The sequence below is a fragment of the Dipodomys spectabilis genome, unplaced genomic scaffold (genome assembly GCF_019054845.1).
Source record: "Dipodomys spectabilis isolate Male_0828 unplaced genomic scaffold, ASM1905484v1 ptg000163l, whole genome shotgun sequence".
NCBI lineage: Eukaryota > Metazoa > Chordata > Mammalia > Rodentia > Heteromyidae > Dipodomys > Dipodomys spectabilis.
In genome coordinates, this window is record NW_024870840.1 from 1,383,582 (window position 1) to 1,527,760 (window position 144,179).

Below are 144,179 nucleotides of genomic sequence, written 5' to 3' on the forward strand. Positions count from 1 at the left end.
TTTTAAAAATACATGGATATCAAGGTTTACTGAGCCCTAGGGACCCTGAATACAAATCCTGATAAGCTGAGTAGTTTACAGACAGACTGAGAACTCTAATTGGGAAAAACTGGTTGACAATTCTAGAAAAGTTAGTAGTGAAATCTCAAAAAAAAAAATGCAGGCAAAAGGAGGAAAAAGCAGTAGCCACAGTAACTGCCATATTTAACAGCTGAATACTATCTGAGAAAACTATGACCAGTTTTTTTTTTCTTTCCTTTTCCACACTTGTATATTCTTGTGCAAACTGTCTAGAAAAATCCTCTGGCATCATGAACAAAATGCCATTACTAGGCATAAAGAAAATATACTCTTCAAGCTTCATTTAATTTCTATCTACAAGGAATGATGAATACTAAGGTTGGTCTCTAATTATCAACTTAAGATAGTAGGGTAAAGCTTAAAGCAGTGGCCACCCAGGATCCTAGCTATTAGTTGTGTTAAATGCAGTGAGCTGGAGAGCAGACTAACAGAGCAGGTTTTAGGCTGAGCTACCAATGGTGATGGAAGCTTTTAGAAAATAGAGTTTATTGGTATGACACATCACTGCATCAAGGCTTTGGGGATTTAATTACTGTGTGTACTGTGTATGGAGAACTCATTTATTTGTATAAGTATGAAAAGCTTGAAATCTTTTTAGTTAAAGATTAACAGATTTTTTGAACTCTTTTGATGCTAATTTAGGATTTTTTTCATTCTGAACCATTTTAATTCATATTTTATATGATATAATAACTATATGATAGTCTTACTGTTGTTAAGATAAATTAATTTGGTCTAAATCTGTCTCTGTATGTAGCAAGTTGTAATCTTCTTTTATCTGTAAATAAACTTCAACCAAAGTTAAGAGCATAATCTTGCAATAAGTAACCGAATCTTGGACAATCACAGAAGCTAGACTGCATCCAGTCATGAATGGCAAACAGCTTTGATGTACCCAAGTAAGGCAAATGTTTAGTTATACTTGTTTCTGTAGGTCATTTTGTTCCTTTGTTTACAAGCACTGGCTGTTCATAGTGAATATACTCTCTCAACACCTATTAATTCAGGGTACTGTTCAGCCCATAATCATTCGTTTGTTCAATAAACTCTGCTAACTATATCTAAGTTTTTCTTTGAATAATATGAATTGTATTTTTAAAAAAATATCTCCAACATGTTGGTTACTAAAATAATCCTTTAAAATTTGGATCATTGATATAAATATCAGATCTTCACTCTTTCTATCTGTATCATATCTAGAATATAACTCCTTAAATATAAAAATTTAATCACAAATTACTTTAGATCCTGATCAACTGAGCTGAAACACTATTACAGCATGATTGAATGTCCATGGTAACTATTCACAGGTAAGCTGAAAAATTGTACGAAATTACCCTGAAGGGCATAAGAAATAATGCATACATTAGGACAAAACTCATTTTTAAATGCTTCTTGGTTTAACTGTCACTTGTACTATGTTTCATCTCAATTCTCTTTCCATTTTCTATTTTACTCATAAATGAGTTTTTTCTCTTCAGTATTTTAATTCAGTACAATTAAACGAACTTTTGTTTTGGTAATCCATAGACTTGAACATCATTACCCCACTGAGCTATATCTTGTGCTAAATTGTATAAATATTTACTTCAAACAGTAATGGACTGAACAGATAGATACTATAAATGATCCAGTATAGCTGATTACAAAAAACTCAAAATCACTTACTTTATAGCCTAATGGGGTTTTGTATTTCTTTTGGCATATTGTAATAATACATCCTTCTTATATTTTTCATCACATAGTAAAAGATAGTAAAGTCAAGAAAATGCAATATGAATAATAGCAATGGAAGCATACTCTATAGAGTAAGACCAAGTGAATTGTTATTTTTCATACTACATCTCTTCAAAATCTCAAGTGTTTTTATTATCTTAGTTTTCCAAATGAGAACATTCAAGTTTAGAATTGTTGATTAAAATTATAACAAAGGCTGTGTCTGAACTGGTTCTATTTAGATTCTTGAAGTAAACTTGTCTTAGCTATTTCATGGAATGAATTTCATTTAATTAATATAAGGGAAATGAGATTTTATAAATTATTCTTAATATGTAGGCACTCTTAATGACAATTTTCAGGAAGAAAGTACATATCATATGAGAAATACCCTTAATACCTACTTCACAGTAGGAGTTCTTAAAATGACCTAGTTTCTTCTATCATTTTCACTTTAGAATAACTCAGACAATAAGCCTTCTATCTTTAAGCACCTGCAGTCTCTGGAGTAGAGTTTCTGTTTACAGGGCACCTTCAATTTAAAACCTCACAGCCTTTTATGTGTTTTATTTTTTTATTTTTTTTTGTTCAAGCCAATGAGCTCTCAGTCACCTTGAGAATGCTTGCTATTCATTTCCCTTCCTTTCAGCTTTAAAATCTTTAATCATTCATTTTGCTAGAACTAATAAAGAACATTCTATTACCTTTGCTTCAGAATCATTTAGATTGTTATTTTATAAAGACAGTAGGGACTGCAATCCAGACCTCCTGAGTCAGAATCTCCAGGGTGAAGTCCAGGAATCTTTATTTGTTACAAGTACTCTCTTTGTGATTCTGTTGTGGAGACAAGTTTGGGAATTACTCAGAAAGAGCATAACTCTGGTTGGCTTAAAAGTTAATGCTCAAACTAAGGCTTTTCCTCCCTGTCTGTCCTACTTTTTAGCTATAAATCCCAGAGAGCATTAAAATCCCTTTCCCAAGTCAAATAGCTATTTCTCCCATTATCTGATATTTGTGTACTTTCTAGCCCTTTGGAAAATAATCTCTAGTTTGATATAGGCAGACACTGAACACCGTTTTCCATCTTGGGCACTTTATTTTAAAGATAAATTAAACTGATTTGTTAAAAAAGTAGAAAAAATATGAACTATCACTGTGTCATAGATTTACCCTTAATAGAACATGTTCATGTAAAGGTCACATCTGTAAAAGCTGTTAACATCTCAAATTGTTTCCATTTATTTTTAGGTAGTACTGGGGTTTGAACTCATAACCTTGTACTAGCTGGGAAGGCATATTACTACTTAAAACACATCTCTAGATCTATTTGTTCTTACTGTTTTGTGTCAAGGCCATCTTGGAAAGCAATTTTCCTGAGTACCTGAGATAACAGATGAACTCTTTCAAACTTTCTTTCTAAACTGACTTTAAACTGACTACTAGGATTATAGACTAAGCTATGGCACTCAGTTCTATTTCACTTTGTAATGCTATAAAACTATCTTAACTTTATTTTATGGAGTATACCAAGTGCTATTTAAAATGAGAAAAACATATTTAATTAAGAATTGAAATTAAAAAAATCAATTTGACCATATATACATACAAGTGACAGTATGTTTTGGTAACTTAGAAAAACAGAAAGCAGAGACAAGACTCATTTCCAATATAACAGCAATATTTTACTCATGTATAAAATGAAACTTTTGGGCTGGGAAGGTGGCTCAGTGGTAGAGCGCTTGCCTTGCATGCCTGAGGCCCTGGGTTCGATTCCTCAGCACCACATAAGCAAAAACAAAAAAGCTGGAAGTGGCACTGTGGCTCAAGTGGTAGAGTGCTAGCCTTGAGCTGAAGAGCTGAGGGGCAGTGCCCAGGCCCAGAGTTCAGGTCCCACGACCGGACCCAAAAAAAAAAAAAAAAAAAAGAAATGAAACTGAAACTTTTATTTAATTCTTAAGGTTTGGTATATATAGAAAATTTGTATTCCAGGAACTATGCTCTCCCTCTCTTCCTATGTCTATTTTCAGTAACATTTATTGGTAAATATTAGCTAGTAATCTCTGTTAAACACTAGAAAGATAAAAATAAATCATCTTCTATCCAACTTTGTTTCCAGGGCAATTTTTTCTATCCTGGATACACAATCTTGGTCATATGCTATTTAGCTAACATTCATGGTTGTTTTATCTTTTAAGGCTAACAATATTATAGCCCCACTAAGGCTGTACTGAGGAAAGAATGCTAAGAGGTGAATAAACATGTTGGGAGAGGCAGACGTTTTAGCTTAACTTCCTTTTTTGTAAGTCTTTATGCTATTTTATTTTAACCCTGAGTTGGCTCTACCAAAGATAAAGAAATGAGATGTGAGTAAGAAAATACTTACTATCTTAAGTATATTAATGTTAATAATATAAACGTTTTCTTGTATTAGCATAATACAAAAGTATGATGTTTGAAATATAATTTTAAATAAGATATTAATATAATGTATTACTAAAATATCTTTAATACAAATGATGGTATTTTAAATAGTGGAATTTTTTTCAGTAAATGTTTCAAATAATTTGTAATTGTTTAAACAAATTAGTTATTTTTTTATTTTAGACATTGTAAAAAGTTAATTATAGGTGGTTCAAAACTTGCAAACTAAAAATATAAATTCACTATAAAATGAGGGATAAATTTATTTTAAAATTAGCTGCAGTGTGAAAGTCCTCTTAAGAATGACAAAAAAAGCCAGGGCCAGTGACTCAAGCCTTTAATCTTAGCTACTCAGGATACTGAGATCTGAGGATCATGTTTCAAAGCCAACCAGGGCAGAAAAGTCCCTGTGAGACTCTTTTTTTTTGTTTTTTGGGTTTTTTTTTTTTTTTGGATAGGGGGAGTTGGTGGTTAGGCCTGTACTCTGGGCCTGGACATTGTCCCTCAGCTCTTCAGCTCAAGGCAAGCATTCTACCACTGAGCCACCTTCCCAGCCCCCCATGAGACTCTTATCTCCAATTAACCACTCAAAAACTGGAAGTGGTACTGTGGTTCAAGTGGTAGAGTGCTAGCCTTGAGCACAAAGAGGCTCAGAGACAGTGACCAGGCCCTGAGTTCAGGGCCCACAAAAAAAAAAGAAAAAAATTTTAGTATGCCACACCTAATATACTAGTTACTCAGGAGAATCAAGATCCAAAGTTAGCCCAAGCAGATAAAGATAAATTTCCAAATAACCAGCAAAGAGCTGGAAGTAAAAGTGTAGCCTAAGAAGTAGAAAGCCCGATGCAACTGAAAACTCACGGTCCTGAGTTCACGCCTCAGTAACTATATATACATACACACATACACACACACACACACACACACACATATATATATATATATATATATACATACACACATATATACACATATATATGCACATCCATATATTCATCTGTGAAATATCAATGTCCATTCTTCTTAAAAATACATTTGTGACCATTTGAGACAATGTTTCTCTAAAAGGATGCATAGAAATTCATTGACAAGATAATATTATTTACAGTAGCACAGTAAATGTTTGGAAGCCACTTCAATACCACGAAGAGAAGACTAGTTAAGTGAATAAGATAACTAATGAGTATGATTTCTCCTGGGGTGCCATCAAACAGAAAGAAGACTCTCCATATGAAACACGTATGGTCTATTCCACAGAAGCCGTCTCACAATAAGAGAATATTATCTAATGATTAAAGTACATGGTACTGTATGTAGTAACAGTGAGCAACTTATTGACAAACATGTGTATATCATATACACATAAGTTACCATCTATATGCATACAATTTATAAATGCAATCAATATTTGCTTATGTCTGAAGGAAGTTATTTAGATGCTGAGGCAACAGGCGTAAGAGTGGAGATTTACTTTCTATTGATCATTTTTCGAATAATTTTTGTTTTATAGTAGATGTCTACTTTTACCTAAGCAAATACCAATACTCAAGTGTATTATTTTATGTATTTAATGGAGATTTAGTAGCCTCCTGAATACACATGAAAAAAAATAACATTTGTTTTGTGTATAGTAGTTATTAAGATATTACTGAGAGCATTACAGGCATGGCTCAGTTTTAATACTAGCCAATGTGCCAAACATAAGGTACTGAGTTTGAGTCTCAGTCTAGGACCTAAAAGATAAAAGCTAATCACTGAATATTTTTGTAATTACTAGGCCTAACTTATTAACTACAGAGATTAAATAATACAGTCTCCATTTCAATGATTGTTGGAAACAAAAGTTGAATCTAAATGAACACAAAGGACGACTAGGCATTTTCTCTGTTGAGATATATTGACTAAGAAAATAGTGTCAAATTGTTCCTATTTGCTGGGTGCTGGTGGCTCACGCCTGTAATCCTAGCTACTGAGGTGGCTGAGATATGAGGATCATGGTTCAAAGCCAGCCCATGCAGAAAAGTCTGTGAGATTCTTATCTCCAATTAACCACTGGAAAACCGGAAGTGGTGCTGTGGCTCAAGCAGTAGAACGCTCCCCTTGACCTGAAGAGCCCACGTCTAGAGTTCAAGCTCCACAACCGACAAAAGAAAATAAAATAAAAATTGTTTCTATACGTCTGAGCATTACAATTTTTTAATGAAATTACTTCAAGGTCATTATGGAATAGTGAATTCTCTTTTTGTTTAAGTGAGTTAATAATTTCAAATGGTCAGAAGTAAAGCTTTGAAGAAAAGCAGTGACAAATGAATTCTAATTGAAGGTTCAGTTTCTTAAACATTTTCACATTAGATTGACTTCATTCCACAAAACCAGTGATCATACATAGGATCATCATGGAAGCTAGGCAAATTTTTAACAAAATCTAAGACAAGTATGCATGAAATCTTCTATAAACTTTGGTTATATTTTATTTGTTATATTCGATACTATCATAAAATAGTAACTGATCATAAAATGTCATTAATTTGCTGGTAATATAATTGAAACTAATTTGTAATTTATTTTTAATATAGCCAAGTGAAGTAACCAGAAAGACAATATTATTTGGGATGGAACAATTATTTCTTTTATTAGTATGGATCAGTTACAATTAGAATAAATTATATACACTTTATATTTGTCACATAAGAGTTATTAAACCATAAAGGCATTATCAAAAAGGTCTAATATTTTAAAAAAATCTCTAAGGATGAAAAATTATTCCTTTGTCATTAGAAAAACATCATTTAATAGAACAATAACTCTACTTTGAAAAATTATAAAATGTAGCCACAGAAATATATTTTGTGATGTACAGTATATATTTAAATACATATAAAAATAAAATTTAATGGATTAGAGTAGCTTCTACACACAAATTATGGGATGGTTATCTTTATGACTAAGAAAACAGTAAAAATTATTTAGAATATTTCAAAGTTCCTTTGTATGCCTACCACCTCAATCCCAACTCTATGGTGTATTTTTCTTGTAATTATACATGCTAAGAGCAATTCTATAATTCTATATAGAATTATAATTCTGTAATTCTATAATTTGATAATAAATTGACTTAAAGATATAATATTTAAAATGTTTAAAATTAGCAATTGAGTGAATTAACAAAATTAAAATTTGAATCTTACTCAGATATAAACATTATTCAATGTATACATGTATTGGAACATTGCATGGAGCCCGATAATCACACATAATTTTTGTCAATAAAAATAATTGTCTTTTGAAAAAAAACATAGTTATATGAAGATTTAGTGCCTTGTCTCCCAAATCTATAATAGGAAACTTGCTAATGCTTTAAGTCTATTAACAGGCATAGTTATATTCAAAATGCAAAATCATCATTTATTCTGTTTCAAAATGCACAAATAATGTTTCAATCCTCTAATATTTAGCAATTCAATTTGAAAAAAACTTGAGCAAGGGGGCAAAGAATTTGACAGTAATGAGTAAAGCTGAAAAGACATATGACAAACCAATATAGGAGTCCATTGGAGAAGGGGAGTTAGATGAAGGCATAAATAAATACATCCTATGATAGAATGCAAATAATGAAGTAAATAATAGGTCCACAGAAAACACTAGTAGTTTCAGAAATAATAGATGACAACTGGTCGAACAGAACAAATTCTGTACTGTTTTTCATAATTCTTCCATAGAAGATAAATTCCTATTTTTCTTACCAGTCAGATTCAAAGATGGTCTACAAGTGTCCTAGTACAAGAAATGATAACATAGATGGTCCCCCCAAAATATAGCACAATACAAATGGAAAACGTCTTCCTAAAGACAATTTAAAAAATTATAAGAGAAAAAAATAAGAAAATGAATGAGTAAATTAAGAATATTTAAGAAATAGTAACAAGAAACTTGCATTCACAATAGGGTTATTTTTAAAAGGTGTATGAGTTCACACTTTAAAAATGAAAAGGAAGAAAACTGATATAGCAAACTATAGAAATGATTCCTGAAAGTCTAGTGGAAGAACAGCAAAGGGGGTAACAATGTTTGGCAAGAAATGTACTCATTACCTTACTCATGTAACGCTAACCCCTTTGTACAGCATCTTTTCAATAAAATTAAATTAAAAAAGAAAACTGAGATAAAACCTGCATAACAATATGCATAAAAGGAAGGAGCAAGAAAAATCAGGAACCTGCGCCAATATTCATATATTATGACTATATAATATTGCATTTCTACTTACCCATCCTGACATACAGGGCAAGTGTCCACCACAGGGAAAAAAAATACAATCTGTAGCAATATTAAGACTACAATGAAAATGATAAAGATAATTGCTTAAGTACAATCCCATACTGAGAAGGAACCAATATGTTAGGGAAGGAGGAGAAAGGCAGACTTCCAACAGAAGGAACAAGAAAAGAAAAACATGATAGAGAGATAAATAGAATTTGGAAAAAAATAATGTACTCTACCACATGATGACTGTTAAGATAGAACCAAAATAATCCAATTCAAGTTCTTGAAATTTTACTAGCATGCTTGAGACAGTGTTAGAACATTTTAAAGTTACTAAGCTTCTTGAAGTACCTCAGATGAAGTACTAAGACAATTGGATTACAATATAACAAAAGTTTTTTATCCATGAGGCTTTTCATTTTGTAAGTTCAGAGGCAATAATGGTGTTGGTATGCAGAACAATACTGGAGAGATAGGCAAAAGAAGCCATAAATTTCATCAATTCAACTGATGAAGATAGGGTGAAAATGAACAAAAGTATGACGCATTGATTTTTTTCTATATTTTGCAATGCACACCAAGAATGAACCTGCAAAAGAATTAGTTTTATCCAAAGATCTCTATTGCCTATATAGCAAAATCCTATATATAGCTTTCAATCATTTTAATCTTCTTTAGAAATAATGGTGCCTGGATGGAGCACTTGTCTTGCCCATCTATACCAACTTTGATCCATTTTTGAGATTTACACAAGTCCCAACAGCCACTTGTCACTTAGGCTTAAGCAGGTTGATGTGGTCAGGAAGTGATGGATGTGATAGGTTTTACACTCTAAGCATTAAATTAACAAGATTTGCATTAACACAGTTACAACATCATCACTGTCTTATACTTGATAGAAATTCTAGTGGTACAATGTTGACTTTTTTAAAAAGGTAGTACATTTTTATTTTCATTCTTCTTGTGTGCAGCTTCAATATTTAAAAAAGAATGTTGGAATTGTTTTTAAGTTTACATATCTCCTTTCTAGCAGAAGCTATGGAAGATTATCAAATAATCCCTATTGAATTATTTCTGTTATGTAATGATAAGCAAGTTCTACTACATTCCTATAAAACAATTCACTGCTAAGACCTGGAAAAATCAAAGCCACATTGGAAATCTTACAACAGAAATCAACAGATTTTACTAGCTTTTATTTAACTACTACAAGCTTTATCATGAGTTACCTATTATATAAAAATGAGCAACATGAATGGAGGTGGGAAAGGCTACTGGAATTAGGTGGACAATAATACCACATCCCCCACTGTTGTTTCTGAGTCTTGACTGTGGTTAGAGCTGATGCCAGTGTCTGAATCTGTGTCGTTTATATACGTGTTAAATACCCTTTGTGTCAAGGGCAGGACCTCTCCACTGCTAATGGGGACTTCAGATTCCTTCCCTCTGTTTTCCTTTAACTGGCATCCATCTTGGTTGCTAATGTGAAATGAATTGAGCTCCTGGGCTAGTAGTTCATATTCCTTGGCTTTCATCAGAAGCAATGAGTCACTGTATTTAATCTCCTTCTGGATGCCACTCAAGTGAGAGTGGATTTTCAAACCAGCTTTCATACTTTTCTCCAAATCACACTTAACACTTTCTAGATGAGAACTTTCCACTTCACCGACGGCTGCCCCTTCGGAATCATCCATGACTTCGAGGCAGACACTCTTGACCTCTTTCTCTATTTCTGCAGAGAGCTTATCAATGAGCATTCTGTAGTATTTCAGCCGTTCTTCCAACTGTGCGATGTCATCGCTTTCGTTCAGGTCCTCCAGAATTTGGTTTTCCTCTGACTGCAGATCGAGCTTCAGCTCAACTTCACTGAGACTGGGCATTAAATATGCATCCTGCACATAATTTTCCCCATTATTTTCTACCCGGTCGAGGTGGAATTTTGCTTCACACTTTTCAATTTCCAGGTCCAGCTCTTTCATCCGCTGCACTTGCTGATGAATGGTGTGGTCCTGAGAAATGATCAGATGAACTAATGTCTCCATATGATCGCGCTCGTGAGACGCCGTGTCCTGCTTAATCTTAGCCAGCTTCCGGAAAGTTTTTCTCACGATTCTTTTCTGTTTGTCTGGTGGTAATGTCTTCATGTAAGTGGCTGGGCTGAGCTCCCACGGTTTTTCGGTGTTTTGGACTAATTTTGTTTCAGCGGTCCTCCACAAAGGAACTGGAAGGAAAGCATCGGCTTTAACCAGAACAAATTGCATATTCGGCTGCTCATCGCCCCAAGCTTTCCACAGCTTCAAGATTCTCGTCAGCGGAGGGAGGGCGCGTTCAGAGCCTCTCCACTTCTCTACGATGCAGTAATCACTGGGCTTCCCCAGGAGAAATCGTTTTTCCCCCAAGGTAGTCTCATGTTCCTCCAGCAAAGCCTGGATGACATCAGCGGAGGTGGTGCGTTTAGTTAACCCACAAACAATCTTCTCTTCTTGGCAAACCCAAACCACGATTTCCTTCTCTTCTGATTCCATGTCTTTAGTTGGAGATCTGCAAGAAAAACAAAGTCCACTGAATTGCTGTCAACACTTTTGTGTCAAGTAGGAAAGATGGGTTAGCATTAAACTGCTTTCTAGATTTCACTCTTTTTGAGTAAGAGACACACTTTGGGATTGTGACCACCTACGGATCAGAAGATCTAATTCCTGGGGAACACACACACACACACACACACACACACATACACACACACATACACTTGTGGATAACATCTTAATTTCCTTTTTATACCCAATCTAAAAAGCAGAAAAATAGTTCTTAAAGAAGAAATATCATCAAAAACAACTGAAAGCACTTTATATTTTTCTTTGGAAGTTAACTATGATGCATATACAGAACTGTTAAGATTCTGACTATAAACAGAGAGGAGATGAAGAAGAGTTCAATGATTTTTTGGAGGGGGGCCATAACACTGGAGAAAGGACCATGGAAGCATAAGAATGGTGAGGTGTAATGGAGTCATAGAGTAAACATTTGTTGAGGATTGAAAATAGCTAATTTTTTTTAGTCAGTCAATTTCTGCCAACTAGGTGCCAGATATGTCTGAATATACTACCTTAAGGCAATATCAGAATACACAGAAAAGAGTACAGACACAGATATGTAATCAATATAGCATCAAATGGTAATAAGTGCACTGAAGAAGATAAGATGGGTGTAGGGGTAGAAAGTGTCTTGGAATGAGAGAAGGTGTCTTATATTTAGTGTTTAGGAGAGACTTCCCTATGGAGATAATCTATGAACAGGAACAAAAATGCAGTGATCTGAGATGTACACTGAAAATTCTAAAACAGAACAAAAATATAGATCATGAAGTATATTCAAAAGAATGTCCATGTACTTTGAAGTTAAAATAGTAATGTTGAGAGTTGTTGATATAAAGGAGAAAGTCATGCAGTAGGTAATGAGGTCAAGGAGAAAGGTAAAGCCTGGCAGAATATAACAAAGAGTGTGTATTTTGTTGGGATTTTAATGGGAAACTATTGGAAAATTTTAGGTGAGTATGACTGGATTTATGCTTTTTGTGTATCTGGCTGTGTTTGTGGACTATGCTGTAGAGAAGAAAAAAGTAGAGGCAAGATGACTGAATGAGAAACCTTCTACCGCACACTAAGAGATAGATTCTGTAGTATTCTGAACTAGAGTTTTACCAGCAGAGATATTTGGAAGTAGTCTATGTTTATACAAAGTTTGTTTGTTCATTTGTTTATGAAGTACTAGCCTTAAGCACAGTAAACAAACACTGTATGCTCTAGCACTGAGATAGAGCCTAAGCCCTCACAAATACAATTTGGCAGTACATTCTCTTGTAGTACAGAGGGTCTGAGTGTTCAAGTCTGTTTTCCATGAATATAACAAAAGACCAAGGCAGGTTATCTTCTAAAGGAACATGATTTGTTTTGCTTCATGGTTCTAAAAGTTCAAAGTTAAGAGGCTATGTCAGCTGATAGTGCTTCTTGCTTTTGCATGACAGTACGATCAGGATTACCTTGCCTGAAGTCCACATATAATCTTAAGAAGCCTCAGAAATCTAGTCACAAGAAAATCACTCTAATCAGCCTATACAATTCTGATCTCCTCTCAAAGTCTCACTTTCTAAAGACTATAGCCAGGCATAGTTAAAGTTGCACTCCCTTAATACTATTAATGTATAACTTAGAGGGACTTAAATACATGACATATTTAAAGCAGAGCATTAGGGGTTGTGGGTAAGCTTAGGAACAGATATCTACAGAATATAAAAAAAATAGTTTTCTTAAGGAAAAAGAGAAAGCCTCATGATGTCTAATTTATATTTTAAAGAACGTTAAGATTGTGTTCACATGAATATAAATTAAACTAACTTTGTCTTTCATAATGCAAAGAAACAAATGATCTAAAATGAATTATATTACAATATAATTTATGATGACATATGACTTTTGAAGTAGAAACTGGTTGTTGTGTAAGTTAAGTCAAACTCATTTATCATGTACTTATATTTTACCTTCAAAGCATGTTGACTCCATGAATCACACACTAAAGAATTCTCCCCCGGTTTCTAGAATCTCTTACCAATTAGAATTTATAATGTTTATGTGTTCGTAGCAAAAGTGGCTTATACTATGCTACCAACTTTATTTTAGGTGAGTTAATTATGCTGCTTATTGACCCTACTAAGATGAAAAGATAATTAGGAAAGGTACAAGAATAAGTCAGTCACAAGAAGTTAAGGTTAGGTCTATTTCCTAAAAAAGAATATACAGTACAACTTACATATTCAAATCTAGCGAGTAAAATTTTACAAAGAGTTACTCAAAATCTACAGAGGTGTGATGTTTCTTTTATAAAGTATTTTGCACAGCATGATTCAAGGTTGAATAGTGTTATTTAGATAGATGTTCATGATATCTTAACAATATTATAATTTTTAATTTGATAATTCTATATAGCAAAAGCTAGGTTCAAATTTAGGATAATAAAACTATTTTTGGCATCCTGAGTGATGGGGACCTAATACACAAAAAGTAAAGACAAGTGGACACTCAATGTAACTGATACCAATTATTGTCTTAAGTTATGCATAGATTGCACACACTACCTCAGAGACACTCTCACACATAAACAAACCTTTCTGGCTGGGTGCCAGAAAGGCACTGATTAATCACCAAGAAAAATCAAATGTGGAGCTCCAGCCTTGAGCAAAAACAAACCTTGACAGACAATGTTCAGTCCCTGTGTTCAAGATACCGACCAACAAACACACATATACATTCATACACATACACAAACACCCCTCCACACCAACAGTAACATTTCTTTGACATGAATACTACAGTCAAAATTATTTAAAACATTTTATACTATATATTGAAGAGTTTAACTTGGATAATTTGAGAAGTAGTCATTTATATTCTTTGCATTTTCCAAATGTGTAATTACAATTCATTTCACCATGATGTTTTAATAAATTATGTTAGATACAATAGCAAATAGGTATTATCAATGTCAACTTTAGGTAACATTACTAATAGCTATCATGGTTAACTTAGGATGTCCTGTCCAATTGAAAATATATAATGTCAAAGATAGCAACTATTAAATATAAATAGTCTACACACTGTTCCACACTCTGACATATATTACATCATTAATTGTTGTGATTATGTAAGGTCAATGGTAAGCTTAATGTCATTTTATAGATAAAGAAACTGAGGCAAACTGAATGTCCTCACTTTAATTAGTAGTGGATTAAGGATTCATATTCAAGCTAGAGAGCAAGCTCCAAAGTTTGAAGTTTTAGCCAGTACACTTCAAGAGAAGTTTGTACATTTAATGATTTAGGTATGTGGGTCAAATTGGAAATCAAAAGCACTACTTGTTAAAAGAACTTTTATTATATAAATTAGCCTTTGATAGCAATATACACAACTTGCCCAATCAGATCATTCAACTGATCAAGGAACAAATTTTCAAGGGGTATCCATATAGAAAAGTATGAAGGAATATGTTACCTTCTGTACCTTTCTTTTAAAAAACCAGTTTTCTGCCAGGTGCTGGTGGTTGAGGTCTGTAATCCTAGTTATACAGGAGGCTGAGATCTGAGGATCATGGTATAAAACCAGTCTGTGCAGGAAATTTTGTGATTCTTGTCCCCAATTAATCACCGAAAAGCAGAAAATGGAGCTGTGATTCAAGTGATAGAGTGCTAATTTTGAGCAAAAATGACCAGGGACAGTGGCCAAGCCCTGAGTTCAAGCCAAGTACTTTCTCTCCTCTCTCTCTCTCTCTCTCTCTCTCTCTCTCTCTGTCCCCTCTCTCTCACCCACATCCAAAATAAAACAAATTTTCTTCTTGAGCTGATACAACCTGAGCATCTCCTATAGCCAAAAACAAAAACAGAAACAAAAACAAAACAAAAAACAAAAAAGCCTTTCATATACTCAAGATCTTAAAGTAGTCCCTATGTTCCCCTTTCTGGTTGGGAAGCATCACTACTGTGCCTGTAGCTAAGGATGACACATGACCTATATACTGGAAGAGCTGGAAGAGCTGTGAATGACACTGGAAGAAGGCAAGGACTAGGAAACTGTTGCAAGTATTAGAACAGCAATAACAGTGTACTAAGTGATTCTACAATATTTCAGAGTAAGATGTTCCCTGCTTTGAAAGAATTGGGTTTTAGCCTTCTCTAGAGATGTTCTGGATCTCAGCTTCTGTAGGTACATGCCACTATTGGTCATCTAAATTCAAAATAAATAGTTTTGTTTATATATTTGTACCAGTATCAGAGCTTGAAGACTCAGGATCTGACCCTCTTGCTTGGCTAGCTTACTCAAAGCTGATGATCTATCACTTGTGTCCTGTCGCACATCCATCAAGAAAAATTTTGATTCCATGTTGCATATAAGTAGCACCCTAGAATCTCATTGACTCAAAAACTTCCTTTTAAAATGTATTTTCAAAATATGCCGATACTCATGTTTTATTGGGCCAATGATTACTAAATATTTGGAGGAATATTTTACATTAATCATTCAAACCAAGTAATTTTCAAAATTTCGGGATCTTGGCAGCACATTTAAAAGTAATGATCATTCAATACTGATGCGAGGTGATAAATTTCCCACAGCCAGCATATGCTTTATCATGTCTAAAATCTATTTTATAGAAGGTGTAGGAGTTTGATAACTCTGAGTTTCTATACTTGACAAACATTGTTATGCACCTGCTCTATATTTGGAACTGCCATGGGAACGGTGAGTCTACAAACACATGCATAATTTGTAAGGCATCATCTCCAGCGTATTGTAGAAAACCATACAATTTGGTGGAAGTGCAACACTGTTTAATGTCAGTTGTGGTACTTAGTTTCTTATTATACCAATGATCTTCAGCTGCAAAACAAATATAGACTATTGATTCATAATTTTATAAATAGAAAAAAGTTCCAAATAAAAAAATAAAGACAAGACAAAATATTCACCAAAATTAAACTAATGTAGTACTCTTAGTCAATTGTTTACAGAAATAATTAGTTCCTGTGATCATAGCCCCATACAAACCTATGAATTAGATCTGAATAAATACCCCTAAAACTGGAAATAAGAAAAATGCTCTTTTGCCCACCTTTGCATTTTTACTTTCTAGTAGAATTAATGACATCGACAAACATAAATACCTAAATGTTGAAAATATAAACTTAGACTCAATAACCTGATTTGTGATTGAGTATTTTAAACAGATCTTACCTAATAGATTCAAATCTAGGAGTTGAGACATATATCTTGCAATTTTAATGCAATAGGGGATTACTGTATATACATGTGTATGTGTATGCAGAAAACATGCTTAAAAGTATAATTTGTTTTGCTTTGTTTTTCCTGTGTGTTTTTTGAAAAGTTCGTTAGACTTTTTAGACTAGTGATTGAATATCTGAGGAAACAAATGAGGAATGATTTATCTTTTAGTTTCATATGTTTTGATCTGTGAGTGGTTGGTTCATGATTTCTGGGCCCATGTGAAGTAGTGTCAGAGTAGATGTGATAAAGCAGAGCTGTTTATCTCTTGGTAGTCAGGACATAGAGAATCAGAGGAAGTGACAGGGGGTGAGGAGCTACCTTAAAAGATATTCCTCCCAATAATTCCTTTCTCCATCCAGCTCCCTCCTGGTGACCCATTAAACTATGAACTCATGAACTGATTTATCCATGAGGAAAGTTAACACCCTCATGAGCCAATCGTCTCTCAATGTTTGGATCCATCAGCTACAAACCAAACCTTCAACATAAGAGCCTTTTAAGAGACATTGCCCACAGAAAACAAAACAGGGAATAAACAGATACACATTATACTAGTCATAAAACCATCTACACAACATACCATAATCAAATAAAAACTAACACCACCACCTAGCTTTATCCCATTTTAACCCTGAAAGAACTCACTTTTATTTCCTTTTCTTTTTTTTTTTTGTTGGTCGTGGGGCTTGAACTCTAGGCCTGGGTGCTGTCCCTCAGCTCTTCAGCTCAAGGCAAGCGCTCTACCACTTGAGCTACAGCGCCACTTCCGGTTTTCTGTTGGTTTATTGGAGATAGGAGTCTCACGGTCTCTCCTGCCCGGGCTGGCTTTGAACCACAATCCTCAGATCTCAGCCTCCTGAGTAGCTAGGATTACAGGCGTGAGCCACCAGCGCCCGGCTTATTTCCTTTTCTTAACCCAGTGTTTTACTTCCATTCATAAACTCCCTGACAGTATGTCTAATGCTATTTTTTTCTTTTCAGCCCAGCATACTTTGCACCTGTTCTCTCAATTGTATTTAACAGATAAATTGCTTTTTCTGCCATGTTTGAAATATTTAATCGGTTAATGCTTCCAAGCTCCCACACTTACTTCCCCTTTGGCATGTTCCTTGGCTTGCACCATTCCTAAATTTTAGAACTCACATAAACAATAGCTGCAAATATTACAATTAATTTATAGATGAAGAGAACTGAGACAAGGTGAGTGTAAATAACTTCCTCAAATCACTAAATTAAGAAGAATTAGTATTCCTTCCAACTCTGGCTTTAGATGATAGCATACATGGTAATGATTACAATAGTCTTTCTGACTTTATACTTATAAACCCTGCCTAGTTTATAAACTGGTTCTATTTCTATATTTCTCTTTAAATTATTTTCTTGGATTCCAATCCATTTTTCTTATGAAATTAACTTTTCATGCTATCATCAACCAAATATTTGGTTTTCAGTAAGATATTTATGTTTATACATTCACCTTCCTCGATCTCTCATTCCTCCATGAAATCGTACATTATAAAGTAAAATATCAAGACTTACACATATCCTGAAGTGAGCAGGAACAGCAATTGAAGGTCAAAAACGGTTATTTACTGACTGATGATTAATTGACTATGGTGGTTCCCAGAGTAGTACTCTCTAGTTACTCTTGGAGAATATGGCTAATTGGTGAACAAACCATTGTAATTTTCTTGAGCATGTTAGTTTTGTAAATGGGGATTGTTTAAATTATAGAATTTAAAATGTATTTCTGCTAAGCATGATGGTACAAATATATAATCAGCTATCAGGAAGCAAAGTTTAAGAGTGTAGTCAGAGTCTAGTCCCGGCAAAACCATGAAATACTACTTGAAACATAAAGCAGTAAGTGCTGGACTTAAGTGATGGAATTCTTGCCTAGCAAATACAAGGCCCTGAGTTTCACCTCTACCAAAAATAAACGTAAAGGAACAAAATAAAATAAATTACTTCTGCATCACATGATAGAATAAGAACATTTGCTCAATAACACACATTTATAAGAAAAAGCATCACAGTCATATTTAATACATGCCACTTTAAGCTTAAGATTTTAGATGTTAGAGGTATGGCTTAAGTGGTACAGCCTCTGCCTAGCAAATTAAAGCCTCTGAGTTCAAACCCCATTACCACCAAAAAAAAAAAAGATTTTAGATGTTAATTCATGTCATTTTAAGTTTAAAATTTTAGATTAATTCAATAACAATTCTTTCCTGCAATCTGTATGTAGAAAAGAGACTCCAACAACCAGAATCTAATCAGGTAATCACTTCAAACTACAGTACTTAGCATTTTTAATATATTATAACCATGAAGTGTTTTGATTAAATTATATAACCAGACAGAGCTGAACCCGTTATCTGCATGACCACAGAAAGAAAAGTAATTTACCACATATCCACTTAAGCAGGCACTTTTAAACAATAGCAAAATATAAATGTTTAATTTGGTTTTCATCATGTTGAAAGGGGTAGCTTACATTTCGGTCTGATTAGCACACTACAATCAATAAATCTTAAATAATATACAGATTTCTTTTTATTCTCATAAGGAATTAATTTTAAAGAATATAGATATTTACTTTTATTTCAATATTTATTGGAAATAGAGTGAAACCCCGGTTGTCTTTAGTTTTTTGGAACTTGTTTGTCTACTTCCAAAACCACTAGTAACAGATGAGAAATACTCTTAATCATCTCTAAAATATGAATCTCACCACTACATAACTAGTTCACACAATAATCTTTTACAATATTTTAGAAAGGAAATTGAAAGAAAAGTAATTTTGAAACACTATTCAACAGGTTTTATTAGACACGATAAACTGCATCTATAATTATGTAGTGTGTATTTATAATTTTTCTTATGCAGGTGCCATTTTTATGCTTTAAATCATGTTTCAATATATTAAATATTTAAGATTATCATATTAATATTCTGATTTGTTGTTTAGCTCACTTTTATTTAAAATATTTAATTATGGTGAAGATATTTGGAAATAATATACACACAAAAGTTTTTAAAGTAATAATTCTATGGTTCATTATGGTTTTTTAAAGTTGATTTTTAGTCCAGGATATGGAAATACGTTTTGGAGGCTTTTGTTTTATTTTCTTTTTCTCCTGTTTGTTCATTTATCTGTCTTTGGGATAGATAAGGGGGCACAGAAATGGAGGGACTAAGGGTAAACAAATGAAGTAATGGTACTCACTGAACACTATACTGAAAATGAACTATATAGATTGTGTTTTTATAGTCTCTAAATCAATTATAAGCATGTATCATTCCCTCAAATGAAAGCTATTTGTTAGGATTGTGTACATATGTATTTGTATTGAAATCAGAGTGATTCGGGTACTCAGTAGGCACTGGGTTGAAAGTGAACTACACAACTTGTGGTGGAGACTGGAGAGAAAATCTGGGAGAGACGAAAGAGGTGACATTGTGCACAAAGAAATGTCCTTATTCCCTGACTAATGAAACTGTAATCTGTCTGTACATCAGCTTTATAACAATAATTAAAAACATTTTAAAAGTTGCTTTCCTTTCTGCAATATTAATGACATTTATTTTGAAATATTTGTAAAAGTATATAGCAGGAAATTGTAAATTTAATTAGTACTATCCTTGATTGACATTTTCGGATTCTCATTAAGTAATTTTGTCCAGTCATTTAGATTCTTTCCTGCAATGTCTAAAAATGTTGTTAATATCAAATATGAAAAAGCAGAGAACTTTCACAATTGTAAAACCTCCTGTGTAAAAACACATTACTAACAAAAATAATAAAGTACACCTCTATATTTTTCTAATGCAGACAGGGAGTAGTTTTTTTTGTATATTTTTATTCATTGTCTTCTGGTTCACAATATTATTTTGCAAATATTTTCTTATCCCACAATATTATTTCATCTGTTTCAACCTGTTTGAATTTCCATATCAATATAAAATAACTTTTTACCTCATAAAGTGCATTTTTAAGTTCATGCATATTTTGTATCACAAATGAGCCAGGAATGTTCTTAATGTTCTCTTAATTCTCTGATTTTATATGGATACCATATATCTCAGTGAAAAGACATACATATACATGATTATCCTTGAGAAAATTTTTATTCATATTTAAAATGTAAGAATATCTTTATATTATTATTTTAGGATACATTCATTGTATCTTCAACTAAATAACTACTACTCACAAAACAACAAAAATAAGTTGTAACTTATATCAGGAGTTTGAGGCTTGAACTCTTGCTCTCACTCCACTTTTCTGCTCAAGATTGTTGCTCTACCACATAAGCTAAACCTTCACTTCGCACTTTTCTATAGCAGTAAGTTCACTTCGCACTTTTCTATAGCAGTAAGTATCTTCAATTTGTCTGCTTGAGCTGGCTTCAAACTTCATTTCTCAGATTTCAGATACGATTGTAGGTATGGGCCACTAGCACCTCAAAAATCATGAAGGTTTAAGATGAAGTGCTCTATTGAAGACTCAATAAAACATATTTTCACAGAATTGGGGTTAAGTGTGAAGCAAGGGAAAAGTTGGAGATGATGAAAGAAATTTGGCATTATAAAGTTTTGCAAAGAAAGAAGGTTGAAGTTGGCATATCGTTGGCATATCGAGCAATAGCATTTCTTCCTAATATGCAGTAGACTCAAAACTTAGTTAAAATATGACACTCAAAAGTTATTAAAACATGCCAGGCACTGTGGCTCACGCCTGTAATCCTAGCTACTAAGGAGGCTAGGATCTGACTATAGGGGTTCAAACCTAGTCCACACAGGAAAGTCCATGAGACTCATCTCCAATTAGCCACTAGAAAACCAGAAGTAGCCTTGTAGCTCAAAATGTAGACCACTAGCATTCAGCAAAAGAGCTCAGGGACAGTGTCCAGGTCCCAAATTCAAATCTGACCACCAACAAAAACAAAACAAATAAAACAAAACAAAAGAAACAAAATTATTAAAATAACTTTCACATGTAGTAACAAGAACCATTTTCAAGCAATCTTATACCAAAGGAAATCACATTTCAAAGCCTAAGAATCATTATAATATAATTGAAAATGCTTACCTTATAAAAATATACATCTGAAGCTCTATAGTGGAGATGAACACTAGAATGTAATCTACAAACATTTGTAAAAAAGACTTTGAAGTCTGAAGGATATTTTTGTTTTTTCCCATACAACCTATGCAAGAATGTATATCTTTGGCCACCATTGAAAGTATGATGCAAACTCAATCGAGCTATCATGGAGAGTAATGATTCTAAATGTAGTTTCTTTATTACTTGGGCCTCTAAAGAACAAAACTTCAGTCATATTAGAATTTTTCAGGTCTAAGCAACTGATGGCATCCATACCTGGAGACTGTAAAGGGCACCTCCATCAAGAAGAAAGAACTGTGAAACTTAATACAGATTTGAGGACTGGGTGTCTATTCAAGAATAAAGTTCCTATTTTGCTTTTATTAACATCAATTTTTTTAAGATGACTATTCTTTTTGGTTTTCTATTGGGGTAATGTTTCTTCCCCTGAAGATATTTGGCACTATGGGTCCAATTTAGTTTTCACAATCAGATTACAAATTACTACTGGCATCTGTTAGGTAGAGGCCAATAACATAAATATCAATACAGAAATTAGCCCCTCATAGTAGGATTCTTTTTAATCTCAATAGTGGCACAATTAAGAATCTTGTTGCAGATTTAAAACAAGATGGTCTTTCATCAGTGGTTCACTTTAGCATGTTTTTCTTACAAACAAAAATAACAAAGAATAAGTCTCAAATATTATAGCATATATGTTGATGAAAGTTGATGTTCTAATCAATGAAATAAGACATAACTTTATTTTGCTTTATTTTATGCCATAACCAAAGGGTTATGCTGGATATTATTAATCTTGCCCAACTGGATTTCCTGTCAGTTCTGGAGGTGATAGTTGCAATGCTATAATTCTATGCTGTAAAAATACAAGCATCTAGAATAGAGCCTATTTTAGTTCCAGAAAAACTTACGTTCACAACTTTTAAATCTTCTTCCATCTTAAGAAGAATATCTATCCATTAAATCTGGGATGTGAGTTGTGGAATGGCGAGAAGATTGTGGATAAAGAGATATGCTGGAAATGAACCAGGCAACTTCAATGAAGAATTATGGCAGACACAGAAAGTCAGCAGAGTAGATTATCATTGCATGTCTCTCTTCTTCCTCACAGTCTCTTTCCCTTAAGACATGGGCCAAGCAAAAGTTCCTAGGTAGTCAGAACTTAGAGAAGATATAGAATAAGAGAAAATTGGCAGCATTTATTGAATGAATAGGAGATCCCCAGAGACAACAGTGGGAAACGATGAGGGGGAAAGGTCTATGCAGTTAATTGCTTGTTCCTCTTGAGAGACAGGCATGGAAGATTGGATGTCAGACAGCCTTTAGAAGTACTTTTGTAGCAAATCTATAACAAATAGAAGATTATTTTCCTTTCATCACCCAGAAAAAATCTGGAATCTTATTCTCTCTAAAATCCATATTATTCACGAGTTGAGAACAAAATGGTATGCTTCCAATAAGAAAATTCAAAATGACCAATTCATTCTCATACCTAAGAATATTTACCTCCTTATGGCCTTTTCTCATGTGTATAAAAACAATATTATCAATAAACAGAATAACAATTTTCACAAACATTGTAATGGTTATTTACATTGAAATTTTCCTTGTTTTAAGTGATTTCTATAATATGTTATATTCCCTATGATTTCTAGCCTTTTAAAACTGGAATTATAAGTTATACCACTAAGTGACATTTCCAATTTACCTAATAGTTTTGATAACGTTATTTGTAAGTACAAGCCCATATATCTAGAAACATAAGATAACACTTAAGCAAAATTAAAATGAGTAAAGCAGCTAATCATTGAGGAAACTCTGGCTCACAAACTAACTTACAGAAAACACCCCTGAAAGTAACAATTTTTGGATCAAAATACTCCAGTCCTCTGATAAGCAGAAGAGATAAGCATAATATTCTTGTCCATAAATAACACAGATATTTTCAAAGGCCATTGAGAAGACTTGAGTCATTGTTTTGGTAGAGAAAACATGGGAAATTAGTGATACCAAACAGTCTCCTCCAAATAAAAACAATATATTTCTGAATTTTTTTGAAAATTGGATTCCTTAAGATAATATTTTTTATAATAAGACAAATGGCAAAACAGCAATAAAGACAAATGATAAAATACAATTCTCTGAAACCTACATTTTATAATCATCTAGATATGTATTTACTAGTTTTATGCCCTAGTAATGCAACTTTATTTTCTTATGAAGTGATACTATAAACCAGCCATGCAGGAAAAGACCAGCCATCCCTGGGCATTCCACACCTGCAAGGTAGTTGTATACCTAATTCCCATAAACAAAGAAAGGGCAAGGAATGTGTGAAGAATGTGTATGAGAGACTACTGGGGGTTGAGTAAACTAGGCTCATAGTTCAGATTCCGGAAATTGGTTATAATCAAAATGTAAATATTTAACATGTAGTTTTCATCAGGTCAACTGCTGAGAAAATCACTAATGGACTTGGAAATTCTAGATTTACTTCCCAGGTTTATCTGTTCCTATGCTTGGTAAAATACCTGGTGTTTCCTCATTGATTTCTGTTTTGCAGAGAAATACTTTGCAACAAAGTCTATTTATTTAAAAAAAGAAACTTCCCTGGCCACAATATTTTATTTAATAAAAGTTGTAGTTATTTCTACAGCATTTCTATAAGCATTTGTTTCCCTTTTGTTGGTGTGTATGCATAGACTATTTGTTTTATTACATGTACTATCCAGTTTAAAAATGTCAGCCGCTAGTCATGTTACCTAGAATGCATTGACTATTATACATATCTAAAGCTGGAGTTAAATTGAGAATTTTGCAAGGGACAGATTCCAAAATTTTTTCTCCTTGGGTATATAAACATTCAGAAATGTCATGGTTGACACATTTAGCTGCTGGACATTGTTTTTCTCCTTTGTTGCTGCTTCTGATTTCTGTACCTTTTGTCTTGTGTGTAAGGTTATCTGTTTGGGGGAGGGTACAGGGAGCACAGAAATGGTGTGACAAATACAGCATTGATATTCACTAGACACCATGTTGCAAATGCACTATATAACTTGTGAGGGAGGGAGATTGGAAGGGAAAAAATACTGGGAGAAAATGAAGGAAGAGGTGACACTGTTCAAAAATAAATGTATTCATTACCTGAATTATGTAACTGTTTTCCCTCTGTACATAACCTTAAGAAGAATACACTTAAAAAAAAGGTGAGAGAAAATCAAGAAGGTACACATTTATAAATACACATATGTGTATCTGTGAATATGTGTTGGCATATCTGATTAGTGCCAGAAATGTGGAAGATTGAAAAATATCCAGCAGAGCAGCTGCTAACATAAGGAGACTTCTTTTATTTTTGCTTTTCATTTTCTCAGATACTCCAAACAATAAGCATGGCTTCCAGCTAAAAGCTTTATTGAAAATAACGAGCTTGCTGGGCCTTGGTGGCTCACGCCTGTAATCCTAGCTACTCAGGAGGCTGAGATCTGAGGTTTAAAGCCAGCCCAGGCATAAAAGTCCCCAAAGCCAGCCCAGGCATAAAAGTCCCCAAAGCCAGCCCAGGCATAAAAGTCCCCGTGAGACTCTCATCTCTAATTAACTGCTAGAAAACTGGAAGTGGAGCTGTGGCTCAAAGTCATGGAGTGTAAGTCTTCAAAGAACTTGGGGACAGAGCCCAGGCCAGGAGTTCAAGCCCTGTGACTGACAAAAAAAAGGAGGAGGAGAAGCAGGAGGAGCAGGAGAAGGAGGAAGAGCAGGAGGAGCAAGAGCAGGAGGAGGAGGAGAGGAAGAGGGAGAGGGAGAGGGAGAAGAGGAAGAGGAGGAGGAAGAAGAGGAGGAGGAGGAGGAAAGAAAGAAAGAAAGAAAGAAAGAAAGAAAGAAAGAAAGAAAGAAAGAAAGAAAGAAAGAAAGAAAGAAAGAAAGAAAGAAAGAAAGAAAGAAAGAAAGAAAGAAAGAAAGAAAGAAAGAAAGAAAGAAAGAAAGAAAGAAAGAAAGAAAGAAAGAACGAAAGAAAAGAGAATCAGGGGCTGGGAATGTGGCTAGTGTTGAGTGCTTGCCTAGCATTCATGAAGGCCTGGGTTTGATTCCTTAGTACCACATAAACAGAAAGAGCAAGAAGTGGTACTGTGGCTTCAAGTATTAGAGTGCTAGCCTTGAGCAAAGAAGCTCATGGAGAGTGCCCAGGCTCTGAGTCCAAGCCCTAGAATGGGAAAAAAAAAAATCAGCTTTTCATATGAAGTACCAATCAATTACTTAAAGCACAATTTCAAACCGATAGATTGTGGAAACAAAAGAGTATTTCCAAGTCTGTCTTGTTCTTCTGGTAAGAAAAAGTAAAGGCACGGAAAAACATGGCTGATCAGAGAAACCCACATGTTTTATGAATAAAAAATATTCCAGGTCAGCTGGGTGCTGGTGGCTCACGACTGTAATCCTAACTACTCAGCAGGCTGAGATCTGAGGATCGCTGTTCAAAGCCAGCCCAGGCAGAAAAGTCTGTGAGACTCTGATCTCCAATAAACCATTAGAAAACTAGAAGTGGCGCTGTGGCTCAAGCGGTAGCGTGCTCTCCTTGAGCTGAAGAGCATAGGGACAGCGCCCAAGTCCAGAGTTCAAGCCCCATGACCGACAAAAAACAAAAAAATTCCAGGTCCACTTTTCTCCCCAAGGTTAAATTATTTACTGTGCTTTGATTTTTCATCTCCATCTCTACTACAATCTCAATTAATACAACTTATACTATATTTCCAAACTTCTTTTCTTCCATTTCCATCATTACCATAACACAGCATGAGAATTTCATGTTACCACACAATCCTGCTCAATAGTAATATCTTTACAAGCTCCAATGCCATCTGTAGTCGCTCTTCTAACCCACTGTAGTGATTGCCACCCATTCTCACTCTTCTTCTTATTATTATCAGCAAGTTCAACTACCAAATCCAGTAGCTTTTTTCAGAATTCCTGTGATCTGGCTACTTTGTAGTATAATGTTCTGTGGCTTCTCGGTCCTTTTCTAGAAGCATTCTTGCTACAATGATACTCTCATGTGGTTTTCCTTTACTTTTCCGGTCTCCTTCTACTTTCCCACATGTATTTTAATTTCTACACATCTTCATTAGATGTGGTGTCATGCAAAACAAATATTCACATGGCCAACCCCAACTCTTTTTATTGTTTGCCTATTAATGAAAGTGGTTTATATGTCAACCATTTGAATAGATTTGATGACGTAGTATGGCCTAAAGACCATGAAATGTTGTCATTTGCAGATAAGTGGATAGAACTAAAGAACATGTCAAGTGAAATAAACCAAGCTCTAATAGCCAAATACCATAAGTGTGTTCATATATAAAATGTAGCCATAAAATGATGATGATGATGATGATGATGATGATGATGATGATGACAATGTCATAAATAAAAAGGGGACTATCTGGGGGAAGGAGTCAGTGGGATGGGGAAGGAAAGAGAAAGTATTGCAGGGTTAACAGGATCAATGTAACTCTAAAACACTGAAAAGTAGGAGGGGCGGCTGATTAAGGAAGTATAACAGAGGGGATAAACTTGTTCAAAGCACCCTGTACACACCAATAGAATTATCACAATAAGACCACCTTGTACTATTTTTGCTTTCTAATAAAACTGGCAATAAAATTACTTTTCCAAAGTTAGCAGACTATTGTTTGAAACCTCAAGTCCACTTTTGTACCTTCCATGATTAAAATCAAAAAGTGATTACCAAGTCTTACATTTGAAGTTTATCTTTCTCTTCTCCTTTCCCACCCTCCATCCCTCCACCCTTCTGTTCCTTCCCTATCTTCCTTTCTTCCTTCCTTTTCTCTTCTCTGTTTCTGAGATTCCTTCATCAGATTCTTCCAGCTCATCCTCAAGCATTCTTTCACATAAACCTTGGGGCACACATTCCACACCTCTTGCTGATCTCTGAGAGATCTAGTAAGCTAACTCATGAATATTTTTTACTAATTCCTAGACTGGATTGATCTGCAACTTCTATGCTTTCATACTGACTGGCTTTTCTGTTCTGTTGTCTTCAGACACCTCTTTCCTAATTTCTCCATGTAAGCCTTTCTCTGCTTCAAATACTTCACTTGGAAAATATCCTGGTTGTCTTTGAATAACCTAACACCAGAAGAAAGTGATATTGTTCTTTGAGTTTCCTTTTGAGCAATCTTGAGGTTTGAACCCTGGGCCTCAGGCTTACTCTCTGCCAATTGAGCCATGCCTCATTCCAGCCCAATCTTGATATTTCCACAAGATTCAAGGTACTCTCGGTAACAGCACTTAACTATTTACCTGATATGTTTGCTGTTGTGCTAATTTTCCATTCAAAGCTGAGGCTGAATTTTTCACCTTTGCAACCTAAAAGCCAAATGAATAGACTTTTTTTTCCTTGTTAAAAATGTGGGTGGGATGAGAGACAAAAGAGGCAATTGCTGGGAGAGAAATGATGGATATTTCTCAGTTGCCAACCTAGGTCAGGAGATCTGAATAGAGGCTGAGGGATTGTAATGTCCCTGCCCACTTCTTTTTCTAATGAAGTTTGTTGAAACACATGTATGCCTATTTCATTACATATTGTCAATGGCTATTTTCACACTACAATGATGGAGAGATTAGTTGAGATACTAACATTGCAGCAAGAAAAATATAAAACACTTTTCATGCATAGCCTTTCACATAAAGAATTTGCTAACTCCTAACCTCAATACTATAATTGCACCAAAAAGCTAAACTTTATTTGTAATGTTTTAGTGTTAGTAGTTCTGAGGTTTGAACTCAGGGTTTTGTGATGACTAAATATTTTACTACCACAGTCCTCTTTGCTTTAGTTTAGTTTAGTATTTTTTTTTTCTTTAGATAGAGTGTCTTGTTACCTGGAATAGGCAAAAATCTCTTATCTAATAAACTAAAATTCTCTTATCTAAGCCTCCTGCATAGTTAGGATTGAAGGCATGTATTACCAGTTTATTTATTGAAATGGTGGTCTCACTAAATTTTCCCATGCTGATCTTGAGCTTGAGCTACAATCCTTTCTACATCCACCTACCAAATAGCTGGGATTACAGGGAGGATCTGTGTCCCTGTCCTTACATTTACTGTCATTTTTTGTTTTTGTTTTTGTTTTTTGTTTTTTTTTTGTTTTTTTTTTTTGGGTCCGGTCATGGGGCCTAAACTCTGGGCCTGGGCGCTGTCCCTCAGCTCTTCAGCCCAAGGCTAGCACTCTACCACTTGAGCCACAGCACCACTTCCGGCTTTTTTTCTTATGTGGTACTGAGGAATCGAACCCAGGGCCTCCAGCATGCAAGGCAAGTGCTCTACCACTGAGCCACATTCCCAGCCCCTACTGTCATTTTTAATGATAAAACATTCCTGAACTTCAATATTTTCACATGTATCCTGCCTAAGGTTTCCTAGGAGATAAGTAGGTAATAACACAAAAGAAACCTAAAATAAATAAATAAAATAAAATAACACAAAAGAAACCTACAATCTAGTGGAAGTCATGGTAGAATTTGAAAGCAATTTCCGTCAAAGGTAATAATTAAAGCATTATTATAAAGGGAGCTACTTCATGTAGGATTAACATAGGATTAGTCAGCTTGAAGGGCCTGACTGGAACCAGTGAGCTTTGCTGTGAAAGCCACACTCCAGGTGCAGTGTGCTCCAAATCAATCAGCCTCACATGGCTGAGCAGGAATGAGAGCAGGCTGGATGAATGGCAGCTTTCACAGCCCCTTCTCAGGTGCAGCATGGCCAAATACCAGGTGTTTGGAGGTGGAATATTTGGTAACATGTGTCATCTTGAATATTTACCATTCATTATGGAGCTATTCCCTCCTTAAAAATTGTCCTTCTGCTCCTTATGATGACATACCTATATCCTCAGTTACTCAGGACCATTGATTCTTTTTGCTTTCTTTCCATCCTGACCATTGTTCCTGCCCACTGAATTCTTAGAAATGCTGTCACCATAGCAACTCATGTTCCCCTTCTTCACTTTGTGTGTAAAACATCTCTTGAGCTGAGTGCCGGTGGCTCATGTCTGAAATCCTAGCCACTCAGGAGGCTGAGATCTAAGGATTGCGAGTTGGAGCCAACCCAGGCAGGAAAGCCAGTGAGACTTTTCTCTCCAATTAATTATTCAGTAAAAGGCAGAAGTAGCTCTATGGCTCAAGTGGCAGAGCACTAGCCTTGAACCAAAGAAGCTCAGGGACAGAACTCAGGCCCAGACTGCCAAAAAAGCAAAAAAAAAAAAAAAAAATCCCTTGAACTCTCTGCTAATAAATGCACCAATGTTCTTTCTCTGGTTACCATGGTTAATCTTCACGGTATGTAATCACCATGTTACTCCCTTGCTCACAGATTTGCAATGGTCCCTTGCACATGTTTTTGACCAACTACAGGGTGTGATAAGGTCAAAGCCTTTGTATTCCTTCTAATTCTTCTTTACCTGTCACGTTCTTTTCCTCATTGGCTAGCATTCAAATCTTGGATTTCAGTTAGGGTCCAGCTCTACTGCTACTTTTTGAGACTGGCAGAGGAGTGCTATATTGTCATTGTCATCCATTATGCTTCCAAACTTGTGCCTCTAGTTCTTCGCTTCAGGTTCCAGTATTTTGGTAAACATCTCCACTTGGATAATAATTAGGAATCTGAAACCAGCAAGGCCCAAACACAGCTATGAATTTCCTACACAATCTCTTCTTGCTGTTAGACCCTTTACTCTCTATTCTTCCTTTTTTTCTTCTATAACTGCAAGTTCTATTTCATCTCAGTGACTTTATGTTTTCTGTTCCAGCTGCTGAAATTAAGTTTCCTTCCAGGAAACTTAATGCCCAATCTTATTTTTTCATTCAAGTCTTAAATCACTTTTCAAACCACTTTTCATTCTTTGCAGCACTTCATTCCCCTTCATTCTCGCATTCATCACCACTTGAGACTTCTGATCAAGTTCTCATTCTTGTATTATTGGTCAATTTACCACTTCTGCATGGTCAATGAGAGCAGAAATTTATTCCTACTCGTTTATCTCTAAAATCTAAAATAATATATGACACATATGACAAGGTTAACACATATCTGTTGTTGATTAGATGGATTTTAATAGGACATTTTACTTCATCTGATTTAATTTCAATTATTTCCATTAACTATTGAATTCTATAAAATATAGTGTATAAAGGAATTATCAAAATTATTTTTATAATGAACACCAAAATGTAGAGTTCATTTAACATTGCTGGATTAATTAATCATGAATCATCATCTTGAATCACAAACAACAGGAAATAGACACAAGTATACACATATACATATAAATACACAGATATGTACAAAGACTACAAATCTGACAGGCTAGACAGCTGTGTACAGCTTATGTATTTTATAAGGTTACTTTCTACTTAATCCTTTCAATTGTGATTAGAGTAAGTTCTCTAAATTAAAAGCAGAACCAGCTGGGTGCTGATGGCTCACAGCTATAATCCTAGGTATTCAGGAAGCTGAGATCTGAGGATAGTGGTTCAAAACCAGCCCATACAGGAAAGTCTGTGAGATTCCCATTTCCAATTAACCACCAAGAAACCAGAAGTAGAGCTGTGGCTCAAAGCTGTAGAGAGCTAGCCTTTAGCGGAAAAGTGCAGGGGCAGCTCACAGGCCCTGAGTTCAAGCCCCACAAACCAACAAAAATGTAAAAAAAAAATCAGAGCTACTAAAAAACCATCACATTTTATAAACTTATTTCAACTGGATGCTAAGTGGTTCATGTCTGTTATCCTAGCTACTCAGGAGTCTGATATCCAAAGGAACATGAGAACATCCAGCCAGAACATGAAAGTCTATGAAACTTCATCTCCAAAATAATTACCATAAAGAACCTGGTTAAAGATAGACTCAACTAAGCAAGCCAGCTAAGCAAGTAAGAGGCCCTCAGTTCAAACCCTGATGCCTACAAAACAAATATATTCATACATAATTCCTTGATTTTTACAATTACAATGGTAAATAAGCAGGGAAGAAATGAGGACAAATATTTTGGTTATTTTGGGGGGGGGGCAAAATAATGAGTACATTTATTTCTTATCAAGCATTGTTGCCTCCTCCTTTGTTTCCCCTTCCCATCCCTTCCCATCTCCCCCTTCCTCCCCCTAACCCCCCCCACCACTGCCAAAGTTCGTTTTTCGACATAACGATTTGTACATCTCATTGTTGCAATGGGTCCACCTGTATCCTTATTTAAACAATTTGTTTTTTCCCTTCCCCTCCACAAATTATACCAACATCAAATACTGTGAAAGCAGGGGTTATACTGTGGGGGAAGGACATACAAAACAACAAAGAAATCATCTTATAAATAGGTTAGAAACAATTGCATGAAAGCAAAAGCATTTGAATACTTATCTTGGGGTTCATTTCACCTAACATCAACTTATCTGACCTTTTCTGCTTGGAGGACAAATATTTTCTTGCTTACTGCTGGAATGTGCCTGTCTTTCTGTTCTGTGAATAATGACGCATTTCAAAGGTCTGCTATGGCTTCTTCAGTGCTTCCAACTGTGCATGCCCACTTCTTTTCTTTCCATATGAATTCACTTATTATATGTCTACCTCATAGAAACAACCAAGGATTTTCAATAAAATTGATCACATATTCCAAGCAAATATGAAATATTTATTTTAAAATATTTATTTTATTTTAATTAAATGTATCTTTGCATTCTGTTATAGGAGATTTTGTTCTCTAACATTCTCTTACTGGGCGGTGAATTTTCCTAGTGAACTATAGCTTCAGGAAACCCCAGTATGGTTAAAAGAGATGAGAGTAAATTGGGAACACTAGAGTAGATAAAGGTTCCTGAGGCGCATACAAAATATTTGATCATAAAATATTCGGTCATTTGGCAAAGGGGTATGTAAACAACTTTTGTACACTAAGCATCTATCAATGATGCACCATAATGAGTGGACATGAGAATTTGCTAAAGTTGGGTTACTATCCATATTAATAGAAATTAAACATCAAAGAGTCATACAATGATAGAAAAAATTATTGAAAAACTGTCCAATTTACTATGGTTATTAGAATAAAGAGTAGTTAATTATGATTGACTCTAAATGTCACACTATTACATAAACATATTCTTATTTTTTTTCTAAACACTTCTGTTAAAACTTTGTGAAATATTGTGTACTACCAACTCAATCCTGATAATGGATTCTTGTTGGAGTGACCATATTGCTACTTGATTCCTGGATCTGTCTCTTGATTAACGTATCTGAGTAAGTCTTAGTTGTCAATGATTGTCAATGATTCAGCCCCCTCCTACATCTATTGTGCATCTTATTGCGTTCCTTTGTCTTGTCCAAGCCTGTCATAGTGGGAGTATAATAAATGCTACTTAATTATGATGATGCTTCTTTTATTTTCCTTTACTTCCATTTACTCCTCTCATGTAATTCTTAAGTCAGTCATCAATAGTAACCAGGAACCTACTCTACAGAGTAACTTGCTGCAACTCCAAAAGGTTATACTCTTATTTTTTATATTGCATTGCTAAGACTATGATTTTATCTATCCTGGCAAAGATATTTTGCCAGGGAAGAGTAATTTTTTAAAAAAATGTTCATGCATGAGTTATTTCACTAATGTGCTATTTTCTCCAATTAGGAACTTAATCACTTAGGAATGAAGTTGTGTCTTTGCATGTCAAGTACAGAACCAAATAGAGTTCACAAGCCCTAAAAAAACAGAATAATAATTTTGTTTCTCAAAATATTCCTGGGTTATCTCTTTTGTAAGAACTATAAAAAAGATACAGAAAAATTCCTTAAACTGTATTGTGTTAGTTTGTGCTATATTTTGTAAAATTATTAATCATATAATTTAGTTCAAAAAGGCTGTAATAGTAAATGTGAAGAGCTATTGGAATTCAAAAGCTTTATCAATACTCTAAGAGATTTTGTAGACACTTTTCTAATTGTGTTCAATGTTTTGTGATCTCTTTATGTTGTTTTGAAAAAGAGTTAAGTAGTTATACAGAAGTTCTAGTGAGTGAAAGGTAGAGTACAAAATATTACCTGATACTAAAATATTGAAAACTTCCTGGGTTGAGATGTAGCTCACTGGCAAAGTGCATGCAAAGCAAGTACAATGTCCTGGGTTTGATCTCCATTATCAAAAAAAGAAAAAGAAAGGAAGGAAGGAAGGAAGACAGGAAGACAGGAAGAAAGGAAGAAAGAAAGAAAGAGAGAGAGAAAGAGAGAAAGAGAGAGAGGGAGGGAGGTAGGGAGGAAAGAAAGAAAGAAAGAAAGAAGGAAAGAGGGAGGAGGGAGGGAGGAAAGAAAGAAAGAAAGAAAGAAAGAAAGAAAGAAAGAAAGAAAGAAGGAAAGAAAGAAAGAAAAAAGAAAGAAAGAAAGAAAGAAAGAAAAGAAGGAAGGAAGGAAGGGAAAAGAAAAGACAAAATGTACAATTAAAACAAAAGTCAACATGCAAAACTTCCATAGATAGATATGCTAGCATTTTCCTTCTTACAGATTTCAACAGCACAATATTTAATAAGTTTTTATTAAGTTCTAGATCTACTACATTCAACATCTTTTATATATAATCGGATTGAGTCCAAACACTTAATGGTTTAGAACTAATTGTTTAGGATTATTTTTTAGATGAGAAAACTAAATCCCAAGTAGACCATCCCAAGGGTGGGAACCTCCAGGCCGCAGGCTGAACCATTTGGGATAGATGTGATGGGATCGACTCATACAATTCTATGTTTCTCACGGGCTGCTTGTGACCATCTGCCTTATAGATTTCACATTGTCTGTGAATGATGTTATCAACGTAAAATGGCCCTTGGCTGTAGAAAGGTTCCTCATCCATGGTTGAATTTTGAGTTTCTCTCTATGCATTTATCAGAGCTGTTCTTTGTGTCTTTATTGTCTCATGTGTAGCCTAGGGGAAAGTAATAATAACTTCTTAATAGCATTTTTAAGTTATACCATTTTAAATAGGTTGATTTTACAATCCACTCGGAACAGTGCACGGCTTGCAGTGAATGCTATAAGAAATATTAATGGAGGCAAACTTACTCTACAGTCAATGAAGGTAAAGCATTGGGGTTTCTTCATTGTTATAATCACTTCCTAAGAACCACAATCAACGTAGTCATTTTTAAATAGATTATTTGTATTTTCTTTCACACAGTGATATTCCTCCAAATGCACAACATGGTGAAAATTTGGATTTGTCATTGCAAGTTATTGTCACTCATCATATTAGAAAGATTAAATGTATACCCTGATATGTCCTAAACACTGACTAGAAACTCAAATCTGTAGACAAACTCCTAGTCTAGTTCTAGTTTTCCTTAGTTGCATAAACAGTAATAATCTAACACAAAAAGCATAATCCCTCCTTTTAAAAGAAAATATTACTATTTCCAAAGGAGCAGTAAAGTCTGTAGTGGTGATCCACTACCATCCTGCAAATTTATCAAGGGCTAGGAAATGAGGGAAGAGCTTTGTTTGAGAAGACATAGTACAAGTGCCCTTTGCTTTGTTTCTGTTCATTAGTTTTATCAGAAACCCAGCAAAATTGACTATAGTGTCTTAAATTCTGAAGCTGGAACTGTCAGTATTTGGAGGCCAGGTGGAGTTAGTTGATTCAGATGCACAGGGATGAGGAAAGGGCAGATTTACATCTTTTTGTTTTGTTTCTTTTTTGGTCAGTCCTGAGGCTTGAACTCTGGGCCTGGACGCTGTCCCTCAGCTCTTCAGCATAAGGCTAGCACCCTACCACTAGAGCCACAGCACCACTTCTGGCTTTTTCTGCTTATGTAGTACTGAGGAATCGAACCCAGGGCCTCATGCATGAGAGGCAAGCACTCTACCATTGAGCCACCTTCCCAGCTCAACAAAACTTACTTCTAAAAGATCAACATGTTTTCTTTTTTCCTTGAAGTACTCATAGCAGTCATCGGATTGAAATAACTCTAAGGAAAGAAATTCAAAACTTTCCAATTTATACAATCCAGCTAATCAAGACATATTCTATGTTAAATTAACTAACTTTGAAGCTTTTAAGATGTCTTTCCAAAACCTCCATTTACCAACTGTCCTCTTTGACAAGTATTATGTATGCACTGATGTGTGCAGGATATCTTGCACAGAAAATGTTAACTTGGCTTAGATGGTTTTAAGAAGCAATTCAAGTTTCAACTTGGAGCTTAATTTCACCCCTGCCAGTACTCCTGAGATCTTTTTGCCAGGAATAAAGCATTCCAATCATTATTCTTAATGGACTGTCAGTTGTCAAGTTCCCAGGTATCATCCAGAGAAATCTCTCTCAGAACTTCAGAGACTATAGAGACCTACACATTTCAATAATCTGACATCTCTCAATCCAATCTGCGGAAAATTGTAAATCTTAATTTGAAGATAGCTCATGATACTTTCACATTTTGCAAGACAAAGACACTCTAGATTATTATACTTCTTCTTACCAAGAACAGACGCTCTTCTTCCGCAAAGCATTTACCCTGACTCCAACAATCTGACATCTCTCAATCCAATTTGCAGAAAATTCTTAATTTGAAGATAGCTGGTGATACTTTCACATTTTTCAGAAAGAAGACACTATAGATTATTATACTTCTTATTACCAAGAGCATATACATTCACATATTTAGGAAAAGAGGGAAAGAACAAATAATTCAAACACATCACTTCACAGAAAATATTCTAATTTGTATTTCTGACAGATCCAAGGAATGTGGCTTCATTATGATAAATTTTGCTTTCTAGGAAAGTGTGGCAAAAGTTCCAACAGTTATCTTTCTTCTAAATGTAGTTAATCAACTCCATTAGATGTTTTCTTGGAGCCAAGTAGCCCTTGCCTAGATTCCTAGCACTCAACAGGCTGAGGCAGGAGGATATTGAGTTCATGGTCAGCTTGTGCTACATAGAGACAATCTCAGAAAAAAAATCAGAAAGAAAGAAAAAAAGAAAAGAGAAAAACTAAAATAAAAACATATATATGTATAAAAACATATATATGTATACATATACATATATATCATGACATATATATGTATGTATGTATATATATAATATATATAATGTCTGAAATATAATATAATGTCTGAAAACCTAGAGTTCCAAAACGCATTATAGGAATATTCTGTGTCTGAGCTTTGAGAATTGTTCCTAAAATCCTGTGATACATTCAAGAAATGGAACTTGTGTGAATAGCTAAGTAAGTTAATAATGTAAATTCCATTGTTGAACATTCACAAGAATATCAAGCATACCTGGGCACTGGTGGCTCACACCTGTAATCCTAGTTACTCAGGAGGCTGAGATCAAAGGATCCTGGTTCAAAGCCAGCCCGGGCAGGAAAATCTGTGAGATTCTTATCTCCAATTAACCACCAGAAAACCGGAAGTGCCATAGTGGCTCAGAGTGGTAGTGGGAAAATGCCCATATCCTGAGTACAAACCCCATAACTGACAAAAAATGAAAATCAAAAAAGAATATAAAATGCATTAGTGTTCCATTACTATTCACTTGAGTTATATGTAAGAAGCAATAGCTGTTTAGTAACTGATGGAACAAAACATATTTAGAAATGTGAATAATTTGTTGAACAAACTAGCTCTACTGTTCACCATTTTTATTCTTCATGTTGACCAAAGCTCTTAATAACAAAATATGCATCAGTTTTCAGGTTTCAATCAGAACATTCTATTGTCTGGAACCAAAATAAACAATATGTTACCTAAGACCAAGAAACTTTGAAAGATGTATTCTTGTAGTTAACCATTACTATAATCAACCTTTAAAATGATTTATCCTGAATGTACACCTTAAAATCTTTAAACTGCCTCTATGTATTTTTATTTATAAGAAAGTTTGAGAAAAATGTCTAAAAGTTGGTATGCTCAACTTTACTTTTTTGTTTATATTATTTATTTACTTATTTATGTTAGTCTTGGGTCCTGAACTCTGGGCCTGGGCACTCTCCCTCAGATCTTCAGCTCAAGGCTAGCGCTCTACCACTTGAACCATATCTACACCTCTGGTTTTTATGATTATGTTGGGCTGAGGAATTGAACCCAGGACCTCATACATCCAAGGAAAGCACTCTACCACTGAGCTACCTTCCCAGCCCAAATTTAATTATTTTGTGACAGACAAAAGCATTACTTGGGAATTTCTGAAGAATATTGTTGAAACTTCAATCTCAGATATTTCATAAATTATCTGGCAGAGAACAATTAGCTTTATGTCAAAATCCAAACAATCCTGGGATTATCTCCTTAGGTTTTGGATGATATCATCATTCAATCCCTTAAAAGATACTGAGTTTTATAAGATACCAGCTGACGTCACATGATGAATAAGGAATAAAATAATTACTGTGTTTCTCATTTGGATAGAAATTATAATTTAGTTTACAAAATGTAATGGACTGCTGAATTACAGGTCCACAACATGCCAGGCAGGCACCGTCGAAGGCATGAAAACATGATGTTGTCTAGACAGATGTTGCCACACCCTCTTCAAGTTTACAGCCTTGTTTTCTAAAAGCTCTTCTGCTTCATTCTTTGAAGTTTCATTTGCATCCTGTTTACCTCTAAGACTCTCAACAGTCCATTACTATAAGAACAATTGCACAGTTCCCTAATCAGGTTAAGTCCAGGGTGAACAGAGGTGAATGCATGCAGAAAAATGATCAAATCCACATATTCCTTTTCGTGCTGATGAAGATGCAGTTATGCTCAACTATTTCTTTTCATTAAGTTACATGTCACAAAACAGAAATTACTTACTCTAAAAATGCTTATTTTGTGCTCTACAGAAAATAATATTCATAATGTCCATACATTCATATATTATATATACATATAATCCATAGAGCATGGTCATATACATTTTTTGTGGGGGGGGTCTGGTCGTGGGGTCTGAACTCTGGGCCTGAGCGCTGTCCCTCAGCTCCTCAGCTCAAGGCTAGCGCTCTACCACTTGAGACACAGCGCCACTCCGGCTTTTTTTTTTCTGCTTATGTGGTGCTGAGGAATGGAACCCAGGGCCTCAAGCATGCAAGGCAAGCATTCTACCACTGAGCCACCTTCCCAGCCCCAATGGTCATATATATTTTAACATATATATTGTATATGACTATATTCTTATAAATTCACTACTCCTTGTTTTATCCATCATATTTCTGTATGTTGAAAACTTAAATGGATTAACTTAATCATCTGATTAATTTTCACTGATTTCCTCTTTAAGAAGATGAAAAACACCAACACAAAACACAAAAGGCTTCATACAAGCAAGAATAAATGCCTCCCAAAAGTCTATTTCAAAACATCATGATTCATTCACTAATCATTTTGGAATAATCGTAGTTTAATGGTTTTCACCACTACTGTGATTTAACTTTTTTTTTCTTTTGGATTAATAAAAAAGAAATCTGCAGAGAGAAGTAATCAGTTATTAGAGCTGATTACATATATTCTTATTTTTACAACTATGGCCAAGAATCTCCCTTTCATAATAAAGCATCATCTTCAGAAGCACGGTTCCATTTTCCCAAAGAAACCTAAAACATTACTAAAGTATCTATGTACTTCTGCTTCCTGCACTTCTTCAAAACTTACCGTGAAAATGTCCTATTAAAAATGTTTCTCTTGGGACTGGGAAGGTGGCTCAGTGATAGAGTGCTTGCTTTGCATGCATTAGGCCCTGGGTTCGATTCCTTAGCACCATATAAGCAGAAAAAGCCAGAAGTGGTGCTGTGGCTCAAATGGTAGAGCTTTAGCCTTGAGCTGAAGAGCTGAGGGACAACGCCCAGGCCCAGAGTTCAGGCCCCACAACTGACAAAAAAAAAAAAAAGTTTCTCTTCTTATTTTGAATGATGACTAGTTTTAATGGATAGAAAAGATGGAGGTGTTAGTAAAATTGATGTCATGAAAGTGAGGATGTACTTTCCTGGGAAAACTCCCTGGGGTGTGTGGAAAGTTTTATGGAGCTGCTGCTTGGCATATAAAGATGGAGCTTAAAAACAAACAAAATGGCAATTCTCTAAATCTACTTTATGTTTGCCAGAAACACAAGTTATGTAGTTTGTTTAACAACACAATAAACTTTTCCAGAGTAAATTTTTAGATATTTTCAGGACATTTAACAATTGCCAATTTTATTATAATAGTACTATAAACTCATCTAAAAAAAGAAGTTAGGAAGAGGGGGTGATGCTTTTCTGGATTTTTTTTTAATACAGTGTCATTTTTAAAACAAGAATCAACTTTTGATAAACATCAACCACCTTTTGAAAAATATACAAACAATTTTACTAAAATATACATAGGAAAACATCGTTCTTTTATAAATAACATTTTATATTTTATAGTGACTAGCATTTTTATTATTATGTTTGTTTAGTTTCTAAAGGAAATTTAGTCACAAAATCATTACTAAGTTTAGAATGGATTAAAAACAATATTTGAAGTAGATATTTTTATACAAAATAAAGTATGGAGATTTACTTAACTTGTTTCACTATATTGTTATGCAGACACTTGGAAATAATTATATCATTTCCTACTATGTAATGGTATCTGCTTAAATTTATGCTAAGCAAATTATGACAAGCACCAACAGGCACAATTGAGAGACAGAGGTTGAAAAGCCCCTTTGCCAAAACAAATACATTAAAAATATAAAGTCCATCTCTAAAATTATCCTCATTTAAACATTTGAGTTGCAAATAAAGTAATGAAACTGAAACACAGGTATAGGCCTAAGAAGATCTCTGTGTATATATGTATGTATGTGTGTGTGTGTGTATATGTGTTGTGCATAGTTAAGTACATGTATTTAAGCATTGCAGGCTTGGCATATCAAATCAAATCAAAGAAGACTAGGAAATACAAGATTTAAAGAGATCAGCTACTTGAATCCTTTTTCAGTGTCTAAGTCATCTAAAATTCTCGAAGATTTTTGAATGAAATATTTCATGAAAAGTTTCTCTGCAAAGTATTTTTGTTGTTGTTGTTGTTTCCTTAGGAAAGTGGTCTTTGGAAGTGGTCTTCCAAAGACCACTTTCCCAAGTTCCAGTTTTCAGGAATGGCCACACTCTCAGGAGAAGCAAACCTTGTTTTTCCTGACTCTATCGGCAGCTGTGTATTTTTCATTCCAACAGGTGGCTCTGAATTCTAGCTATACTTTCATCAAACTGTACATGTTAACGTTCTGTCGTTTCTCTTTGTACCAAGGGAAGCTTGACATGCCACCGTGACGTTCTTTAAACGCTCAGGGCAGCAAATAGGGAAATGTTGATACTAGTTGTGGAATCAGACTAACCAAAAGGGAAAATGAGAGTCAAAGTTAATCATTATTTTTGACATCCTTGTGCTGGCTCTGGTCAGCTTAGCTACTGGAATGTGTCCTTAGAAGCTGGATGTTCAGATTAGAAGCAGCTCAATACTCCCTGAGATTTTTGTGCCCCCCTTCAAAGCAAAACAGTTTTTTCATCATAATCTTAATGAAACCAAGCACAAATTTCCACATTTAGGATACACACACACAATCACACCAGCACACTTGACTTTACCTGTTTTTATGCCGAGTCTTTAGCAAGTTTCTTCCAAAAGGAGCCATTGGTGTTTGTCCTGTGAGAGAACAGGACTGGATCGGGACGCGATCTGCGGCTGAAGGTAGGGGATCCTGGGTTTCTAGGGTGAAGGGAGGAGGTCTGGAAGCTTCTTCTTCACCTCCTCCAATGTTCCTGGCCTTCAGCTCATTAGCAGCAGGCTGACAGAGTTGCTGCAAGTTGTGTAACTGCGGGATTGTTGTGGCTGCTGCACCTTTGGAGATCTGCCCAGCTCCAGCCTCTAAGAAAGCACTTGGAAGCAGGAAAAGAAAAAGAGAGAGAGGGAAGGAAGGGGGGGAACTCTATTGTGTTCTGTAGTTATTTGCAGACTAGCTAAACATTTAATGCTGCCAGCCCTACAGGCATAGTAATACCCATGGAATGAGAATTTCACTCGATTGGGAACCCCCTCCGCCCCCCTTTTTTCCGGCTTTCCACACCCAACCACACAAGGTGAACACATATTGAAAGTTTAAAAGTACCCCCACCCCCACTCCCCAAGCCCCGCCCACCCGTCCTCCACCTCCCAGCCTGCTCTAGTCTGTGAAAAGTAATCTGATCATGGCAGGCAGGAATGAGGGCCAAAAACTAAATAAACCTATTTGATTATCTACAGAATTCCCCTCTCCCGAGTGCCAGTGCTTTAAACTAATTTAATGAGGAGAGAAACTGGAAACTGGCTCAAGCCACGTTGCACAGCCCCCTGGGAATGTAAAGGCCCTGAGTTTCTGAGTTCATGATGACAGGATTCTCTCAACTGCACACCTCCACACTCAAGTTCATCTTCCAGAAGTTGATTTATCAAGGTACCCCAGGGCTCCAGATTGTGGGAATCTGCTCCCTCTGGTGGGAATCTGCGGAGGGGATTCATTCTTACTCCTTCCGTATTTACACCCACCCTTGAATCCTGCCTGGCATTTTCTGTGCCTCTAGGAGCCTTGAGAGTTGCAGAGGAAAATGCGTGTTGCCTCCCAGGCCTCAGCTACAGGAGAGAAAAAGCTTTATGGAACTGTGTGCAATGGAGGCCTAGGGCTGGACTGACTTCACCTAATTACAGAAGAGCTTGAACCCATGACCTCTAGGATAAAAATCTGGGTACTGGTGGACACAAATGAGAGAGGCCCAACATGGCAGAACCACAGCAGAGACCACCATACTGTGTGGAAAATGCTGTGTCAAGATCTCCCAGACAATTCCCCAGGACTTTACTTCTAGTATTTTGTCCAAAGTCTTGACAGCAACTCCATTGGCCCTGTTCCATCATAACAGACCCGCCCCTCTACCAGTCACACACCTTTCATATGACTCCTCCTCTAACCCTACCCCCAATCCAGGGCTTCCCTGGGGAGGGTTGGGAGGGAAGGAAAGGAGGTCAGTGGGTTGTGGCTGAAAATCTCACTGCAGGCTAGGACTATGTAGGATCTAGTAAAAACAGCAAGGCCTCATGGAAATGCACTTCCATGGGAATCCTCCTCTGTTCCCAACAGCACCAAAGAAAGAGAGCTATCTCATGGTTTCCGTAATTCTTATTTAGAATCCTACAACACACAGGAAATGATTTTTTTCATTACCTATTGTCATAATTTTCTCCCAGACCTCTATCTGTCATTTAGATATGCATGTGTTTTGTCTATTATTTCAATATCTGAAATTGAATTTTTGTTATAATTTTATGTAATAAATAACACGATAATCATCTGGAAATCTATAATAGTCATTGTTATAATTGGAGTGCATTTTTTTGTAGTCCTAGGAGATACAATTATTTAAGAATCTAAATCCATCTTAAAGCAAATATACACATTTCCATATTATATATTATGTATAATATATAATATGTATATATATTTATTATATCATATGTATATATATTTGTTATATAATATGTATATATTTATTATATAATATTTGTATCTATTTATTATGAGGGGATGTAGTGTTAAGTAAATATGGACTTTACATGGAATAAACATATATAACCCTGGCAATATTTCTGTTTGAATTGCTTGGAAAACAAATATACAAACATGTATGTATATATGCATACACACACATATACTTTAATGAAGTCCACCATTCTGTTTCTTGAAACATAATCAACTAAAGCTATACTATTTACTTATTAATGTAACATTTTCAGGCAATTCAACTAAACCAGCCTTACAGGTATCTCTATGAATGTTGCAGTTTCTTCCACCCTTGTTAACATATGCTATACATGCACTACTTTTTTAAGTACAAGACTTTTAATAGAGAAAAAGGAAACATTACAAATTTATTAGCATAACCATATGCTGACTTTCAAGTTATCACAAATGAGTTTCGTTTAGGATGTTGTTATTCCTCATATAAAATACCATATTAATACTTTTCATGACAAGCTCTTTGATGTACAAAAATTAAGTACAGACAAGTTTGTATATATTAAGTATATACACTTTTATTTGTCAATTACACATCAATAAAGCTTGGGGAAACGCACAAAGTCTTATTGTTAAAAGCTGAAAGAAGTATAAAATATGAACACTAACAATACCTAAATAGAAAAAAATGCAAGTGATAACTGCAAAATAAGAAAACTAAGTTTTAAAAAGTTGATTTCTGGGTCTAGCTCCAGTGGCTCATACCTGTAATCCTAGGTACTCAGGTTAGAAACTAGCCAGGCCAGGAAAGTCTTTGAGATTCTTATCTCAAATTAACCATCAAAAAGTCAGAAATGAAACTGTGGCTTAAGTGGTAGAGCACTAGCCTTGAATAAAACAGCTCAGAAACAATCTGGGCACCCTTGGCTCATGCCTGTAATCCTAGCTACTCAGGAGGCTGAGATCTGAGGATTGAGGTTCAAAGCTGAGATCTGAGGATTGAGGTTCAAAGCCAGGAAAGATAGGAAAGTCCTTGAGACTCATTTCCAATTAACCACCCAAAACCCAGAAGTGGCACTGTGGCTCAAGTAGTAGAGTGCTTAGCTTGAACTGAAGAGCTGAGGTACAGCTCCCAGGCTCAGAGTTCAAGCCCCACAAGTGACATAAGAAAAAAAATAACAAAACAAAACTCAGAAACAGACCTGAATTCAAGCTCCAGGACTGGCACACTCCCACACACAAAAAAGATCCTACATATTTAATTTGAAAGATTTTTTTTTGTTGGTCGTTGGGGCCTCAACTCTGGTCCTGGACACTGTCCCTGAGCCATTTAGGTAAAGGCTAATGCTCTACCACTTGAGCCACAGCACCATTTCTAGATTTTTCTGCTTATGTGGTGCTGAGGAATCCAGCCCAGGGCCTCATGCATGCAAGGCAAGCACTCTACCACTGAGCCACCTTCCCAGCCCAAGAAGTTATATTTTTGAATCTATAAAATTGTCTGAATTTAAAAATAATGCTTTCTTCTGTGTGATGTAGACTATATATAATGTGCCTTTTAGATTACATATAATATTCTTGTGAATTATTATAATATCATTATATTATATGATGTTGTACTATATTATATACAAATTATATATTATTATAATATAATACTCCTCATGAGTATAATACTCCATATGAGTATTATATGTTGTATGCTATTGCTTTAGTAATGAATTTGGCTATCTACAGCAGTAGATAGATAAAAATTCCCAAAACCAGTTTTAAAAAACAATGTATGCAAACAAAAGTGAAATCATACATACAAAGCCCTGAGATTTTGTAGTGCTAATTTGTTACAAGGCACACAAAGTTTTTTTTTTCCTTTTTCTTTGATGTAGTACAGTCTTACAGTCTCCCTCAAAGATTATCCAATTTAACAGAAGAATATATTTCTATACTACTTATTGATTAGGCTGAAGCTGCGAAGTGTGGTGTTAACTTTTTTAAAAAAAGAAGTAATGCATAAATGTGTCAATGCTTTTTGCTAAGGAGTAATACAAATTACATTTTCTAGTAAAAAAAAAAAGATAATTCAAAAAGTTTTAGTTTCATTGCCATGAAGAACATCAATTGCTCTATATAAAACTTACTATTATTATCATTGTTATTATTACTATTACTATTAGTGCCAGTCTTGGCTAGAACTCAAGGCCTGATCATTGTCCTGGAGTTTTGTTTGTTTTGTTTTGCTCAAGGTTAGCATTCTACTACTTGAACCACAACTCTACTTCCAGATTTTCAGTGGTTAATTGGAAATAAGAGTTTACAGACTTTCCTGCCCAGACTTTGAGAACAGTAGTTCTCAGCTTAGTTTTCTGAATAGCTAGGATGACAGGCATGAACGCACATCTTGGAACTTAATTGTATCTCAATATTCTGTCTTCAATTCATTGTCTATCCACAATATCCCTTTGTCTCAGCTTTATAGTTTTCTTGGATTACTTATTAATGAATTTAGTCTTTGACATTGTTCTACTATACAATTTGTACCAAACTCATGCCTTTTCTTTTTAAGTCATACAAAGCAGCCATGTAAAACCTAGAGATAGGTGCAGTCAGTAATAATATACTCAGTGCATTCAGAACTTTTCCTAAATGAGTAGATTCCAGATGCACAAGCATCTGGAAGCAGAAGAAGAAATTAAGTGTTTTCAAGAAGAATTTGCTTGTATTTAATGCTTTCATGATTATTATTATTATTATGTGAGATTATAGATTCACATTTAAATCTATGATAGATTGATAGATTTGCTAAGTTACACTAGCATAACCATTTTTATAATATGTGCATATCATGTTGTACATCTTAAATATGAGGTTTATTTAAAATACAAAACAAATACCATTCTCAGGTTAAGTTATATACTTTAAGTCAGAACTGACAGAATTAAATCTGTAACTTACCATTCTGGGCTTATAGAAGTTCTTGTGATTTTTTTTTAATTGAAGCATGGAGAATGTCACCAAAGAGTAAATAGCAGATATAACATGGAATTATGAGTTAGAAAATCATGTCAACCCCCCGCCATTCCTAGAAGAGACCTTGGGTTGGTTAACAAGTCTAAACCTGTTTTGAAATATGAAAATAAAATGCAACGAAGATTTATCTTTAAATGCAAGTTCAGGGAGAGATTTTTTGAAGAAAAATTCTTATATGCATATATTGCATTTTTGGATTTTGTAATTTCTTCTTCAAATTTTAGAGATTGAATTAGCTTAGTGATTAAATTGGTATACTTATCATTGGCATCTGTGTTGGTAAGACCCACTTTTCTTCAGGGCTTTTGTAAGAAGAACAACTACACTGAAAATCATAATCCATCTAAGTTAGCTCCATATCTTAGCTATGGTAAATAATGCTTCAATGCATATAGGTGTGCTGGTAGCTTTAGTGTGGCCTTGTTTGTGGTCATTTGGGTAAATTCCCAGGAATGGAATTGTTGGGTCATAGGGGACTCTGTTTAGTCTTTTGAGAAACCTCCACACTGCTTTCCAGTGGTTGAATGAGTTTACATTCCCACCAAAAGTAGAGTAGAAGTATCTTTTGACCACATCCCCTCCAGCATCTGTTGTTATTATATCTCTTGATTATAGCCATTCTATCTAGGGTGAGGTGGAATCTCAATGTTGTTTTCTTTTATGGCCAGAGATGTTGAGCTTTCTTCATGCGTCTATTGGCCATTCTTATTTCCTTTTCAGAGAAGTCTGTCTTTAAGTGTTTTGCTCACTTATTAATGGGTTGGTTGTTTCTTTGAGGATTTGTTTTTGGGGGTTAACTTTTTGGGTTCTAAAAATATTTTACATATAAGGCCATTGTCTGTTGTATGCCTAGTGAAGATCTCCCAATCTGTGGGCTTTCTATTGATCTTACTAGCTATGTTCTTTGCCATGCAGAAGCTCTGCACTTTAATGCAGTAGCATTTGTCCAACCTTTCTTTGATGTGTTATGTTTCTGAATCTTTACTAAGAAAGGGTTGGCCTGTGCTAAGGAGCCCTAGAGAGTTTCTCCTATTCATTCCCCTAATGTTTTCAAGGTATTTACTTTTACCTCAAGGTAACTGATCCATTTGAAATTGATTCTGGTGCAGGGTGAAATATAAAGATCTAACTTAGTTTACACATAGGCCAATATATTACATTTATATGGCAAGTTGTGGAAAAATAACAACCAAGTAGCATGCCAAGATCAATCAGCTTATTGGGTTAATTGAACATCCTAATTTCAATTAAAGTAAAAATAATACAATTCTTTTTGAACAAGAGGGGAAAACTCCAAAATAAATACAGCTGACCAGAAGAGTAAGCCCAAAACTCAGGTGACAGTCATTGGATAATCAGGATACATTTCTTAAAGGTACTGCATAAAACAGAATTGTTTGTGGTAGAAGGTACAAGCACCACTCAAAAGGTAGCCAATAAAGAGTTAAAAGAAATTGGGCTGTTATTGTTACTTCCAATGAGAGCTTTAGCTTCTATAACTCTTTTCCTTCTTAAATTTGTTCCCGGTAATGGAAGTCATTTCTGAAAACTGGGATGGATGTAGTTTTGGGTTTTTTTTCACAAAACCTTTTAAATGCTAGATGTAAGTTCCATGAGTTGTGACATAATGTAAAAGGATTTAAGAATGGAAGAAATAAGAAATATCAATCTGGAAAGATTTGGGTAAAGCCTAGACACAGATTATTTCAGAGATTCTATGGTAGTAATGTTCTTTTGATTCTATATAAAAGTAGAGAATGACACTCCTAAGCTTTGTAGGACTTGTGTAGTCTATATGTCAAATTAGTCATACAACTTTAATGGGTGGTTCCATCAAAAATAGCTTTTAATTAATTAAACTTACTATTTGAATAGCTGAGTAGTTGGGTGTTGGCCAGATTTCTATGACCTAAATAAGAGGCCAAATTTCATCACTTAGAAGTTATGGATGTTATTAGCACTAATGAGATAAAGTAGCAAATCTATATAACCCTGGTTACTAAGAGAAATTACTCAACTTCAAAGGAAGTAAGGAAGCCATGAAATATAAACACTTTAATAAAATTAAATATGGGCATGTGAACCTATAAGCATCTCAAAATGTACATTAATCTACCATCATAAATGATAGAATATCCTGTACTGACTCTAGTTTCACTCCACCACAGTATGCATTTCAGGAGAAGAAATTTTATTATGATTTTATAGTTAAAAAAATCTGAGGTTGAGAGCCATCAAATACATGAAGGAGTTCAGGGCTTGAGATAAATGAACTCACTCTTGGGTAAGAGCCAAGAGTAGTTCATGTTGTTTCTGTTCTGTTAATAAATCCTTTATAGCTTATATTCAAATGATAAAGTAAATGAAATAAAAATATCAATATTAAAACAGACTTTAGAAATAAAATCTCAATATTAAAACAGACCTTAAATTTATGCATGTAAGGCCTTGTGTTTCTTCTAAGAATTCTCACTCCAGAAGGAAATAAATTTCTAACTTCATATAATAGTAACATTGAAACCACAACTCTACTATTGCAAGAACAATTGCAGCTGAAGCAGTCGTCTTTTTAAATTTTATAATCCTGAATGTTCTATCTACTTGAAAGTATTTAATGCCTATGATAAAAATCCCACTGTATCTTATAGCTTATAAAGACACAGAATTCACTTTTGTTTTAATTCAAATGTCAGGAAATTTCCTTATAAGGTACAATGTCATGTTTGATATATATGTATACTGTGGAATGATTAAGTTAATATATCTATCATTCCATTTACCTGTTTTCAGGGTGAGACATGTTAAATTGACTCTCAATTACTTTGAAATTATGATCTGTTTATTCAAATTAATTTTATAATGAATGAAAAAGTTATGAAATCATGAAGTGCTAGTGAAATTCTTACAAAAAATAAAAAAATGTTTCATAGAGCTCCATAGTATTCTTAATAAAATAAACTCATATTTTAAAATATCAAAAATAGCTTTAAATTTCAGAAGTCTATTTTAAAAATTAAGGGATAAATATGAAAAGAAGGGAGATACCAAGTGCTTCCAACCAAGATATTATTTGTTTTTGCATGTATTTTGATACAGGGTCTCATTATGCAGCCCAGGCTAACCATGAACTCACTGCAGAAATCCTCCCCTACTAAGCTCTTGAGAACAGAGATTATATGCATGTGTCATCACATTTGACTTCTAGTAAAGGATTTAGATGCTACTTTGGGTGGCTCACACTGAGAGTAATTCCACAGGGAATCCAGCAAAAGAGAGGAAAAATTGCAGGTGCTAAAATGTAGTATCTGTGGGGTGGGAAATAACTCAAATACTCTTCAATTCAGAGCATTCAAAAAATATCATAAAGGATAATCTTTTATTGGCTTAAAGCTCTGAGATGTGTTTTAAGTATTAGCACAAAAATAAATCCCTAGTCCCTCCCCCACAGTGTAACCCCCGCTTTCACTATATTTGATGTCAGTATAACTTGTGGAGGAGATGAGGACAAACAAGTTGTTTAAGGATTCAGGTGGACCTGTTGCAACAATGAGAAGTACAAAATGTCATGTCAAAAATGAGCTTTACAATGTCGGTGTGGGGTGGGGGGAGGGGGAAGGATGGGGGGGGAGGCTGGGAAGGGAGGTGAAGGGTAAACAAAGGAGGAGGCTGCAATGCTTGGTAAGAAATGTATGGATTATCCTGCCCATGTAATTGTAACCCCTCTGTACAGTATGTTCTTAAATAAAATAAAATAAAATTTAAAAAATAAATAAATAAATAAATAAATCCCTACATTTGATCTGCTTTTTTCAAAAGCTTTATAACAGTTGGAATTTGAAATACAGTCTGAAGGAATTTGAAGAAAATATTACACAAATAAAAGTACTGTTGATTGTTGATGAGGGTCATTAATTAACTTGTTAATATTAAAAAGATACAAACAGAATCTTTGTGAATGAAATTGATTGATAATCGTTATTCCTTACCTTTTATATTTACTGTTTAACAGATACATTGACTCAAAGCAAATTAATTCTGTGATACAATAAAGGTCTATTACATACCTAAAGTATTCAAGGCACAACAAGTTAAAAGCCTACTATTTCAAAAACAAGAAAGCACAGTTCTGACTTTCCAAATTTTGAGTTGAACAGGGTGAAAGACAATTATTACTTCAAAAATTATTTCTTGAGTTTAGTTGTATGTAAAGTGTAGTGGTGATGTAAATACAAGGCAGAGAAACAATTCAGTCACAAAGGGTTTAGGAAAATCATATAACTTGGAAGTGTTATTATGGTCATTTTATAGATGTTAGAATAATACAACAAATAATACAACCTTTAAAACTGTCACTAAATTGACACTTAGTTCCTAGTTAATAACTAGGTGGGGATCTGCTTCATTTTTAAAACTCATTAAAGATGCTGTGAATGGATTTGAATTCATCACTGCATCAGTTTTCTTAGTTTTAGTGCATAAAATGTATTAGCTTTATTTGTATCAGAATGCTAACACCAAGTGTTATCTGCTGGATTATGTCTTGGTGCTAATTTTGATGCTGAATTTCTCATCCCCATGTGACTATGTTTGGAGATAATGCATTTAGTACAGTCTTGAAAACTGAATAAATGTATTATTGGGCTCTAATAATGCAGGGTTCCTATCTATGTCTTCAGAGGAAGAGTGATACCCAAGTTCCCTCTCTCACCGCTCAAGATAGAGACCAAAGATCAGAGGATTCAGCCACTTATCCACAAGCTAGAAAGAGGGTCAGAATTAATCTTTGAAGCTGGAATGATAGCACTTACCTATCATTTTAACTACTTGGGAGGCTGAGATTGGGAAGACAGTAGTTCAAATCCAGCCCAAGCAGAAGAATCGACAAATTTCAATAATTTTAAATTTTCCTACTCTTATGGTTGCTCTTGATTCTCACAAGAAATCTGGATAAAAGCACCCATACCACAACCTAAATATTGTCTCTAGATTTCCTCCACCAGGGAGCTTTACTTTTGAACTCAGCATCTCATAAATTCTCCACATGGACAAAAGATAGATAAGTTCTGTGCCAACATGTAGCAAGAGTGGTCTCTATTGCAAATCTCCAGAGTCCTTATTTCCATGGGACACCATAAGCATCCAACCTATAAGATCCATATTGCAATCATTTTTCTAAATCTGAGCTCTTACCCAAATTGCCTCCTAAACTCTGTGTACATTATTCTAGGATTTCTCTCTCCTGCTTCTCCCATTTATTTTCCTGATCAATGAATGACAACTATTCTGAAGAATTAGTCAAAGTCACCTGATAAGTTTTACTACAATGAAATTATCTGCATTTATCCCATCTAAAGGATAAATGTTATAGTCGTTTTCCCACCATACAAAAGAGTAGAGACAGAAATGACCTGCTCAAACAGTTTTAAGTATTGTCCACCCCGAGATCCACATTTCAGTTATGACTATGTTTGATTATGCCCAAGCCTTTAGCAGAATGAGTGACCAGGCAGACTTCTGAGTCAGATTCTGTGATTTAATCCCCACTCTATTAGTAGAATCAAAAGTTACTCTTAGTCTCCATGACACTTGCTCTCTCCTGGAGAAACAGACAGATAATTGTATCTTATAGAGATCTTGTGAGAAACTAACAGCTCAATAAATATTAGCTCTTATTACTGTGAAGATGAAGCATTAGATTACCAGTGTCTGGTGCCAGAAGCCATTCTTATCACTTAACAGTCTTCATGCTGACTTCATTCTCACAAAAACAATTCCTGATTGTAAAAGACTGGGTACAATGAACTAATACCTTGGCCTGAAGGTGTGAGAACAGACATTGTTCATGATTTTAGCATAAATTAACAATTTCTTCAGGCTCTGTTAAAAACTGAAGTGTAAAATTGAAGTGTATTTGTAACGCATGCAGTTTGCAAATATGCATATATTATGGAATAACTAAATCTAGTCAGTGAGTATGTGCATTATCTCACATAATTATCATGGATGATAAGGCCACATTGCATCTATTATTTCAGTGATTTTCAGGCATACATATATTGTTAACTATGGTTTTCATGTTATATAATGAATTTGAACATACTACTCATAACTGAAATTTTGATTCTGCTGACAAACATCTCTTAACATCTCTGTTCCTCCATAGCACAGACTCTACTTTGAAATCCTGTGAGTTAACTGATTCATATCCTACAGGTGAATGAGATTATGCATCACTTCCCTTTCCCTGCTTAGTTTAGTTCACCTAGAGTAATCTCAGATTTCATAATGGTTGTCTCATTGACAAGAGTTTCCCTATTATGTGATGAAAACACATTCCATGTTGTATAACATCTTCTTTGTTCATTTTTTTTCAGTTGGTCAACACTTTTTTTCTTAATTTTTATGAATAGTGCTCTAATAAACATGCAATGCAGAGATATTCTGAGCATACTACTGGATTGTAACGTTGAAATACCTCCCTTTGATTCTCTATAATGACGACACTAATCTATATTCCCACAAACAGCGTGAAAGCGGTCCAATTTCCTCATATCTGTGCTATCATTAGCCATTCTTACTAGAGTGAAGAACTATATCATTGTGATTTTGACTTACATTTCTTTGAGTTTTCCAAAAGTTATTTCATTATATATGCATATCCTTGTGATTGGAAAGATGCCTGTTGTGGCAGTCTATGTTAATTAAATACAAGTTACTCAAATGAGTGGAAATAATTATGATATGGAAAAAAATACAGATTAAAAACATTCTCTAGGGCCAGGTGCTAGTGGCTCACGCCTGTAAATCTAGCTACTCAGGAGGCTGAGATCTGAAGATCACAGTTCAAAGCCAGCCTGAGCAGGAAAGTCTGTGAGACTCATCTCCGATTGACCACCAGAAAACTGAAAGTGGCACTGTGGCTTAAGTGGTAGAGCACTCGCCTTGAGCTGAAGAGCTCAGGGACAGCCCAGGTGCAAGTCCCAGAGTGCAAGCCCAACAACAACAACAACAAAAATTCATTAGAACAAAAGAATGCAAGGCTTTACACAAGGTGTGACAATCTACCTGAGTCGCTGGGAGACATTGCTGCTGCTGTCCAGCCCATGTCTTGTAATCTAGACATTCCTGTTTGGATAAAGTTCAAAAAAAGGCCTGGCATCATCTGGAGGAAACTACATCATCATCCTGGCCACTTCCTCCGTGATCAAAGTGGACTTGTCCTATCAGCTGCAGCTGATTCCTGGTGAAAGACTGATTTGGCTCTGCTCATCACCTGCCTCCCAGGTTATGGGCGATCCAGGATCCCTGGAGGCAGGGGCGGGCACTTGGCTGATAGGTACTGAATCTGTTAGTCCAGTGCCTGGGACTGGGAATTTCCTGAGGATCTGCTGACTTATTTAGGCCTGGACCTGCCTAATGACCATTACCCCAGGCCGCATGTGTCTCTGTGATCGTGTCCTCTCTCCTGTCTCCTGGTTCATCTCCGGTCATCATGGTGTTGTAATTCAGCCCTCCATTGAGGCTGAATTGGCTTGTTGGTATTGTTTTTGTTATTTCTTTCCTCTTTAGCATGTTTCCTACCTGTGTTATGTGTATTTGTGTGCTGCAGGCCTTTGTAATAATGGGTGGCCTGCAGCCTGTTAACTCTATAATAAAGACTCCAATATTATATACTAAAAAGAACAAAAGAATACAAAGCTTTAAATTTTAACCCCAAAAAGAAGGATGGGGAATCTCAAAGAAAATTGACTAGAAGAAATATTTACATGAATAATGAAAAATATGGAATAGAATAGAAAACAAGCAACAAAAAATCAGCAAAGGTCAAAAGAAGAATAAAACATTTAAATTTCTAACAACACTTGATCAAGGGCAAAATGTTGTAAATCCTACAAAGAAACAGGTATTAAAGAAATACTAACTCAAATATTACATACAAATGAATGCCAACAAGTTTGATGACACACAATAATGCTTTGCTCTGGAAACTCTGAGGCTTTCTCTTTACATATATATATATATATATATATATATATATGTATTTTTTTTATATATATATATATATTTTTTTTTTTTTTTTTGGCGTCCGGTCATGGGGCCTGAACTCTCGGCCTGGGCGCTGTCGCTCAGCTCTTCAGCTCAAGGCTAGCGCTCTACGGCTTGAGCCATAGTGCCACTTCCGGCTTTTTTTTTTCTTTTTGCTTATGTGGTGCTGGGGAATCGAACCCAGGGCCTCAGGCATGCAAGGCAAGCACTCTACCACTGAGCCACCTTCCCAGCCCCATATTTATATTTTTTCATGGGGGGGAAAATCATCTAATTATAGCTTAATAGCAATTAGATGATCCCCTTAATTAATCAGAGTTAATGGGCCTTGTTACCTGCCTGGACCTTGTAGGCATTTCAGTGTAATTCCAAGTCATGACCATGTTATTGTGATCTTCTCGTGAGCCAGAGAGGACAAAGTTTTATAGAGCTACATGAACTGAGCAGAGAATCCTTGCCCTAAAAGCTAAAAGATTCATATTTCCTAGAAAATAGTAACAGAACTGAGTGTATTAAATGCAATACATTGTTGGTGATGATGATGATGATGATGATGATGATGATGATGATGATGATGATGATGATGATGATGATAAGCCAGATCCAGCCAAAAGGCAAGACTCATTTTATAGTGAAAAAACTTTTTGAATTAGTTTCAACTATAAGGATGCTGGAATAATAAAAGAGAAAAACTCAGTGAGAATAAACTAATTTCTCAAAATAGGTTTATTGATGTTGGAGAATAACCTTCACTTGGGAAAAAGTATTCAGACCTTTGCCAGCAGTAACAGTTTAAGATTAAGATAGCAAAGACAGCAAGGATAGCAAAAATTCATCACACATTAAGAACATATGAACTGGAATTTCTTTCTCTGTGAGATGAAAGTATAAGCCTAGCTCCATAAGACTCTTTTGAGTTCTTGCATTCTTTGGTTCAATGGATTAGGATGACATTAAAATATGGTCTAGTAATGCATGAATTCCTGACTAGTATACATACTAGTGCCTCCACCTAGAGTACAAAGTGGGAAATGTCCCCTTCCCATACTCTTCTCTCCTACCCCACAGAGTGTAACCTTATTCTTGTCCTGATTCTTTTTATACTTTTGAATCTTCTACCCCAGATGAAACACCTTAAGGCATATGGAGTCCCAGGAGTTTCCCTACAGTCAGTATAATTGTCTGCATGTTGGTTTAAGATGTAAAAATACATCTTAACCTGAAAAAGGAGAAACTATGGTTAAAATGATGTGTTAGAATCAAAACCATCTTATTTATTTACTAAATATACTTGCAAATTAAAAGTACTAGCCTCTCATTTAGCATAACATTTTCCAGTATATTCAACTAATTTCCTTGAGTTGTTCATTGGATACCATCTTTGTTTTTTGTGGCTGTTGCTTTCAAAACAAAAGCACCTTCCTATGAGTTATTGGTCCTTACTCATACGCTGTTTTCTCTTTATGTTTTTACCTTACCCATTGGAAATAATACCATCTTGTAAACTGTGCTTCATAGAATCCATGAAATCAATTAATATAAATAGATTAATATTAGGCTTCTATTCTTGGTTACAGTGCTATTTCTAAGATCAGGTAGCTACATTTTTTAATATGGTTTTCTACTTCTGTCAACTTGCTGTCTGACTTTACAGAAACTGACACAAAATCACCCGTGTTAACGTGTTGTAGGTATCACCATACCCCTCTTTGACACAATGGAAATATACAAAATATCAATGGCTATTTAAATAATACTCAGGACTTACTGAAGGGAAACATTTTCTCATGCTATCTCACTGGCTAGAAATTGTTGCAGAAAACATTTATTTGCTTTCTAGTTATTATTCATGCCAAGTTGAAGAATAAGCATTTCTATATGAGAATTGAAGGAGAAATCACTATCCTCATTATATTTAGAAGGGCTGTTTGTAATTTATTAATTCACTTAATGATCACCATTTACTAAGTGCCTAATGTTATTGAAGAAAAGAAAGGATTTGAAGCTAGAAGATATAACAGATTACTGGGAAGCAACTATAATTTACAAAAATGTGACAAGACTATGAAATAGAAATCATTGTTCTCCAAATTCAATATCTACTATGTTACAAAGGAAAGAAAACTCATTTGTCTGAGAGCTGAGATTACTGTTCAGTACTGAAACATCGTCTACTGTGCAGAGAGCTCAGAATGGTGTGATTCTCAGAACTGGACAGTAGTGAAAGTGGGTAGAATTCAATAAAGCTGTTATTGGTAAAGGATAGCTCATGTACATCTGGTCAGTTTCTGATATGATAGATTCAATATGAGTATTTTAGATTTTATAACAGATTCACAAATGAAACAAAAAAAACATAAAAGAAGATGATTCTCAGGTATTTTTTTTCTTTAAGTTTTTGCTTTGGCCTTTCTCAGAATAAGGACTATGTGGACACTTATCTGAGCATTGCACATGGTAGGTAGATTTTTGTGGGTGCCGTTACTTAGAAACAAGACTCTGAGATGTGCGCAGTATAGAAATACAGAGAACCTTTGTTAACTATGACAACTCATTAACATGTGGGTCCCATGAAAAGCATGTGCTGTGATTAGCGTAAGTTGTAAAATATGCTTTGACTACAGAAATCCAATATCAATTTTTCCATGTTAATTACCTAGAAAGATGTATCAACAGAGACGGAAGAACCAAAGGGAAATGAGAGGGGGATTTATACAGATTATGAGCGTCAAGCATGGCTGTACTTAGATTGGAAAATTGAATATTTGGTTTCCATTTACCTAAATCTCCCAGGTCTGAGTTATGCTCATTTAGTGTGTGAGGAAGTGCATGAAGGTATGGGTGAGTTCACGCATATATCTATCAGGAGACCTAGAAAATGAACTTTAACTGAATAGAAAAATCAATTGAACTTACAGCACTCGACATCACTGTTTGTTTAGATGAATCAGAGTTGTAGCTTTAATTCAAAGATTCATTTATAGAAACTCAATATCCCTACAATTTAACCTAAACACTCAACCAATGGATGCAAATGATTTCAGGATGCTTTTTTTCAATTTTTTTTTATGTGGGCCTTTCTAGGGAGGATAGAAAAGGCTGATAAAAGTAATTAACTCTTGATAAAATGAAAAAAAGATATAAAATATGAAGACTAATATTAACAAGGCAGATTTAAGAAGTGTGGTGGAATGGATTGATAAAAATAAAAATCCAGAAATAATACATAAATTATCCAAAACAGTGTGTGTTTTTAACTCAATTCAGTAAATGTGTTTTGGCTAATTATGGATTGTGAAACTTGAGGGAATAAATACAGAACATCCATTCCTTCTGGTAAGTTTATCACACATGGAATAAGAAGTGAATATGTGAATGTGGGCACTTGGGAGGAGAAACTATTCAGAGTAGAAGCAACAAGAATATTTTTAGGATTCCAATTTGGAAAGGTTTATTGTGACAAGCTCAAAAGACACATACCTTTTTTTTTTGGTCTGTCATGGGGCCTGAACTCGGGGCCTGGGTACTGTCCCTCAGCTCTTCAGCTCAAGGCAAGCACTCTACCATTTGAGCCACAGAGCACCACTTCTGTCTTTTCTGTTTATATGGTGCTGAGGAATTGAACCCAGGGCCTCATGCATACAAGGTAAGCACTCTATCGCTGAGCCACCTTCCCAGCTGCCAAGACACAGCCTTTTTTTTTTTTTTTGGCCAGTTGTGGGGCTTGAACTCTGGGCATGAGCACTGTCCCTCAGCTCTTCAGTTCAAGGCAAGCGCTCTACCACTTGAACTACAGCACCACTTCTGGTTTTCTGGCTGTTTATTGGAGATAAGAGTTTCACGGACTTTCCTGCCCGGGCTGGCTTTGAACTGTGATTCTCAGATCTCAGCCTCCTAAGCAGCTAGGATTTCAGGCTTGAGCCACTGGTGCCCAGCAAGACACAGCCTTTTTAAAATGAGTATTAATATCACACACAGAGAGACTATATGGTCAGAGTAAGATGAAAAGCCATTTCTCAATAGAAACTGACAGGCTAATGTGAAGTTATTAAGTAGGGAAATATTAGAGAGCTCAGAAAGCTGCTTTTGAGGTTGTTGATATAATATAAAATCTTAGGGATGTGAAGAAGTTTGGCTATAGGTGGTTTTGAAGCCTTTTTTTTTTTTTTGTCTCCCAATAAAAATCCTTATAGACAACTCTTTCTAATGGTCAGTTCTTCGAGTAACTCTATTGATTATTCTGAGTGATTATCTTGAAGAGAAAAATGATTGACAAACCACAGTGGAAACTTGGAAATTACATTCTCTAGAGAACTTTCCTTTAGCCATTACCTAGATGAGTTAACTTTAAGGTCGCTTAAAGTTAGTGACCTCAGACTGAAAGACTTATGCAGGAAGACTGTCAAAAGATAAGTTTCAAACTCATTTGATTTCCCTTTAAAACTCAGTGGAACTCAGAAGGACTTCAAATAATGTCCGGAACAATAAAAGTATCATACTCATCTGAAGGGAAAAGTGCCTATAATGCTGTCTTAAAGGGCTCACTTGGGTGATTTCTAGGATATTTTAAAATGTTCATATTCCTCCTACTCCTAATCTCTTCTAAAGCAAATTGTTGAAGTGGCTTCTCTGTAGCCCTAATAAGTTAGGTCAAAAGGGAAAAGAAAATCACATTTTAAGAGTATCAACTTGAGATCAAAGTATTTGCATCATGATTTTAATAGAAAAAATGTCATACATCATTCTTTTCACCCAAAGGAAATATAATATAATTCATCTATTTAATTTTGAATCATTTGACATCAGTTAACAAGTTTCTCAATTCTTTTGGACTTAGTGTAATAATTCTGACATTAACAGTTAATATTCAGATTATATAATTATCATGCACTTCTAATATTCTATCCTCTTTTTAGTTTAATAAGGAATATATTTTATCAACATTTTCTGAGCTTTTTGTCTTGAAAAACTCACCCCTGTATTGAAAAACAAAGGAATTACACTTTTGTTTTACTATTAGGCTGTTATCACACATTTTAAAAGAATATTCTTTGTGTTTGTAACTCCAGAAATTTAAATATTATGCCAAGAGTGTAGCAAGCTAGCTAGCTAGACATATATTTTTTAATCCTTCACCAAAGTCGCTTTGAAAGAATTCTGGCACTGAGAAGTGTAAGCAGTCCTCAAAGTGAAAACAGAATGCTTTTAAACTTCCATTTTGCCCCCTAGTGGTAGGAAAGAAACGATATTTCAGAGATGTTTCACAGTTCCTTAACCACTACTATCCCTTTTAGAAAAGTTTTCACAAGCAGTGTTCAATACCTTGTTTTATGCAAGATTCAACATGAATTGAAAATAAGGAAATATCAGCCATCATTTAACTTCTGACTATTAAATTATATGAATGACTGTTAGTTGTCTAAAATAATTATTAAATGGTTGGAATTATTGGTTTTCCTTAAATTTAGAAATTAAATGAGAAATTTAATCTCTGTGGTAATACTATATAATATAAATCTCCATCAGAATAATTCTAGCTTTTTTCTTTTAAGGATTCCTATGTGATTGAATTCTTTACTAATTAAACAAATCTCAGACACCTTGAGCCCCCACTCCCCGCCAGTCCCCAGCCCTCAAGAATTGTTCAGATTCCTGCATGAATCCTGAAATACCTCATTCTGGAAGAAAGCTTTGCCCCAAAAGGTAGCTTGAATAATTTTATTCAAAAACTGAGAGAAGGAATGAGTATCATATAATTTCATTAGGTATGTGAATATTCTGTCTTAGAAATAACTCTGGGAGAGGGTGGCTTTGTAGGATTTCCCTCTTTCTTGAATCCATAGTCTTATAAAAAAAAAAGCAGGACTAGAAAAGGGAAGAAAGTTAATGAAATGATGGAAATGTGAAGGTGACTGTGGAAAAAATAAAATGTGTGTGTGTGTGTGTCAAAGAGAGAGAGAGAGAAAGAGAGAGAGAGAGAGAGAGAGGTGGAAACATACCTATCAGTACAGAATCTAGAAAGACATAAGCAATATTAGAATAAGAGCAAAGATTCAGCAAAAAAATCAGTAATACAGCAATATACATTTAAATCTTCAAGCACATTACTATGAAATTTTTTTCCTCAGACACTTATCCAAAAATTAGCACATATAATTCAGTAATTTTTGTAGTCACTTAAAGTAAAATTGTCTCTAGTTTATTAAATAGCAATCCTAGACCTTGGAGCAACTGTTCTTTTCCTTCTATAATGATATTCTTTCTTATATCTAAATTCTTTTGTGTACATCCAATATCATCCCAATTTCCTGCCTATCCTAGCATGTATTATCTAAAACCTGCATTCGTTTATAAAGCACATTTGCACTCAGAAGTTTGAAATACCAGAAAATCAAATCTTTAAAGCTGCCTAAGGTTAAGGAATCACTTGTATGATCCTGAAGATTTGGCTTAAGTATTTAAAAGAGCAGGTTTCGTATTTCACAGAATGACAAATTCCTTGACTGAGGACCAAGGAGGAAATGAGAAAAGAATGAAGGGTGTTTGATTTTTTTTTTCCTCCCAGTATCCAGTATGCTGTATATGGCAGTGCTTTTGAAAGGCTCCTGTGAGTCAGAAATCCTGAGCAACAATGGCAATTAGAGAAGATATGTCACTTTCACTAAAGGTTCAGGAGAGGGGGAGGAGAAGATGGACAGAGAAGGGGAGGAGGAAGTGGGGAGAGCAGAGGATGGAGATGAAAGCAGGGCACATCCTGAAAAGATAATCCTCATGGTTATGACATAATCATGCTGCTTGTACATATATATAGGGGATGGCCAGAGCATCTCTCATAGTTCACTCACTTGCAAAGCCCGCTGAAAGCAAGAGAAAGCACCGGAGAGAGCTCTCTCTGTATCTCTCTGACTTTTGCTAGAAGGCTGCAGATGATGGCAGGAATGAAAATCCAGCTTGTGTGCATGCTGCTTCTGGCATTCAGCTCCTGGAGTCTGTGCTCAGGTAAGCTTAACTCCTTTTCCCAACTCCCTGAAGTGATCTCTTTTGCACTCTCTTGCTACTTAGGCTAATATCGGCAAGAGAATAGTGTCTCCCTTAATGCCTTTTTGGTAATAGTAACTGTGTGTACTTCGGTCTCTGTCTTTATAGGAAATGAAAGGTCTATTATCTTCTTTTAAATCTCTAAAGCAATAAAAAGGAATTTTATAGCATGAAACATAGCATGTTTTTCTTGGGAATACAGCCACTAGATAGAGAGGGGGAAGAAAAAAGAACCAAAAACTTTGAATTACACTAGTAATTATCTAATCAGGAATGTAGAGGAGGTGCCTGTCAAGGTAGAAACTACTTATTAAATCTCATTCCATTAAAAATGTTTTATTCTCACACTTGGACATTCTATTAGAAAGAAATGTTTTTCCCTCACCTAACTTGGTCATTTGTCTCTAATTATCTCTCTCTGTGAGTTAAGATGCTGAAAAGAAAAAATGCTGAATAAATGACAAATATAATTTGTAGAATTTTATTTGCAGAAAAATGGATTGTTCCAAGTCATTTCTCAAAGTACATTTTATAATCTACCTAATTGAAAAATAGATATGATATCAACATAATAGGGTTTTTGCCTCTCTATTAAGTTAATACAAAATATAACTGGGTAATTGGTATTTTGATATTAATGGGAATAGTTGGCTTTAGAATATTTTCATATGCTAATTTAAGAAAAGTCAGGGTGTAGCTAGACTTACATTTAAAGAAATAACATGATATATAATGCTTGTTTTAAATAAAATTATAAAAATAATTAAACAATTATATCAAAGGGAAATAGTCTTATGGGAGAAAGCAGCAAACAATATGTAAACTATTTGATGCTATTATAACTTTTTAGCTTCATAAATATGGCGTAGAAAGTAATTCAAACTCACGTTATGAATTTTCAGATGTAATTAAAATCTTCCAGCAGTACAACTGTATTTGTTAAAATACTTGGTTTCATTTGATGATTAGATTAGGACTAGAAGATACCAACTTTTCCACAATTGTAGTTCTATCTAATAGCTACAGAAGATTTAAAAGCATAAAATATGTGAAAATGAGTTATCAATTAAAAAACATGTATATTAGCTCTTGAAACTGCTTTCTGTGATAAGTCAAAATGTGTGGGGATTTTGGCATGTATTGTTCATACATTACTAATGGAACTTGTCATTGCTGTTGAAAAATACATTGCATCTTTAACAAACACAGAAAAAAACATTTCTAGCATACCTTGATTCCTAAATGCATTGTTTTCTCAAATGGTTTTGCCAAGTGTGATTTCGACTTTTCTTAGGAGTTAGAGGACAAGAAGTGTATGTAAATTTTAGTTTTACTTTGTTTAATCAAAAGTAATCACTGTTATAATATTCCACAACTTGATTCTATTATGTTGTGATATTTTCGAAATGTTACTGATCTATAAAATATTCATTAAGGTAAACTTGGAAGTGATATTGCAAAAAGATCAAAGCTCATTTTCCATATTACATTACATGCATTGAAAGAGTTACATTTCTGCTGAAATAATTTCCGTGTATGCTGTGATAAAATTGCAGTGTACAAAATTCAAAACTCTTGTTTAAAGCAGAAAACAATTCTGTTCAAGAGTATTTGGCAAAATAACTTCTCAAGTACAGTAAACCTCAGTATATTTTATTCTAAAAGTATCAGTAAACAATCACCCTTTATTTTGTCTTAAAATGTCTCGTGTTTATATTTTCATCATATTTATTAAATAGCAATATGCATATCTTAAATCTGTAGACTAGTAGTACACTTGATTAAATCTATTACTAAATATTTTACTGATATTCAGAGATAAAACAACTCAAAAATCATAAATATCTTTTAGCAATTATGCACTTATAAATACTTCTACTAGTCTAGCTGTCAGCATAAAATTAATCAGTATTTTTTTTCTGGGAACTATTTTAAGTAAAGTAAATATATAGAAAAGACACAAAGCCTTAAGACTAATTTTTAAGTTAATTTCAAATATGTAGGCTTCAATACTGTCATGTGCCATAATTATATTGTAATCATGTATTTTTGATCTTCCTTAGATTCAGAAGAGGAAATGAAAGCATTAGAAGCTGACATATTGACCAATATGCGTACAACAAAGGTGACATTTTCTTTTCCTTAATCTAGTGTTGAAGAATAGATGAATTATCTCTTAAAACATGGTGTACTTGTCTTGTAGTAATAGCTTCCCATCATGATTGGAAAACTCTTTGGGATGCATTTCCTTTATTGGGAAGATTTATAGTTTTAAAGATGCCAAAGGTGTCAATATGAGAGGGAAAATTGCCATACTTCAACCTTAACTAAACAGCCACATATGATTTTATGGGAATATATGCATGGTGCTTAAAAGAACATGTTCCTATTGTTAGATACTTAAATATTCAACTTAAATATCAAAATAAAACTTAAGTGAACATTTTGCCGGGTTTTTTGGTTGGTTTTTTGATTTTTTAGATCTTGAAAAATAAAGTGAGTTGCCTAAATTGAAAATGATAAGACATGACAACCTAAAAAGAAAATGTGATAGAGATAAAACAAACCTGAAAATTTGTACACATACTTTTTTCTCATATTTCTTTGATTAGTGGTTTTATGACTTTCCTCTTCATATCACCTATTTTTTATATTTTTAACACTTTTCGATGATAGTGGCTATTATTTTCTTTTTAAAGGCTCATCTTAAATTAGGGAGATTAACATTTTGTGAAATGTTTTGTTTGTTTATTTAATTTAAACTACATTCCAGATTACGAACTCTCTGCCTCAGACTTCAGAGTGCTGGAATTAAAGGCATACAAAACTACAATGAGATTTTATATATAGCTTACTTTTGATTTTAGCTCGGGATGTTATCAATAAATACACAACATCCATAAATATACAAATAAAAATTTACACATGTGTAAAAGATAATTTATACATTTATCTGCTTAAAATTCCTTTCCTATCCTTTTATGGATTCTATTATGTACATCTGTTCATGGCAACAGATTTAGAAAAATATTCTTCTGTATAGTTTTAATCACATTACCTTTATATTTAACACACATATTGTTCAGCTGCAATAAGATGTTATAAATGTGCCATAAGATGTTATAAATAAACATGCAGTTATACATGCAAATTTCTTCATAGCTAAATGTCGCAAAATATTCTAAATACAACTTTCACTGCATGCTACACAGCTATATGCACTGAGATAACATTCACTTATGTGATCTCTTGTTGGATCTTTTGCCCTATTTTCCTTCATTCCCTTGATTACTACAGCTTTAAATGTTTTAGTATTCAGCAAGGCTCTTATTTATCACTTAAAAAAATCACATTCATCCTTCCAAATTAACTTTAGAATTATTTTGTCTAATCCTATTCTGCAACTTCTAGTCTTCTGTTATTTTTCAAATGGAGACAATAATTTGCAATCGCATCATATTCGGAGAGCAATGCATATACAATTGCCACTTGATACCATTTCCTTTTTTTTTTTTCTTTGTAGTAACTTAAATATTTGTAAGTCTTTCTGGAAAAAATCCCCTCATCTCTACCATTTCCTTACATTTACATACTCTTAACTATTTCACAGTCAGGTTCTCCTACCTCACTTCTTTCGTGTTTTCTTAATGATTATTTTTCACAAGTAGAGAAGGTGCTGGTTGTGTTAATTATGAGTTCAGGCTAAATGTCATGAGAAAAGGAAGATAATTTTACAAAATGTAAAGTTTGGAATGAAGTAAAAACTTTGGTCAGCTGTGATAACCCCATGACAACTATTAATGTGTGAAATATTCAATGGCTTTACATTACTGTAATTTCTCAAAACGATTATTTTCCATTTCAGCTCCTCATTCATAAGACACAGCTGAATATAATAGCAAATGGGTACTTCTAAATTTTAATCACACTATACACATATGTTTATTCTTATTGTTCTTTTATATTTCCTTATTGTTTTCCTATTTGTATGTGTGTTACACAAGGAGACTGGATTTATTAGAGTAACAATGAGACCATAAACTATAACCAAATTCTTTAGCACAATACAATTCTTTTTTGTATTTTTATCACAGAAGCTTTAATTGTGTTATCATTTATTTTTCTAAATTTCAGACCAGTAAAGCAAATGTTCCCTCTTGGAAAATGACCCTCCTCAATGTTTGCAGTCTTATAAATAACCTGAATGGCCAAACTGAGGAAACCGGAGAGGCTCCTGAAGAAGAAATTGTTATAAGAAGGAAACTGCCTATGGTTTTAGATGGCTTCAGTTTGGAAGCGATGCTGACCATATACCAGCTCCAAAAAATCTGTCACAGCAGGGCCTTTCAACACTGGGAGGTAAAACAAAAACACAGTATGAGTATAATTATCATTATACAATTTAGCCCTCATTTGTATTGATAGTTGTGTCTTGATCATACCATAACAGGAAGACTTACACATATTAACAAAGAATAAACCATGTGTTGAGGTTACCATTCTTTCAGATGTTCAAAGTGTCCCACAAGTATTTGGACTTTGTCAAAATATTTTTTTCTTTAATCTTAAATGAAGGGCATATCTTGAGGCAGATTTTATCCGTATGTTTTGTTTGTGCCTAAATGGATGGAATACTTACGCAAGTTTTGTTTCTGGTGCTGGTAAGTGAAGGCATGTCTAAGAAATTTAAGTAACCCAAAATATTTTTTTCTAAAACCACTGTAACGTGTACTTACCTATAAATAAAGAGAACGCAAAAAAAGTCCATACAAAATGAGGAAACAAGTGAAAAAGTTTTATTTGTGCTTGAATATATTAGCACAAATCACATGAAATACAGAAATCTTGACTCATTATTTAGGTGGAACTCAGATATGCATATTCATGGGTTTTTAAAACTTTTGTATTTAAATATAATAGGTAATAAAAATGTTTATTCTTTTCACAAAAAGAGATAATAGTATACATATATGTATGTCTATGTAGGTACACATATATTTGTATACCTATATAAGTATGCACACACATGTATAAGTGTATATATAGGTATGTATATATAAGTACAATGTACACATACATGTGTATATAAAGTTGTACATATATACACAATTGTACATACATATGTATGCATGTATGTATACATACATGTGTATGTATACCTATATGCATCTAGGTATATATACACATACATGTGTACATATATACATATACATAATTATACATACATATATATGTATGTATACATACATGTGTATGTATACCTATATATACATCTAGGTACATATACACATATATATGGGTATATATACACATACATATATATGTATTATTCCAGTTTACTTGGGACTCTATATTATGTTTGTTTACATATGAGACATGAGTGTATGTATTTGTCTGTCTATCTATCTTCCTGCCTTCCTACCTCCCTATCTATATCATCTTTATGGTTTATTTAAGTTTGGAGTTCAAGCATTCTTAGCAACTAAATTAGACCCTTCATAGCCAAGATAGTCAAGTTGTATAATACAGAATTACGATAAAAGACAGGAAAAAAATCCTTTGTATAAAGTACTATTGACTTCTTGTCTCCAGTTAGAAAATTATGGGAATTGGAAAAAAATTCAACAACAAAATTGGACTTGAGTTGTGTTAGTGTCTACAGCCAGTAATAATCAGATGGTAAATTGAAAGTAATGAATAATTTTTCTCTAGATTCCCACAGCTTAAACATGGATATTCAAATCCATGAGTAAACTGTTATGAAACTAATCAGAACATTTATCCCTTATAACCTGATGATTATTTTCAGCTATCACAGAAAGCTTTATCCATATTCTAGTTGTGGCTGTCAATTAGTTTTGCTGGAGCAGTTATTTTCTACAGTTTTCCTTTTTGTTCACACAACCTAAATACTAATATGTAAGATTAAACCCTTTAGGTATTGCCAAAGTTATGTTCAGTTCATCAACTACTAATTCTAACTTCACAGTCATCTCTCCCACTGAAGAAATAAGCAAACAAGACAATCCCCAAAGGGACATTTTTAAATTTTTAATGTTACCTTATCTTTAGATGAAAAACAGTTATTTGCAAATTTAAGTAAATTAAAAATTATTAGATAAGTCTGCTTTCAGAACACTATTTTATTGTGGGGACTTGTAGATATAAAAGATAAATCAGAGATATGGAAAGATATGGGGAAATATTGAAGATATGAAAGGGGAGAGTAAATGAATGATAATTGGAAGCTAAAAATATATTTTAAAATTTTCTAGTTGGAGCCGGGCGCTGGTGGCTCACGCCTGTAATCCTAGCTACTCAGGAGGCTGAGATCTGAGGATCGCGGTTCAAAGCCAGCCAGGGCAGGAGAGACCATGAGACTCCTATCTCCAATAAACCACCAGAAAAAACCGGAAGTGGCGCTGTAGCTCAAGTGGTAGAGCGCTCGCCTTGAGCTGAAGAGCTGAGGGACAGCGCCCAGGCCCAGAGTTCAAGCCCCACGACCGACAAAAAAAAAAAAAAAAAAAATTTTCTAGTTGGAGAAACGTTGAAAAATTCAGATTAACCTCCAAGAAAAACTTGTTTCAATGTTTTATATGTTCAGTTTACACCAGCATTGAAAATCTGAGTTTTCCTTCCCAGCTAATAAAATAAACTTGTGCCACAGAGAGGTTCTGTGAATAAGAATGATATTTATTCTAACTGATAAACAAAAAGATGCTTTCCAGATGAATAAAACAAAACCTACAGTTTTGATTCTACTCGAAGTACTATTCATCCTTTAATTTTAATTTAAGCAAAATTGTTTATTCTTTTAAATATTGTTTAGGTCAATAAAACTTGAAAATACAAATCTTAACATAGGGAAATGTCAATTATATGTTATTTAATCCAGAAACGAAGGAAACCCTCAATATCCTATCATGCAAATAGGTAAAGGTCGCCTAAAATTGGAACTTTTGGTATTTTAAATGTTGAGTGATTTAAAAATAAAATGATAATATCATTCTGAACATAGTACAAGTAATTATAGGTTGTGCACCAAGAAACTGAAGATTGAGAAGCTAGATTGTCTGACAGTATGTACTTTTCCTTTATGGAAATTGAAGAGCTGGGGGTTGAAATAAAATACTTGGTGATAATATGTCAGTATTAGTTATAGGGACCCCAAAGTTTACAAGGCAACCATAAGCTAAACAGATTGTTGCCCTATAAGCAGACAGTTTGCATATGATGATATGTACAAAAATTGAGCAAGGGAGGCAGGACAAACATTTCTCTTTCTCTACTGAGAAATGGGTCTTTGCAATGGCTAGGTCAACAATAGACAATTAAATCCCATTACCTTTACAGTCAGACTTAATGTCTCAGATTCTGTACCATATTGGTCATGATCTATTATGTATCTAGTTTATTTTACACTTTCCATCTGAAATTCAAGCATGAAAAATATTCACTGGGTTCTACTTGACGTGTTCATCCAGTTAGAGGGATGAATGATAGGTCTGGAAGAATATGAAAGATTTTTTTTGCAAAGATCCTGTCAGATAAACTAGGAAAGATACTGAACCCAGAATACTACAGACCATGCCCTGATCCATGCCCACCTCCGCTGACCTAGTCATCTCTCACAAGATGTCTATGGTCACATATGTCTGTTTTTAATTTTAAACAAGATAGAATGAAATGAAGGGAAATGACCTGAAATGAAAAATTGTATACATTTATGTTTCTTTTATGTCCTCTCAATTTGCAGATAATTCAGGAAGATATTCTTGATAACGGAAATGACAAAAATGAGAAGGAGGAAGTCATAAAGAGAAAAATCCCTTACATTCTGAAAAGGCAGCTGTATGAGAATAAGCCCAGGAGACCCTACATACTCAAAAGGGGTTCTTACTACTACTGAGAAGATAAATAGTTACTAACATGTGCTTGTGACTATTAGTGTTTAACTAAATATTTAACTGTAGTTATGTGAAAATGTGGCAAAAATATTTACATTGTCTCTTCTACAACTGTGGCTCAGTAGATGTAAATTTTTCCTGCATTAATATAAAGTGGGCTAAATGTTTACAAATAAATCGAAATTTTGAGCATGATGTGTTATGTATAATTGGAGTAGGTGTTAATTATTATATACATAAAATATTGTGTAGTTTTGCAAGGCATAGTATGGTTATGTCAAATATTTGGCATTTTATTTGAAGCTAAGTTTTTTTTTTTTTAATTGTGAAAATACCCTACAGAGGGGTTACAATTACATGGGCAAGGTAATGAGTCTATTTCTTATCAAGCGTTGTTGCCTCCTCCTTTGTTTCCCTTTCCCATCCCTTCCCATCTTCCCCCCCTCCCCAAAGTCTTGCATACATTTCACTGACACCAAACGGAGTAATGACACCACTGTTATTATTTCTTTTTATTTCATTTTATTTCATTTTAAGAAATGCACCCTTCTTCTTAAGATTTACTCACATTTTATATATATATATATATATATATATATATATATATATATATATATATATATATATATATATATATATGTAGGGGATGCTGTTGTGAAAGTAGGACTATCTGAAACAAGATAAATGAAAAAACTGTTAATTGTGCCCATTTTAGTGAATAGCCTTTAAGTGAAATTTTTATGTTAAATGAATGGGAAAGCTAATCAAAAAGACAACAGGTCATTAGAAATACATGCTTCACTGCAGATTTACTTCCATTAGAAAATTTTAAAATCTTTTTAACTCCATTGTCCTAGTCTCTTCCACTCTTCATGGTCTGATCATCCCTTTATCGTTCTCATTATTTGATTTGCACTTTAAGTCCAAGAATGTAATGCCTCCCTTTTAAGACTCACCTCCCTGTCTTAGGAGCACAATAGAGCATCCTGCTGACATTGCTTCTGACTCTTCTTAAGAAATTGAATACAGCACCAACCTTTCTGAACTGCATTTAAATATTTTGATCACAGATCTCAGATATCCATTTACTGATTACAGAATTTTACAATTCCTTAAAAAATTACACCTCTGATTGTCACTTTTGTTGGTTCCTATCTTCTCATTTCTTCAGTTATGACATTATTAATTATCTTTCTTAAATTTTTTAAAAAATTGTTTTGCCAGTCCTGGGACTTGAACTCAGGGCTGGGCACTGCCCCTGAGCTTCTTTTGCTAAAGGCTATCACTCTACCACTTGAACCATAGCATCACTTCCAGTTTTTTTCTGTTTATGTGGTGCTGAGGAATCAAACCCAGGGCTTCATGTATGGTAGTCAAGCACTCTACCACTAAGCCACATCCCCAGACCCAATTCTCTTTATTTTTATGTGATCTTTAGAATTATTTAACCCAAACTTAATAAGAAAAATAATCACATAATTCCTTCCTCCTCCATCCACCAAAGAGAACAGCCAAACTGCATCCAGCTGCAATTATTTTTCTCCCCTGCCACTTCGGTGGGAGGCATCGTCCCTTTTCTTCTTGGTGTCTTTCCTTTACTTCCTTGATTCAGGAAATATCTGCCCCACAAGCCCTTCTGAGGTTAACAAAACTGTCAACAAAACTGGAACAAATATTCAGAAAAAAATAAGCTGCTCAGAAATATTTATAAGGTTTCATTCATCATTGTCCTATTGGTAAAAAGCAAGGTATCTTTAGTAGACAAATGGATAAATAAAATTTCAGCATACCCAATCAATACAATAAAACTCAGTTATAAAATGTTACTGGTGACTCATAATATGGTAGCTACACAGGAGCCTGAGAGCTAGAGGACCGCAGTTTGAAACCAATCCAGGTAGAAAAGTTTGTCATTAACTGTTTTCAAAATTCAAAAAGCAGGGGTGGAGGCATGGCTCAAATGGTCAAGTGACAAACGGGCAAGCAAGCAGAGCAAATCAGAACCAGAATGAGATCCTAAATTCAAGCCTTGGTACTGTTATACAAGGAAACAAAGAAGCAAATTAAATAAATATGAATAAATAAACTGTTAAACCATAGAAATTCATAACAAACTTAAAAGCATGTTCTAAGTAAGAGAAAGAAAGTAATATTAAAATCTATGTATGGTCTGATTCTAACGACATCACATTCCATAAAAGGAGGAAGAGTGGAAATAATGAAAACCACAGATTTTCAGGGATTGTTTTTAGTGAGAAGGATGAATAGACTAAGCACAGAGCATCTTTAGAAGAAAAAGATATTAGGATGGTCAATCATATATTTGTTCATGTTCATAAAATATACAGTCAAGAGTCAAGCCGAGTGAAAACCATGAAAGTATGTGTACTGATGTACACATACTGATGCACACATACTTTGGGAGAGAGCTAGAAAGGAAATCTTTATATCTTCTTTTACTTTTGCTGTGAGCCTAAAACTAATGGAAAAGAAAAAAAAAAGGTTGGTTTACAAAATTTTTTTATTGAACTTGGACAAAAATCCAAATTTTTCTCCTCAAAAGGCCTCCAAAGATCTAGAATTTGCCTCCTTTTGTACTCCCTTCCATTCATTTTCCCCAGCCACAGTCATACCAGTATTTTGGTTCCTTCACTATCACTGCATTGCTTATGTATCAGAGCCTTTGTGGTTGAGGAACCTGTTTCTCAAACACTTCTGGAAGAAAATCTTTTTTCGCTGTTGTTTTCTAAACAAATACAATAGCTGGTTATCTCATTGCCAGTATCTCCTTTGTCCAGGAATCATTATGTTGGAGCCAAGGACTCTGGAGAGAAAAAGGTAATCTTTATTAACTTGGAAAGAGATGTTAGTCCTTGTAATATTTAATCATCCTTTTGTTGGCCTTCATTGTGAAGTTTTCTTTTTTCAAACACACAAATGTCATCATCTTAGGGACAGAGAAGAGTCATTTAGCTACTGTATGGAACAAAGCTCTCTAACCAACCCAGGGCCACAAAGGTAATTACTTAAAAGACAACACTCAAAAAAACACACATCTTCAGCCTTATTGTTGTAAAGTAACAGCCATCCTATGAACTATGTCTTCTTCTAGATCAACCCACTCATGGTTTCTCTCTACATGGTTTTTCACAGCAGATCTTTTCAAGACATCCATCTGGGGTTGGGATGTAACTCAGTGGCAAAGGCATTTGTCTACCAAGTGCAATATCCTTGGTTCAATCTCCAGTACCTAAAAGACAATGTCTATGTGCCACTGATAATATAAAATAATAATATCTATTTAATGAACTCCAGGAAATGGAAACCAGAGGAATTTTCTTCATTGCTTTTGTTTTCTTTTTGTATTGTTTGTTCATTTTTCTGTCTTTGGGAGGTTCGAGGGTAGAGGTGGGACACAGAAATAGATGGACAGCTGGGCGCCAGTGCCTCACGCCTGTAATCCTAGCTATTCAGGAGTCTGGGATCTGAGAACGGTGGTTCAAAGCCAGCCCTCGCGAGAAAGTCCGTGAAACTGTTATCTCCAATAAACCACCAGAAAACTGAAAGTGGCGTTGTAGCTCAAGTGGTAGAGCGACAGCCTTGAGCTGAAATGCTGAGAAACAGTGCCCAGGCCCAGAGTTCAAGCCCCACGACCGACAAGAAAAAAAAAAAAAAAGGATGGACAAAGGGTAAACAAATGTAGCATTGGCACTCACTAGATACTAGGTTGAAAATGACGACTTAAAGGTGGGCATGGGAAGGAAAAAATGGAAGAGAACAAAGGAAGGGGTAACATTGTCCAAAGTGAAATATACTCATTACCTGACTTATGAAATGGTACCCCTCTGCACAACACCTTTAAATATTAAAACAGAAAAACAAAACATCTATCTTAAATAGCCTGTATTCCCAAGTCAATATGTAGTCACTTAATTTTTATTTTAAAAAGATACAAAAAGGTAAAGGACAAATAATTTTCTTCTTCTTTTTTTTGGGGGGTCCGGTTGTGCGGCCTGAACTCTGGGCCTGGGCACTGTCCCTCAGCTCTTCAGCTCAAGGCTAGCGCTCTACCACTTGAGCCGCAGCACCACTTCCGACTTTTTTCTTTTTGCTTATGTGGTGCTGAGGAATCGAACCCAGGGCCTCAGGCATACATAGGCAAACGCTCTACCACCGAGCCACCTTCCCAGCCCTGAGGACGAATAATTTTCGATAGCTATCAGTTGGAAATTGATCTGTCACAGACAGGCCATGATGCTCTTCTTTAAACATAAACAATCCCATAGAACTAAACTTTCAGACTGAATCTCCGTAGCTGTCATGGTAAAACCATAAATATGACCACAACATAATCTTACCTGAGGAAAACTCAAAACTACACTACCAACCCAAAAATTATTAACTATATTCATTTCCCATCAAATTTGAATGACTGCCATGTCTTCATCTGTTACAGACTTAATCCTGTAACCTCCTGCATAAACTTAACCACCAAAATAGTCAATTGCTGTACTGTAGATGTTGATATTCCCTTAAAGGTACATGCATTACAGACTTGGTCCCCAGTATGTTCTACTAGGAGTTGGTAATATTCTTTAGGATGTGCATCCTTGTGGCAGGTACTTTGTTTATTGGGGATATGTGTCCAGAGGGGATTGAGACACTGTCCCCTTCCTCCTTTACTGCTTGGCCATAAGGTGAGCATCTGCTCAACCATGCAGTCTATGCCACTGCTATACAGAGCACTTACCAGCAGAGATCCAAACCAAGGTGTCTGGCCAACTTTGGACTGGAACCTCTAAGGGCATGTTCCAAAATATTTTTTTTTCATTTCAGGTTAATTATCTCAGGTAATTAGCTATAATGATAATTAAGTGACTAAGACAAATCTGACAGAATTATCTAAGCTTTCTGAAACTAGCCCAGCCAGAGCAAAACTAAATTTTTCTGAACATTCTCAAACATCTCAAATCCTACAAAATATACCTGTTTATCTTCAAATACCCCACACTGAAATATTAACAAAATTCTATTTTGTATTTTTAAAATTGGAAAATAATAAGGATGGAATTCATTTAACTTTTTTAACAACTGAAAAGGTTAGTAACTATTCATTTCCCTTGATTTGCATATGAAACAAAATTTAGCTTTTCATTTAATGCCAGAAAAACAAGGATCTTTAAAAGAAAACCATCTACTTCCTGAAAATATGAACATTTTTGCTTCACTAAAAATAATACAAAATTATACGGCCTGAATTTTACTAATCTTTGGGAAATTTAATGACTGGTACTATAAAATACATTTATTTCAAAATGTTGGATTTTAAGAGTGTATTAGGATGTCTATCAAAAATATGATTGCTCATATTTTCCTTGTTTTTCTTTCCTGTTGAGATGTGCCTTGCAAGTAAAGCAATGTGATTCTTTTCAGAAGAATGGCTGAAGAATGTGAAGTGCATACTGCCCTGTACACAGGTGCAGGCCAGGTCATGAGAATGTTTTGTGGACACCCTTGCCAAAATAGAGACTGTGGCCAACCAAAAGATTAACAATTCATCTATCAACCAGGAACTAATTTTAGTCTTATACCAACAGAAATATGACCACTTCTAAAACTCTAATGTTTAATGTATAGTAATATTAATTGATCCATTGACTAAAAAAGACAAGTTAGGATTTTAAAACTTAGTACCAACTCTATTAATGAGCTAAAATCATTTCTGGAAGTCAGAATTCATCCTAGACAAAATTAAAAATGATCTTTATTTATTTTCTTAGTTTTATTTCTTTAAGGAGTTGTATAAAGGTATTGTCATTTAGCAAAACAGTTAAGAATATAGTGTGTTTGGGGCTGGGAAGGTGGCTCAGTGGTAGAGTCTTGCCTTGCATGCATGAGGCCCTGGGTTCGATTCCTCAGCACCACATAAGCCAAAAGGAAAAAAAGCCGGAAGTGGCGCTGTGGCTCAAGTGGTAGAGCGCTTGCCTTGAGCTGAAGTGCTGAGGGACAGCACCCAGGCCCAGAGTTCGGGCCCCACGAACGGACCACCCTCCAAAAAGGAATACAATGTGTTTTGATCAATATTCTCACAATAATGTGCTTTTTCCATACCTATCTTCCAATACCTAATTTACCACATTCTTTTCCTCTTCAATGTGATTACTTTTCTTTGAGGCTGTCAGACCTCATCAGTCTCCATAGTGAACAGATACTTTCTGTTAGAATAAACTTTTAATGTATACGAAAAAATTATTTGTAGCAGCTAAAGTAGTAGTAGAACACATTGTTTTATTCACTAATTAACAAACATTTACAGAGCTTATGCCATAGACCAGGTATTTGGGAGAAGCATTCTGAATAAGACTTATGTATAAAACAAGGAGTCTTTGGACATAACGTCTTGTACATCTCATTGTTACAAAGGATCCACCTGTATCCCTTTTAAACGATTTGTTTTTTCCCTTCCCCTCCACAAATTATACCGACATCAAATACAGTGAAAGCAGGGATTATACCATGGGGGAGGGACGTACAAAGCAACAAAGAAATATCTTTTTTTTTTTTGTCAGTCGTGGGGCTTGAACTCTGAGCTTGGGCACTGAGCATGCGCTCTTCAGTTCAAGGTGAGCGCTCTACCGCTTGAGCCACAGCGCCACTTTCGGTTTTCTAGTGGTTTATCGGAGATAAGAGTCTCAAGGACTTTCCTGCCCAGGCTGACTTTGAACAGTGATCCTCAGATCTCAGGCTCTTGAGTAGCTAAGATTTCAGGCGTGAGCCACTGGCGCCCGGCTAGAAATATCTTATAAATATGTTAGAAGCAATAGCAAGAAAGACAAACCATTTGAGTCCTTATCTTGGGGTTCATTTCCCCTAACATCAACTTTTATCTGACCTTTTCTGCTTGTCTCAGACATATACTAGTTACTGCAAATAAGGGAAACCATTTTACAACTTCCGCGCTCGCGCGGGGGGGGGGGGGGGGGGGGGGGGGGGGGGGGTTGGTGGCAGGAGTAGATGGGAAGAGATGGGGAGGGGAAACAAAGGAGGAGGCCACAATGGTTGATAAGAAATGTACTCATTGTCTTGCCCATGTAATTGTAACCACTCTGTATGGTTCACAAAAAACAAACAAACAAACAAGGACTCTGCAATGTGTACATTGTCCTACCTTTTAGTTACTGCTTTTTATCTGATCCTGCATCAATAGAGCCTCAGATGAATTTTCTTCTGAGGATGCTTCTCCTTAATCTCTTTATTGACTTTTTTTGGCTGGAGAGAAGAGAGAACATTGGGTCCCTAATGTGTTACCTGTTTCTCAGGAAGACTGAAGTACAGAATAACAAAATGCTACACTGGTCAAGATTCATTGTATTAATAAACAAACTGCTTTTCTATATGACACTTCTGTTGTACAAGTATTTGAAGATAATAGAGAGGAAAAGAAAAAGAAAAAGGACTCAATAATCATTTCACTATTCTACCACTAGCCTACATATGCTAGTTACGTTGAGAGGTTTAATTCACTTTCTATCTCAATATTGTTGTATAAGACCCACTTCAAAATCAATGACTTGAAGAAAAAAGTTTGAAAATATGATTCAGTTCATAGAATACCTGCTTAACAAGAATAAGAACACGATTTTAAGCCTCAGCCTATCATCATTCCTGGGGCTTGAACTCAGGGCCTAGGCACTGCTCCTGAGCTTCTTTTGCTCAAGGCTAGCACTCTACCACTTGAGCCACAGTGCCACTTCTGGCTTTTTCTGTGTATGTGGTACTGAAGAATCAAATGGGGCTTCATGCATGCTAGGCAAGCACTCTACCACTAAACCACCTTCCCAGCCCTCAAAATAAAGCTTCTATATGATCTAGCTATAGTACTTCTGGGTCTGTAACCCCAAAGAAAAAAAATTAACACAGTACAGAAATACCAAAATATCCATGTCTATTACATTCTTATTCATGATGTCCATGGTATGGAATCAGCCTAGAAGTTTATCTGTGGATGAATGGATAAATAAAATATGGTACATATATAATGGAGTTTTGCTCAGTAATAGAGAATAATGAATTTATCTGTTTCCTGAAAAATACTATTTTAAGTGACTTAAACCAATCCTATTAAAGGCAAGTATCAAGTTTTCTCCCACTTATAAAAACTGGGCTGGAGGCACACAAAATATTAGTCATGCCAGTAAAAGGGTAGAAGGGGAAGAGAAGAGGGGTAATTGACGTAAGAACGAAAATAAAACATGGAATTAATACAATCAAAGTACATTACAAAGAAATATCACACTGAAATTTATACACTTAATATATCCTAATTAATAATAAGCCTTTTTAACATAAAAGGAAAAGAACATCAGTCTGGCCTTGAAATTTACCCTGGTGTCTTCATAGTCAATTCCAAGAATTTCATGAAAATGGCTTTTGGGGTTTTTTTGAGGTCCGGTCGTGGGGCCTGAACTTGGGCATGGGTGCTATGCCTCAGCTCTTCATCTCAAGGCTAGCACTCTACCACTTGAGCCACAGAGCCACTTCCGGCTTTTATCTTTTTGCTGATGTGGTGCTGAGGAATTGAACCCAGGGCCTCATGCATGCAAGGCAAGCGCTCTACCACTGAGCCACCTTCCCAGCTCCTCATGAAAATATTTTTGCAGCCCTTCATCGGTTTTATTTAAGCACATTTTAGTGTTATCAGAAAGATATTTCAGGAAGAGAAATATGTTCAACATTTGTAAACTGCTCTGTCAGTAGGCTAATTTTCCCTTGATTAAAAATTGCTCAGAAACTGTAAGTCAGATTTATTTCCTAAAGAGAGTTAACAACAGGCTTCACTCTTTTTTTTATAGAAAAGATAGCAAGTTATTGAATAAATGTGTTATCCTTACTGATGAGACAAGATATTTTAATATTGCCTGAAGATTAATCCAGAGATATGAAGTCATTTTTTGCAGAGGTCAGATGACCTGAATGTGCTATGATAAATGTAGCCACACATTACATTGCCTCATGTCTCTTTTAAAGGTTAGTACTTATAATAATACTGGCAGAATACTGTGACATGTTTTACCTCAAGGCAACTGCTGAGAACACTCAAACTTTTGTGTAGATTCAATTGCTTATATTCTCAACTGCTAACACTTTGAGACGCAGGTGGACCACTCCTCTAAAGAGAAAGTCCACATACTGAATGTCTTAAAAGTCCAGACTGATTTAAACAACAGAGCTTGGAAGCACTGAACAATTTTCTGTCACAGGAAACCTTGACTGCATTAGCCTGTTATGTTTAATGTGAATTAAAAAAGAAACTTATTTGGATAGATTTTGGTCAAAAGAGTAGTGCCTTGTAGAAGGGTTCAATTTGTTTGCCACAGTCCATAGAATTTCTGAGAGGAAATTAAAATTTGGATGCCTTTTGAACATATATCAGAAGCTAGGACAGCTCTCTCCCTCTCTTTACTCCTTCTCCCCCCCTCCTCCCTTTGCACTGGCTTTCTTGCTTGCTCTCTCACTTGCTCTACAACTTTACATTCTATTTCCCTAAACTGAACTGTACAAGGAATTCCTGAAATCACTAGCAACATAAGACGCCAATGGCACTTCAAGTTTTGGAAGATCTTGATGGCTATTGTGAAAGGAGAGCCGTAGAAATGTTACAGGTAGAAATATTACATGTTAGGTTGCCATGGGACAGATCTGTTTCTTTCCAGATCACTTTCAACAGCAGCAGAAAATTCAGAGTGAGACATTGAAATCACTGTAAATCTTCAATAAGCAATAATTGATGTGATCAATATGTATTTTCATAGGTCAGCATATATATATACATATACATATGTATATATATATGTATATATATATGTATATATATATATATATATATATATGGAACTGTGCAAAAGACACAAGTCAAATACAGTGGAATATTTAACAAAATAATGTTTGAACTATTTCCAAAGACACATGGAGCCTATTATTGTGCCATGTACCAATGTGTAGAGACATGAATTACAGTATTATATAAGAAAGTCTAACTGTGCTTTAAGTGCAGAATTATCTCTGAGGAAAAAAACAAAAGCCAAAAACCAAAAAGAAAAAATCTCCAAACACTGAGAGCTCCTCTTTATCTCAAACAAATGGAACAGGGTCACTCAGACTGGGAAATAAATTGCTTTTAGGTAGAAGAAAGAGCTTGAAAAAACAGGTATAAAACAAAGAGCATAAGAAACAAATCACTGTAGATACACAGCATATGATTGTGTTGGGATGTGAAACTAGAGAATGTAATAAATGTGTGTATGCATGTACATACCATGCCAGTTCCGTAACGTTTTTAAATGTATCTTTATATTTAAGCTAAAGAGTAAAAAGTCAAATTCAGGCTTATTTTCATTATAACTTTATCATTTCATTTTTGTTTAAAATTTTATCAGCAAACATTATTCTCCTGTTCCTATAAAATGAAATTTCTGAATGGAGTTCATTATATCAAGTTCCCCTAACTCAACTAAATTCTACATGATTAGCAGCCCCCAGATGAAAACAGAAAATTCAGCTCTAGAAACAAATTAGTGGACTTTCTATATCAGTGTTGGGTGGAGCAACTGAGCAATTTTCATAAGACTAAACATAGTGTCAGTACTATGACCTACATTAGATACATCTCAATACAATGACCAAGCAATTCTACTGTTTGCTGTTTATTCCAAGAAATTGAAAACTGAAATCAACATACAAACTTTTATACAGGGCTAATAGTAGCTTTATTCATAAGTATTCCAATTCTACGATTCCTAAGCTCACACATATCTTTTATAACATAATAAGAAAAGTGAAGAATTTAGTTCAATTTACAATAATATATTGCCTTGCCTGACTCAATATTGATTAATTTTTAACTTAATAATAACAAACTCATTGTAACTCCCACATAGATTATGAAGAGGACAATAGAACTTTCAAAATGCTAATAGCGAAGGGTTTTCCATGACTAACTAGATATCCAAATTGGTTGCAAAGGTATTAAGAATGAATCAGGTTTTCCTCTCAGAAATTCCGATCTACTAAATGTCTTCAAAAGACATCTCAAATTTGTAACTCAGATAAAGAAAGAAATCTTCAATTGAGTAATAAAATGTCTAGTTATTTACTCCAACTTGGGAATTTTGCTCTCCATTTCAAAGATATCTCAAGTTGGCACAATAGTTTGGTAGTCTTTAATTTTTCTGATGCATTTGCTTCAGAAGTCCTTCCCCATGAATACATCTATAAGAAAGAAGAACCAGGATTTGTTTCTAAATCCTATATCTCTAATAAATTACTTATGGTGTCCTACAATGTCATCCCGTTCAATATTCTCAGCCTCTGTAGACCCACTCCTTCCTTTCCTTTCTGAATTTTGTTGTATATACAACAAATTCTTGACTGTATCATCCCCCCTTCCCTCTTTCATTGGTTCACCTCTCCCCTTGGCCATATTCCTCTCTTGCAAGTATCCATTTTCTGATGTTGATTTTTCTGGGCTTTGACCTAGTCATTCTAAAAGATAATATCATTTGAACTCTCCGTGGAATCTATTATATCTGATCTAGTTAGTTTTCACACTACCCATTGTGTTTATTTATACATATATAGATCAATAAAATGTAGTTAGTGTTTATATAAATATATACATATATTTCTAACATATATTACATGATTTGTAAGGAAATAGAAAGACTTGCAATATATGTACATATATTGCAGGTTTTAATATTCATATTATATATATATAATTGAGCAAGCTGGAGCCACAGACATGAAGTTTGCATGGTTTTCTTCATCTGTAGGTAGACAAACTGTGTCCTTTTCCTTCAGTGTATAAAGTTACATCCATTTGTTCAGGGAGTGGTTATGAGCTTTTATCCATAGCTATTCCCATCTTTATCTGCATTTTATCAAAAGAGTTCATTTTCCAGTCAAAGTACAAAATGCCATGCATATCGTTCACATACAGTCAACTTGTTACTAATGATCACATATAGTCAACTTATTAATTATTATGTTTTGTTTACTCCAAATTTTAAACTAAGTAATATATTCATTATAGTAAGTGATCCAATGGTGACACAGTCAGCATGGATTTAATGAGGGTAGAAGCCTATCATTTCAACACAAAATTATAAATAACTTCAAATCACTATAATACTATTTCAACACAAAATTATAAATAAACCTAAAATCACTATAATATATACCTTGAAAAAAACAAACAAGTACTCTAAGAACAAACTACCACAAATTTAGTGACTCAAGCAGCAGGAATTTATTGTCCTATTTCCTTAGAAATTAATGTCAAATCAAACTTGTCTACTTGGCCTTCTTCTGGGAACTATGATAATCTGTTCTTGCATTTCCCCTAGCTTCTAGAAGCTCAAAGGCAGAATATTTGGTATCCCTGGCTTGTGGAAGTGTCAACATGATTTCTGTCTTTAACTGCGTGTGGATTCCCTCTGTGTGTGTGTGTGTGTGTGTGTGTGTGTGTGTGTGTGTGTATGTGTGTATACAAATCTCCTTTTTTGGAGATAAGGAAACACAATGATACTGAGTTATTCTAATTGACTCTTACTCCATCTTAACTAATTATATCTACCAAGTCCTATATTCACAACTCATTTTATAGCCTAAGGTACAAGGGATTTCAACATGACTTTTAGTATGACACAATTCAGCCCATAATAGAAAAGTAATCATAGTCCAGAAAGTTGAGTTTCATATATACTTAAGACACTCTGATTTTCTCATGTATAAGCTGTTAAGAGAATGCATAGTTTTTAAAGTGGCATTGATCTGGAAAAAAGCAAATTATAAACATACTAGTAGGCATTTAATATTAGATGGGTTCTTGGTATTTATTAGAAAAAATTATGAAGAAATGCAACGATTACACATTGAGTTATGTTTTTAAAACAAGACTAGAATTAATGAAAGTAAATTGTTTTTAAAGTATATAGAAATATCTGTATGGAAGCCAGAAATAGGAAACTGATAAAAAAAAATACTAAATTACCATTACTTTTGAGAATGAAAAGGAAAGTAATGTAGACTGAATTTTCCTACTATATTGTCATTGCATTATCTCTCCTTTTAGTTTCAATCAATTTAGAAACCCATGAGAGTATGTGTAATTTAATTCTGTACCAGACAGTTACAGTATGAAGGTGAAAATTTGGAATGAGGGTGTTTTTAATGGAAACTTCTTAAAGTAATTTAATGGAAACTTCTTAAAGAAATGCTAGACTACCAAACAGCCACTGATAATATTTTCATTTTTAGATGTTTTTATCTTCATTTAGAATTTAATGTAATAAAACAAACATGCTGAGACAGAGTCAGAATCCCTATGGATTTATGGATGGAGAACCAAAATTTACTCTAAAAAGGAATATGATAACTTTTAAAAAATCCAGGATTTGGTGCAAGGAGCATGTTGAGAATCTTATTTAGTCCTCTTTTTCAAGTGAAATCTAAACAGTCTTTGAAGTAAGAATATAATCCGACTTATATCCTTCAGCAGGAATCAGGGATGAAAAGTGTTCAGATGTATCACTGTTTTCTACTTCTTTGAAGGAATCTCTTCATGTCTGTGGTGAGTGATGATAGAGACCTAAGTCATCCTCCCCCTTTGGCAGTAGGTGATTTCTGGGTATCATTCTGACTTTAGGTTTTGCTGAAGCAATCATGATGCTGCACTGACTCAGATGTGTGATCTGTAATGATGCAAAGTTTCATCTCTCCCTGTTTGTTTCTGAGAGAGGACACACAACACAACTAGGTCACACTCATTAATGCAGTAAGTGGCAGAATCACAACTTTAAATGAACACTCTAGCACATATGTGGCAACAACTCCCATAAATATGTAAGAGAAATCTTTCAATTTATATTTAAAAAGGAAATTCATGCCAATGTGAGAGTGAAGAAAAAAGCTCTCCTTTTTACAGCTCAGTGACAAAAAAATGTGCAGTCAGTCCACTTTTATAAGATGAAAAGAAAAATTGTGCAAACTATGACATTTAGTATTTTGGAGAGTTTTTTTCTAAAACAAAAATAACAAATGCATTTTTTTTATCTCTATGTTTTTGTGCTGTGGCATGAAAAAAAATTAGGTTAGCTGACATTTATTATATCCGTGTTTAAGCTGATCACAGTGAAGCATGCCCATAATCATAGATACCTGGGAGACTAAGATAAAAAAGATTATGATTCAAGGTCAGCCTGAGCGAAAGTTTCAAGGACTCCTCGTAAAACGATATAAAGTTGGGCAAAAGCTGGGAACTGATGGCACACACCTATAATCTTAGCTACTCAGGAGGTTGAGATATGAGGATAATGGTTCAAAGCCAGATTTGGCAGGATAGTCCATGAGACTCTTATCTCCAAATTACCACCAGAAAACTGGAAGTGGTGCTGTGGCTCAAGTGGTAGAGTATTCGCCTTGAGCTGAAGAGCTCAGGGACAACACCCAGGCCCAGAGTTCAAGCCCTACGACTGACCAATAATAAAGGTGGCCATACTGGCATGTACCTTTTATCTTAGCTAATAGAAAGCATAAATAAAAGAATTACAGTTCAGGATGGATTGAACATACATGTGATACCCTACAGGAAAAATTTTTAAAAAGGGGGCTGGGGACAAGGCATATGGCTCAAATGATAAAGTACCTGACAAGCACAAAGCCTCATGTTTAAACTTAATGTACCATTTCTTTCTAAGTCTGTTTATAAACCCATCCCATTAAATTAATCTTTATCAATCTTTGAAATACTTTAGAAAAAATTGGTAAATCTGTTTTCCTAGTGAATAAAATAGCACTATCAAAGTGAGAACATATGTAGTTTTTTTGTAAAAATTATGTTGAAAAATAGGACATGTAGACATGCATAAAAACTACATATATACTTCATGATTTACTGTAATGTTAAAAACTTGTAAAACAACCACCCAGTTAAGTGAATGTTAAATAAGACATTGACTAAAAATAAAACCTAAAAATTCTCAGTGGTAACCTTTGCTTAAATGGAACCACTCTTCATATACTTCTACAAACAACATTCATCTTTGTCTTGATAATTTTACCAACATATTCTATTTTGCTAAACTCTAGCCATGTTTCTGCTTTGCCTTTCCTATACCTGTGCTTATAAAAAATGTATTCCTGTTTTGTGAATCCTAGGGAATATTCCATTTGTATCTCTAAGATACTCTTTCAGAAAAAAATCAAGTGAAAAATTTACAATAAAACCATTACCAGAAACTCTCCCCAAACAACCTTGAACTATTTCATGTTAGAACTCAGTTAAAGCAGTGAAATAAAATTCAATTTAAACAATTACAGAAAGGAAAAGTGATTCACAGATACTATAATGCAATTGAGCTCTCTTTTAAATACATCACCTAACAGTCTAATGGCTTTCCAATAAAACTTCCATTCCTCATGAGGATCTGGCCACATTTTACATAGAGACGTGCAATGATATTGAGAGCAGCAATGGAGCTGTCCTCTTGGTGTCTTAAATAACATTAACACTAAAAACAGAAAAACTCATAAACTCATTCTTGTCTTAGAACTTTGAACCACAGATACACAATCTCTATAGCTCTTAGGGAAACACAGCATGGAATTAACATTTATTTTTAAATCCAGAACACCTAATTTAACTTAAATAAAGAAAATTTAAAGTGACAAAAAGAATAATCAAAAAAAGTTAATAGAGAAGATACACTTACAGTTTTGTAATACTTTTTAGAAATCAGTCTTATCTGATTACCCTTAAATATTTAAAAAAACACATTCTCTTCATCTTTCTGAGAACAAATAGTTATCTTTACACATGCCAGCTGTGTAACAATGTTTTGTCTTGTACCACTGTAAATTTCATTTTAATGTTAGATTAGCATAACTTCCCTATTGCAACATATATATCTTGAAATAATATCATGTTACCTCTACAAATATATATATATATATATCTTCAGCACAAGGCTAGTGCTCTACCACTTGCGCCACAATGCCACTTCCGGACTTTTCTGTTTATGTGATGCTGAGGGATCAAACCCAGGGCCTGATGCATGAGAGACAAGCACTCTACCTTTAAGCCATCTTCCTAACCTCTACAAATATCTTTTGTCTTACACACTTCAGTTTTTAGGATATAACTAGGGGAAAACAACAATGCAAAGATGAGCCCACAGATTGTAGGATTTAAGTCTTGAGTTACAGATAAATCCAAACAAAGAAGAGAAAGAATTAAATACTAAAACTATTATTTAGGAAAAGCAAATCACGAGCTAATGCTATTTTTATTTTTGAATTATATTGCCACCTACTGGTTACATCTGATATGAAAATAAAGGAGTGGCAATACTTAAAATCAGAAAGGCAATAAATATTGGATTTCAGACCTAAAGTAAGACCTGAAAGTGCAAAACTACCAGGAAAACCCACACACAAAATAACTATGAAGTGGGTAAGATACTTTGTACAAACACAGCATAACAAATAAACAAAAATATAAAAGAATGGACTATGCCGAGCCCAATGTTTCTGTATAGCAAACCGTGAGCAGATGAGGAGACAACAAAAATAGTGATCAAGCTTCCAGACACCTTGTGGAAATGAATGCTCTGTATATTTTCTCCCTCATCCAAAATTCATTCCAAGAATTTCATTTCCTATCTAATTAAATGGGCATGCAAAAGATGGACCATGTAGAGGTCCACATTTTGGGTGTAAGTTAGCAACTCATTTATTTCTATCACTAATATAATAGTTGCAGGGATCTCACTCAAGAGCTTGGCAAGCGCGGCACATCCCACCACTGAGCTACAGCCCCAGCTATTGTCAGAGATTTAAATATATAGGCATGAATGTCAATAATGGTCAAAACCAGTTAGATTCGAATCTTCAGATTGTCAACTAACAGGTTGTGAATATTTTTTTTCAAATCCTAATATCTTTTATATTTCATTTTTACTTCAGCACAAGTACATTGCACAGATTTAAAATATACTGTTATTTTCATGTATTTCTACCATGCTTTTTTGGAGTAATAGGCTCACATGGACTTAGAATCCTTTTACTCTCAGAAATCAGAACTCTATAAAATGAACAAGAAATAGCAGATATAAGGAGTTCCCATATGGAGCAATTGAGCATCATTAATATTTCTGAACACTAGGTGGTATTTCTATACACAAAACTGCAATAAAACAGAATTCTAGTCTTTTTTTTAAGAATGGTTATTTTGTAATTTTTCATCTGATTTTCATCATAAAGCTTTAATTGATAAGTTGAATTAATATTGTGACATTGAATTTCCACCTCTGACCACATGTCCACCAAAGAAAAAATAAAAAGGAAAGAAGTAACTTGATTTATGACTTCTAAATTGTGATAGGAAGACCAATACGGAATCATAGTCACTTTCTATTAAAATGCTAGTTCTGGCTTTTGGCTCCATGTGAACATGCAAGTTTCAGTTGACAGCCTCCATCTGTGACATTATCAGGGAATTTTGAAACTAGATTTTCCTCTATATATTCTCTACAAAATCAAGATCCAGTGCTAAGTCTATTTCTAGAACCACCTCTTGGACATAGGAAAATAAACAACAATGTGATTTACAACGCATTTAAGTACAAGAACAAGTTAAATCAAATCTAACAATACATTTCCCAATAAGTAGTAATTTAAAGAAAGTTTTATATCATTGATGTACCTAAATAAACCAAAATGGAGTGATATTGATATTGATCCATATACATTTAAAAATGTATGCTTTGTGTTTTCTGGTTCGGTTTGATCTTTTAACAACTTAGTGATGTTTCTAGCTAAACTGGGAGGAAAATGTGGGAATTATTAGCTAGTCCTCACTTAATATAGCTGTCACAGCAAAACAACCAATATTTCAGCTTAAGAAACAAATATTCCAAGTTAAAACTTTGTGATTTCTGGACATTGCAGGCTCAGGCCTATTATCTTAGCTACTCAGGAGGCTGAGATCTGAGGGTTATAGTTCAAAGCCAGCCCTGGCAGAAAAGTCCAGGAACAACTCTGGGTCCTGAGTTCAATCCCTAGGACTGGCACCAAAAGGTAAAACTAAAAAAATAAAAAAATAAAATACTACGTGATAAATCAGATTACTATACTTGCATATAGTGAAATTATAAAATAAAATTCTAGATTTTATTTATTCATTGTTATAGTTTAACTACCAAATGCAAACAAGTATAGTCTGCAATTTCCTGTTTCTCAATGTGATGTGAATATTTTGAACTTAATAGAAAAATACTGAGTATTTTGTTTCTGTAATAGAAGCTTTCGAAATTGAAGGCCATAATAACTAGAGCAACTTTATTATTCTTTCCTGCCTAAGCTGAGACAAGGTCATTTGCATATTTCTTTTCTTGATATGCAGATAATTTAATGTGGGGGTATAATTTACATGTCATTTCCTCAACTAATGAATTTGTCTTTTGTTGAACATTGCAAAGGGAGTTTTTGGAGAGAGTATAATTTGAACAGAGGAACTTATTCAAATCAGAAATATTTTAGCTTCAATTATCCACACTTTCAGAATAAATGTAGAGTAAAGGGCCCTTTTATTTTAATTTCTTGGAAAATAGAATGGTGAATTCTCACAGAACAAGAGGGCATGTGTGAACTTGGGATCCTGCTCTACTGTTTACTGTTGTGAACCGCAGATACTGCGGTGCTGTTTACTGTCGTAAAGCACCTCATCTTTATTTTATATACTCTGTATATTGGATTTTTGCCATTAAGTCCTACAGGGAGAAATAATATTCAATAGCAGATATAAGTGTTTTTTTTTTATAGTTTTGTGGGTATGTTTGCTGTAGTCAGTAGATAAATTCTGGTTTATTTCAGACTTTAAAATTGTATGAAGACATGTCTTATTGTTCTCTTACTCTTACTAAGGAAAAGGTTCCAGCACTTAAGAAAGGCATCTTTTGACGTTTTTAGTAGAGAGTTTTGTTAATAGAATCATATGTTAAAAGCAAAAAGCTGAACATTTCTGCGCCTTGATGTAAAGTATGAAATTCCGATGTGAAGTATAAAGCTACAAGATGACATCAGGGGTGATGGTTCCCATATATTTATATTCGGAGTTGCACAAGTGAGGAAATATGCCACATGTTCTCTCTTCTTACGTATTTTGACTTTTAGACTCTTAGCTGTGTGTGTCAAATATAGTTATTGATAGTTCATATTTAGGAATGACATGTTGTATGTATCTTTAAATATTTTGTAAACATCATTAACAATGACAACAAGGACACCTCTTTATGGTTCATGAACATAGATTTTTTTAGCTTTTGACAAACTTTAACTATAGAAATTAGATTATAATTGATAAAATGCTTGTTATGAATTTTTAAATGCATATTCTGACAGTCCTTATACCTAAAAATAGATTTATTTATATATACATGTATGTATAGATGGCAGATAGATATTTTGCTAAAAACACATCATTTTTAAAAGGGATATGTTTATTCAACTCATACTGCCTTCTCATAAAAGGAGTCCTGAGGTGTTTTCCACCTTATGTAGGGGAAACAAACAAACCGACAAACAACTTCTGTTCTCAATTGCATATTGCTAGACTCTACACAATCAATTGACTTTTCTCTGTTAGACTTGTAGCCTAAGATCTTTATAGATTCAGCTGTGTAATATAAGATTGTCTGGTTTTTAGAATTCTTGAATGTCTTACATCTACAACTAAGGCACCTCTGAGCAGATCATTATTTCAGGAAAAATATACATCTATCTCCAATCACACAGTATCATTTGATCCTTGGCAACATCCTGATTGTCAGGTGGTTGCTTTTATGTCCTGAACAGGTAATTTTTCTTCTATTAATTGTAGAAGCAATGTCTTTTTGACTATGTATTAGGTGGTAGGATAGCTAGGACTTACCCCAAGGCATAAGAAAGAAGTTTACTTCTCAGGAGACTGAGATATGAATATCACAGTTTGAAGGCCACTAGGAAAGAAAAGTCTATGAGATTCTATCTCCAAATAACCAGCAACAGAGCCAACCATCGAGTCTAAAGCCAATAAGTATAATAGAATTATAAGGATGTGTATGTATTATAATTTCCATTTTACCATCTTCTGTTGTCTAATATTGGTTGTTTCCAGGATAGCTGTGGCCACACACTGAAGAATGTGGAGTCATTTTAATTCACCTGCTATCTTCACAACAATCTTAGGACATTGAAAGAAGCTGACAATGGCCCTCAATGAAACATTTTGAAGACATGTACACTTTGAAGAATGTGTGGGGACCCAGAATGGCACTGTAGTCTTTGTCATATGTAGTAGGAAGTTGAAGGAGCATCCTATAGACCTTTCTCCAGGATTCAGAGCCCCTAAATCTCTCTTTATCCACCACAAGTCCCAAGCCTATTCAGGCTGAAGCACTTGCATCATTGTAAGTTTCTTTGAAGCCAGCAAAGATGAACTAGTATTTAGTAGTTCTTTAGAGAAGGAATACTTATTATCTTTATTTTGTTGTTTATTTTTTTTCAAGTGGATTTTCTTTGAGACTATAAAAATGAATTGCCTTAAATCAGGAGCTGGTGGCTCATACCTGTAATCTTAACTACTTAGGAGGCTGAGAATTGAGGACCAGTCCAGGCAGTGAGATTCTTATCTCCCATAAACTATCAAAAATCTGGAAGTGGAACTGTGGATCAAGTGGTAGAGTGTTTGCCTTCAGAAGAAAAATGCTAAGAGACAGCAGCCAGATCCAAAGTTCCAACCCCAGGATTGGCACATGAACATGTACACAATGTTGGTGGGAGACTCAGAACTGAGGATCATGACTTGAAGCCAGCTTGAGCAGAAATCTAAGACACTCTTACCTACAATTAACTACCAAAAACCTGAAAGTGGAACTGTGGTTCAAGTAATAGAGTGATAAGCTTGAGCAAAAACACTGAGAGACAGCACCTAGGTTATGAGTTCAAGTCCCAAGACTAGCACCAAAACTAAGAAACAAAGAAAGCAAGCAAGCAAGGAAGGAAGGAAGGAAGGAAGGAAAGGAAAAGAGGAAAAAGGAAAGAAAACAAAAAAGGAAAGAAAGAAATTGTAAAAGTGGTATGCTTTTTTCCTGTTCTTTTAATACTCATGCACATTTCTGCTTTTATGAGTATAATATCAAACACTGGATTTTAAAGTTATGAATAGTAGATTCCTGTAGTGATCAAGTCACTAGAAAAGTTACCTCTATGCACACAGGCAGTTACTTTTCCTGTAACTTAAGCTAAAAGACTTGAGAGGAGGATGGTGAACATAATTTAACAAGATGATATTTGAACCAAAAATGTATCTATATACATTAACATTTATCTGTGAGGAAAATAAAACCAGAGAAGCAGAAACTTATCAAGTAAAATTAATTTTACTTTTTTGCCTGGTTGATTATTTGCATTGCATTGCCATCTGGTGGTCAAAGTCAGTGTTAAATACAAAAGTGTTTGGTTGGTTGGTTAGTTGATTCTTTCTTGTTTGTTTGTCTTTTCTTTTTTGGTACTGGGGATTGAATCCAGGACATTGCACTTGCTAGGTAAGTGCTTTGCCACTGAGTTACATCTCAAACCTAAATACAAAAGTTTTAAGAGACATTGTCAGAGTTTGTGTGTAATCAGATGCAGAGATTGAGAGCAAGAACTAAGAATGTAACATCTGACATTACTTTTAAGCCTAGGATTATATGTCTTGCCATGAATCTTATAGGCCCAAGTGATCATGATAAGCAGTGTACTACAGAGCTGCACATATGGGCATTCTCTGCTATGCTCAGTGTTTGCTGTTTCCCTTGCTTGGAAAGTTGGTAGGATTACGTGTACACAGATTAGGAGAATTTGTGACATGGCTGTGTTAGTCAAGGTTCTCCAGAGACCTAGAATTAACAAAATTTATATGTAGTGCCCCTTATCCAAAACTACTTTTTGTGCTTTCCATAACCTAGGGGAAAATATAGTTCAAAAACAGATTCATTTTAGAATGAATCAGTTGATAAACTTTAACATGTGGGCCATTCCAAGTAGTGTGATGAAGTGCCACCATCTCCTACTCCATCCCACCCAGGGAACAGCTCATCAACTTGTCCAGAGCAGCCACACTACCTACTGCACCTGACCATAGCCACAGAGCAGCCAGATGGGCTACAGAGCAGTGGTCATCATACCACAGTGTGCGCACACATGTGCACATATATGTAAGAAGTTCCTCTGGCTTTACTTAACAAGACACAATTTTGGGGGGGGGAGTAGTTGTAGGGCTTGCTCTATCTCTCAGTTCTTCAGCTCAAGGCAAGAGCTCAATCACTTGAGCCACAGTGCCACTTTTGGTTTCCTAGTGGTTTATTGGAGATAAGAGTCTCATGAACTTTCCTGCCTGGCTGGCTTTGAACCTCAATCCTCAGATCTCAGCCTCCTGAGTAGCTGGGATTACAGGCGTGAGCCATGGGCGCCCGGCAAGACGCACATTTCTAAACACAATATGGCAGGAATAAAAATAGTTATGCCTAACTTTACATAGGTAGACTGTAAATCACTGGTCCCTTTCTTTTTTGAATGTACTAAGAAAGGGAGTAGAAGTTGATTGGAATTTCAAATTGAAAACTAGCTAAATTCTAGACAGATACTTTTTTAATTCGGGACAACAGTGATGTAATTTAATCTTCTTTACAAAGAGAAAATATTAGTGGAATATCAGATTAAAATTTATCTGCACACACACACACACACACACACACACACACGATACTTTACTTCCCACAAAGCCCCACAGCTTCACAAATGGTTAATTCATTATTTATAAGAAAGGTCCGCGGGGCATCAGTAGCTCACACCTGTAATCCTAGCTACTCATGAGGGAGACTGAAATCCGAGGATTGTGGGTTAAAGCCAGCTGGGACAGGAAAGTCCTTGAGACTCTTATCTGCTATCAAGGACAAGAAAACTGAAAGTAGTGCTATGACTCAACTTGGTAGAGTGTTGACCTTGAGCACAAAAGCTTAAGGACAGTGCCCAGGCTCTGACTTCAAGCTCCACTACTGACAAAACAAAACAAAACAAAACAAAAAAGTAACTATATAACTTCTGTAAGATTCCTATCTACTATCATGTAGAGAAAAATGCTTCTTGGGTCAACTTACTTTTATTTTGGGCAGAGTTCCTCTTATGGAATTTGATAAACAATATTGTAATATTCTGCTAGTATTTTATTTGAACTCTTAATAGAATTAACAATTATATATACTTACAAATTATTATGCTGTATTTTCCCTGCTCAGGTCATATTCTTTCCTACTCCTTTTCTCCTTTAATGGGAATAAAACAAAAAATCCCGTAATACATCATTCTATATTATAAATAATCATTTGTTCATATGTTTAAGATTCTTTTAGTCAGTTTTAATAGGAAATTCATAACTTTTGAAATGATAAACTAAACATACATATTCAAAGTGACGGACAAGGGAATCTCAGTAGCATTCTTTTATAAATTAGCCGCTAGATGGCGAACTGAATCCAGGTATCTGTAGTCCAATGGCACAGCTCCTCCTTGAGTGTTTGGAAAATGTTCAGTTTATTGTTTTTGAGCCAACTTTTACTGTTTTATTTACTATAGAATTTAATTCAAAATACTAGCCATTTCTGGTTGTGTACTTCAATCAAGTTAACTCTCCGACAGGAATGTTTTGACTTATGTGCTCTCAGGATTCAAAGTGAAAGAACTGAGAACAAAACATTTCCACAATTTCAATTCATAAGCTTTCTCATTTATCACCTTTAAAGTTATGCTTGTTTCTTTCCTTTGGGCACAAGTACAAGATTGAGAGACCATGAAAATAAATGTTTATAAAAAGTAAATACGATGTTGGTAGACACTTTGGTATTCACAGTTTTGGATAATTCTTGATTTGTTGCCACAAGTGGATTTAAAAAAGACATACATACTGCTATAAAACCCATCAACCATAATGTGTTACCATATTTTAATCTTGTTAAAGCTAAGGGACAAAGGTTTATGATAACTCTTCGTTATATTCAATAAATCCAGATCAGACATCTTTTATATATTTCATACAGCTAACCATTGAATTAGAAAATATCAGTCACAAGGTCACACTTTAGGGACCAGTAAATATTACTTTTTGTGAAATTAATATCATAAGAAAATACAGTGAAAAACAACTTTTTGATTGCATTTATAGAAGCCTCATATTTATAAAGCTAGATTAATGAAGAAGCACAATTTAAATCATTCTATTAAGTGACAAAGAATGAAAATACAGAGTAGATAATTCTGGTTAAGTGTTGTTTGCTTTAATTGCAATATTACCTTCAACTTTGTATAGGAAACAATGAGAATTATAACATTTATCTCAGAATAAATCCCATGGCCATCTTTTTCTATGTAAACAAGCAAGCAGCAATTTTTCCATAAAACCAATTGGCTGCCATCTGTGACACTGGCAGAAATCTGAAATTGGAAAATTGTTTTGCAGGAAACTCTAGATGAGTCATTTATGCTGACATGGGAATCTATTATCAGTTACTTTGGTGTTTTATTTGTTTTGAGACAACAGAGATAATGGGTATGTGTTATATTTGCATTTTAGTTACCTCACGGTAATATATTTTAAATTTTCTGTACTAATTTGATAAGCTCAATAAAATGTGATCCAGAGCTACCTGCTTTGTTGTTTGAGAATACTCATGGAACATTGGGTTACATTTTGAAAAGATTTAACTCAATCCAAGTGCAGTAGTTGGTATACTGTAGAGCAAACAAGAGTATCATTATAATTTTCAATTTGCAGCTTGTTGTGTACAACTTAACCCAAACCACAGGGAAGATGATATGTAATTAGACAATGAATCATGGTGCCCAGTTTGAGCTTCAGCTGATGCTAATGATACACATGTAAAGCAGAGTCAAAAACTAGTGAAACACGATTTATGACAGGAGGTGGGAGCTACTAGTACTGATTGGCAGAATTTCACTTGTTTTTTGTTTTTTTCTCCTCCATGGCCCAAATTATGTTTGGAATAGTCTTAGTTAAAAAGTTTTGCTGAATTATAACAAACAAAATCAGAAAATATACCAATAAATAAATACCAGAGTCAATTCGGATATGATTTTCAGAACTTCTCAGTGATGGTCTTCCCATTTTAAAAGCTGTTTTCACAGTTACAGTATTTGTAACCATTTATTGGTCCAATAAGATGATGATCAAATACAGGTGACAGCACTGCACCAGTGTCAAAGCTTATAAAAAAAACATATGGTTGTTGTGTTGTTACCTGTATTTCCTTATCTACATTTCCTCATAAAGACAAAACATATTAGCCAGAACACAAGCATGTATGAGATTCACTAATAAGTATTTCTGGAGGCAGAGAAATAAGCTAGGTTTATGCATAACTTTTATTTTAATTTTTTTCATCTGCAAACGAAAGCCTATTATTTGTGAAAGTAAATTAGAATCAAACCTTGCACCTCATCCTATAGTGAAGTTCTATCAGATAAGTTGAGATAATTGGAGAAATTTCATCTATTTTGGTTGTTTTGAAGGGCATACCGAAGATATACTTGTCCAGAAATTGCATCTTTATCTCTCTTCTCTCCCGTACATGATTTCCAAATCTCTAGAAGGGAATAAGGGTCCTGATGCTGAGAAATAACCTTTGAAAAAATATTTTTCAGTATCCTCCAAATACTGGTTAGCTGTGAAGGAAAAAGATAAATGGACTTGATTCTAGTATCTTTCTTATAAATATAGCTGAAAATAACACTCCAAGATTCTTTTCTTAGTATATATTAATTGTACAAAAGCAAATTCACTGTGAGACTTCCACCTATACAATCAGTGTCACCTCCTCAATCCTTGTCCCTCCCTTCCTAACACAATTTTAATAGGTTTCACTCTTCTGTTTTAACTCAACCAAATGAAGCATTTCAACTACTCTTAAGTCAAAGGAAACCACCAGTTAATTCTTTCATCACAAAGTTGAAGAAGGAAAACAAAAAACAGTTGGGCCTGGTGGTTCATGCCTATATTTCTTGTTTTAAGCCAGCCTGGTCTACAAAACAAGGTCCCATCTCAAAAAGCCATTTATGTACACACACACACACACACACACACATATCTCCTATATCCTATATATATATTCTTTTTATAATTTTTATCCTATATATATTCAATACATATATCTTGTGTCCTATATCCTACAGTAATATTTTGAAGATTGGTACAAAATTGCTTTCCAAAATATAATTCATTAACAAAGAAATTTGTTGTATTGACTACTCTGTTTTCTGTTTAGGGGTCAATGTTCAACAGAGCTTGTTTTCCTACATTTAAAATTTTGCTAATCTGATGACTATAGTATCTCACTCATTGGTTCCATGTACTCATTTCAATCAAGAACAAGTTACTGCTTAGAAAAATGTTGATGAAATATATTTGTCTTAAAGCCTCAATATATAGACAGGGATAGTTAAAACCAAAGAGAAATGTGACTTTCTCACTGAGTGAAAGAATCAGAACTAGGATCCAGGACAACTCATTTTAGAGAAGAAATTGACAGGGAAGGAAGAATCTTAAATAGAAATCCTAGCCCCTCTCCTAAGTACTGTCTTTACTGGTGAAACTAAAATAACAATACAGATCACACCTATTTATAGTTTCAAAGAAATGAGAGAAATAACTGAAAAATCACATTAATCAGAGGACAGTCTCTTCACAAACCAGTTCATAAATCATTCTCTTTCTCCCCCAGCTCCTTAAATTTTCAAACACTTTGAACAATGATAATTCTTTTTCACTTTGGGTGACACTCCTAGGTAAATTGGGCCACATTATAGTCTATTTGGGAGTAACTTTAAAGTGATTAATAGGATTGGGTAGGATGGACAATTTTTGATAATTTGGATATAATGTGAATGGGCCCAGACAATCACTTCTTTTTAAATTAAGCTAAGCCAAAAGAAGAAGAAGAACAACAAAAAACCCAATATCTTGATGTGATGTGAAAGGCATCCACTGGCAAAACTCTCCTTTCTTATTATAACAAATCATATGTATCACCAAATTAGAGTTATTTGATGGTGCAGTACCCACTGTTTGATTTTTTTTGTGTTCTTGCATGAGATGTGACCAAGGACTGGCTTGATAGAATGTGTGACATTTCATTTCATAAAATGACACAACTTAAAAGAAAATTGCTTTATTTGTGCACTTTTCCAGGACAGTATGTGTTTTCGCATCAGACAGTAAACCTGCTACCTCTTTAAGGAACAAGCCATAGCCACTCCAATGACTTTCTGATTATAAATTAGATAGCAATATTCTTTCTGCAATATATATGGCATCAGGGCACAAGTTACAAATTGGGAGCAGGTAGAGAAATGGTTGTTGACTTTCATTAGCATTCCATTCTGTTTCTGTCAGATTTACAAAGTATGACCTATGGAATCTTAACTCCATCACTTTACAATAATTCTTGAGCCTGTCAACAGCTTGAGCATTGTTTAGGAGCCTTGAATACTGAATTTTTTATAATCTTATTACCAAAAAGAAATTAAATGATCAAATCAGATTGTATGGGCTCAAATAAATGCCTTATATGAGCATTTAGATAACTCACTTGTCTGTCACTTTCAGTTCAGAGAGTGAGGAAAATTAAGAAAAGAAAGGAAAGGTGTTTGGGGATGTGGTAATGACTATATGATTCCATTATAATCAAGAGAGTTTGACCTGTATATATAATTTACTTTTTATCTGTGTTCATCCTCTACCACATCAACCCTTTTTTATGTCTTAAGATCTCTAAAACAATTCCTTTGCTTGTCATTATATACACATTACCTTGAGAAATTGTCTGTCAGATACACTAAGAAGAGCTGAAGTAAACATATGAAATTAAATCTAACTTTTTACTTTCTTTTGTAGTCTTTTATTTCTTTTTTTATTTAATTTTATTGTCAAGGTGATGTACAGAGGGGTTACAGTTACATGCATAAGGTAGTGAGCACATTTTTTGCCAAATATTGTTATCTCCTCCCTCATTTTTCTCCCACTTTCCTGCCCTCAAATCCCCCCTCCCCACCACAAGTTGTAAAGTTCATTTCCAACATACTGTCTTGTGAGCATCTCTGTTGCATTGGTTCTTTAATCTCTCCTATCTCCCTCCCTCTCTCCTGCAATCCCTCCCTCCTTCCCTCTCTTCCTTCCTCTCTGCTTTCCTTTCCTCTCTCCTCCCCCTTTCTTTCCTCTCTTCCTTTTTTCCTTCCTTTCTTTTTCTTTTTCTAATAAGGCCTCATGCTTTTATGCCCAGACTGGCCTTGACCCACTCTACCACTTATATATCCTATATGGTTTAGTCACACACCAACATGTTCAGTTTGTAGAGATGGAGTTTTCAATAATTGCCCAGATTACCTGGAAATCCTCCTAATACTCACCTACTGAGCAGTAGTTGTAACTTTATGATAATATGATGAATGAATAGATATTTTACCAGAAAACTTGTGTATCATGACAACAATTCACTCTACATTGAGAATGATCTAGTGATGATTGTGCAAAGTTCTTTCATGGAGCATCAATTCTGTGCAGAAGATCTCTGTATTTGATTGTCTACAAATAAGTGGTTGGAAATACCATGTGATTATTGTTTGTCAAAAGGCATGGTTTCTTAATGTGATAATCAATGTTCCTAGTCTACTGAGAAGGCATGCATAGGTATTCCTGGAGCTCCTGATTGTCTAATGGCATGGATAATGCAGTCAAGGTCTCATCATTGATATGGAAGATTCAGAGGTTTTCCAGTGTATATGGGGTGAGAGTAATGGCAAAGAGAACACTTAAGAAAAGTATGCACTACATCATATGTTAACTGTGCTCATTGTACACATAGTAAAAACCTACAACATATATAAGAGAAAATGAAATACTAATAGGGGGATCTTGTTTTCAGAGTTGAAGACCAAACTTGTTAGGCAATTGCTTTTCTGCTGAGCTAAAGCCCTAACCACATATAAGGCAATAAAAATACTCATTTATGAATACAAACAGAAAACCAAAGGATACACCTAGAAAATGAATGTTACAAAGCATACCAAGGGTATAACATACATAAAAATTACTCTAAAGTAATTTAATTATTTCTTTTGCTATTTACCAGATAATAAGTAAGATATATGAGTTACCACAATCAAACAAGTTGAAAGCGAAACTATGTGTTAAAATCCAAGTTACATAAAATTATTGTTGTTTAAACAAAAAGAAAATCACTATTTAGGGATTATACACAATAATTTGCAAAGATTAAAAAATCCAGTAGATTCATGAATAAGTTTGTTCTGCAAACAGATACTAAATACTAAGATCCTTCTCTTCTGTGCATTACTGTCAAGTTATCCTTTAAATAATTGGTACATTTCAAAATTCATTTAACTCCAGGCATTTTTTTCTATTTTACAAAATAGTAAAGGAAATGAAGAATGCATTTTCTTCATGTTTACTTGAGGATGTGGTAATTGCATAGAATACACAGAATTGCTGGGTACTGGTGGCTCAGGCCTATAATCTTAGCTACTCAAGAATATGAGATCTGAGGATTGTGGTTTGAAGATGGCCTGGGCAGGAAACTCCATGAGACTCATATCTAATAGGTTTCCCAAAAATCAAATGTGTCTGTAGATCAAGTGATAGAGTGCTAGCTTGAGCGAAAAAGCTAAGGAACATTGTTCAATTCCTGAATTCAAGCCCCAGGACTTGCAAAGAAGAAGAGGGAGGAGGAGGAGGAAGGGGAGAGGGAGGGGGAGGGGAAGAGGGGGAGAGGGAGGGGAGGGGGAGGACCATGGAGGGGAGGAGAAGGGAAAGGAGAATAGGGAGGGGGGAGAAGAGGTAGAGGAAAAGGGAGGGGGAGTAGGAGGGGGAGGGGAAGGGGAAGGAGAAGAGGGAGAGGGAGAGGGAGGGGAGGAGGAGGAAGAAAAAAAAGAAGGGAAGGAAGGATAATAATTATTCCAGTTTGGGAGAAGGCTGTTTATTTTTTTATTTTTTATCTTTATTGTAAAGGCAAAGAACAAGGGTGTTACAGCTACATAAGTAAGGTAATGAGCACATTTCTTTGTAAACACTGTTACCTCTTCCCTCATTTTCTCTCACTCATCCCTCTTCACTCCCTTTTCTCCCAAATTGTAAAATTCATTTTCAATAGTGTCTAGTTAGTATCATCTTTAGTCTGTGTTTGTGATTCCATTTCCCTTCCATGGATCAGATAAACTTATATATACAGGACAAAGTGTACAGAAATTTAACACACACAAAAATATAGAAATAACTGCATAACGGATCTAATAAGAACTTTTTGTTTCCACATCTTGGAGTTCATTTAGCTTTCATCCCATATGGTCATACACACATAGCTATTGACCTATTGTTATCCTCTTCTAGAACTAACCTAGACATATACTAATTATTATAAATGAAGGAAACCATGGAGTCTGTGTTTCTTTAGATCTGGCTTACTTCAATAATATGACTTTTTTCCCAAGACTTTCCATTTCTTTTTGAATGAGGCAATGATGTTCTTTCTGATGGAAGCATAGAATTGCATGGTGTATGCATGTGTGTGTATGTATATATATATATATAGATAGATAGATAGATAGATAGATAGATAGATAGATAGATAGATAGATAGATAGATAGATATAGATATACACATATATATACTTGATCCATTCATCTGTTGAGGGGCATCTGGGTTGATTCCATGTCTTAGCTATGGTAAATAATGCCTCATTGCACATGATCGTGCTGGTAGCTTTAGTATGGCTTTGTTTCTGGTCATTTGGGTAAATGCCAGGAGTGGGATTGCTGGGTCATAGGGAAGCACTATGTTTAATCTTTTGAGGAACCTCCATCTTTGAAGATTTGTTTTTGGAGGATTTATTTTTTGAGCTCTCAGTATATTTTAGATATGTGACCTTTGTATCTTGTGTGACTAGTGAAGATCTTCTCCCAGTCTGTGTATGTTCTATTTATCTAGCTTCCTGAGAGGGCTGATTTTAGAAATCCTTCTACCAAGAAATATACTCTTAAGCAACATTTTAAAGATAGTTATCTTGACTCCCTATTCTTGGAAGTGTAAGTAAATCCAGCTAAAGAAAACCAAAAGTTTCAGTAAATATTTCTTGTTTGCTGAGTAAGAGACTATTAACTATTTATGAAGATACTATGCTCTCCTTTGATTTTTCCAGAATAATTGCTACTTCTTTGAGAATCACATTCCTCCTCTTCCTGTACCGTGTTTTAGCTTGGTTTAACTTTTTAACCTGTTTCTTTTGACATTTCTGGGGTAATGAAGAAACCACTATAGGCAATGTTTTCTTTTCCTACTGAGATTGCCATATGGATAAGTAAGTGTGGCCATCCAGGTAATGTGATTTATTAAAAGTTCCCCGTCTCTTCCTCCCACCCCTGCAAGACATCACAACAGTGAGATGAAACCTAAATTCCGTTTACTAAAGTAAAATTTAGCTAACATCAGGAGGCTGCAGAAATCCTTTGAGAATTGCAAACAATGAGTGAACATACTTGTGGTATTCTGGGTACTTTGGAGGCTTTACTATCTGTTACATGAGGGTTGTGAGTCCTTCTTCTCACTGAAGGCTAAAGATCATGGAGTGGGCCTTGACTGCTATAGATATGCTTGCCTTCAGTTAAAATAAGGCTATGAAAGTTAAGATTGCATGACTAATAAAAATACTGCCATTAACTTTTCCTGGTATTTGTTAAATATTATTAACATTGTACACTTGGGACTTCCTAAAACAAAAGGCAGTGAGAAAGAGGAGAATAGATTTTTAATGAAAGTGAGATGCTGAACCTCAAACAAAATCATTTCTAACAGTAGTAACAAGACAGAACTGAAGGAAGTCTTTAGGCTTATTATTAACTTAAAGAATTGTCCCTAATAATTCTTACATCTTTTTCTTCATTGGGTTTGGCCACAGTTTCTCATTTACTATTATTTTGCTGAAGTGATGGATAAGGCTGCAAGTTCCTTTAATCTAAACTTGTCATATACCTCTATGTATTTATCTATGCATCTCTCTCTGTCTCTGTCTCTCTGTCTCTCTTTGTCTCTGTCTGTCTGTCGGTCTGTCCTTCTCTCTCTCCCTATGTATCTCCCATGAGTTTTAGGACCCACAAACATATGGGTATTTAACCATGGTGGTTTATTTTTATCTTTATTATTATTTAATGAGACCACTGAACTTGATTATATTATTTGACTGTGTGTCTACCTATTTAACAACAAAAAAATATTCTATCTTTGTTTTTCTTTCTTTCTTCCTTCCTTCCTTCCTTTTTTTTTTTTTTTTGTCAGTCGTGGGGCTGAACTCTGGGAATGGGCACTGTCCCTCAGCTTTTCAGCTCAAGGCTAGTGCTCTATCACTTAAGCCAAAGCACCACTTCCAGCTTTTTCTGTTTATGTGTTGCTGAGGAATCGAACCCAGGGCCTCAGACATGCAAGGCAAGCGCTCTACCACTAAGCCACCTTCCCATCCCAGTTTTTTCTTTTAACATTCATTTTTTTTCATTCATAAACATGAGGAATGGTGCAGAATATTTGTCTTCAGAAATTTAAAAAATAGCACTGACATGTTTCAATTGACAGTATTAACACTAAATCATTGAACAAGTTTGTGAAATATTCTTCATTGTCAATTATATATATGTAATCTGTTAATTATGTATATGTATCTATAAATTCTTTGATTTAAATGATATTTTCCTAAGATCACAATACATTTCTTATTAGGAAAAAAAGAGTTAATTTTATATTATTCAAAAGAAGTTGAGATTAAATTGGTTGCCTTAGTATTCTAAAGTTATAAGAAAGCCGGGTGCTGGTGGCTCACGCCTGTAATCCTAGCTACTCAGGAGGCTGAGATCTGAGGATCACGGTTCAAAGCTAGCCCAGGCAGATAAGTGCATGTGACTCTTATCTCCAGTTAACCACCAGAAAATTGGAAGTGGTGCTGTGGCTCAAGCGGTAGAGAGGTCGCCTTGAGCTGAAGAGCACAGGGATAGTACCCAGGCCCAGAGTTCAAGCCCATGACCGACCAAAAAAAAAAAAAAAAGCTATAAGAAGTCTATGTTTTAAGTATACAAACCTGTTACTTCAAGCTTAATATTTGCACAGAGAAAAAGTGATACAAACAAGTTATCTCAAACTCTAATTTTATATAGATCAAATTAAAAACTGTACCTGAGAACAAGAGGAAAATTGACTTAAGATCATTACTTATGTGGGTATGACTCAAGTGGTAGAGAAAGTTCTTATAAGCACAGGACTTGGATTTGATCCATAATTCTATCAGAAATAAGTATCAAATTATATAAAAATATACTGCCTTTAAGCTCTCGACATTGTGAAATAAAAATATATTTTGAGTAAGAAAAAACATCAGAATAATGCATTTGATAATCTCAAAATGATCAAGTGATCTCACTTTTTTAAGTGAATTCGATTAAATGGAACTTTTTCTCTTTAACCATGTAACATGGACAATATATTATCTGGACATGTTATGAACCTACATGTGTCATATTTATGTATGTGTACATAATTTACTGTTGTTGTCACTTTAGATTTAAATAGCCCTTTGTAAGGGTCATGGTACTTTTTATGTATTTATAAATAAACACTCTATTTCAATAATAGGAATATATATCAAAATCCCTTATCAATGAACTTTAACACTTTATGCACTTAGAGCAAGCCTTTGGGTTTGTGGTCTGTCATCTGAAATTTGAAAATGAGATATGTTTTTAAGTTCTCATTTCCTATAAGAAAAAACACAAATTAATATTTTGGATTACGTTGGCTATGATTAATTGAATATATATATATACATATTTGTCAGAATAGTCCAACTATTATATATTTTGTGAAAAATATTCATCATAGAAAAAAGTGATTGTCTTTCTCTTTCTGTTTTATGTGAGTATATTTGATAAGAAGAAAGTATTCACTTAACAAGCAGCAGTAAATTAGAATCATTTGCCATTTATCCCCTTGTATTTTAACTAACTGAAAAATAGGTCACTGTTAGATTTAATGAGTTTAAATGCATATTTGTAAAATTTATAATTAATGAAGGCATATGTCAGAACTCATAACAATGACTGTGTGAAATAGTCACAATGAAATTCATTATTTTGTACAATAATTATAAGTTAATAAAGATGCTAAAAAAAGAAAAATATCAAAAAATCCACATACCAAAAATGGATAAATTGTGTGGTGGTACATGACTGTAATTCCAGCATTTATGAGGCTGAAGCCAGGAGAAGTGAAAGTTATGGGTCAGCTTGAACTGTATAAGCAAGACCTTCTCTAAAACAAGACTCAAGTGCATTAGGAGAGTAGGCAAAAAGTCTGTACAAACTCAGCAAAGCAACAAAATACTACTTTCAAGGCAACTCCATAATCTACGATTACCTTTTTCTCTTCCAGTTTTTGCAACCTGGATAAGTGAGGGATTGTAGAATTGCTTCTCAATTCTGGCATAATTTGCAGGGATTAAAAAAAACCAAAACACTGGTATCTGGAAACTATGAACAATTACGACAAATGTTAATAATAGCTCAGAAATGGGTACAATGCTTTCTTAGTGACATGAATAATCAGAATTTAAAAATGCAATAATTTAGGGAATCTGCATAGAAAAATAGAGTGTAAAAAGCCCCAGGACTGAAATTTTACTAACATGGTTTGGATTTTGCCAAATCTCTATTGTATGTCTGGTAAAACTTATTTAGCTCCAATCTTAAGATTCTGAATTTATAAACAAATGATGACAGCCATTTTTCTTCATACACTGGCAAGGGTTCACTGCAGGATTTCTGAAAGGAGTCCACACACCATTTAAATCAATGTTAACTAAAATACATCAAAAAGTCGATTACTACTGACATCTCAGATCTATGGGTGACAGTTCTGTAGTCAAGAATATATGTTTTCTATAAATTATGCAAGCAGTCTTGTTACCTCTCCAGAAGATTGATAGTTTTATTATAAATGATGAAATAAATGCTAATTTTTTTGCTACGATGACTTGTTGTATGTATTTATTTTAAAAGCTAAGTAATTCAAATAATTTGAAGCTTACAGTATCCATTGGAAGAATATCAACTACATATCAGGCTTATCTATAAACTGATAACTTCAGAAAGTTATTTTCTACCCTTTCCCTTTTAATATCTGTAATTAAAAGAAAAATTCAGCTAACTAACCAAAAATATTCTATACATATTTACAAACTAACAATTTATTAGATTTGGTGCTGGTGTTAGGAAACACTATCATTAATTAATCTGAATTTGCAAACTTGTAGAGTATTTAATGTAACTTGAACCCCTGAGTTGTTTATTTTCCTTTAACTGAAGTTAGGGTAGGATTGACTGCAGTAAAATAGGTTATAGAAGCAAGTATTTAAGGTGTAAATTTTTTTTAATTAGAAAGTTGTTTCATACAAATTAATTAAATTCATTTTTAGCTCTTTACATTATTTTAATACAGTCATATCTTTCAGAAAATTACATCATAGCCATATGGATTTTCAATAAAGTTCTTATAATTAGGAAGTGATATATACTATTGGGTAGGAGCATAGATTTTTAAATATGCTGCCTGGAAATAGTATCTCTTCTCTGTCACTTACTGGATCTGTGACTTTGGAAAAGTTACTAAAGCTTAGTTTCTTTATATACTTTTTATGTTTGGTGATAATTCTTTTTCTTCAGGGATAGGCACAATTCATGAAAATTCCTAATTAAACAGGAAATTCAAAACAGTAATAATTGTTGGTATGTTGTAGTTATAATGGAATGAATTTGGAGTCTCCTCATAATGTTTCATAATTATTGTTAAATATAAAATTAGTTGATCTGCAATTTTAGAGTACTTGTTATATTTGCTTGCTGTCTTAGCATACCAAATGCCTTTTTCTCTAAAACTAGATAACAGAATCTGTAACATTCTTCATTCAGTTTCCCTGTTAGCTAGTGTTGGCCTTAGAACAAGACACCAAACCTTAATACTGAAAACCCTTACCTTGTTCCAACAATTGAAAAAAAGCAGGAAAATTATTTTCCTTTGATTACCAATATATACAAAATAATGTAATTATTTTAACCATCATAAAGTTGAATAATTAAGTTTACTCTGATTATTTTAACTCTATTCTTATAAAAATAAATGTAACTTTTGAGTAAATATCCCAGAAAAGTATCTAGACAGGATTAAATGAGAAGCTGGAGCAATAATTCAAATATACTTGAATATACTTTGCTCTCAAACATATTTGAGATCTAAAATTACCTCAAAAATGGCCTGGCTAAAAAGTGAGCATTAAAATATTTCAAAAGGTCCAGTGCTGCTGGGTCATGTTTATAATCCTTGCTACACAGGAGGCTGAGATCTGAGGATTGTAGTTCGAAGCCAGCCCTGTCAGAAAAGTCCATGAAACTTATCCCCAAAAATCTACTAAGAAAGTGGCTCTGCTGCTGAAGTGGTAGAGGGCTACCTTGAGCAAAAGAAGCTTAGGGACAGTATCTAGACCATAAATTCAAGTCTTAGGACAGGAAAAATAACATTCAAAAAATTTTGGGATTAGTGAATTGAGTTCTATGATAGAGTTACTACTGTAACTACGATGAATGAATCCCTGAACTAGGAAGGGAGTAGAATATTGGGACCACGCTATCTTCTTATCTTTATATATTTGCAATGTCTTATGATACACCATTTGCCTTTAAAATGCTAAGATACACATGAAAATAAAGTGTGAACTGGAAATTCTCAAAAGTCCTCTTTAAGTGGGATGAAATTCTCTAAAATATTAAAGACAAAACTTTTACAATACAAGGAATCTGAGGGCTACAAAGTCTCTAACATTCTGATTTTCATAATGTGCCATGTATAAAATTAGGTCCATAACCAAAATGAAGTTGAGAAAAGGGACAACTAGAAAAATGAAGAATAAATGTAGTTTCAGATGTTTAATGTGATGTACTTTTGTTCGCCCTCTTTCCCTGTGTGTTTGTCTCTCTGCATATCTGTCACTGTCTTATTCTCTTTCACACACATATTCAATCATAAACATGTTCACCGTACACATGTATGCAGATATATAGGTTTACCAACTTATATTCACATATACGCACAAAGTGGGAGAGATTTATCTGTATGTACACAGACACATACATGTGTAATGATATAAATTTTAATGTGTAGTAAGAAGATAAAGGATATGTAATCTATTATAGATGAAAAGGGTTAGAAGCAAACAACAACGAACAAAGGCTACTCATAATGCATTTCTTCATGGCCCTTCTTGCTCCTAACAAGAATCATCCCAAACTGAACAGAAAATTAACTCAAAGCAGTGAAAATTTAACATTTAACATTGAATTGTAAGGTACACGACGACTTAAATACCCATATTTCAAGTTTGAATAGTTTTACCCAGGTAATTCATCAGCCAATGCATTAGTAATTGCTGCTAGAGTAAAGGAAGAAAGAAGAGGAAGTAAAAGGAAGAGGAGGAGGAAGATAAATATACTGGATTACATTTTTATGAGTTTATTTTCAACTCTAGAAATTTGAAAATACTTTTAATTTTCCTCAGTTTTCAAAGTATGTTTAGATATCTTGAGACAATCATGGTCAGTGTTTTTAATGGAAAATTATGGGTAGAAGTTATATTCTGTGGTAAAATTAGATTTTCTATGTTTGAATGTAATAAATGAAAATGACAGCAATGCATCTCTATTCTAGCAAAGTATGTACACAGTCTTGTATGACATTATTCAAAATTATGTTGGGCAAGTTGATAGTTTTCATGGAAAGCGAGTTATGAGTTTTACTGATTATGATGTAGTCCTCTGTTATTTTTTTGCAGAACAAATTATTTTCTTTCTCCTTTTCTTTTTTTCTTTTTAGCTGTGTAATGAGATTTGCAATCAGAGTAAGTTCTCTACCATTTGAGGCATGCACAAAGTCATTTTAGCTTCAGCTTCTTTTAGATGTGATCTCCTATTTTTGCCTGGGCAAACATTAGACTGAAATCCTCTTACATGTATTTCCATGTTTTGTGCATGTAACATGTTGTATGGCTTATTTGTTGAGGTGAAGTTTCATCTTGAAACATGAACCTCCAAATCTCAAGTTTGAGTAGCTGGGGTAACATATGTGAGACACACAAATTCCAATGGACCATATGCTTCTACGTATGCATGAGATGGATAAAAAAATTTTTTTGATGAGTGCCTAGATTGCCTTATTTCATTTTCAGGTAAACTGATCAGAGTGGACTTTGTGACTCAACCTTATAATGGTTAAAATAAGTGTGTTATTCTATTATATTGAGTATAATTTTCCTGCTTGTTTTATTTATTGGAGAGGTAAGCATTGCATTTTCAGTTAAGGCTAAGTACCTTTATTGTAAGGCAGACATTGGCTAATTGGAAAATATTGAATGAAGAATATTACAGTGCATAATAGAAGTGATTTTAGATATCATTGTATAATTTGTAAACGTTTCAGTTTATACACTTTTATATAGGAGAGGGTTTTTAAAAATATATAACATGAAAAAGCTGGGCGCAGGTGGCTCATGCCTGTAATTCTAGCTACTCAGGAGGCTGAGATCTGAGGATCGCAGTTCAAAGCCAGCCCAGGCAGGAAAGTCTGGAGACTCTTATCTCCAATAAACCACTCAGAAAACCGGAAGTGGCGCTATGGCTCAAGAGGTAAAGTGCTGGCCTTGAGCTGAAGAGCTGAGGGCCAGCGCCCAGGCCCAGAGTTCAAGCCCCACAACTGACAAAAAATAAAAATAAAAAAAAAACATGAAAAAATTCATAAAGAATATTGGCCCAATAAGAAATAGACTGTGCACATCTCCTAACTGGAATTATATTAAGAAAGACATCTGATCAGCACTTCAATTTACAAATTCAAGATTATTCTACTTGTTCTACATGAGAACTGCCTACTTTATAAGTTGCACAAAGTTTCAGTTCCAAATGAAAATGTAAAAGGGTTTGCATTAACATAGTTTTTGTTTTTCTTTTTTTGTGGGTTGTAGGAATTAAACTCACAGTCTGGGCACTGTTCCTACCCTCTTTTTGCTCAAGGTTAGAACTCTACCACTTTGAGCCACTGCTCCACTTTTGGCTTTTGAGTGGTTAATTGGATGTAAGGATTTCATAGGAGACTTTTCTTCCAGAGCTGGCTTCAAACCGCATTGTTCAGATCTCAGCATCCTGAGAAGCTTGCATAACATGCATCATCATCATCATCATCATCATCATCATTATTATTATTATTATTAGTCACTTGTGGGGCCTGAACTCTGGGCTTGGGCGCTGTCCCTCAGCTCAAGGCTAGCGCTCTACTACTTGAGCCATAGCACCACTTCTGGCTTTTTTCTGCTTAGGTGGTGCAGAGGAATCGAACCTAGGGCAACATGCATGCAAGGCAAGCACTCTACCACTAAGCCACCTCCCCAGCCCAACATGCATTATTTATATCCACTCTTATTGCTGCTAAAATGTGCTTTCCAAAATATGAGTTATTTCCAAACTTAATTGTGCTTTTAGAACTTCCTTTGCTTTACTGCACATAAGTGAAAGGAAGGCTCCCTTAGGGAGAATTTTAAGTGTAGGCAAACTTAACCATGTACAGAAACTTGAGATATGTAAGGTACACATCATGCTTTCTGCTTGAAATCTGTCCACAACTTATTTTTTGAAAATAATGAAAAGTGAACAAATGCAGCAGTGATATTCACTAGACTATGTTGAAATTGAACTGTACAACTTGTATGTGTGTGTGGGGGGAGGTATTCGTGGATAAAACCTGGGAGAAAACAAGGGAAGAGCTGACACTGTTCAAAAAGAAATGTACTCTTTACCTGACTTGTATAATTATAACACCTCTGTATAGCACTTTTACAATAAAAAGTAAATCATAAATAAGTGGACAGTTAAAATTAGTCATGAAATTAATGTCTCATTCCATAACTCTGAAATAAATATTTTAACAAAGTAAGTAATGTGGACATATATGTTTATATAGCTATATCTCCACACACATACATTTATACAAGTTTATAAATATTAAAAGCCAAATCAAGAAATCATAATTCTTCATAACAGATTGAGTACAGTTAAATTTAGTAATTAAATTTGTCTGCATGTGTGTGTGCCACTGAGACTAGATTACTAGAATCTTAGTCTAGTGGGTTTTTAAAAAATATAATACAATATTGAGCCATGTAAAGAATGTTGCTGGGCTGGGAGGTGGCTCAGTGGTAGAGTGCTTGCCTTGCACGATATGAGGCCCTGAAGTGGTGCTGTGGCTCAAGTGGTAAGGCGCTAGCCCTGAGGTAAAGTGCTGAGGGACAGTGTCCATTCCCAGAGTTCAGCCCCACGACTGATCGTCCTCCCCCTGCCAAAAAAAAAAAAAGTTGCGATTTTGTTTGTGAAAGATAGTGCTTGTGAATATCTCCGTAATGGGTAAGTTTTCTTTGTCAAGGCTGATCTTTTCCTTCAAAAGTTAACCCAGTATCAAGTTGTAATGGAAACATACACACACCCTTTTTTGACTAACCAGCTTATCCAATGTTCGCCTTAGTAGTGAAAGGGTCTAAAGATGAAATGTGACTTCTTGGCATCACATTTGCATTTATAATTTCTGAGTAAGTATCTGACTTACTTTCAATCCTCAGTCAGCTTCCTTGCTGCATTCCCAGAAGCTGATAGATACCAGTAGCTCATCTTCGGAAATACACTCCCAATAGAATATGTGAAAGTTGAGTGCTCAGTTGATGTAGTCATTCTAAGCTTGTTTTTGACGTTGCATAATAATCATGCTCCATTTATCCTTGTAAGTACCAAAAAAATCTTATGTACAGGCTGTGAGACATAGGTAGAACACTGTGCAATTTGCCAGTTTAGAAGACAGGGTAGAAAAATCAAGAAAGCAGAATGCTTTTAAGTATCTGCTAAATTTCCTCCAGATCAAAGTAAATGTAAGCTTCTAGGCTGTATCTCTATTAACTGATTAAAGACTGGATGTGGCACAAACTATATTAATATTTACTTGCTTATTGAAGGTTGAAAATTTTCTAACACTATGGTATTGGATCAAAAATACACAATAGCTATTACATAAGTAAAATTTCAAAAATACTATTCCCTTCAAGTTTCAAATTTAATTGATTTGGAGAGAATAAGTGAAATAATATATATATAGATAGATATATACTAATATATATATATATATGTGACTGTACCAATGAGCAAAGAGTTGCATTTCAGGATGGAAGTGAAGAAATGATTCTTTTTCTCATACTGTGTACATGAGTGTGTATATGTACATGAACACTAGATTGTACTGCAAACATACATAACTGTACAAGTATGCATGGTAATTTTTCTTCAAATATATATGAAGCACCCTCTATTTCTCTTCATAATAAGTCCATTTTTGAGGTGTTCACCTTGAACTAAGGCTATGACTCTCAACTATAGTTAATAGTGAATATTCCATATTCATATAGGATTGTTATCTGATGATACAATGAATTCTTAATTTTTGAGTAAGCACACACAGTCAGGACATTCAGGAAAATATCTCGTCAGACATAAATACTATAAATGTATCATAATCTTTTTGGATTGTTTCATACCCCTTACTGTTCCTTATGTGTCCTCCTTGAATGAAGTTATAGAAAACCAATGCAAGACTTTAATTAAAATATTAGTTTAGTGTGCTTAATACCACAAAAGCATTCATCGGAACATCCTAACATTATTCCATATGATAACATGCCTCATGGAATAATTATATTCATATAATTATATTAGCTATGTCAAGGTGGCACTGCTCACCATCTGAAACTCCCCCAGAAATTATATGATCAGTTGCAATCATTTCAGTAACATAAATTTTAATACAAAACTATAAAATCAATTTTGAAAAAATTTCTGCATATACCAAAAATGTCTGAATGAACTATAGGCCTTTAAAAATATAATTTTCTATTAAATAGAAGGTAGCCAATAAAATTGGAAAATATTGACCTTACCTTTTTTTTTCTGCAAAAGGGAAACTAGAAAAGACTTCTTCCCACAGAAAATTTATTAACAGTGTTCAATTAAAGGTTTTTAAACAATGAACAACATTTCCTTTCTTATAAATAGTCAGGGGAAAGATATTTTTAAATCTCTCTTTTTCTTTTTTCATAGCCATAATAACACAAGAAAATCTTTTGTAAAGACACCACATCTGTGATGTGCTATTCATTGTAGATGTACAGAGGTCAATGAAAATTAATTTTACAAAAAACCCCAACAAATTAGAATTCTAGCCAACCTCCTATTCACATGTACTTAGTAAAAACCTATCCAATTATAAAATGAATTGCCATTTCTTGACAATAGTTGGAAACTATTTTTAAAGGATCAGCATCAAACAGTTTCTACCACCCTTTGGGCAATCAGTTGAAACTAGGAAACAAAGAACATTTAAAAATATAAATGGAATTAACATTAACCATGTTATGATATTCAACTGTAAAAGTGATAATAAATATTGTTGTATTAGAGTAGAATTGTATTGACAATTATAAATCAAAATTTCCAAGACTATTAAATTGTAATACATGTCATCCATTGCTTTCCCTCTAAAATACAAACATAACAAAAAAAAGGAAGGTAGCAAAACAAGAAACAGGAAGACCGACCTCAACAGCACATAGTGATTTAATTGGCTAGGAAGTCCAAATGCTAATACTTCTAATAATTAGCCATTCCTTTTGTGTTTTGGTAACAAATATCCTCATACAATGTACATCAAATGGGACTTTTTGATTTACATCTGACATTTCAAAGTTTCCATTTTTGAACTCCCCTAGTGTTATGTAAGAATTGCATTGTCTTTGGTGTTGGGCACCCATTTTTCTCCCAACATCTAGTGTTCCATGATGCAAAATGTCATTTTGTCGATCCTCACTTCCAGTAGTCACTTTAATTTTTTTGATTACAATGGGATGTTGAAATACAATGATAAATGTGTCTCTCCTTGAAGGCGGCTTGCCCCAGAAGTACTCATCAACAGTGCTATAGGCCTTGCTTGCGTCATAATTCTCAAACACATTCATATTGGTGTAGAGACTTGCAGGGGGGTTGTCAGGGATGTCGAAGGATTCCTCTTCAAAGTCATCATCTTTCAACTTATTCTCAGTTCCTTTGTAGGATGAATAATAACCCATGTGCTGAAAGAGAGATGGCTTAAATCGGATCACATTTTTCTGAGTAAGTAGTCCCCGGAAATGAGTCAATAGCCAATCACAAGGCATTTCTTGATAAAACATTAATAAAAAATGTGCCAGGCGTGGAAGATCATGAGAATGATAGAGTTTCCCTATGTAGCCAAGCTTAGAAAATTCAAGGGTTACCCAGTAAGTTCCTTCCAAAGATGCAATGACTTTCTTGATAGTAGTTAAGAAATTTTTGGCACATCGAACATCGTCTTCAAGCATCACGTAATAGTCTGACGTATTGGCACAAAAGTTAAGCAAAAAAGCATAATCTACATTTTGCTTGGAACGGAATCTGACTCTATCTTCTGGATCATTGTAGTTTCTTTTAAGACCATCCAGAACAGGGTAATATTCCTCAGGAGCATGTATAACCATTAATCTTCCTGCAATAATATGATGAGCAAATTTCTGTGTAATATCATGGACCATAAGATCACGCCAAGATGAATTAAAGTCTGCTAGAAGAACCACTACTGATATTTCCTTCAATTCTTCATAGCTGGACTGCTCAAAAATGGATTTGATTGTGTCAAGTAAATAACTTCCTTTTTTTCGTTTCACTGATGAAAGTCCAATTGTTAGATACCCTAAGCAAAATAATTCAAAAGGAAAACAAATCACATGGGAAATAGTTTTGAATAAGTTAGAAATACAAAGGGCTTAACATTATTGATAATTCCTACATAAAATGTATAGTGTCTAGTGCACAAGTATACATGGCATATTTCTGTCAATATTTCTTTATGAAAACAACAAACATGGGTTAAGGTTGCTGTTTTAACTCATACTGATAAGTGAAGTGGTATGAATGTTTAAGAAAGCATACATATTTAGGTAACATACATGTTTAGGTAACACATATGATGAAATAACACACATGTTTATGTAACACTGTTCAGGTAACATGAAATATTTTATTATTTATTTTATTTTATTTTACTATCAGTTGTGAGGACTGAACTCTGGGCCTGGGTGCTGTCCCTCAGTAATTCAGCTCAAGGCTAGCACTCTACCAACTTGAGCTATAGTTTCATTTCTGGCTCTTTCTGCTTATGTGGTGCTGAGGAATCGAACCCAGGGCCTCATGCATGCAAGGCAAGCACTCTACACTGAGCCACCTTCCCAGTCCACATAAAATATTTTAAATAGCAAAAATAGAAGGGAATTCACATGGCTGAAAATTTAATTTCAAATAATGAAAAGGGAAACTAATTCATTTTAGAAATCTCTAAGTTTTCTATATATAATATTTCATTTGTCTTTGATTAATATAATGAACTTGCAGCAAGGAATTCATAGCTAGAGTTCACAATTATATTACAAACTTTACCTTGTCTATTAATGAGGAAATAATACAATAAGATATTAATAACAAACTTATTACTGCTTAATTATGTATTTCGTTATTTAAGAACATAATAATGATTTATTTGTTTTAAAGGACATTTCATAAGTAGGTTTGGCTAGCGAAGGTTTTATGCTGACATTTAAAAATCTGAAAGTAGAAACTAGATGCTTTTGCTGAATAAAATGACCAAATAAGGACAGTTCATTTGAGAAGTCTCTAACATTTTGTATATTTTAATATTTCTAAAGATCTTATTCTTATATGATTCAAAGCTCTACAAAATTCTTGAATCAACCTTAGTAAAATGAGTAAATGTTTATATGCAAAAAGATCATTAATTTAACATAGACAACTTCAAGTTATAATGATTTCTATAGTACTGAGAAAGCTCTTCAAAGTACAACTTACTATGTTGTCAGAAATTCAATTTCTACACATTGTTCAAATAGCTTAGCTTACCACTCTGAACACACTTCTACTGAACAGTAATATGTGATATAGTAGCATGGTTAAATTGTAAACCACTAAGTTTTACTACTGTTCAATAATAGAATGCACTCACAAAAGGCAGTCTACATAAGAATAAGTTTATAAAACTTATTTGTCAGAGCATTTTGAATGTACCTAACACCAATTGCAGATAAGGAAAGGAATGCCTGATGTGATAAGCTGGGCTTCCATAAGTGTAATGGGACCCAAGAAAGAAGTTGTGATGCTACTATCCTTTGTGTAGTATTGCAGTTATAGAGCAAAGAAGGTGCATTTCTGCCCACACATATTAGTAAGTGTATCATGAAAAGGGGAATGAAAAATATTTCAATAAGGGAAGACTAATAACAATAGCTATTAGAAGTAGAAAAGTAAAAGTAAAAGGAACCCAAATTAACATTACTGTTCTCAACCTGAGAATATCACCTCTTCTGTATAAACACTTTTTACAAAATGAAGTTTTTATGTAGTACGTATAACCTACTTAAAAGTTCTATTTTAAAGTTCTATCTAAATGGTATCATTGCTATTTTATTATGATAAAATTCATATTTATCACATGGACATATTAAAAATTTGTGTCTATTACAACTTATGCTTTAAAATTAAAATGGAAAATATGTTTACTTTCTTAGTGTTCTGTGAATTATTTGTACTTTTTATAAGTTAGGGAGTTTGGAAATCGGAAATATATTAGGCTATGCCTTCGCTCAAATTTCTTTTTTCCAAACTAATGGCTGTTTCATGTTCACCTGAACGAATTTCAGAATCTTCATGACCACTTGAAAGATTTCCATCCTTTATTAGGATGTACTCTAAGAATGTTAACTTATTAGGGAGAAAGATATATACTGATATAATTAGTTTAAACTAGTCATAAAATATATTATTCCACTGAATTTGTAGATAGCCTTCAGCACTATTGCCATTTTCACAATGTTAATCCTCCCAACCCATGAGCCTGGGAAGTTTTTCTACTTCCTTAGTTCTGCTTTGATTTCCTTTTTCAGGTTTTTGAAGTTTTCATCACAGAGTTCCTTTACTTCTTTAGTTAATTTCTAGTTTTTTTTTTGTGGGGCTATTACAAAAGGAGTTGCTTTCCTGATTTCAGCTGTGCTCTTCTCATGATTGGCATACAGGAAAGCCATTGTTTTTTTAGGGTTAATTTTATATCTTGCTACTTTGCCAAAGTTTCAAATCAGCTCGAGTTTTGGTACCCTGCTACATTTGTCTCATTTGGGGAGGGGAAGGGGAATAACAAAATGCTGAAACAAGGACATAGGATGACCCATTGCAATGAGGAGGATACTCACAACACAGAATATTGGAAATGAATGTTACAACTTCGGGGTGCAGGGAGGAGTAGGGGAAGTGGGGGAGGCAAGGAATAGTGGAAGAACAAGGAGGGGGTAACAATGTTCAACAGGAAAAGTACTCATGTAACTGTCACCCTTCTGTATCTTTACAATAAAATACAATTTTTAAAAATAAACAAAAATTGAAAGAAAAAATATATTACTCCAAGATTTCAATGTGGGCTTTCAATCTGATAATCAGTGTCATTACAAGAATGGGAGAGGACAAAGGAAGAAAGCAAAACCATGGGTGATGGAGATATGGACTTAATGTACACTACCATGAACCAAGAATGTCAAGGGTCAACAGGAGATGGAATGATGGAAAAGTCAAGGAAGTTTTGAGAAAAATGTAAAACCACTCTTTCTCACTCTGTCTCTGCCTCTGTCTCCCTAGATGTCCCCCTCCCCATACACTTGAAAAAAAAATCACATATTCTTGAGACTAGGGAAACAGAAGGCATGATATCATAGTCACTTAGATCATGACCTTTCTGTCACACCATGGAGACAGCATGGAAAAACCTATCTTTTCTTATTGCAGTTCTTACTTGAATTGTGTTGTTCTTATCAACTGAGACAATCGCAACAGCCGGCTTGCTATACATTCCTTCTATTTTCTTTCCTATCTTTTAAGCCCCGGTCTCTTGACATCATCTGAGAGAAGACAAATTTTAGGTGGTTGTGATTTTTTTCCCTCCCACCTCTAGGTGATTGTCCATATAGTAGCTCAATGTTCAATCTAATATTCTCGGTTTTCTGTCTTGAGTGTTTCAAATGGCCTGTTAGGTTACAAGATTCTAGCTTAGAATATTGAAAGGAAATGTGAACCTGACAATACTTTGATCTTAACTCTGGATTCCAAAACTATGTTTTTAAACCATCTGGTTTATAGGAGTTACAATAGTCCTATAAAATAATACTCTGAGTATCAGTACTTCAAAACTGTCAGCAGGTCATAAAACCAAACCTTCACCTCAAAAATATAGGAATTGTCATTCTGAAAAGTTATAAATTTTAAAGTGATTTTTATGGTTCCTTATCTCCTATTCACTTCAAAAAATTGTTAAGATGTTACTAAAATTTGGCATTATTTTTCGTTAGAATATTTGCCACTGGTGAAGCCGTATTGAAGTCCTTCTTGAAGTATATGTTATGGTAGTAAATTTCATAAAATTTTTATTGCTATTGAAATGGAGCTATTGTTTTCAAACAAAATATTTTATGCATTATCCATTTAAAAGTATAAGGATACTTACGCTTTCTTTGTAAAGGTGTGGCAGCTAGGTAGCGGTAGGTGACATTTATGGCTCCTGAGAAATTAGATAAAACCTTGAATGTGTGAACATAGCGTTCTGAATTCAGCTGATGTGTGGATGTTTCCCTTATTAGTTGCTTGTCGCCTTCCTAAGTGCCAAGAAATAGACAGATAAGATAAATAAAACTGTTTTCTCTCATATGTGAAAGCTAGAACTAAAACTAAAACTAATTTGTAACTGTACAACTAAATATATATGGGGTTGGATAAAAATGTATGTAAATGTACTAACCAAAGGATGGCATTTGCAGGGGAGAATTCTTTCTTTTTTATTTTTATTTTGCACCGCAGAATTCAAGTGTGAGTGTGCGTGTGTGTAACCTAGGACATTACACTTGTTAGGCAAATGCTTTGTTGTGCTATACAAATTCATAGTCTAACAAAATGAATGCCAGGAAACTGGCAATTGAAAAGTGGGGGAAGTGTCAAAAGGAAGGATTTAGACCAATAAAGACAGAAAGGGAGGGAGTCAGAAGGCAACCATAATATTCTATGAAATTAAGAAAATTGAGGAAAGGAGATGGATTGGGAGGAATGTGGAGAATGATGTGACATTGATAAGAATGCATTGTACTTATAAACAAATTTGTTCAATGATAATTTCTTTGTACAATTACTTGTAGCAAAAATATAATTCATAAATATGTAGATGGTCATGAATTAAAGATAGTTTGCTCCTTACATGAAGAAAATATGAGTCTTAGTTTTAGTGTGGACAATTATAGAAATCTCAGTTACTTGCACCATGAGGTAAAAACCATCATTATTCACTTGTATTCCTGTAGTAGTATGTATTATCCTCTCCTGTATTCCATTCTTGTTTTTGTTCTGTTCTGTTCTGTTTTGTTTTGTTTTGTTTTCGATCATGGGGCTTGAACTCAAGGCCTGGTCACTTTCCCTCAGCTTTTTTGCTCAAGGCTAGCACTCTACCATTTTGAACCAAAGTGCCACTTCTGGTATTATGGTGGTTAAGTAGAAATGAGTCTCATGGATTTTTCTGCCCAGGCTGGCTTTGAGCCACAGTCCTCAGATCTTAGCCTCCTGAATAGCTACAATTACAGGTGTGAGCCACCAGCACCCAGCTATTCTATTGTTTTCACTAAATCAACTTATATTTATTTATTTATTATTGTAAAAGTGATGTACAGAAAAATTTAAATATAACCTTATTGAATCAAAATCTATTCTTATTGTCTTTTACATGTGTGTATATATATCCATTTGCTATTTAAGAATATTTTTATGCTTTATATTATTTTCAATATTATTATATTATTTATTATATCACTTATTAGTTTGGATAATGTAAGATTATTTTTCAAGATTTATACCATATTTGTCATTTGTAACATGATACTTACAAAGTCAGGTAATTAGCACACATGAACAACAGCATTCTCTTTGGTCTACATAGAAATTCTTGCTGCTTTCATGTTAAAATTCAAATGTTTACATTAATGAAACATTTAAAACTTTATGTTAAAATTCAAATGTCTATAATAATGAATCATTTAAAATTAAAAGCAATTAAAAGCATTAAAATCTATTTTAGCATTTCCTATAATTCTAGTTTCTACCAAATTTGCCACTTTCAAAAATGTTAGAGGCTTTCAATTCTAATCTATTTACTCTCCCACAAACCATATTCCCATGATGGTAAATTGGAATAGTCAGAATTGTGTGAAATTTAGAAAAAGTTTTATTAAGGACTTTATGTAATCACATAATTGAAAGCTCCAGTCTTGTGGCATTTTAAATGTCCAACAACCTCCAGTAGGATACATTTGTTCCACATCAAGAGATGTTGCCTTAGTTATTCTTATAATATATTTAGTTTTATAACATATTTGCTCAAGTGTGTTTGTGTGTCTGTAGTATTCTGTTGAAGGTAAAATATGGACCCACTTTATTTAAGAGAATTTTTATTCATTAGGTAGTTGACATTTTATGTGAAAAAACAAAAGAAAGGAAAACAAAAATTCCAATTTTCTTTAAATACATTACACTAGGCATCAATAATTTACATTTTTCTCCTTTGTTTGATATTGATATAATGGTAAATTTTTATTATGCAGTCACTAGTTGATTAACTATAGTTACATATACTTAAGAAAATGATGCCTAGTTTGTCTTATTTATATAGTTATTAATATATATTTGAGACAAACTAATGAGGATGAGAAAAATTTGTAATATTTTCACTTTTCTGCATGTAGTTATGGGGATCCATTTCTATTACAAAGTATAGAAGATAAAACCAGATGTATGCAAACCATTAACACAACAGAATGAACGAATATATTATATATTTAATCTTAGTATTATTTATCTGTTGTCACTTAAACTTTTGATGAACCACCGTTCTAAAAGACTGGGTAAGACTCAAACATAAACATCAACATAAATTGACTGGTACATTCCATTATATAGTCTGATTTGGATATGAAAATGATTATTAAATTAATATTTATATCAGTGTCCAAACTGAAATTATCTTAGAAAAGAAATAGAAACTATGACTAGAAATGTAAAAGATTTTTAATTACTAACTTTATTGAATCAAAATCTATTCTGATTGTCTTTTACATATATATCCATTTTTATTTAAGAATAATTTTGTTTTATACTATATACTATCATTTATTAATTTGGGTAATGAAATATTTTTTTCAAGATTTATACCATGTTTGTCATTTGTAAAAGCTATAGTCTTTCAAAATACCTGACAATTAAAATCCAGATCTGAAATGTATTATACATATATCAATGTAATATTCACTGTTTATTACTTGCATTTTTTACAAACAAATATTTTCATTTATTTCTGTCAATAAACTTATAAGAATGATTAAATTTGTAAAAAACAATTAGGATTTCCCAAAAGTAACTAGGCATGCAATTAAGCATCAACCGCTTTAACAGTAATGTAATGGTATAAAGTCTAGAAGAAGTTTTATAAAAATCATAATAGTCACAATACTGGATTCATTTTCACATACTGTTTTTTATGTGAAGATATATTCTGAAGAAGTTACAAGATATTGAATGTCTGTCTCAGAATTCTATTTTGAACATGAAAAATTGAGGCCTTTTCAGTGAGAAGATCAGAGAATGACATATCTGCATGAAATGAGATTAATTAAATTCCCAAGAACAAGCTTCTTTTCACTTTCTATGTACACACGCAACTCAGCTATCATCTGAGTCAGCTGGGTTGGCTGCTTCCAGAAGCATCTATGTGAACAGCCATGATCTCCTTAAATACCTTCTTTCTTTATCTACTATAATATAGTGTATTTCTCAGTAATAAGACAAGGCTTTATGACAATCACTTTTCAGGATCAAAATGTAATTCAATGGACTAGGGACAGGCTCTCTCTCCTCTCTCTCTCTCTCTCTCTCTCTCTCTGTGTATAACTGCTGTTCTGAAGATGCTCATATCTGAAAAGCTGAATTGGTTCGACATGCAAAGTTTATTCTATTAGTATGTCTTGTAATAATATTTGTCTCTTCCACTAATCTTGACTTCTCCTCTGATTGAAAGTTATATATCTCTAACACATGTCATATACTAAACTATTCATACGTCTATAATTCACAGCCTCAATTTTCTAGCACAATTAATAGACTAGAATATGCTAAGGTACTCCAGGGACATCAATACTTCTGTCCATCTGATTTATCTGAAATGTAGTTATTATTACTCAGTAATATCAGGACAACAGAAAAATAAACCCTAGTAAACCTTATGTTTAAAACTTTTATTCACTGTAAATTATGGAAGTAAGACAAAAACATAAATTTATTTTAAAAACACAAATAAGAGCCACAACTGTTAAAAAGTAATTTCATTATATTACAGTATGAATTTGTCAGAGAGTATATAATTTAGGAAAACATTTTAATGAAATTTAATTTTAACAATGAACAGTATGTTTCAAATCTTTATATGTAATGAGTCGGGATAAAACTCAACTTACAGTGAACTTTAGATAGAATTTTCTAGAAAATATATATTGAAAATACATTCAAAGAAATTTCCATAAGAAATTGATCTTTAATAGAAAGTATTTTCTTTATGTCCTTTTTACATTAGCTAGCATAGATAAATACATAAGACTGGAAATAGTCACAAAATGGAATATTTGGTTTTCTTATTGATATGTACTAAATTTTCTTACTGATTTCACATTGAATTTAAAGGAGTTCATTCACAAAAAGCTCATGTTTTATTACAGTAGTTTCTGGTAAAATTTCACTTGAAATTGTATTTGAAATCATGGAATAAAATAAGTATTCAACATATAGCACTTGCTTGATTTACACAACTTGGTTTAGGAAAAGATAAAAAGAATAAATGTTTATTAAACAACTGAATCACTATAAAATCTCGAATATATCATCTAAATTCCATTAAGAAAAAAATAACTTGATCACATTAGCCCTGTTCTATAATCCTGTTTCATAAACCTAAAGGCTAGGTTAAAGAATATTCTAAAATACATATACATAGTTCCTCCACTTAGTGATTTGCTTAAATCAAATTCTGTTACCCCATGGTAATTTTAGCTATGGTGGACTGATTATACATGGTAGAATGGAAGTGATCTAAAATTAAGTGTCTGAGTTAGAGGTAAAATTTTGTGCCATGTTAATATCTAGGGTTCTGAATAATTTCATCATCAAAAAATAGAGCTTTTGAAAGCACGATGCTTTATGAAGGACTTAGAAGGGGAATCTTTACAAGCTAAATTATATAAATAACATTTTCTCACAGTCCTTGGGCTTGAATTCAGGGCCTGGATGCTGTCCCTGTGTTTTGTGTTCAAAGCTAGCACTCTACCATTTGAGCCACAGCTCCATTTCCAGCTCTTTGTTGATTTATTGAAGATAAGAGTCTCATGGACTTTCCTGATTGGCTGGCTTTAAACTGTGGTCCTCAAATCACCAGTGCCTGGCTTTCTATGACTTTTAAGCTATAGCATGCTTAATAAAATAAACGTTTTATTAGGAAATAATCTTCCAGACTAGTTTTGAGTTTTTGAAATAACAATAGCATAATAATCATAATAGCATACAGATTAGGAAGATATCTATGCTCAATTTACATTAAAAAAACATACTATCATATAAACACCAGACATATAATTATATAATGCTTATAACAGTAAAAACAAAAATAACAGCAGGGAATGTTTTGATTTCTCTGAATTAGCCAGGAAAGTCCTTTTGTGGATTTCTACATTTCATGTAAGATATAAATTCATATAACAGTATGTGCTAATTTTTCTTATCTATTTTTAACTATAGGACAGTTTGCATGTCAAAATCTACCTTTTGAAATCTTTTCAATTATAATGCACATATATTCAAATTCAGAATCACAAAGAAGAATCAATCACACATTTAAAAATATTGCTTACATGAAATAGCAATTTCAACAACATAGGAAATCAGAGAAATAGGAGTAACATTTCTTTAGCAAATTCCAACTAATTCAGCATAAAACAGCTAATCTTTGTAATTACATGTATATATTTGAGACACTATGTACAGAAACTATTAGAAGATAAAATCTGTATCATGTTGATAATCCATGTAAACACAATAAATAAAGATAAAACCAGATGGTATATCAAATACCTATATCTCAACATTTGGGAGACAATAGCACGACAATTAAGAATTTAAGGTCAGCCTAAAATAGAGTGATTCAATCTAAAAACAACAATATACAAAAAAATACATGAACAATTTTCTCAAACAAAGGCTACTACAGAAGCTTGTAATTAAAGTAAAGATCATAAAAGTAGGTGGACTTTGGCCTTACTTTGAATGAAAAAAAAGTCTCAAAACTTACCAGAACATAACTATCTTCAATGTACAAGTTCATAAATAAGAGGAAAATGATGAGAACTCCCAAGAATGAAACTGTAGAACGTTTTCGCAAGCATCTCATTTTATCCAATATTTGAAAAGTATGTTTTATTTGATGAAATTTAAACATTCTCCCCTGTAGAAAAGAGGCACTCATTAATTTTGGAGTTGGCATCGGTTTATCATGTGTATATGTGTAATATATGTAACATATTGCAATATAAGAAACATAAAAAAGGAATTTACATTCCATTAAAAGACCGAATTTGTAAACTATGGGTGCCTGGAAGGGGAAACAATATTTACTAAAAGCACAGGAAACTTATTCAACTAAGCAAAGAGCACCTTTATTCCTGAAAAAAGCCTATGAGTACTAGAGTCACTTAGAACACACACAACATACTGGACTAGAACATCTCCATGACATACTAAAATTAGAACAGTGAGCATCCTAACCAAGCAAAAAATATTGAAGGCTGTAAAAAAAATTATGAACGAAGCCTATCAGAATAACAACAGATTGCCAAAGAATAATTTCTAAAATAGTTCTTACTTTAGAATTCTCCTATTCCAATATTATTTCTAATATTTTTTTATTTTTCAAGTGTCCATAAATTCTTTCTTCTATTAATGCATCATGCTACTTGCAAACATCACTAAGAATCTGTCTGAAGTTTTAAGATTCAAACATTTTTCATTTCCTGAAGTCCTTCCTACACATAGTTGTTTAATTCTGAAGATGGACCCAGGTAAAGGAGTCTAAATTCAAACTACTTAGTACCCCTAAGTAAAACCTATCATGTTTTGTACAAAAATATGGTTTATTAACAGAATAAAACCTTTCAAAAAGAAGAAAAATCAAGAAATGATAGAATTAAAAGTGATTTATATTACCACCCCTATCATTTTGACCCATAGGTTGAAAATAGAGGAAAACAGGAATGATGTGATAAATGAAGATGCCAAAAAATGAAAATAGAACTTTGGAGATGAAAAATATATAACATCCAAAATTCAAATATACTTGCTGGTAATATTCACACATAAGGAACGACAGGAGATCTGACAATAGATCTACTGAAAGAATAGAAAGAAAGAAATGCAGTCATTTTATCCCACTACTCCCTAAATCATGACCCAAAATTAAGTGATTTAATAAATATTTAAGACACTGAGTGTCTAAGTAGCATCTTAAGCAACAATAGATAACAATGTAGTTATCAACAGGAAGTTCATTATAAATATAAAGATTGATGGATTAATAATAGAAGATAAAGGAAAGATAAACCATACAAACATTAATCAAAAGCAGCTTGGAGTATACATTAATGACATCTAAATTAATAATTGATCAATTTGTCAAAGGGAGCATAGCTATCCTAAATATAATGAATACAAATATAAATATATAAATATAAAATATAAATGAAGCAAAAATTGATAAAAATAAAAAGTTCAAAAATATGCTTAAAGATTTTAATATTCATCCATCATTAATGTGACAGTATAAGTAAATAGAACATCAGTAAATATAAAAGATATTTACAAGTCTATCAGAGAAATTAATCTTGTTTGTGTTTAAGCAATGACCCATCCAACAGCGCAGCACTTTTAGGTACATGCAGAACATTTACCAATACAGAATAGTTTGGGTCATAAGTCTCCTGAATTTAAAAATACTAAAATTATAAGTATATAACATAATGATAACAATAGTGCATTAGAAAGGTCCTAAAAGCTCTCAACCAGTTGGAAATTAAACATACTACTGATATACCATGAGTTCAAGTATGGAACAACAGTACTAAGGAAATAGTTCAAACTGAATGAAGTTGAAATCTACAAAACACACACTTTAAGTTTGATGCAAGCAGTGCATACTTAAGTAGAAGAAAACTTCAATGTTAGATGTTTATGTTTGAAATAAGAAATGCCTATCATAAATTATATGGGTTTTAACATCAAGAAGTTAGCAAAATAAGAACCTAATATGATGATATGTAGTCTAGTTCCAATAATCAGGAGTCAAAGCAAGAAAACTGTGAGTTTGAGGTCAGTCTGTGCTATATAGATCAAGATCCGAATGAGCTAAATGGAAAGAATCTATTTAAAAATATCATGGACCAGGGATAAAGGCCAATGGTAGTGCCTTTGCTTAGTACTCATGAGAATCTGGGTTTAATTCCAGACACTGCCAAAGATAAAAGAATAAAAATGAAAGAATAAGTGAAATATTGAAGACTAAAAGAACAGTAAAACAATGCAATGCTAGTTCTTAGAAGATCTCAGTAAAATTATGTCTCTAGTCAGATTAATGGAAATCAACAACAATAAGAGACATAGTTACTAAAGTCAAGAATAAAATTTTATCTGGGTGCTGGTGGCTGATGCCTGTAATTCTAGCTACTCAGGAGGCTGAGGTTTGAAAATTGAGGTTCAAAATTAGCATGGACAGGAAAGTCTGTGAGACATTTTACCTCCAATTAACCTTAAAAAAGCTGAAAGTATGGTAGTTTAGAGGAAAAAGTCCGAAAGACAGTGTGCAGACCTTGATTTCTAATTCTAGTAATGGCACACAAACACACACACACACACACACACACACACACACACACACACACACACACACACACACACATGCCTTATCACTCTGCAGCCATTGTCACTGGAGCCGAGCCATAGGCTTAATGTAAATTCTGACTCAATATTCCACATGTATTTCAAAAAAGCTCTCCCTTACCATTAATTTGAACTACTTTTTTATTGTGAAAATACCATACAGAGGGGTTACAATTACATGAGCAAGGTAATGAGTACATTTCTTAACAAGCATTATTGCCTCCTTCTTTGTTTCCCATCCCTTACCATCCTTTCCCATCTCCCCCCTTCCACACCCCCCCAAGCGCCAAAGCAAATTTCGTTTTTCAAAATAACGTCTTGTACATCTCATTGTTGCAGTGGGTCCACCTGTATCCCTATTTAAACAATATCTTTTTTCCAGTAGATGAATGGATCAAGAAAATATCATATACATACACAATGGAATTCTATGCCTCCATCAGAAAGAATGACATTGCCCCATTTGTTAGGAAATGGACAGACTTGGAAAAAATATATTAAGTGAAGTAAGCAAGGCCCAAAGAAACATAGGTCCCATGGGGCTGGGAAGGTGGCTCAGTGGTAGAGCACTTGCCTTGAGCTGAAGAGCTGAGGGATAGCGCCCAGGCCCAGAGTTCAGGCCCCATGATCACCCCCCCAAAAAACAAACATGGTTTCCCTTATTTGCAATGACTAGTATATGTCTGAGACAAACAGAATCCCCAAGATAAGGACTCAAATGCTTTTCTTTCTTGCTATTGTTTCTAATATATTTAAACTACTTTTTATATTTGTATTATCAAGATATAATAATAATACTCTAGGAATTTGGGGCTTATAATTTTGTTGAAGGGACAATAAGCTTCTTATTTGTTTTGTAATTGTCATAAATTTTCATTTCCAGATTATGTATGCGAAACTCATTTTCATATAATCTATTTACTTTAATCCTCTTTATATAAACACCTGAAGACTGAGTGCTAACAATAATCAAATAACCTTTTTTTCTTTTACATGAACATTCTAAGAGATGAATGAATTCTGCTTTACATCCTTTAATCAACTTGAAAGAAGTTGAGTTCTTGTCAGATAACGTGAGATGAATCCTTCATGTTCAATGATGCTGTGAGTAAAAATTTAACATTTCTTACTTTTTTATCATATATTATTACCCAGCTATTAATCTGTGCTACTTTTACATTATGACATTACATTATAGCTGTCCCCTAGAGTGCTGTTATTTTGTTCTTCACTGACAAAATTCTCATCCTCAACCAAAATTTGGTCAGGCTCCACCAAGCTCTAATCTTGATCTAGACTTCATCTATAGTTTCTAGTGAGTTTATTCAGATTCCAGCCACCCCTTTCTTCATATCTCTTTATGTTTCCCAGTTCCTAATTAACCTACTGCTCCAAGTATTTTATCAATTTCCATAGTCTTCCATACAGTCACATCCGGATCCTTAGCTATACATTTGATTTCTTTTGTTGTGTTCAGAGTTGAGCTCAAATTCTCTCTTCACTGTGAAATGCCCTCTTCATAAACAATTGAAACCAGTCATAATGCAACTCATGATAAGTAGCCCAAATGAGTTTTTCTCTAACAGCTTTATTGTCATGATTTGGATACAATCAGATTTGCCACTGGATCTCTACCAGACCCTCAAACACAAGCCTTTAAATACTTTACCTTCACTCCTGTTTGATTGATGATGAATACATTGATGATTTCAACTTCTGAGTTAGGGTTGAAGATGCCAGTCTGTTGAGGCATATAAAGGAGAGATTTTAATTGATAAGATTTTAAGTACACAGTCTATAAACTGTAATATAGCCCATCTGAATAGAAACTGAATTTGAAGTCTTAAGTCTCTATTTGTAAGAAGATGAGTTAAAGTCCTAAAAAGTTTCAAAAGTATCTTCTTTGCTAGAGGTCTGTTTTTCTGGCTCTTTCTGTCCCCAGTGTGAATTTACTGCTGCATTCCCAAGGATAGAAAACTCCTAGGTCCTTTACGGACGTCTCTCTTTTCTCTATTTGATCCTTTCTCCTAAATGATTTTTCAGTCAACTGAGATTTTCTAAAACTTCTCTCCACCAACTCGACATCTTTCTTCTTGTCAAATTATCCTTATTTGCAGATGATTTGATTCTATACTTAACAGACTCTAGAAACTCTATGAAAAAGCATCTAGATCAGATTAAACTTCTTAGGAAACTTAGCAGCATATAAAATAATACTTTCTGCCCCCAAATGCAGTATATAAAATAATACTCCCTGCCCCCAAATTCTTATATACTAATTCTAGGAAAGACATCAGGAAAGCTATTCCACTTGCAATAGCCTCAAAAACAACAAAACAGGGCTGGGAATGTGGCTTAGCGGTAGAATTCATGCATGAAGCCCTAGGTTCTATGCCTCAGTACCACATACACAGAAAAAGCTGGAAGTGGTCCTGTAACTCAAGTAGTAAAGTCTTGAGCAAAGGAAACTCAGGGACAGTGTCCAGTCCCTGAGTTTAAGCCCCAGGACTGGCCAAAAACAACAACAACAACAACAATAAAACATATTTATGTATTAATGTAAATAAGGAAGTGAAAGAAGCTTATAATAAAACCTCTAACACCTTAAAGAAAGTAATTGAAGAAGGTACCAGAAGATGGAAATTTTTCCTATGCTCATGGATTAGAGAATCAATATCATGGAAATAGCTATACTGCCAAAGGCAATCTACAAATTCCCAATGTCAATAAACTGGAAATCATTTTTCAGATTGCTAAACTTACTTCCCCCATCCTTATTTCACTATGTAAAGAATTCTTGAGCTAGCTAGTCTAAAATTCATCCTAACTTGTCTCTTTATGCAATAAAAAATTTGGATTTATAATTATTAATACTTGTTTTCTATTTTCACAAAAACTTACCCTTATTCTGACTATAAACATCAAGAAGCAAATACCTCCAATCTAACAACATTTCTCAACAGATTAGTCAGCAGGGTTTTTATAAAAAAAATCATCAAGAAATGAGAATATGTTGTTCAAAAGAAAAAAAAAGATTGTTTCTTCTTCTATGTTTGAGAGACTAACAAAGAATCTTTCTGTGTTGGACAATTTTATAGGTCAAGTTCTGTTTTCCTGAGGAATACCTAAGTAAATAGTGAAGTTGTATTTTGATATATCTGTGTGTCTGGTGAAGATTAGTATCCAAGTTGTTAGCTGGAGAATCGCTGGATGGTGAATGAGCACCATTCAGTTATTACAGGTGCAGATAGAACAAAAAAGCCTGAAAATGTCAATTCACAGTCTCTTGCTCTTGTAACTCTCATCTTTTCTTAACTTTTACCATCAAAGCTCCAGACTTTCTGGTCTATGGCCTCTGAAACTTGGAGGGGTTTCTCTTGTGGTTCAGCTGATCTCTGATTTCAGGCGGTTCTAACTTATATTCAGAAGCATCCTGTTACAAGATTGTTTGCCAAACTTTATTTTCTTAAAAATAAATTGTTTCCGGTTCCGGGAAGATGGCGGAGGAGAAGCTGGAATCTGAACAAGCTCTTGCATAGAAAACAGTTTCAGAGTTCCAGTGAACAGTCCCAAGCCAGAGAATCACACCAAGTGTGCCATCACAGGACAGAGAGTTAGCCAAGAGAGGGGAAGCCAAGCAGACACATCTGAGCGTCTGCCAGCAGCTGCTGCTGTGGCGGCAGGGTCGCAGCAGCGACCGCAGCCGCGGCCATACCTGAACGCTCACACAGAGAGTCCAGGACGAAGGAGCCAGACGCAGCGGGCGAGCGGATTCTACTCAACACCAGCAAGAACCGACAAGGAGCGGACAACTTCATCCTGCACTTTGCAGACCAGAGACGACCCAGGATCCAAGACTCGGCGTGAGTAGCCCCACTTCCTCACTCCTTCCCAGGGAGCAGAGGAGGGAAGGCCACCCCTCCCCCCCCCAGCACCGGTGATCTCCATCTTGGATACCGACAAAGCTCGGAGGAGCGGCTAGTTCCAGCTCAGGCCTTGGAATAAAACGAGTCATTTAGCAGGTCACAAGAACTTAATGGCGAAGTGACCTCACAGACTTAGTTCCATCCAGGGAAAAGTCACCCAGCTCAGGCGCCAGCCATTGGAGTGGCTTTCCTCACAGGGTAACCAGAGCCAGAGGCTGCCCCGCCCTCTAGCAGCCACCACAATCAATTGAAAAACAGAAACCCTGAGAATGGCTCCAGGCTGGGTGCTGTGAGTTTCTTTCACAAAATAGCCCCAGGGAAAAGCTACTGTTTGTTGAAAGGCCTCAACTCTACCCAGAACCTAGCCTCATCACTGCATCCCCCTCTTTTGTGATTCTCAAAGCAGATCACCCTCCCAGTAAACTAACCTGGGAGGGGGAATCTCAAAATCTTGGGTAAAGCAGAGCATTTTTCTGCCTGTTCCAACAAACTGACTTAAGAAACCAATCAAGCCACAGGACCTCAAGCTGACCAGAGACTCCAACCACACTCTGGTTACAGACAAAAGGGAGATACAGGACTCTTCCCACCCCTCCCCCCCCCCCAAAAAAAAAAAAATCAGACCTTTTTTTTTTTTTTTTTTTCTTCTTCTTCTTTTCTTTTTTTTCTTTTTTTTGTTTTGTTTTTTTTTTTCTTCGTTTTTTGTTACCTTATATATATAAAAAAATTTTTTTTGCTTTTCTAAAACTTTTATTAATCTTTAATTTTTGCCTCTTCTGAAAAAATAATTGTTTTCCATTAACTTTTTTTTTTTCTTTTCTCCTCTTATAATTTTTATTTTAGGAATACGTGAATGTGTGTTTTCCTTTCTTTTCTTGTATTCTTTCTCTTTTTCTTTCATTCTTAATTATCTTTTTGTTTTTTGTCTAGCTCTACTGAACTTCTGATCTTTTCTTCTCACTTTCCTATCCTTTCCATCTTTTCCTCTTTGTTCTTCTTTATGTGACGTAACTCTTGTCCTGCACATCCTCAGATAAACCCATAGTTAACCAGTAGACCCTACCCCCCATTGTGTACACACTTAACCCACAAACTTATTACTCAATTCAAAACCTCTGAGACTTAAATTCATTAATAGCAGTGCTACCTCTTTATGCCTATATAATATTTTAGGCATTTTTTTTAAAGTTTTCCACATCTCCTCTATGTCCCTCCCTTTCTCTCAACATATTCATATTCCTCTATAAATAGATGGTCTTTTAATCTCTAAAATAACATTAATTTTTACGTTTCTATTTTTTTTTCTGGTCTCTTTTCATTCCCCTTTCCCTTTCTTCTTTCTCTCTCTCTCTCTACTTGCATCCTACCCAACCTATTTCCTGCACTGTGATTAGGACATAGTTAACTCTCCCTGTGCCTCCCCACACCAATCTATTCCTATTTTTTACCCACATCTCTCCCTAACCCTAATAATTTCTGGTTTTCCAAATTCTTCTCTGCGGTTCGAAGTCCTTTAACATATAGTTGTTTGATGTCGAATAGATGTATCTGTTGAACTAGATTGTATCTGTAGACTATTGACTGTAGAAATGCAAACTTTGGTTGATGGTTGCCTTAAGATAGTGTTCTAGCACAAAACTGGTGCTATCTTCATCTCAAATGGGCAGAGTAAGCCGGAAAAACACAAGAAAAATGGCAAATTCGGGTATCTCAATTCCCAATCTTGATAATCAGGGGTTAGAACAGATAATGAATAATCCAGAGGAGAGTTCCCAAACAGCTCTACAAACACTGCTGGCAAACATGATAAATGAAAAGTTTGACAATGTACAAAGGACTCTGTATGAGCATGACAGGGAGAGAGAGTAGGCATCCCAGAAGTTTATACAGGAATATCATAAGCGTGAGGAAGCTACTCAAAAACTGATACAGGATTTGAGTGAACAACTTGAGAATACTCAAAGAGAAAGGGAGGAATGGCGTGAGCAGGCTGAGAACACTCAAAGAGATCTGCAGGAATCCCACGAACGGGAGGAAGCTAATCAAAGAGTAATACAGGAATTGAGAGACCAGGTAGAGAACACACAAAGATCACTAAAGGCATTCATGGAATCCATTAACAAAGAGCTGAAGGAAGTCAGGGAGACCACAAAGGGAATGCTGAATGGAACCCAACAGAAGGAATGGGAGCCCAAAGAAACCATAACCAATCAACTAAGTGATTTGAGGACAAACACTGAACACCAAATTAAGGAAGTAAAGAAATTCATACAAGACCTAAAACAGAGCTTCAACAAAGAACTTGAAGCCATCAAAGCTGACCAACTAGAAGGAAAAGAGATAAAAAACAAAGTAGAGAGTCTTGACAGCAGGTTAGACCATGCAGAAGATCGAATCTCAGGGATTGAAGACAGCCTAGATATTATAGAGAAAGAACATACAACCATCCAAGACAAGTCCAAGAAATATGATAGATCTATCCAACACCTGGAAGACACCATCAGAAGGCCTAATCTAAGGATAATGGGTGTAGAGGAGCACCTAGAAACAGAAGTTAATGGTCTAGGAAATTTGTTTAACAGGATCCTAGCAGAGAACTTCCCAAACATGCAAAAAGATAGGCCTGTCCAGATACAAGAAGCCTTTAGAACCCCAAATAGACCAGACCAGAATAGGACATCCCACCGCCACATTATAATCCACACAGGATCAACTCAGAACAAGGAAAAGATCCTTAAAGCTGTCAGAGAGAAAAGGGTAATCACTTATAAAGGGAAACCAATTAGAATCACCTCAGATTTCTCAGCAGAGACAATCAAAGCAAGAAGAGCCTGGAACGATGTATGCCATGCCCTAAAAACAAACAACTATCAACCAAGAATACTGTACCCAGCTAAACTCTCCTTCATAACCGAAGGCCAAATAAAAACCTTCCATAGCAAAGAAAAATTGAAACAATACATCTCCACCAAACCAGCCCTACAAAAGATTCTTAAAGATGTCCTACACATAGAAAACCAACAAGACCGCAATAAAGGCCAAGAAACTGCACCCAAACTGAGAATCCAAGAACCATAGGAAGAACCCAGTTTTCGCAGCCCCCAAAAAGGTAGATAACATGGCAGGAACTCCCAAATACCTCTCAGTCCTATCTCTTAATGTTAACGGACTGAACTCTCCAATTAAGCGACATAGACTGTCTAGTTGGATTAAAAAACAAGACCCTTCTATCTGCTGCCTGCAGGAGTCACATCTTGCCCGTAAAAACAAACACATTTTCAATGTTAAAGGCTGGAACAAAATCTACCAAGCAAACGGACCGCATAAACAGGCGGGAGTTGCAATCCTAATATCAGATAAAATAGACTTCAAATTAAAATTCGTGAAAAGAGATAAAGAAGGTCACTACATACTAATTAAAGGATCTCTCCTTCAGGAGGATATTACAATTCTAAATATCTATTCACCAAACAATGGAGCACCCAAATTTATCAAAGAAACACTACTTTCCCTCAAATCCCATATAGATCCAAAGACATTAATCGTTGGGGATTTTAACACACCACTCTCCCCACTAGATAGATCAACTGGGCAAAAACTCAACAGAGAAACCACAGATCTAAACAGCTGCATAGATCAACTAGACTTAACAGACATTTACCGAACATTTCACCCAGCAGCATCAGAATACACGTTTTTCTCAGCAGCACATGGAACGTTTTCTAAAATAGACCACATTTTAGGCCACAAAGCAAACTTGTCTAAATTCAGAAACATTGAAGTTATACCTTGCATTCTCTCTGACCACAAGGGAATAAAATTAGAACTCAACAGCAAAAGCCACCAAAGAAAGTCCGGTATCACATGGAGGCTGAACAACACACTGCTGAATCATGAGTGGGTCATGGAAGAGATTAGAAAGGAAATTCAAATGTTCATGCTATTCAACAAAAATGAACACACAAAATACCAGCTCCTCTGGGACACAGCAAAGGCAGTACTCAGAGGCAAGTTTATAGCTCTGAGCTCCTACATCAACAAATTGGAGAGATCTGAAACTAGCAATTTAATGACGCATCTAAACCTTCTTGAAAAAGAGCAGCAAGATAAACCCCAATCCAGTAGACGGAAAGAAATAATCAAAATTAAATCAGAATTAAATGAATTAGAATCCAAAAAAACTATAGAAAGAATCAACAAAACAAAGAGTTGGTTCTTCGAAAAACTTAACAAAATTGACAGACCCTTAGCAAATCTTATCAGAAAAAGAAGAGAACACACCCAAATTAATAAACTCAGAGATGAGAATGGAAACATCACCACGGAAACAACCAAGATTCAGAACAATATAAGGGAATACTTCTCAAAACTGTATGCTAATAAGTTTGAGAACTTGACAGAAATGGACCTCTTCCTAGCAAATATTGACATGCCAAAACTAAACCAAGATGAGTTAAACTATCTTAACAGGCCCATATCAAGCATTGAAATAGAAACAGCAGTAAGAGACCTCCCAGCTAAGAAAAGTCCAGGACCAGATGGTTTTACAGCGGAATTTTACAAGGCCTTCAAAGCAGAGCTCACACCAATTCTCCTCCAACTCTTCAATGAAATTGAAAGAGAAAGCTCACTACCGAACACATTCTATGAAGCCATCATAACCCTCATCCCAAAACCAGGCAGGGACTCATCAAAGAAAGAGAACTATAGACCCATTTCTTTGATGAACATTGATGCAAAACTTCTCAACAAAATTTTGGCCAACCGACTTCAACAATTCATCCAAAAAATCATACACCACGATCAAACAGGATTCATTTCAGGGATGCAAAGCTGGTTCAATATACGCAAATCAATTAATATTATTCATCACATCAACAGGAGCAAGAATAAGAACCACATGGTTATCTCAATAGACGCAGAAAAAGCATTCAACAAGATCCAACACCCCTTTATGATGAAGGTTTTGGAAAAATTAGGAATCCATGGAACATTCCTCAGTACAATAAAGGCTGTATATGACAAACCTACAGCCAGCATTATACTCAATGGTGAAAAACTAAAGCCATTTCCTCTTAACTCAGGAACAAGACAAGGATGCCCACTCTCTCCACTTTTCTTCAATCTAGTGTTAGAATGCCTAGCTACAGCAATAAGACAAGATGCAGACATAAAGGGGATCCAAATAGGGAAAGAAGAAATAAAACTCTCCCTCTTTGCAGATGACATGATCTTGTATTTAAAGAATCCCATAGACTCCACTCCCAAATTACTTAAGCTGATTCAAAACTTTGGCAAAGTAGCAGGTTATAAAATTAACCCCCAAAAATCCATGGCTTTTCTGTATGCCAACAATGAGAAAAGTGTGGCTGAAATTAGGAAAGCAACTCCATTTGTAATAGCCCCACAAAAAATAAAATACCTAGGAATTAACTTAACTAAAGAAGTGAAGGACCTCTATGATGAAAACTTTAAAATCTTGAAAAAGGAAATCAACACAGAACTTAAAAAATGGCAAAACCTCCCATGCTCCTGGATTGGAAAGATTAACATTGTGAAAATGGCAATACTTCCCAAGGCTATCTACAAATTCAACGCAATACCTATCAAAATTCCACCCTCATTCTTCAAGGAAATAGAAGAGGCAATCCAAAAATTCATATGGAACAATAAAAGACCCCGAACAGCAAAAACGCTCCTCAACGGAAAGAACACTGCTGGAGGAATATCAACACCAAATTTCAAACTCTACTATAAAGCCATAGTAATCAAAACAGCTTGGTATTGGCATAAGAACAGACCTCAGGACCAATGGAATAGAATTGAAAACCCAGAAATGAACCTACAGACCTATAGCCATCTAATCTTCGATAAGGGAGCTAAAACAATAGAATGGAAGACAGACAGCCTCTTCAGTAAATGGTGCTGGCAAAACTGGTTAACTACATGTAGAAAACTAAAGCTAGATCCTTATATATCACCCTGCACCAGAATCAACTCCAAATGGATCAAAGACCTTGAACTCAAAGCAGACACTCTGAAAACATTACAGGATGGAATAGGAGAAACCCTGGGTCTCCTCGGCTCAGGCCGAAATTTTCTGAATAGAGACCCGGAAACACAACAAATCAAAGAAAGGTTGGACAAATCGGATTGTATAAGGTTGCAGAGCTTCTGCAGGGCAAATGACATAGCTAGCAAGATCAATAGAAAGCCCACGGATTGGGAGAAGATCTTTCATAGCCATACAACGGACAAGGGTCTCATATCTAAAATATACTTGGAACTCAAAAAATTAAACCACCCAACAACAAATCCTCAAAGAAACAACTGCCCAATAAGTAAGTGGGCGAAAGACCTAAAGAGAAGCTTCTCTGAAGAAGAAAGAAGGATGGCCAATAGACACATGAAGAAATGTTCAACATCCCTAGCCATAAAAGAAATGCAAATCAAAACAACATTGAGATATCACCTCACTCCAGTTAGAACAGCAAAAATCAAGAACTCTAACAACAACAGATGCTGGAGGGGATGTGGACAGAAAGGAACCTTACTTCATTGTTGGTGGGAATGTAAACTTGTTCAACCACTTTGGAAAGCAGTATGGAGGTTCCTGGAAAGACTCCATATAGAGCTCCCCAATGACCCAGCAATCCCACTTTTGGGCATTTACCCAAATGACCACAAACAAGGCCACACTAAAGCTACCAGCACAACTATGTTTATTGCAGCATTATTTACCATAGCTAAGATATGGAACCAACCCAGATGCCCCTCAGTAGATGAATGGATCAAGAAGATGTGGTATATATACACAATGGAATTCTATGCCTCCATCAGAAAGAATGACATTGCCCCATTTGTTAGGAAATGGAAAGGCTTGGAAAAAATTATATTAAGTGAAGTAAGCCAGGCCCAAAGAAACATAGGTCCCATGGTTTCCCTTATTTGCAATATCTAGTATAGGTATGAGTCAAGCGGAAAAAGTCAGAGAATGTGATGTTAGGAAAACGAACCCTCAAATATGTATTTTAATGTTTTTGTTTCATTCATGCATGTGTTTCTAACGCATTTATAATATTATTTCTTTGTTGTTTTGTATGTCCCTCCCCCACAGTGTAACCCCCGCTTTCACTATATTTGATGTCAGTATAACATATGGAGGAGACGGGGACAAACAAGTCGTTTAAGGATTCAGGTGGACCTGTTGCAACAATGAGAAGTACAAAATGTCATGTCAAAACCAGCTTTACAATGTCGCTGGGGGGGAGGGAGGGGGGGTATGATTGGGTGGGTATGATTGGGTGTGGGGGAGGGGGGAGGCTGGGAAGGGAGGTGAAGGTTAAACAAAGGAGGAGGCTGCAATGCTTGGTAAGAAATGTATGCATTTTCCTGCCCATGTAATTGTAACCCCTCTGTACAGTATGTTTTCAAATAAAATAAAATAAAAAAATAAAAAATAAAAAATAAATTGTTTCACTGTTGCATTGCTTCTTGCATTACTGTTGGGACATCACATTCTACTTGATCTTGTCTTTTATGATTTAGAAAACATATATGGGTACATTGCATGGCTTAGAGGAATGTAAAATATATCTCTCTTGGATATTTCTTGACGTTTTCTGATGTTTTTCAAGTGTGCAGAAATTATTGGGTAAAGTTTAGCAGATTACACATTATTAGTTAAACTTAATTGTAGACCAAATTTTTAAACAGATTAATGGAACATGATGTAAGAATACTGTGTATTCCAGACAATGCAGAACTATAACCATCTAAAAAATTGGAGATTCAATTAGACGGAAAAAATTTATACATACACTATTTAGATAATAGGCATAAATCAAAGTGTATTATTTAAGACAGGTGACAGTAGCAAAAGAGATAAAATGATATTAGTAGCATAATTTAAAAAGTATTAGTAAAAGATAATCACTGAAACAAAGGAACAAAACATTCTAACCTAAGAGAAATATACCTGCAAAATTACCACATAAGAAAATATGTAAATACACATTAGTTAAAAATATATGTTCTAACTAAGAGATATGAGACAAACTCATCAGCAATATCAACAATGTTTTACAAATATATGATTTGGTCAACACACACACACACACATACACACACACCAACATACAAACCCTAACTCCTGGAGGCATAAATGAATCATATCTAAACCAAACTAAATCACAAAGGCTAGTGATAATAGAATAAATCATGAAAGATCATGATTTCATTACTGATTTAAAATACATATACTGATATGTATATAAAATACATTTGTGTATATAAAGATATGTATATAATATGAATAAAATACATGTGTGTGTATATGTATATTACAAACTAAAATTCTCTGGCTAGAATACAAGTAAAATTGGTAGCCTTGGCTCGCTAAAACTTAATTATTATTATCTATGAATATATGGCCAAACATATTCATATATGAAATAGCTCCTAGAATTTTACATGTCTAAATGCAATTTGTAAATTTTAATGAGTGGGTAATACATATATTTGCGATTATACACATATAACACATTGTATTTACTTACTTTGAAGCAAGAACTTTAGTGAGAGGATACTTTTATCTCTCACTTTTTTGATACTGGTCCTACCTGAATTCTGTTAAGTTTGTAAAGTACCACAAAAGAAAAATAGTAGGCTTTCTAATAAATGCCTTTCTTGGAAGTGGTGCTGTGGCTCAAGCAGTAGAGTGCTCTCCTTGAGCTAAAGAGCTGAGGGATAGTGCCCAAGCCCAGAGTTCAAGCCCCAGGACCAATAAAAACAAATAAAACAAAACAAAACAAACAAATTCCTTTCTCTGATCCTCTTGTAAATTTTTCGGCCTCATCCTCTGTCTAACCTTCTCTTTGTTTTCTTTTTTTTCAATAAGTTTTTTATTGTGAAAATACTGTACAGAGAGGTTACAGTTACATTAGCAAGGGAATGAGTATATTTCACTTTTTTGGGGGAGGGGTGTCCGGTTGTGGGGCCTGAACTCTGGGCCTGGGGGCTGTCCCTCAGCTCTTCAGCTCAAGGCTAGTGCTCTACCACAGAGCCACTTCCGGCTTTTTTCTTTTTGCTTATGTGGTGCTGAGGAATCAAACCCAGGGCCTCAGGCATACAAGGCAAGCGCTCTACCACTGAGCCACCTTCCCAGCCCCAGTATATTTCTTATCCAGCATTGTTGCCTCCTTTTTTTTTACTCCTGTCCCTCTCTTCCATCCTGTCCCTCACACCTCCTCAACTACACCCCTCCCACCAGATGCTCCTCAGGAGATGAATGGATCAAGAAAATGTGGTATATATACACAATGGAATTCTATGCCTCCATCAGAAAGAATGACATTGCCCCATTTGTTAGGAAATGGAAAGGCTTGGAAAAAATTATATTAAGTGAAGTAAGCCAGACCCAAAGAAACACAGTTCCCATGTTTTCCCTTATTTTCAATAACTCATATATGTCTGAGACAAGCAGAAAAGCTCAGATAGGATGATGTTAAGTGAGGAACCTCCACACTACTTTCTAAAGTGGCTGAAAAAGTTTACACTCCCACCAACAATGCAGTAAGGTTCCCTTCTGGCCACATCCCCTCCAGCATCTGTTGTTATGAGAGTTCTTGATTCTAGCCATTCCAACTAGGGTGAGGTGGTATCTCAATGTTGTTTTGATTTGCATTTCTTTTATGACTAGGAGGGTGAGCATTTCTTCATGTGTCTATTGGCCATCCTTCTTTCCTCTTCAGAGAAGTTTCTCTTTAAGTCTTTAGCCCACTTATTTATTGGGCAGTTGTTTCTTTGAGGATTTGTTGTTGGGGGATTTAATTTTTTTTGAATTCCAGGTATATTTTAGATATGAGAAACTTGTCTGTTGTATGGCTAGTGAAGATCTTCTCCCAATCTGTGGGCTTTCTATTGATCTTGCTAGCTATTTCTCTGCCATGCAGAAGCTCTACAATTTCTTGCAATCCCATTTGTCCAACCTTTCTTTGATTTGTTGTGTTTCTGGATCTCTATTAAGAAAATTTCTGAAGCTGGGCGCCTGTGGCTCATGCCTGTAATCCTAGCTACTCAGGAGGCTGAGATCTGAGGATTGTGGTTCAAAGCCAGTCCAGGCAGGAAAGATCATGAAACTCTTATCTCCAATAAACCACCAGAAAACCGGAAGTAGCGCTGTAGCACAAGTGGTAGAGCTCTAGCCTAGAGCTGAAGGACAGTTCTCAGGCCCAGAGTTCAAGCCCCACAACAGATTTAAAAAAAAAAAAAAGAAAAAAAGAAAAGAAAATTTCAGCCTGTGGCAAGGAGACCTAGGGTTTGGAGCTCCCCTATGACTCAGCAATCCCACTTTTGAGAATTTACCCTAATGATCACAAACAAGACCATACTAAAGCTACCAGCACAGCTATGTTTATTGCAGCATTATTTACCATACGTAAGACATGGAACCAACCCAGATGCCCCTCAGTAGATGAATGGATCAAGAAAATGTGGTATATATACACAATGAAATTCTATGCCTCCCTTAGAAAGAATGACATTGTCCCATTTGTTAGGAAATGGAAAGATTTGGAAAAAAATTATATTAAGTGAAGAAAGCCAGGCCCAAAAAACATAGGCATCATGGTTTCCCTTATTTGCAATAACTAATATATGTCTGAGACAAGCAGAAAAGGCTAAATAAGTTGACGTTAGGTGAAATGAACCCCAAGATAAGTATTCAAATATTTTTTTCTTTCATGTGATTGTTTCTAACCTATTTATAAGATGATTTCTTTGTTGCTTTGTATGTCCCTCCCCCATGGTATAACCCGTTTTCACTGTATTTGATGTTGGTATCATTTGTGGAAGGGAAAGGAAAAACAAATTGTTTAAATAGAGATACAGGTGGACCCATTGCAACAATGAGATGTACAAATGCTATGTTGAAAAATGAACCTTACAACTTTGGCAGGTGGGAGGAGAGGGTTGTGGAGATGGGAGGGCAGGGATGACAGAGGAAAAACAAAAGAGGAGGCAACAATGTTTGATAAGTAATGTATTTACTACCTTGCTCATGTAATTGTATCCCCTCTGTATGGTATTTTCTCAATTAAAAAAAATTAAAGAAAAAAAAGATGATGTTAATCAAAATAAACCCCAAGATAGGGACACAAGTGGTTTTTTTCTTTGTTTTCATTTTACATTTTTGGCATGCCAGGATTTATCCTTGGGACTGTTTGCAGAACCTAATTCCAAACGAGGAGTCACCTAGGACTTCTTCCAGACCTTGCTCCAGTTTTTCAATGGTCACTACCATTATCTCTTTGTAGATTTCCTCCTGAACACTCAGACACAAGGGATCTAAAACTGCAGGATGGTTTGCCCTTCCAGCCTTTTCTTCTTCTACACTCTTCTTTCTATTGGGTTCAGTTTACTGATCTCCCTTTTATCCTTCTAAATATCTGACCATTTCCATGGGACAAGCCTTCCAACCCTTCCTGTCTATTCCAACCTCTCACCTGCTCCAAGGTCTTCTTTCTGGTGTGACTTCCAGAAAGTTCACGTGGATGTTTCCCTTAACCTCAGCGATCAATATTGATGGTTCAGGCACCCTGTAGGCTCTTTATCCTATCCTTCCTAAGAATTCATACTCTACACCTGAAAAAAAAGAAAGCTGGTTTCGGAAACTCCACCCCTAAACCGAGGAGGAGGCAGGCGTGCAGCTGAGGCGGGTTCAGGATGTGCATATGTCTGGAGGCCTGTTGCACATGTTTGCCTGGCCATGTTCATGGGGAACGCATAATAATCAGTTGTGACACAAGGCTTGAATCAAGATGTCTGTCTCTACGCAGGCATCTTGGCTCAGCTACCAACATGGCAGCATTACAGTTTAGCGACCGTCCCAGACCTCTTTCAGGCGACACTGTGGAGGAAGGAGAGCCTTTCACACTGGAGCTGCTCTGACCGTCTGGATCTAAGACGTGGGCAATGAAAGCTACCCACGAACTAAACCAGGTGAATCCTTTTGTGAACTATTCTTTGCACCCAGAGGAGTAAGGAACCTAAAACTCTTCAAAACTCTTTTATTAGCAGCACACTTGTGGCCTCACTAATCCTAGCTACCTCGGGTGCTGAGATCTGAGGACTGAGGTTCAAGGACAGCCCTGGCAAGAAAGTCTATGAGACTTTTATATCCAGTTACCCACCAAGAAGTTGCTAGTGGAGCTGTGGCTCAAATGGTAGAATGCTAGCCTTGAGGAAAAACAAAAACAGAGACAGTGTCAGGTCCACTTCCAGCCCCAGAACAGGCACAAAAACCAACCAAACAACAACAAATTACACACACACACACCGCCCCCCCCCCCCATATATATATATACATACATACACATACATATATGTATCTGAGCTTTGTACTGTTTTTCAGGACACAGTGATACTCTGAGGAGAAAGTGATATTCTGAGGAGAATTTAGGAGCAATTGTTCAGGTAGGAGATTCAGAGGGTCTCCACTAAAAGATCTGAGACCCTAAGGAAAAGAGAACAGGGGACCGGGCAAAGCGGCGGTTGGTGGAGGACCAGGTAACAGAGTAAGGAAACGAGTGAATTCTCCAAATGTATGCGGCTTGACATTTGATTCTAGCTGTTAGCTTTAGACGCCAGTATTTTGCAAGGCTAACCACGGGTATCCTGCTTCTGTGTTTGCTACCTTGCTCGGCTGCAGCCTGAAAAAGCCAACCACAAATGTCTTGCTTCTGTTCTGTGAAAAATGAAAGTAGGCCACTTGCGTGTTGTGCTTTTTGCCTATAAAACCTGAGCTGGTTTTCAGCAGGGGTACTACTCTTTGTTCCTTGACAGAGTAATAAAATATCCTAGCTTGATGGACTGTGTGTCTGGATCTCATCCTTGGATTCAGGAAAATTTTCTGGATATAACATCCACAGGTGTTTTTTGGTTGTTTGTGTTTTTGTTTTGAAATGAAATCTACTGTTTCCTCATCCTATATGCCACTAATACTTCAGATGAAAAAATCAAAACCTGTTCTTTTACAACATGCAGAAAGTTGTTTTACATTTAATAAGAAGACAAAAAGGAGAAGCAAAACAGGTGGCCAATAAGAAAAAGAATTCTCTGTGAAAATAATCTTTGAAAATAATTGGTAATTATTTACATTACTATTATTATTACTGTTACATTAAAACTGAGTTTCTGGCTAGATTGCAAGACACTCTCTCCCTGTTTGGCAGCCTGGTTTCAGCTGTGTGTACTGTGGGCATGTCTACAGGCAGAATTCTGAGGAGGAGCTGAGGGAAAAACGCTGTGATTGCAAATTTACTTACTTGGCTGAATGGAACAACAGAAGCCTGGCACCTTCTGTCAAAGGAGACTGCAGTTTATTCAGGTCAAAGAATTTTAGGGGAGTCTCTGACTTGTAATCTAATCTCAGAATCCTATTATTATTATTATTTTATTATAAAGGCATACGATTCAGGGACCAATAAACCTTTTATTTTCTAGTGAGCCATTTACTTGTCTCCATCACCTAATACCTATAAACATATGTACAGACATATACTTTGCCATTTAAACACTACATATATACATATATATGTATGTATCATTTATTTCAAGCCATTGTTCTTGAAAGCAGATGCAGTATTTGTGTTACAAACTTTATTCTATTTATCCTTGGAAAGACCAGTGTGGAAATTTGTTTGGCTCAGCTCAAGAAAAATATTCATTTATTAAAGAGTGGATACCGATTTAAAATGACAAATGAATTATTACACTATAGGGCTGTTTCCTTAGAATCCATTCACTGTGCATCTGACCAAAAAATCCTCATGTTTCTAGAATATTAGTTGACTACTTGACACAAATTGCCAAATGTTAATGAGCCTAGCACTCTCTTGGAAGCTATTCCAATTAAAATCCCACTTCTCTAAAGCAAAACTCTTCTATGGTCTTACAAAGTTTTTAATGCAAAGAAAACCAAATTCCTACCCATATAAATAAATATGGCTGCATTGATCTAGCCAAAGGCACAGAGTTGTAAGTTATTCTTTATTCAGTAGTCTGCATTAAAATGGAGAGAATGCAAAAGCAAATTACACCTTCTAAATAACACAGGCTTCTATCCAAAATTAACCTTACATCAAAGAAACATGAAAAGAGAATTGTCAGCCATCGTTCATTTGTCCAACATGTGCCACTATGTGTGTCTGACTTGCTTGACTTGCTTTTTAAAATGCTTTCCCAATTTGTTTTCCTACTTTGCTTTGTGGAAGGCTAAATATGCCCTCAAGGCCGTACTTTCAATACTTTCTGATGAATAGACAGGATGTTGATGACATGGCAAAAGCTTCAGTAAGGTTTTACAAAACATGATTATCATTATATTTTATACAAAAGTGCTGTATTGATAGGAGTCAATGGAATTGTTGATTTTTTCTATGTTACTTTTTTTTTTTACAATCACAAGTTGTGTTGTCTATTTCTAGCAATAAATGATAGTGAAAAATGAAAGCTAGTCTAATCCATAGGGTTTCCAGCAATGCCTAGCAAGATTTATTTTCTGGCTCATTTTCAGCTTCAGCACAGATAGAAAATGTTAGTCTGAGCAGTTAGGCATTTCTATGCCACTGACAATAAAATAGTAAAAACAAAACAAAACCAAACAAAACAAAAAACATAGCTGAGAGCTGGAAGCACAGGATTGTGGTTCTATGCCAGGTGGAGCAGAAAATCTACCAGATC

At 34.7% G+C, this 144,179-nt stretch overlaps 3 protein-coding genes across 4 annotated transcripts in view; 1 reads left to right on the top strand and 2 right to left on the bottom strand.

Annotated features, from left to right (window-relative positions):
• Nucleotides 1-9,448: 9,448 nt before the first annotated feature.
• Rassf9 (Ras association domain family member 9) lies at nucleotides 9,449-41,345 on the bottom strand. Its single transcript, XM_042693196.1, has 2 exons — nucleotides 41,084-41,345; nucleotides 9,449-11,022 (listed from the first exon to the last, which is right to left on the bottom strand). The coding sequence occupies exons 1-2, from the start codon at nucleotides 41,128-41,130 to the stop codon at nucleotides 9,762-9,764; spliced, it is 1,308 nt and encodes a 435-aa protein (XP_042549130.1). The 5' UTR covers nucleotides 41,131-41,345; the 3' UTR covers nucleotides 9,449-9,761.
• Nucleotides 41,346-60,983: 19,638 nt separating this feature from the next.
• On the top strand, nucleotides 60,984-69,063 carry Nts (neurotensin). The gene is made up of 4 exons (XM_042693391.1): nucleotides 60,984-61,056; nucleotides 63,159-63,220; nucleotides 65,230-65,454; nucleotides 68,852-69,063. Exons 1-4 carry the CDS (start codon nucleotides 60,984-60,986, stop codon nucleotides 69,002-69,004), a joined length of 513 nt encoding a protein of 170 aa, XP_042549325.1. The 3' UTR covers nucleotides 69,005-69,063.
• Nucleotides 69,064-111,927: 42,864 nt separating this feature from the next.
• Mgat4c (MGAT4 family member C) overlaps nucleotides 111,928-144,179 on the bottom strand; it is a 199,375-nt gene continuing 167,123 nt past the window's right edge. For both annotated transcript variants that reach the window (XM_042693226.1, XM_042693225.1), the window contains exons 3-6: nucleotides 127,181-127,252; nucleotides 122,876-123,028; nucleotides 116,957-117,104; nucleotides 111,928-113,092 (exon numbers count right to left, since the gene is read on the bottom strand). In XM_042693226.1, the coding sequence (XP_042549160.1) occupies nucleotides 111,954-113,092; nucleotides 116,957-117,104; nucleotides 122,876-123,022 (1,434 nt within the window). In that variant the 5' untranslated portion in view covers nucleotides 123,023-123,028; nucleotides 127,181-127,252 and the 3' untranslated portion in view covers nucleotides 111,928-111,953. The remainder of the gene's footprint in view (nucleotides 113,093-116,956; nucleotides 117,105-122,875; nucleotides 123,029-127,180; nucleotides 127,253-144,179) is intronic.

Excerpts from the sequence above, each read along its gene's own strand:
- Nts (XM_042693391.1), top strand. The coding sequence starts at position 60,984 with ATGATGGCAGGAATGAAAATCCAGCTTGTGTGCATGCTGCTTCTGGCA. Across the intron at positions 61,057-63,158 it reads CTCCTGGAGTCTGTGCTCAG|ATTCAGAAGAGGAAATGAAA; the intron begins GTAAGCTTAACT and ends GATCTTCCTTAG. Across the intron at positions 65,455-68,851 it reads GGGCCTTTCAACACTGGGAG|ATAATTCAGGAAGATATTCT; the intron begins GTAAAACAAAAA and ends CTCAATTTGCAG.
- Rassf9 (XM_042693196.1), bottom strand. The coding sequence starts at position 41,130 with ATGGCTCCTTTTGGAAGAAACTTGCTAAAGACTCGGCATAAAAACAG. Across the intron at positions 11,023-41,083 it reads AAGACTCGGCATAAAAACAG|ATCTCCAACTAAAGACATGG; the intron begins GTAAAGTCAAGT and ends TTTTTCTTGCAG.